The sequence below is a fragment of the Cupressus sempervirens genome, chromosome 11, assembly GCF_028749045.1.
Source record: "Cupressus sempervirens isolate cs-2001-9-10 chromosome 11, ASM2874904v1, whole genome shotgun sequence".
NCBI lineage: Eukaryota > Viridiplantae > Streptophyta > Pinopsida > Cupressales > Cupressaceae > Cupressus > Cupressus sempervirens.
The window spans coordinates 715,252,685-715,396,863 of record NC_143128.1 but is presented as its reverse complement, the minus strand read 5'-3'; the positions used below and the strand labels follow the sequence as shown (position 1 = coordinate 715,396,863).

General features: G+C 35.3%; 1 pseudogene across 1 annotated transcript; it reads left to right on the top strand.

Annotated features, from left to right (window-relative positions):
• The first annotated feature begins 40,094 nt into the window (after window positions 1-40,094).
• Window positions 40,095-102,905, top strand: LOC149531679 (lysine--tRNA ligase-like; annotated as a pseudogene). The gene is made up of 13 exons (XR_016359080.1): window positions 40,095-40,483; window positions 40,890-40,975; window positions 53,853-53,977; window positions 54,062-54,142; window positions 54,433-54,558; window positions 54,667-54,949; window positions 55,131-55,227; window positions 55,352-55,508; window positions 59,962-60,105; window positions 60,375-60,443; window positions 78,008-78,151; window positions 78,231-78,282; window positions 102,391-102,905. The product of XR_016359080.1 is annotated as a lysine--tRNA ligase-like (transcript).
• Window positions 102,906-144,179: the final 41,274 nt, after the last annotated feature.

Below are 144,179 nucleotides of genomic sequence, written 5' to 3'. Positions count from 1 at the left end.
CATAAAAGTACTAGGGGAATTTCTTAACCCAAAGGGAATCACTAACCATTCAAAAAAACCTTTAGTAGTTTTGAATTTTGTCTTCCATTCATTATCTAGTTTGATTCTAATCTAATAGTATCTAGACTTCAAGTCTATCTTGGAGAAATAACAAGCTCCTCTTAGTTGATCTAATAGATCCTCAATTTTGGGCATGCGAAATTTATACTTTATAGTGATCTTGTTGATAGCCCTACTATCAATACAGAGCCTCCATTCTCCATCCTTTTTGGGAGCAAGGACAAATGGAACAACACAAGGACTTAGGCTTCTTTATATTAGCCCTTTTTCCAAAAAATAATAAACTTGCTTAGAAATTTTAGCATGTTTTTTGGGTTCATCTTATAAGGCCCTATATTAGGTAGAGAAGAACTAGGTATCAAGTCAATTTGATGACTAATATCTCTAATGGGAGGGAGGCTTGTAGGCAGATTAATAGTAGTGACATGACTGTACTTTTGCATCAGGTTTTGTATCTCTTGTGGAATAGGATCTTTTTCCTTAAAGGTTATGTTTTCCTTTGGCTTAGAAACTAATATAAAATATTAGGCATTAGGTTTTTTCAAGGCTTTGATCATTTGTTTCTCTCCTATGGTTACAATAGTAGGCTTTATTTTAGGATCAGGCATGGGTTTCATGGTGAAAGTTACACCATTCCTAGTTATAGAGTAGGTATTCTTTTTGTAATGGTTGATGGCATCAACATAATATTTCCAAGTCCTTCCTAGGAGTATATGAGATTCATCCATTTCTACAATATCACAAAGTACTTTATCCTTGAAATTTGCTAAGGAAAATTCTACCCATGCTTGTTCTATTACTAAGGTTTGATGACCCTTTGTTAGCCAAGAAACATGATATGGAAATAGGTGGGGTTTCTTAGGTAGTTTAATTTTTTCTACCTTTTTAGAGGAATCAAGATTTTTAGTTGAGCCTAAATCAATCAACAAACTACATACTTTACCTTGGCACTTGATCTTTGTTGTGATGTGGAGCCTAATCTGACTTAGAGGTTTATGTAGCATAGTTTCCCTCCATATTATTTCTATGAGGGTTTGGGGGCAGCACCCCCAAGATGGGGTCAAGGGGTAGTGCCCATGTAGGGTCCTGGGGTAGCATCCCAGGTGCACTTCTTGTCATATCATAGGGTGGGATCAAGGGGCAACACCCCTGTAGGGGTTTTTCAAGGGTAGTGCCCCCAAAGCTAGAAATGAATATTATAAAAGGTGTTGCCTATTAGTTTCTATCATTATAGCCCTAATTTTATAAGTGGCAAAAAGATTGTATAAAAAGGCTTAGGGTTAGGGATTTTCATAATGTGTAATGCAAAAATTGGTTCTTGCAATAGTATCGAGCTGTAAGGGATTACAAATTAGGGCTCTATTAATTTTGTGTTCTTTGCTTGAAAGCTAGAATGGCTTGGTAATGGCTATGAGTAATTCTATTTCCAGATCTAATACCATAAAAATTGATGATGTGATCGGTGTTATTTTGAGTAAGAAAACTTGTAGGAAATATTCAGGTGGATCTACATCAGGAAGTGCTTTGAATGCACAAAGTAGAGGTAGAACAAATGAGTGAGGAAATAATTCTAGAAATCATGGAAAATCAAGAGGAAAGTCAAAGTGGAAGAGGTCTTAATCTAGAGGACCCAGAGATTGTTGGTATTGTGGTAAAATAGGGCATAAGAAGAAATATTGTTGGACTTGAAAGACCAATGAAGGAGATAAACTAAAAGGGAACAAGGAGGAAAATGTTGTAACTGAAAAATCCGAAGAGGATACATTGATGTTGTCTTTGGAAAGTTTTGATGTTTAATGGGTTTTAGATTCTAGTACTTCATTTCATGCTACACCTCATAGAGGTTATTTCATTGATTATGTCCAAGGGTATTTTGAGCTTGTTTATTTGGGGGATAATAAACCTTGTCAGATTGTTGGAAAAGAAAAAATTAAAATCAAGTTGTAGAATGGGAATCATTGGCTACTACATGAGGTAAGAGATGTTCCAAGGCTGAGTAGAAATTTAATTTCAGCAAAGCAACTCAGTGATGAGGGTTGTGTAGTTACTTTTAATGATAAAAATTGGAAAGTTTCAAAAGGTTCCCTTGTAGTAGGAAAAGGTGTGAAAGTAGGCACCTTATATCTTTGTATAGGTTATATTGTTCCTTCTACTTTGATTGTTTCAGAGAAAAATGAATGTTCAGGAATAGTTGTTGTAGTTGAGCGAGGAGAACAAATAGTTGTTGTAGACTTTGATATAACATTGTGGAACAATAGAATTGGGAACATGAGTGAGAAAGGTATTAAAGTACTTCACTAAAATCAATTTTTATCAGGTCTAAAATGTGTCAATATGGATTTCTATAAAAGTTGTGTGTATGTAAAAAAAGAGAGAGTGAGTTTTGTGAAGACTAGGAAAGAGAAGAGAAGTGAGAGACTAGAGCTTGTGCATATAGATGTATGGGGACCAACTCATGTATCTTCCCTTGGTGGCTCTCATTATTATGTTACATTTATTGAGGATGCAACTAGAAAGGTATGGGTTTATTTCCTTAGATAGAAATCTAATGTATTTAAAAAATTTAAGAAATGGAAATGGTTGGTTGAAAATGAAACTAGAAATAAATTAAAATGTCTTAGATCTAAGAATGATGGTGAGTATTGCAGTCATTAGTTTGAAGATTATTGCTCTGCTAATGGTATTCATAGATAGGAAACTATTCCAAGGACTCCATAGGAAAATGGAGTCGTTGAATGAATGATCAGGACTATAATGGAGTGTGCAAGGAGCATGAGGTTGTAGGGTTGCCCTTAAACATGTGGGCAAAGAGTATCAATATTGCTATATATTTCATTAATAGAGGTCTATATACTCTTTTGGGTTGTGGTATTCTAGAGGAAGCATGGACTAGTAAGAAGGTGAGTTATTCTTTTCTCAAAACCTCTAGTTGTGAAGCGTTTACTCATATAAATTTTGAAAATAGAACCAAGTTGGAAGTTAAGTCAAAGAAATGTGTATTTTTTAAATATGCAATTAATGGATTTGGTTATAGGCTTTGGAATTTTGATAATCACATAACTATAAGAAGTAGGGATGTTTATTCAATGAGAAAGTATTGTATGAAGATTTGTTGTAGCAACATGAGAAGAAAGGAGATGATTATGTAGTACTAGATGATACTCCAAAAGCTGAATGTCCAGCAATTCCTCATGCTGTGTAACAACTACAACAATGAATACCACACACTCTAGTGAATATTAGATGATCAACAAGGATAAGTAGACCTCCAAAAAGATTTTCTCCTTCCTTGTACTTTATTTCACTTACTGATGTTGCTGAACTTGAATGTTATGATGAAGCTGTGTAGGTGGATACAAAGATTCAGTAGGAGTTTGCAATGAAAGAAGAAATGGACTCTTTGCTGAAAAATAAAACATGAGATTTATGCAAGTTGCTTGTAGGAAAAAAGGCTTTGTAGAATAAATAGTTTTATAGGTTAAAAGAAGAGGATGGAGGTAAGAAATGATTTAAAGCTAAGTTAGTTGTAAAAAGATTTGCATAGAAAAAAGGAATTGATTTTGATGAGATATTCTCTCCTATTGTTAAAATGACTTCTATTTGCACTATTTTAAGTATTGTGGCTACTAAAGATTTGCATTTAGAGAAACTTGATATTAACATAGCCTTCATTCATGGTGATTTGGATAAAGAAATATATATGGCATAGCCATAGGGATTTGAGGTCAAAGGTAAGGAGAATTTAGTGTGTAGACTGAAGAAAAGTTTTTATTGCTTGAAACAAGCACCTCAAAAATGGTATCTAAAATTTGATAGGATTATGCATGAGCATGGATATAGAAGTTGTCATTCAAATGATTGTGTTTATTTTAATAGGTTGGATGCTAACATCTACATTATTTTATGTTTATATGTTGATGATATGCTTATAGCTGGGTCTAACATGGATCACATTTGCTATGAAGGATTTGGGGGCAAAAAAAAAAATCTTTGGGATGAAGATTTGCAGAGATAGGAAGAATAGAAAATTGACATTATCTCAAGATAATTATATTGAAAAGGTGTTGCAACATTTCTCTATGGAGAATGCTAAAGTTGTCAGCGCACCTTTACTTGGTCATTTGAAGTTGACTAAGGAGATGTGTCCCAAGACACAAAAAGAGGAGGAAAATATGTCTAAGGTACCCTATGCTTCAACTATAGGAAGCTTAATGTATGCTATGGTATGTACTAGGCCAAATATTGTACATACAATAAGAGTTGTTAGCAAGTATATGAGTAATCTAGGAACTGAGCATTGGAATGTAGTTAAATGGATTCTCAGATATTTGAGAGGCACATTTAGTAAGTGTTTACACTTTGGGGATCTACTATTGATTTATAAGGATATGTTGACACAAATTTGGTAGGAGATATTGATTATAGGTGAAATACTACAGGTTATGTATTTACTATTAGTGGGGTAGTAGTGAGTTGGGTTTCTCAATTATAGCAGGTTAATGGTATATCCACTACAGAAGTAGAGTATGTTGCTACTATAGAGGTAGCCAAGAAGATGATATGGCTTTAGTTCTTCATAGAAGAATTGGGATACCCATATAGGGATAATTATTTGTTCAAAGATAACCATAGCTCCATTCATCTTGAATTCAGCTCTACATTCAAAGACAAAACACATACAGTTGTGGTACCATTTTATTTGGTCAATTTTGAATGATGGGTAGTTAAATCTAGAGAATATACATAAAAATGACATTCTAGTAGATATGTTTATAAATATAGTGGCAAGGGAGAAGCTGAACTCCTCTTTAGCTTCGATTGGTTTTCTAGAGTAACCAAACAAAAAGAACAACAGAGTCCAAGGTGGTTTAATATTCCAATGGGAGCTATAGGTTTAGTAGTGCTATGATCAATCTCCAGTCGGAGGTTATTATTGTGGATTCTGATTAGTTTCCAAGTGGGAGATCGATGTGATGTAGAGCCTAATCAGACTTAGAGGTTTATTTAGCATAATTTCCCTACAGATTATTTTTAAAAGGGTTTGGGGGTAGTGCCCCCAAGATGAGGTCAAGGGGTAATGCCCTTGTGGGGTGCACTCCTTGTTGCATGATGAGGCCTCAAAGCCACAATGACCTTATATTGTAAAAAGTGTCAGATATTATTTTCTATCATTCTAGCCCTAATTTTGTATGCAGTAAAAAGCTTGTATAAAAAGGCTAAGCATTAGGGATTTTTATAATGTGTGATGTAAAAATTGGTTCTTGTAGTAGTATCAAGCTATAAGGGACTATGAATTAAAATTAGGTTGTAACCACTAAATCACAATAATATTCGACTTACTATTAGTGGACATAGCCCAGGGATTGGGTGAACCATGTTAAATCTTGACATCCTGTGTTTTCTTATGTGTGATCTATTATTTTCTAGTATTGGTTATATTTGCATGTAACTATTATTTCTATCTAAGGTTAATCCTAACAGAGCCAGATGGTTGTTGTTAATTTTAGTAGATTGTTGTCATTTTTTTTAGTGATCCTTTGTAAGAGGGTCTTATAGTTGAGCGAGAGTCTCATGATTGAGTGGGAGAAATGGTAGACACAGGTAAGCTATAGGTAGAGAAGTTTAATGGACAAAACTTTCAGTTATGGCAGATGCAAATGGAAGGCTATCTTTATCAGAAGGATTTTTGAAAGTCGTTGGAAGGAAAATTTGAGAAACAAGGAACTATGTCATATGAGGATTGGAAGATTTTAGACAAAAAAGGAATTTGGAAGCATTCAATTATGCTTGGCATGATTAGTCACATTTAACACTAAAAAAGCAAAGATGATTGAAGAGTTGATGGAAACCCTCGAAAAATTATATAAAATGCCCTTTTCTTTAAATATGGTATTTCTCATGAAGCATTTATTTAATGTGAAAATGGCAAAAGGTGGATCTATTGTAGATCATTTAAATGAGTTTAATACTATTACTAGTCAATTATCTTCTATGGGTATTAATGTTGATGAAGAAATTAGGGCTCTCTTAATTTTGTGTTCTTTTCTTAAAAGCTACAATGGCTTGGTAATGCTTGTGAGTAATTCTATTTCTAGATCTAATACCATAAATTTTGATGATGTGATTGGTGTTATTTTGATTAAGGAAACTCATAAGAAATGCTTAGGTGGATCTACATCAGGAAATGCTTTGAATGCATAAAGTAGAGGCAGAATAGCTGAGAGAGGAAATAATTCCAAAAATTGTGGAAAATCAAGAGGAAAGTTAAAGGGGAAGAGGTCTCAATCTAGAGGACCCAGAGATTGCTAGTACTGTGGTAAAATAAGGCATAAGAAGAAAGATTGTTGGACTTGAAAGAACAATGAAGGAGATAAACTTGAAGGGCACAAGGAGGTAAATGTGGTAAGTAAAAATTCCAAAGAGGATGCTTTGCTTCTATCATTAGAAATTGTTGATGATTCATGGATTTTAGATTCCGGTGCTTCATTTCATGCTACACCTCATAGAGGTTATTTCATTGATTATGTCCAAGGGGATTTTGGGCTTGTTTATTTAGGGGATAATGAACCCTGTTAGATTTTTGGAAAAGGAAAAGTTAAGATTAAGTTGTAGAATGGAAATCATTGTCTACTACATGAGGTAAGACATGTTGCAAGGTTGAGTAGGAATTCAATTTCATCAGGGCAACTCGGTGATGAGGGTTGTGTAGTTACTTTTAATGATAAAAATTGGAAGGTTTCAAAAGGTTCCCTTGTAGTAGGAAAAGGTGTGAAAGTAGGCACTTTATATCTTTGTATAGGTTATATTGTTCTTTCTACTTTGATTATTTTAGAGAAAAATGAATGTTCAAGAATAGTTTCTATAGTTGAGCAGGGAGAACAAATAGCTATTGTAGATTTTGATATAGCATTGTGGCACAATAGAATTAGGCACATGAGTGAGAAAGGTATGAAATTACTTCATTAAAATAAATTTTTACCAGGTCTAAAAAGTGTCAATATGGATTTTTGTGAAAGTTGTGTGTATGAAAAAAAAGGAAAGTGAGTTTTGTGAAGACTACGAAGGAAAAGAGAAGTGAGAGATTAGAGCTTGTGCATACAGATGTGTGGGGATCAACTTAGGTATCTTCCCTTGGTGGCTCTCATTATTATGTTACATTTATTGATGATGCAACTAGAAAAGTATGGGTTTATTTCCTTAGATAGAAATACGATGTTTTCCAAACTTTTAAGAAATGGAAACGATTGGTTGAAAATGAGATTCGAGAGAAATTGAAATGTCTTACACTTGAAAATGGTGGTGAGTATTGTAGTCATGAATTTGAAGATTATTACTCCACTAATGGGATTCATAGACATAAAACTATTCCAAGGACTCCATAGGAAAATGGAGTGGTTGAATGCATGAACAAGACTATAATGAAGTGTGCAAGGAGCATGAGGTTCTTGGGTGTGAGGGATCTACAAAAATTCTTGCCTCGCCATCAAACATGTTCCTTCCTTATGTTCAAGGTCTCTACAATCAAGTTTCTCTTCTTCCACAAGTTGTGCTCTTCTTTCCCTTTGATTGTTATTCATTTTCTCATGGAACTTTCCTACATGGTTTCCTAATTTATTAGATTTGTAGCATGTAAATAGGCCATTACCTTATCCTCTACCTTTGAAATAATTTTATCTTCTATAGTTCCCTTTAGAACATTGTCCTCCCTAATCCTTATTCTAATTTGTAGGTTTGTTTCCACTATTCTGTCCCTTGTTCCAAGAATTGTCCTTGGGCTTGAAATTCTTGTTGTTCTATTTTCCTTTGTTTTGATCTTGTCTCCTCTTTCATTTTAATTCCACTTTGAGGGGTAGTTGATAGCACTTATTCACTAAAGTGGGACTGCAAAAGTTGAGTTCTTCTTAAAAGGGTAACTTAAGGCCATTCATATACCTTGCTAGTTTCTCTTCCTCATCCTCTACTATGTTGGTTTTCATACACAACTTCAATAACTCTTCTATATATGAACTAACATCTAGATCCTTTTGTTTCAAACTTTTTTTTCTTCCATGGAGTTGTACCCTATAGTCTTTAGGCACATATGTCTCCTTGACTAGTTCCATCATTCTATCCCAAGAAGAAATCATGCTTCTTCCTTTCTTCACCATCTTAGTCTAGATGAAGTTCCACCAAGTTAGGGCTACTCCCTTCAACTTTGACTTTTCCATATTACCCTCTGCTTCTTTGGAATGTCTTCATACTCAAAGAAACTAGTTAGGGCTTCTATCCAATCCAATGCCACATCAACAATTTGAACTTCACTTTCATGGTTCTTTTCTCTATATATTTGAGAGCATTCAAAAGAGGTTTTTATTCAGCAGGAAATTCACCATCTTCCTCAAGGTCTTCAGCCTCATTATTCTAGTCTCTTTAGATTGTGCTCCTTTTTGTTTGTCCACCTTTCCTTCAAGTTCTCTCAACCTCTTTGCTAGAGAAACATTATTTTCCCTTTATTCTCTCATTAACTTTTCTATTTCAGCATTGTTACCATTGTAGTTATTTATTCATATTCTTTAATAAGATTCATGGCTCTGATACCACTTGATGCAATGGAGCCTAGAGGAATTGATCAAATGATGATCAACTAGTTCAAAAATCCTCTTCATTGAAGTCCTTTTGACGAAGTGTGTTGGAACAATGATAAAATGTCAAAGCACCAATTACAAGTGTTTCAAGGATGGTATTAGGTTATCACAAACACTCCCCCAAACAAGGAAAATTCTAATCACAAGGGAACCCTACAAACAAGACAACTTATCACAAGTTTCTCACAATGCACAATTTGACCCAATTTGGTTAAACAACCCTAAAACTTCATGAAATGACTAGGGGAGACTCATACTTGTGGAAATTGTCTATTTAGGTCACAAATGGAATGATCCAATGATTAAATTTGAAATATGCAACTTCTAGCATATAGTTGCTTTATTAAGCCACTCAAGAAGGATAGTAGCCCTTTTTGATGAAAATATGACTTAAAATAGAATACCTCCACAAAACCCAAGGAAAAAGTTACATTTTTGGTTACCCTTTTGGGACTTACAAAATATACTAAGGCACCAAGGTTTGATGGAATAAATAAATAGGTTTTTTCTCCAATTCTCACCTAGGAAATTAGGCCTATTAAGTCTCCATTTAGAAAGGAAGTACATATTATAAGACTCCATCCAACAAAAAAAAGGGAAAATGTTATGGAAACCCTAGACAAGTCAAAAACTTGATTTCAAGCCTTGATGCCAAGTCTGGTACAAGTTATGGGAGATGTTGCATTCTTTTTGTAGCATGCACATGGGTCTTGCATGCCTAGAGCATCAAGTAACTCATGGAACCTTACAAGTAAAATCCTAAAACCACTTGCATTTTATAATACATGTTAAACACTAGGATTTTACCAAATTCCATTAGATTCCCATGGTGAAATCCATGGTTATACATAAAATTGTTTCAAAACCCTAGGTTAGCAACTTTTTTAACCAACTTTTGCAAAAATATGGATAACTTGAGTTAGGAGATAGATTAAGACTTAAAAAGAGATGAATTGTAAGTTTTATTCATCCACCTATCCAAAAAAGTGGGTCTCCTCTAGATGTATCTATATAGATTCGTACAACATGAGACAATAGGTGGATTGCACTAAAATAGATATTTTATTGATTTTAAAAGTGAAAGTACATCATTATTTCCTATCACCTACTTGAAAAGGCTTCTTATATGCCTTCCAATGGTCATAAAAATATTTTGAACTATTTTGAGCCATTGGGGGAGTTTTTGCAACATTTTGCAAAAAGTTACTAAAGTTGCTTGAAACCTTTTACACAATTTTTGCATTTTTAGCAATTTTTGCAAACTTACAAGGAAAACTAATGAAACTTGGTCTAAATTACCCAAATAGGTCCGAAACATGGTTAAAAATTAAATAAGTAAAAATCCTAAGACTCTAGGCCCTTTGACCATCTTTGACCATAGTTGACCAAGGGCTTATAACTATGCCAATCTTGGAACTAGTTCTTACAATTTGGTCTAGATTCCTAATTGATGAATCTAACCTAATCTAGGTGTTCTTAGAACTTTGATGAGTCACCATTTTTTGTGGGTTCTCTTGCACCATTTGCCTTAAATAGGGCATCACTTCAAAAGAGTGAAATTGGGTAGCATATTTCTGGTGGTTTTCCCAAATTGGGTTTCAATGTAAAATCCTTGTCTCAAATTGTGTGAATAAGTTTTTAGTATTTCATGTTTACATTTTTGTGAAGTTATTTTGACCTAGGATAGTGACCTACTAAGTTAAGGTATTGGATTATCTAATGGATGCATGCATGATATGGTTTTATGGATATGAATTTGTTAAGCACTGAATAGTTTTATTTGTACACTTGGACCTTGGATAACTGATTCACCACCCCCCCACTCTCATTTATTATAAAGAATTCCAAAAATTGGTATCAATTCTATTGGTGCTTGTAAGAAAATATTTTGAAGGTATTAAAATAAAAGGAGAAAGATGTACAGAAAGGAGGTGCCCAAACCGAACAAGGAAAACTTTCCTACATGGAAAAACTTGATGAAGCTACATGTTGGAGGACTTAGAGATTATACAAAATACACCATCACCATTGATCTTATTGATCCTATTGGAGTGCTTACTTATGATGATTGCAAAAGAAGAAACAACACAATTGAGCAATGTTAGATCTTGCATCTACCCTAAGCTACTTATAGTTTGATGACATCAAAGGATATAATTCTACTAAGATGTGAGATGTATAGAGATGATCTATGGAGGAGACATGAATTTTATGAGAGCCAAAGTTGAAAGTCTAAGAGGAAATTTTAATGTCATGAGAATGCAAGAAGGTGAGACTATAATCTAGTATTGCATAAGAATTCAAGATGTTGTGAATGCTATTAGAGGAGAAAATGGTGTTATGAAGATGAGACTATGATCAACAAATTATTTAGAGCCTTGTTGCCTATATATGCTATTAGAGTCTCTTCCATGCAAAAACAGAGGTGTTTTCTTGGTAGTAATCTAACCTTGGAAGGACTAATGGATAGACTCATTGCTTTTGAGCTTCCTAATTTTGATAATTTCAAAACTAAAAATGTTGAATCTGCTTTCAAAGCTAAATTGATAGTGAAAGAACCTAAAGAGAAGAAGAAAAAGGTCAAGCATGTTTCTAGTGATAGTGATATAGATGAAGATGATGTAGAAGATCTTGAAGCATTGCTGGTGAGGAGATTTCATAGAGGCAAAGGGAAATACAAAGGTAAGTTACCTATCATGTGTTTCAATTGTATTGAGGTTGGTCATATTGTTGAAAGGTGTCCAGAGAAGAACAACAATAGAAGTGGAGATAAATATATAGATAAAAGAGATGAGAACAAAAAAAGACTATAAAGACAAAGTAAAGAAGTCTTGTGAAACAAAAGATGGATCTAATGACCATGATGATGAAGTGTTGTATGTTTCTATGAAGGATGATTTTGATGAACATGACAAAATTGTATTAATATCCTATGTGAACAAAAGTGATAGATGGATCATTGACAATGGATGTTCACATCACATGATTGGAGATAAAAGTAAGTTCATTACCCTTGAGTATTACAATGGAAATATTGTTAGATTTGGAAATAATGCACCTTGTCTGATAAAAGGTAAAGAATCAATAAAACTGATAGAAAATATCATGTGTGATAATACTTACTATGTAGAAGGACTTAACTATAACTTTTTGAGTGTATCACAATTGAATAGTTTAGGTTGTAAAGTTGAATTTGATAACAACAAAGTAGAGATCTATGAAATTGATGGAAATTGATTGGGAATAGAGATCAAACTAGAGGTAATATATTTTATCTTGACATGAATAATGCTACTTGTCTTGTTGTAGAATTTTATGATGTGTGGCTATGGCACAAGAGGTTATGTCATGTTAACTTTGATAACTTAGTCACTATTATTAACATTAAAAGAGTCAGAGATTTTCCAAAATTGAAGAAACCTAATAATGTGATTTGAAAGCAATGTCAGTAAGGAAAGATGATAAAATCTAGCTTTAAAAGTAATATTCACTCCTCAAAAGAAATTATAGAATTATTTCATAGTGATTTGTGTGGACTAATTGATGTGCAAAGCTACAAAGGTGACAAGTATATTATCCTATTTGTTGATGATTATTCTAGGATGATGACTATTATGTGTTTGAAACAAAAATATGATGCTTTTCAAATGTTTAAGTGGTATCTGACAAGAGTTGAAAAGGAAATTGGTAAAAGCCTAAAATGTCTAAGATCTAAGAGTGGTGAAGGATTTACATCAAATGAGTTTGAGCTATTCTGTAATGATAGAGGAATCAAGATACATAATTTTGCACATAGGACTCCTCCACAAAATGATATTTCTTAAGGGAGGAACATATCTATAATGGATTGTGCTAGAACACTAATGATGGAGAAGAATGTTACTTTGAAATACTAGAGAGAATTTGTAATTACAATTGTCTATACCTTGAACTGAGTACAAGTCAAGAAAGGTACAAATTCCACACCTTTTGAACTATGGTATGGATACTCACCCAATGTAAAATATTTTAAAGTATTTGGAAGCAAGTGTTACATTCTTAAGGACATTGGGAATGATAAACTTGATGCTAAAAGTGAAGAAGGTATGTTCCTAGGCTATTCCACAAAAGGAAAGGCTTACAAGTGTTTAAATATTAACATTAACAAAGTTGTGGAAAGTGCAAATGTGAAGTTCGATGAATATACAGAGGTACATGAAGATTAACCTAAGAAGGAACCTAAAGAGTACAAAACCTTCATATACTACTATGAAGAAATGAATGTTGATGAAGTTTTGAACCAAGGTTTAAATCAACAACAACAAGTATGAGGAACTACTGAGTCACATACAATAGATGTCTAGTTGCATTCAAGAGCTGAGTTTTAGACAAAAGCTGAAGTATATTTTGATACCAAGATCAATGTAAATGAAAGGAATGTTAATTTACTTGATAGAGAAGTGCATAGTAACCTTGAAATTGACAAACCCATTGAAGAAAGAAGAGTAGAACCAAGGTTGTCAAAATATGTCACAAGACATCACCCTGCTAAACAAATTATTGGAGATAAAGAAGCTAGACCAATGAAAAGGAATAGGTTGAGAAGTGATAAATGTCTATTAAGCATGCGTGAGCCTAATTTAGTGAAGGATGTGTTAGCGAATGAAGATGTAAAGCCATGAAAGAAGAGATTGATTAGATTGAGAAGAACAAAAAATGGACTCTAGTACCCAATCCAGAGAATAAGAATGTGATTGGAACCAAGTGGGTGTACAGAAACAAACTAGATGAGAATGTTGAAGTCACAAGGAATAAGGCAAGATTAGTTTACAAGGGATATGTACAAAAGGGAATTAACTATGGAGAGACATTTCCTCAGTTGCAAGATTGGAATGAGTAATAAATTTTCTTGCTTACTTTGCATACAAAGGTTTCAAATTTTATCAAATGGATGTGAAGTTAGCATTTTTGAATGGTATACTGGAGGAGGAGGTTTACATTGAACAACCAAAAGGATTTGTTGCTCCAAACAATAAGAACATGGTATGTAGATTACACAAAGCTTCATATGGATCAAAGAAAGCCCCAAGAGCATGGTATGAAAGGCTTCATAATTATCTTGTGAAGATTGGATTTGAGAAGACTGATGATAAAAACAATCTACACTTGAAGATAGAAAGAGGTGAAGGGATTTTACTAGCTGAAATATTTGTTGATGATATCATATTTGGAGGACAAAATGCATTGTGCAAGACATTTACAAATGAAATGAAGATAGAATTTGAGATGTTTATGTTTGGATAGATAAATTTCTTTGTTGTTTTACAAATATATCAGATGAAATATGGTATTTACATCACTCAATCTAAGTATGTAAAGGAAATATTGAATTCTTTTTGTTATCAAGGATTCAAAATTTGTTAGTAATCCTATAGTGATAGGACACAAACTATCCAAAATAGATGATTCTGTTGAAGTAAATCAAACTTTGTATAGGTCTATAATTGGAAAATTGGAATATTGCATTAGATGTTGGGATTGTTGCAAGGTTTTCTACAAATCCTAAGGAGAATCATGTGATGGTTTCTAAATGGATCATGAGATACTTGAAAGGAACAAAAGACTATGGGCTATACTAAAAGATGAATGATAAGTTTGATTGGGATGGAAACATTGATGACAAAAAGAGTACAAGTGGTGGAGCATTTTTCTTATGAAAGAGATAGGTCACTTGGACTAGTAATAAACACAATTATATATCTCAATCTACTATTGAAGTTGAATATGTGGCTACTATAGTGAACTATACAAATGTGGTATGGATAAAACAACTACCCAAAGGACTAAAGGAAGAAATTACTGAACCTATGGTAGTTTATTGTCATAACACAAGTGGTATAAATATATCAAAGAACTTTGTGATATACATAATGACAAAGAACACTACAATCAAGTATTATTACTTGAGAGAGTTGGCTCAAGAAAAAGAAGTGAGAATGGACTATGTGAATACAAAAGAACTAATAATTAACATATTCACAAAACATATACCTAAGGATGCACATAATATCTAAGAATCCAAAGCTACTTAAGAGGCAAGAGTAGTACCCTACATTAGCTGAGTTAAATGTCATATCTTAGAATTTGGTACAGTGGATCTTACTTTGGGAGCTACCTAAAGTAATGAAGAAGCTGAATAAAAAGATTTATAGTCACATGCAAGTTGATAGAGGGAGAAATTAAATTTATTATATTTGCATAAAAAGATGACAAGTCTTTGGCATTGTTGTCAAAGAGGGAGATATAGGAAAGAGGGAGAAATTCCTAGTGAGAGAGATATAAGTTAGAGGGAGAAGATACATTGAGGGAGATTGACAAAGGTTACATTACCCTATATAGAGGAAGGAGACATATTGATAGAGGGAGAGATTTCAAATATATTAATTTTTCATATTGATATTGTTGTTGGTATTGGGTTGCCATCAATGCCAAAGAGAGAGATTGTTGAAAATAGATTGCTTGAAGTGAAGAACCTATCATGGAACAATGATTATTTTGTCAATGATTTCAAACCTACTATGTGCTAGTGAGATAATTGCTTTTTGGTCTAAATTCTATCATTTATTTGATTGATGAAGAGGATTTGAAAATATAGGATAACAAGAAAACCTAGAGAAAGTTTGAGTTTTTTAGTGTATAAAAGGAGCACTAAGACCAAGTAGGACATGGATGATATGATGTATTTTTAATCTACTTAAGGCTAAAGAAAATGGTCACTCTAGCTAAGTGAAGAAGAAGTGTTTTCATAATAAGTGTCTTCCAAGCCCGATTGAGTGAACAATGTAAGCCAAGTAAAATTGAGCAAGTGTCGAGTATCAGTAAAATTTAGTAAGTGCTAAGCATCAATAGAATTTAGTAAGTGTCAAGAATCAATAAAATTCAATAAATGTCAAGCATCAGTAAAATTCATTAAGTGTTGAGCACCAATAAAATTTAGTAAGTTTGAGCATCATGGAAATAATAGTGGTGACCAAGCTGAGAAGACATAGTTGATGTTGAGCAACTTAGTGTTGGTCGAGCATCAGAAGACTATTAATGCCAAGTGAATAATATAAATGCTGAGTGACACCAAAAAGTGTTAAATTGAAGATTTGATGAATTTAAGCTAATTGATTTGATTTCTTTAACAATGTGAAGTGTGTGGAAGACAAGTATAATGAGCTAGTGGCATAGAATTCAAGATAACCCATTTTGAAGAAAATTCAAAGAAGAATATAGAATAAGTTTCTAGAGGGACTCAAATGGAAAAGTGGGTAGATCTATTGAATCTTACTTAAACCTAAAATGGATGATTGTGGTTAAACAAAAAAAGACCTAAATTCTCTATTTATAAAGATAGCAGGCTAGAAGCAAAGGTTGTCATGTGTGAGAACCTAAGGAAGATAAGAAGTCTATGGTGTTGCTTGATATGGTGGTTGAATAGAAGAGACTATGATTTGCATACAAAGCAAGAAGGCTTAAGAGGATGAGTGATTGAAGGGTGAACAAGCTATTAGAGATGAAGAATATGAATACCAAATAGAATGGAGGGCTGAACCATAAACTTTTAATCTACAAGTGAGTTGTATTTTATTATCAAATCAAGTCCTATTGTTACTTTATAACAACTATATCAATTTGGATAAATCCTTTGGATTAAGGTTGACCTAGTAGTCATTTATAAATCCTTTAACTAAGTGACATTCTAATGGAATGTTATAAAGTCCTCTAACAAGGCTCACTCCTAATGGGGTGATTGAAATCCTTTAACCGAGTCACATTTAACAGTGTATATTATAACCTTTAATAGAGTTGGTATTTAACAGGGCATCACTTCAAAAGAGTGAAATTGGGTATGATGTTACTAGTAGTTTTTCCCAAATTGGGTTTACATGTAAAATACTTGTGTCAAATTTTGTGAATGAGTTTGTAGGATTTCATGTTTACATTACTACAAAGTTATTTTGACCTAGGATAGTGACCTACTAAGTTAAGGTATTGGATGATCTAATGGATGCATGCATGATACAATTTTATGGATATGAATTTGTTAAGAAATGAAAAAGTTTTATTTGTACATTTGGACCTTGGATAACTAATTCACCCCACCCCCCTCTTAGTTATTCTAAAGAAATCCAACATGAAGATGACACTAACACCCCTGCACCTAATCCTAATATACTAATTGAAGAGGAAATTCAAGGTTTGATGAAGGACTCAAGAAAACTTTGTAAAAAGACAATTTTTTTATAGATAGTTGAATATCCAAATCTTGAAGTTAGTAAGATTGATGATGTTATAGTCACATAAATTATAGAGTCTACAAGTATTGAGCAACTTGGTAAGGCACTAATTGTATATAATTTGTATGCAAATTTTGAACAAGGAAGAAAGTTTTTAAAAAGACTCATGCAGTAAGTTTGAAGAAGTTGAAGTAACACAAAAAGAGAAAGATGTTACTCAATCTCTTATTCAATTTCCAAGTACAAAGGCTATAGAACCAACACATGTGACACCTATGCAACAGGTGATTTCTACACCAGTACAATAGCAAAAGTTGAGATGAAGTGAAAAAGGGAAGATATTGTGACTGTCACTTCCAAGTGATACACCCTCTAGATCTCAAGATATGAATCATGAAGAAGAGGAAGATGATGAGTTAGTCAACCTTGATGAGGTAATTACATTGCCTAAATATGATTTGAATAATCTTACACTAGAACAATTGCATGAATCACAAATGTTGTTGAGTCATAAGGGGGAAAAAATAGTCAAAGGGAGAGTAGAAGAGAGTATAGGTACTTTATATTGTCAAATATATCTTTACTGATGCATTTGGAATTATAGATGTAAATAATCAACAAACAATTTTGGACCAACTAGTGTATATAGTTGACAAAATTCAAAAATATGATATAGAGACAAATGAGAAGTTATTGCAATGGTATAACAGAAAAATGGAGCATAAAGTATTACAGAAAGTCTCATAGGAACTTGTACAGAGACAAGATGAGCTTTCTACATCCATTACACAATTAGAAACAATTTTGAAGTACATCAATTTTTTATACTTGAAATTGTGTGATATAGATTTCTTTATAGCAAACACTACACACTCATTAGAGTTATTGCATGCAGACATGAGAGATAGTGTTCTCACATTGGGAAAGAATGCAAGTTCAAGCTTGTTCTCTTACAATGAACTAAGATTTAGTCAAACAAGGTTAACCAAGCTCACAACTAAAGATGTAGACATAAGACATAAGTTGACATTAATTCAACTTCAGCTATTTCCACATATAGAGACAATTCAAAAGGTAATCTTTGTTGGTAGAGATATTTTGAAGAAAGATACACATTTTTCACACATTGCAAGATTCGTTGATCTAGCTACTAAGATAAAATTCAATTTCAAATTTTGGAATAGGCATATGAGAGGTGGAACATAGGCTATGCCAATATTGTGGCAAGTTATCAACAATTCTTTGATAAATATTAGTTAACCCAAATAGCTCCAAGTTCCACTAGTGACAAAAACAAGGGGGATAATAAGGATAAGGATGCTAAGAATAATGGATAAGGATGATAAGGAAAGATAATTAGAATGAAATAACAAGAAAGGGGATGATAATAAATAAATAAGGAGATAAGACAATATGTATATCATAGATCAGATATATCAAATTGAACATAATCAAATTTTGGTCTCAAGGGGAGAATACATTTTTTGAATGAGATGATTTCATGGCAAAGTGTTTTCTCCATTAATGTCAAAGGGGGAGATTGTTGATCTCTAAGCCTAAGTTACTTATTAGTGTTCAAACACTTAGTCATTTACTAGGAAAGATTACAAGCTTAACACTGTGACTGAGTTATCTAGTGAAGGCTAAGCATATAATACTTATACTGAGAAGGATAGTAATTGTCAAGCATTCAATAGAGACCAAGAAGATATATGAGCTAAGAAATATAATGAATACTAAGCATATTAATCAGCTATCAAGATCCGCATAGATAGGTATATAGAGGCTGAGTAACAACATGAAGGTTTATGCATGACTGAGCATCAGATTACTCAACTATTGAGTAGTTTAGTTTTGATATGTTAGTTTGTACTACACAAACTCATATGTAAACCATTTTTGGATGAATTTATAGGGTATTTAACATTTGTAGATCTAGAACAGATGTTGATTATACATAATTGCATAAGGTAATGATCCCTAGGCATGTAATTCAACCAATCAGAAAATGGGAAATAAATGAAAAAGATGATGAAGTTTAAGTCATTGATCAAGATCTGGAATCTTCACAAAGTGTCTATTTAAGGAGGATTCTAACAATAGTATATTTAAGGAGGATTCTAACCCTAGAATCTATTGTTGTTAGATTTGTTATCAAGGAGAAGATATTCATAAGGAGTGAATGTGCATGTGAAGTAAAATGAGGTTTCATTGATAGATCAAAAAGAGAGAAATTGGAGAAGTGAAGGACTGAATAGAATCATCAGATTAGGAGAATCATATTAGAGTTATAGGAAAGAGGAGACCCAAGATCATTTTGTAGAGAAAACCAAGGGTCAAGTACTGAATTAGTTATTTTGTAATTGAGATAGGGTAAATCTATTAATAGAGTTGTCTTCATAGATCTATATAAACCTCCTAATAGAGTCCTTACTTAATTATGAGTGTAAAACCATTTAGCAAGGTGAGACCTAATAGTCTCTTAAGCTTTTAATAGGTCAAACCTTTCATAGGGAATATCATATTTTATGATCAAACATGGTAACATTAACTAGATAAATTTATTATTGTAATAATGAAGATTTGTGGGTTTCATCCCTACCCCAATTTTACCTTCATCTTGAAGTATTTTTGGGTAACCAAATCATTGTGTTATGTGTTGAAATTTTTATGGATGTGACGTGTTTCATTTATGTATCAACATTACATTTTTATTTATAAATCTATGTGATGATTTCGATATGAATTAATGGAATTGGTTTTGTATTCAAAATTTTAAGATCCTAATTCACCCTCCCCCTCTTAGTATTTTGTTTCCCATTTACTCATTCCAACAGGTGTCTCATCTTTTCTATATAACTTATGACTAGTTATTATTGCTATACTAATAGGATTACAACTTTCCAAGCCAAATATTTTCAACAAATCTTTCAAATACTTAGCTTGTGATATGAAAATTCCATCATTATTTTGTACAATCTACACCCAGAAAGAACTTGATCTCACCAATCATGCTCATCTCAAATTCATTCTTTATTTCCTTAGAAAACTTATCACTTACTTTGTCATTTCCTCTAAAAATTATATCATCAACAAAGATCACTATTATCAACAAACCATTCTTAAGTTCTTTCAAATACAAGTTACTATCTACCATACCTTTAGCAAATCCAAGTTTTTCCAAATACTTGTCCAACCTTGCATACTAGGTTCAAGGTTATTGCTTTAGATCATATAGAGATTTCTTCAATTTGCATACCATAGCTTTGTCTTTTGTCAAAGGAAATCCTTCAAGATGCTCAATGTCTAAACCTCTTCTTCAAGTGCTTCATTTAGAAAGGTTGATTTGACATCCATATGATGCACTTAGAACTTCTTATTTGTTGCATAAGGCAAAAATATTTTCACTACTTCCATTATGGCTATAGGGAAATATATTTCCACATAATTTATTCCTTCTTGTTGTAAATAGACTTTTCATACTAGTCTAGCTTTGTTTCTCACAAATTCATCTTGTTCATTCATCTTATTTCTGAATACCCATTTCATTCCTATAACATTCTTGTCTATAGGTCTAGAAACCAATTCCCATGTGTCATTCTTCACAATCTGATTTAGTTCTTCCTTCATTTATTGAATCCAATGATCATCTTTACGTGCCTCATCTATACACTTAGGTTCAACTTGAGAAATCATACACAATTACGCATTTACTTTATTTCTTTTCATTGCTCCTTTATCTTTGCTTCCAATTATTTGTTCTATAGGGTGATTCTTTATCAGTTTCTTGTTAGGTGTAGGAGTTTCTATCTCAAATCTTATCTCTTCCCTTGGTTCTAATCTCTATTCACCTCTTTTCTCAATAATTTGCATTGTTCTACAAGTCATTGTTAATCTCCAAGAAAATTTTTGCATTCTCTCTAACAAATCTAGGATCTTCTTCTTCTTCTTCATTGGAGTTATAATCCATTATCCTCTCTTTAACTCCAAACTTTTCATCAATTTTTACATTTTCACACTCAAAAATTATCTTAGTTCTATGATTTTTAATGAATAACCAAGGAACATACCTTCATCACTTCTTGAATCAAACTTACCAACATCATCATCTCTATTTATGTTGTACCTACTTCCAATTTTTTTGAAATACTTTACTAAAAGTATATTACCAAACCACAATTCATAAGGATTCTTATTTGTAACTTTATTGATATGTACTCTATTTATGGTGTATATTATTGTATTGGCTACTTCTCTCCAGAAAGTCTTGGATACATCATTTTCAAACATCATTTCTCTTGTTACCTCTGATACTAATCTATTTCTCCTTTCTTCTATCTCATCCTGCTTAGGGGTCTTGGGCGATGATATTTGTCTCTTAATTCCATTCTCTTCACAAAACATGTTAAAATCTCTAGAAGTAAATTCTCTACCTCTATTTGATCTCAAACATTTAATCTTTTCACTAGATTTATTCTCAACTCTATTCTTGACTATCTTGAACTTTTCAAAAGCTTGAAATTTCTCTTTAAGAAATACTATTGACATCATTCTAGTGAAATCATCAACAAAAATCATACGGTACCTTTCTACATATAATTCTCTTGTCCTAGTAGGGCCACTTAAATATGTATGAATAATCTATAGCTTCTCTATAGTAGGGAACTTCTCACAGGGAAATGATTCCTTCTTTTGCTTAGCCATGATATACTCTTTACAAATGACATTAGTAGACTTCATGATCTTAGGAAAATATATGACTATAAATATACTACTAACCTTCACAATATTATAAAAAATTACATGATAAAATCTTCTATGCCATAACTAACTATTATCCACTTTTGTAACCAAACATGTCATCTAATTAGGATTTAATTGAAACACATTCAATCGGTTTACCATCCTTATCTTTTATAATACAAGTCTTCTCTATGAATTGCAACTGATAATCTATATCCACCATTGTCCAACAATCAACAAGTTATGATTTAAACCATCAATAGAGTAAACATCATGAGTTATAGTATTTCTATCAAGAGTAATAGATCCTATTCTTGTGATGTGACATATTGCATTGTTACCAACTCTAACAATATCTCCACCATGATTTCTGAATTTAAAATTTTTGTTCATATCTCCACTATTGCTTGTTAAAAGATGATCCCTATTAGGAGTCTATGAAATACATTCAATACATATCAATCCCTATTCAAAGACTTTGAATCCCTATTAGGAGATTCCAACCCTATTAGGAGTTGTGGAATGCACATGGACCCAATGTCCAAAAAACTTTAGGGGCAAGACCAATTAACTTACTATCCAAATAATCTTTATATTATTCCTTGTAGAATAATAGAAATGAACTATACTTGTACTTTCTCTTCCTCTGTCCTATCAATTGGACCACTCTACTTTTTCTGATCTCGATACCATATCACCAATTTCACATCCAATAATCCTTTGGATCACTTACATGCATTTAGAAAACTCTCTGCTCTTATTTGTACTTCTTCACATCCAATACATATCTCAAATAAGGAAAGCATCTTTCCTTTATACCATGTCCTTAAAACAATTCCTTGAGTTAGCATTGAGGCTTTCCCAATTAATTATAATAAGACCACATTAAGATAATTAATTATTTCAAAATCACATAACATTTTTGGCTCATAGTCTTTACAACTTCTCACATGTGCAACTCTAAAATTTTCACACTCGCCGACATCACCATTAGACTATTTTATGTCATTGTATAAATGCTCATATCATGATTCTATCTCTATTAGGAGATTTAGTCCAATCATCAAAAACTGCTTATCATTTACTCTGCCTTTGTACTGATCTCTATAAATCATGTATATCTTATGCATATCTTTGACTTACTCAATACACACTTGAACTTTTCATCAAGACACAATATAGAACATGTTCTTTATCATGCATCACCTGAACATCAAACCTTTGTCTATATGATGTATGTATACTACTCTACTATTCTTCATAGAAACAACACTATATTGTCATTGATGACAAACACAGTCATGAATGAAACATGTCAATCATGCCACATGCTCACTAATTCTTAGGATAATCCCCCAAAGGAATGCCATCATCATCCATGCTAATATGAAACCCCAAGATTATATTGATGACTTCTATGTCACTAGGCAAATGAAGGAAAGTACCTCTCACAATGGCATAGGCTATAACCATACACAAATTTCAAGGATTATAACCATACACATATCTCAAAATATGACACTATAGAAATAATTAATCAAAATTGGCAAGATGGAATAGAAGAGGTTGGCATCCATAACTATGTCTAGAGTTAGAGCATTGAATGACCTCTGCATTCAATTGATGTTCTGCTTCAAGAGATGCTCTATAATGTTATATAATAGAGAAAAATGGTTTCTATCAACTATAACCAAGTGGTGTGGATCAAGTAGATATTGGAAGGAATTTAGGGAAAAAAAGATTGAAAAAATAGTTATCTACTCTAATATAACAAGTTATGTCAACATATCTAAGAACCTAAACATGCAATTTAAGACAAAGCACATTGTAATTAAGTATCATTTCTAATAGAATAGGTACAAGAAAAATATGTATATTTGGAATATGTTCCAAATAAGGAACAAGTAGAAGATATCTTCACAAATCTATTACCTAAGGATATATTTGAGTATCTAAGAGGTAGGTTAGAGGTCACACACGTACTTGAGTCAAACTAGAAGAGATGTTGGGGCACAAGTCAGTAAAGTGCTTATGTGGTGAATTTAAAAAATACGTAGTGTTGAAATGAGTACGTATAGAAAATAAATTCTAATTGAATTTTCTCCTTCTATTGATGAGGAGTTTTCAAGAAAATATTAGTTTCAAAGTCATTATATCTTAGGAAATCTCGAGTAAATAAGGGTGATGTCAAATTGTGTTTTTGTGCATAGAATTTTAATTCCAACTAAAATTTCTCCTTCTATTAGTGATGTTTTCAAGAACTAGTTTCTCAAAAATTGGGATTGATTTAACAGAGAACCATCATGATTCACACCTTGTTTTACAACATGCTCATCAACTTAAAGATTTTTTTAATTTGGCAACACCCAAATATGATTTCACCAAAAAAATATTTCATCCCTCAATATCCTAATCCATCTTAGATTGTTTGATTTAGGATGACCCGAATAAGATTTCTAAAAAAAAAAAGTTTTCTTAAAATAAGGTTAGTTTCTATATATTGACTCGCCGCAAACCACGTGCTAGAGACAACATACATAATGTAGAAAAATATAGAGATTTGAATGAAAATAAAAAATCAATTCATGTTGCCTTTTATTACACACTTAGACATTTAGAATAATTACCTACTATAGTTAACCAAAGCATAGAAATCTACTTCAAAAGAAACATATTTTATCTAGTTCATACACCTAAGAAGTTTATAAACAATTTCTACTAAATGGATTTCATAGTAATGACTATTGAGATTATGTGTGTTGTACATATTGCATAATATTATTATACTATATTATGTAATGCTGCACCTAAGAGCACCTAGACAGATGTGCAACGGGGAAAGATTCCCATGGCACATACTTGATGAGTTGTATTCTAATATTGTGATAATATTTGATATAATTATTTAATATTGTGGAAAAGAATTAAATGTCCAATATTAAATTTGGGATCAATTGGTTAGGTAGCACATGGTTCTAGGACATGGTTTATGTAATGCCACTTTATGTTTTTGTGGTATTTACTACAATATAAGTAGCCACAAGGGTAGTTCTATAAGAAGGGAAAAAATGAGAAGACAAGAGTCGAGCATGGAAGGGCTTAGCAAATTATCCAAGGGAGAATTTGTGAAGTTTAGAAGCATGACATGGGATTTGTGGATTCATGCTTGTTCACGTGGATTATTTTGTTGTGGCTATGGAATTGAAAGCTTCCATGGTTGTATTGAAATGGTGTTTTTATTAAGTAATAAATTGTGATGAATTCTTTTGGAGGCTAGATTTTTTTTTCCTTAATGAGGGTTTCAAGGGTATATCTTATGTCACAATTTTTGGATGTTTCATTTAAATGAGGGTTTTAAGGAGAAGCTTTTAGAAATGACCTCCTGGGAAAATAAAACCTCACCATTGGATCTGGGTTGGATTTTCCATAAATTTTGATAGATAATATGCCCTAGTTTGGCCATGTTGATAGAAAATGTAAAAGATCTTTAGTTTTAGCCCATGATGGCTCTTAAATTTAATTGTAGCATAATTTTTGTCACAAAAAAGTGAAATATTTGCAATGAAAATGGTAAAGAGAATGTCTTGGTAAAATGATCGTAGCTTTCTCTTAGGATCAAATTTTAGACTTCTTATAGTTGTTGAAAAGATAATTCAGAGAACTATAGCTTGGTGTAGGTTTGATTCTATGATTTTGAAATTTAATCAAGTTTTAAGAGCCTAAAAGTCATATTTTTTTATAATGGGCAAAGATTTGGGTATAACTTGGTATACAAAGACAAATTTTGGACTTCTAGTAGTCAATGGAACAATCTTGGAGTGTTCTACACATTGGTTTAGATTTGGTGCAGGTTTGACATGATTAATTTGGTGATATATTGATCAGAATGGTTTATGATATATATATTGTCTATGGTAACATTGTGATTTTATGACATTGTATGTTTTGGATATTTGAGTTTGATGTTTTTGATTAGATAAACAGGTTTTACAAGGAACTTGAAACCTGAAAGTTAGTACATAAGAAGGCTGATAATAAGCATGACAGCCCAGCCAAAAAAGTATAAGTTCAAAGGTTGATAATAAGCATTAAGCCTAGCCAAAGGAAAGAGTACTAAGAAAAGACTAGGAAAAGGAATTAAACAAAGCCACAGCCAAAAGCCAGAACAAAAAGCCAAAAGACAACGTTAAACAAAAGAACAGGTAAGAGTTATTTGAGTTTGATGTTATTGTACACTCAACTTATATTTCAAACTAGTCTTATGATGATATGGTTATTAGTATTTGGTTTGGGTATGTATGATGACTTGTTGGATCTACAAGTTATGCAGTGTTGTAAGTGGTCTATACTTACAGGTTGCATTTATGCCTTGGTTAAGGGTTGTCTTTGCCCATTAATCTTTCATTATTGATGCATATTTAGATTGGTGACTTATATTTGGGTTTTCTATGCCCTAAGTCACATGATTTTCTATTTTTTCTTCATGTAGAAAGGATGATATTTTGTTACCAAGTACAGTCACAGTGGAGGATTGTGGTTGACTATTTTATGCTAACAGGTTGGACACTTTGAGAGTTAGTTACTTCGTTCTCATGGATGTGATCATGGTGCCATGGATCTTGGCATGACATGATTGGATATATAGGTACATGGTATAATTTCATTGATTTGGATTCCTAATTTAGTTATGGTGGTATATCTTCTTGGTTGAGGATCATGGTTATTTGATTTCTTTTGAGGAGCTCATGATGTGCACTTTGAGTTCTTTGATAGTTTGATGCATTGGTTGATTCTCATGGTTAGAGGAAGGTTTTTTCATCATGATGTCATGGATAGCTTAGATAAATGGTTTATTGGGAGCTTGTAACAAATGAGATGGTGATACAAGATTAGTTCCTAGTTTGGTTTGTATCTTCTTGGGTTGGAGATCTTGGTTTCATTTGGTACTGACACTTTGGTTATGTGTGTGCATAGACCTAGAGGATCTTCATGTAAGAGAATTTTATGATGTCATGGGTGACTCCATAGCATGGTTGAATGATATTTTTTGTCATTGATATATTGAGTTTTTGCAGATGTTAGAGGTTTGTCTTAGAACTTGTTGTTACAAAATAATCTTTAACATTTACATGTTATGCTAGTTATCTTCATGTTGTGTGAAGAGGGTTGGATCTTGAGCACTCATGGGGTTCTTAGTTGTCTTAATGGTATACAAAGATGGTTTCATCTTGAGGACTCATAGGATTCTTGGTAAAGGTGTGATTTATGCTTTCATTTGACATGTTATCCTTGGTATTAGGATTATTTTATTATTATGCCATGGTATACTCTTGATACATCTTTAGAGTTTTGACATGTTATGATATGCTCATATGGAGCATGTTATCTATTTGGTTGAGATGGTTTAGATCATTTTTTCATATTTGTGTTCCTAAGGCCATGGTTGGAACTTTGACATTGATCTTGGTTTAGTTTCTTGGTATTGATTGCATTGGTCATTTTTTGGATACTTCATGATATTGCTATGTTCAATTTGGAGTTGGAATGGTTGATTGGTTACAAGTGCTCATGAATACTTAGAGATGGTGGTGATATTGATTTCTCTTGTATTGGAGGAGTATTTTTTGGGACAATTAATGGCTTCAGTAGGAAGTCTGAGGGGCATTCACTTGATATGGACTTGAGAGAATATTTTTCTTAGATGAGTCTTGGTTGGAGACTTGGATATCTTGATGAGCATTCTCATTCCCCACTCCTGGTCTACTCAATGGTTTGCTACTTGAGAGGTATAGCCCATTATTTCTCTCAGGTGCATTGTGTTTATGCTTTTCTTACATGGATATGGATCTTGAGATATGGTACATGAGTTAGTTCTAGAGGGGTGTTAGAAATATCTAAGATATGACAGGTTACTGAGAGGGGAGGGGTGAATCAGTAACCTCAAAACTTTAATAGAATTCAACACTTTAATTATATATACTATTCACCATTCATTCATCTAATCTACTGTATGTATGAGAGATCAAACATTCATAACACATGTACACAATGATTTGGTGACCCAGACACCTTCCAAATAGAAAGTAAAACTGGGGTGGGGATGATACCCACAAAGCTTCAATATTGTAGTATAAAGTTGGCTTGTTAAGGCTTACATTGACCACTTCTGGTGATCTACCCTATTAGGAGCATAAAGGATTGCTAGGTCCACCTTATTAGAGGATTTATAAACATATAATGAAGTATGCACTCGGTTAAGAGATTTACAAAAGACTGTTAAGTCTACCTTGTTAAAGGATTTAGAAACTTGTTCACCTATTAGGATGAAATAGTAGATTTGACTTACAACTAGATTGTTGATTAGATCCTTGAAGTACAGATCACCTTTTGTGATTGATGAATCTTTACTGTTCCTTGTTGACCTTTCTGAGTATTCTTCTTTGCTGTTGATTCGCATTTACACTTCTCAAAACATTATATGTCTATTTCTCGATACTCTCATGCATGCATTGTAAATGATATAATACATTACATATATATAATTCCAATAATTATAATTGCAAGGTCGGCTAAAACACGAGTGAACAAAATATTACTGAGTCAGCCCAATAGTAAATAACTCAGGTTCACTGAACTGACTCGGTGACCTTCTGATACTCGGCATCCACTGTATTACTTGGCATCATCATGCACTCAGTAGAAGTGAAGGCTCAGTCCATACTAATCAATTGACGTAGTTCTAAACTTGGTGACCACTAGTGACTCGATAGATGTAGTGTTACTCGGTATATACTCCATGCTGAGTTTACCTTGCTTTACTTGGTAAACATTATAACTTCCATGCTCAGTTTACACTAAATTCTCATGACACAGTGTGACTACTTGGTAGACACTAAGATGCTCGGTGGAAATTGCTGAACACTTCTAAGCTCGGTGTAAACTGCTGAACACTTCTAAGCTCGGTGAGTGTAGGAAACTGAGTGCTGAGCTCTGTAGCTATATTGATATAGATAAGTGTTGTCACTAATGGCAATAGTAACTTAATGCCAACAATCTCCCCTTTGGCATTAGTGACAAAATACTTATAAGCCAAAACATATGTACATAACTTGACTCACTGAATTTTGGTTTTTTTAAATTGATCTTTGTAGAACTCTTTGTAGGACTGCTACATATACATTTCTACATATATCTTCTTAATGATGTATATACAAAGATACTTATGTACACATGCTAATTCTATTGAGTGCTAACTCCCCCTTTCACTTATACTAATAACTCTCCTCATTTATTATGCTGAATCTCTCCCCCTTTTTCACAATAATGCTAAAGGACTACATATATAGTTTATATGGGTACACCAAAGTGAGATAGAAAATCTTGATGTACCTTAAGGATGGTGGCAAAAGTATTATCCTAAGTTTGTTGCAAAATTTGACTGGTGGAGAGAGAAATGTGAACTTCTACTGATAATTGGATCATGTGATCAACCACTAAGAAGTTCTGATCTTGGACCAATTTTTTGCAATGAGCAATATGTTTCTGCATTGTATCCATGATAGGAAGGATCATGTTCTAGATGTCTATTAGTGTAGACTGGATCCTTGCTTCCTCTCTCAATAGTTCTGCTTGCACATCTCCCATATATCTAATTTTGGTGTGAAGGGAGGTTGTGGAGGAGGAGTCCACCTTTAGCTTGGATGCACTTGATTGCATATCAACGTCAATCTTATTTAGCTTATCCTTTATTTCTTTAGTAAAACCAGAAACATCACAAAGTTTGGGAAAAAGTGATTAAAATAATTTTCAAAGTTACCCAAAAGTGTGGACAATTCAACTTGCTTGATTGCTATCTATTGAGCAATATGCTCTAGAAGGATCTTCATTAAACTTTTGTACTACCTCTTCTAACTAAATGAAAATGTGTTGAGTGGAATCTACTTCAACACCTATAGCTTCTGTAATTATATCTTTGGCATTCTCAATTATTCTGTACTCCTTATCCCTTTCAAACCTTAACTGCTCCTACGTAGCTTTCATCTCTATGAGTTGACTAGCTAACCTCATCTCTTCAATGGTAGCAATGTCAAAGCTAATCTTTGGTATCACTATCTCTGTATCTAAGTCAATGTCTTCTTCAATTTCCTTTCCAGTGATCAGAAGTTTTAATGGATGCTTTTGTTTGACTTCTGTGTTTACTGGTTTGACCTTTGGAATAGACACAATAGTGGAGATAGAAGGGCTAACAGTGAAAAATGGATAGGACTTGAGGATTGAATGCCAATAGAAGTGCTAACTAGATCAAAAACTAAAACACTTCCCAAAAATGGTGTCACACTCGGTAGAGTACCCATAGTAGTATCTAAACTGATTGGAGTTGAAGTGGATACAGATAATCCTAATGAAAACAAAACCATAGAGCTTACTAGAATAGATGGAGACAAAATTGTAGAACTTACTGTTACACTAACTGATGGTGAAGGAGCTAAGGTAGCTAACTTGGTCGCTAAAGAAGTGACAGGAAACTTAGTTGATAAAGTGCTTGGCATTTATGTTTTAGATACCTGGAGCTAGGATGAGGCTAGTGAAGATTGAGCAATTGAAGTGACTATTATTGTGCTCACAATTTCACTTGCAGAAGCTATCTCCATAGTAGATTTACCAATCTTTGGTGGAGAGTGAGGAAGGGATGCAATAACTACTGTTGCAATTCTTTCTGGGTCATATTCATCTTTTTCTTCCTCAAGTGCTTCTTCCTCTTTTTCTTTCATAAGTGCATGCACCTCTCCTAGTGTAACTATGATAGATGGAGTGTTATCAAAATCATCGTCACTGCTATCATTATCCTTAATTTCAATAGGATCATCTGATGGCTTCCTGAGATGATATGCATCATTCCAAATATCTGTAGCATTTTTGACAACTAATTCAATGTCTTTTAATAATATAAGACAAGTATTGAATCTCTTATTCATTCTTCCTTCATGATCTTTTAATGCCTTTTTTGCTTCTGCATCTATCATCCTTGTTGAGATATTTGTATTTGATTTTTTTTTCATTGCCTCTTATTTTAAGTTGCCGATGCAAATGTCGGTGCGAGAACTGGGTGCATGCAATTTTTTGGGGGTTTTGGATGCATTTATATATATGATATTAGAATAGTTTAGAGACTGAATACAAGAAGTTTAGCTGAAAGTAATCAGCAAAGAGCACCTAACTTAAGCAGTTACTTCAGTATCTAGACCCAGCAGCACTATACATCGGAATACATATGGGAAAAGTATCACATATACCCAAAATGGGTGTACATAAAGTAAACAGACCTCAGAGCACCTGCACATGTTTCAAAAACAAGATCTCAAAATAACAACATATTCAAACATTTGCTAATTATCTCTATTCGGTCCTCATCCATCATTAGACTCTAGTGATTGCAAAATATCTGTATGAAAAGTTCATTGTTCCAGCCTGCAAGCACATATTCTTTAGGAATATTGTCACCAAGTTCTTTGACCTCTTTACTGCCACTAGTAGCAGTAGTAGAATGCATTCTTTAGGAATATTGTCACCAAGTTCTTTGACCTCTTTACTGCCACTAGTAGCAGTAGTAGAATGTTGAACATTACTGGAGATTTGTAGCTCTTCCATTTTCTTCTCAAGTTGATTTAACTCAGCAGGATCCAGCATGTCTTTGAACTGATCCAAATACTGAAAAGCCTTGACCTCATTTTTGTGAATCAGGAGCATACTATCTTGAACCAACATCATGAATTGAGCCATAGAAATTTCCAAGGAAAGAGAAACCTGTGACATAATTAAAAAACAGGTGAGTTTACATGTAAACCCAATAAGCCTTCTATCTTTCTGCTGAAAGATCTCTTCATTTCTCGCCATCCAAAGGAACCATAAGATCTCAAAAGTAAGTATAGACCAAAACATATCATGTTTAGAATCAAAAGCTTCAACATATCCTGGCTAGAACTTCACTCCAGTAAAGACCTGGTTTAGATTTCCACACAATGGGGCTACCAAAAATATGGACCACACCATGATGGCAAAATCAAATTGAAAAAATACATGTTCAAAAGACTCAATTGAATCACAAATCTTACAATATCCAGGACTAAGACCCAAGGAATCCATATTGGAACCTAAAGCACATTTTTAAAGTAATAGCAACCATCTAAAACACAACTTCTTTGGTTCAGCTTTTGACTGCCAAAAAAATTGAAAAAAGAAACACCAATCAGAAAATGGAGAATAAAAACCTCAACCCTAGATTACTCTTTTTATATATATCTGGATCTAAAACAAGCATCTTGTATATTTTCCTTGGAATTACTTCATTGAGCACTATGCCATCATACCACAATAGTTGTTTAAAGAAACTATCTAAATCAATAACCTTAGAAAAGTTGCACTTACCAAGTGCCTTGATAATCAGTGTAGAAGTTTTTTTGTGAGTTTGAGGGATGCCAAACATGGCTTTAATCTCTTCCCAGGTACCCAACCGATTATCAATCATTAAATCTTTGATTAATGAAATACCAAGATCGTTCAAATGTTTTGTTGAACAACTTTGTGTAAGTGTCAATGGTGTTCCATATGATATAACCCCCACCAAACTCATCTATCCGAGACAATATAAGGTGGAGAAGACCAAACAACTTTGACTGGGAGGAATATCTTTTTATGGGTCCAAGCCTTCCACGGGGTAGCAAACACATTAGAACCAAATGTCTTGATTTTAAAGTCCCTCATGAGCATGTCACAGAATGGGATATTCCTCCAATTTTTCCCTTTAGGATAGGGGAGCATTAAATATTATGTCTAATCAGAATTTTCAAAGGCTCATTGCCATGAATAGCCCGTAGTATCCATTTAGAAGCAAGAGCAATATCATGTTTCTTAAGATCCTTCAATCCCAAGCCTCCATATTGTTTGGGTTTGTAGCATCAGCTCCAATTCACACAATGTCTTTTTCTTATTACCCATGTCATCAGACCACAAAAAGTCTCCCAAAATTTTTTCTAGCTTATCTATTTGATAATTTGCCATCAACCAAGTAGAGGCAAAATATAGATGATGAGAGGAAAACACCTTCTGAACAACTTGAATAATACAAGCTAGAGAGAGGCGGTGTGTTTGTCATTTACTATGTTTCTTCTAGATTTTATCAAATAGCCACTGCCATATGTCTTTAGCTGAAGGGTTAATAGCAAAGGGGATACCAAGGTATCTGACAATCTCATTTGGGCCTTTCCATTGCCAACCCATTGACTGAATCCAAGTAGGGTGAGAGTTAGACCAACCTAGAAAAAAAGATTTATGTGGGGCAACTTTAGCAACATCATCAGCAAACTGAGAATTAAGAAGGGTATCTTCATTAGGAAGGAAGGGGTCTCTAAGGGTATATAATAGAGCACGAGCTGCTATCACAAAGAGGGAAGGGGCAATAGGGAAACCTTGTATAATTGATTTCCCAAGTGGGATGGGATTAGTGAGATCGCCATTCACATCAATTACTGTAGAAAAATCTTTAAACAATACCTCAATCCAACTGCAAAAATAATCAGGAAAACCAAATGCTTTCAGCATTCCAATAACAAATGGCCACTCTATTTTGTCATAGCCTTTTTCAAAATCAAGTAGGATCATTGCCACATTTTGATTGCTCTTATGAGCCCAACGCATTGCTTCCCAACTTGTTATTAAGTTCTCCAAAATTTATCTTCCACTAATGAATCCTGTTTGTGTGACTGATATCAACCTATCAAGCATATTCTCACTTCTTTTGGCTAGCAACTTTGTAATGATTTTATAGGAAATGTTTAACAATGTAATCGATCTCCAATTCTTAATTTGAGATTTGTCACCATCTTTTGGGATCAACTTAATTATTCCTTTATTAATCTTCCCACCTAAAGATCCTCTATTGATGGAGTCTTGATATAATGCCAAGAGGTCACTGGATTCCAAATTATATTGGATTTGTAGAACTTTTTAGGAAGTCCATCAAATCCTGGAGATTTGTTGTTGGCTAGGGAGTTAATAGCCCATTTAATCTCTTCCAAAGTGATAAGTTTATGAGTCTAATAGAGTCATCATCTGTGACTTTATAGGAATCAAATGAAGACAATTATAAAGAGCCTCATAATTAACGGAAGTCATTTGAGAAGAAAGAAGCTAAGAGGAGTACTCAATGAAAGCTGATTTCATTGTTTTTGAGTCAGAAGTATATTGATCATTGATATGAATACTTTCAATAAGCTCCCTCCCATTCTTTCCTTTAATGATATTAAAAAATAAATTTAAATCTGATATCTCCTTCAAGGGTCCAATTCAGTTTGGATCTAGTCTTGTGTCCTTATATCTTATAATTTTGGATCTTTCTCAACGATTTTTTGGTCTTAATCACAGTAGTCTCCAACTCTATGTCCTCAATCCTGACTTGGAGTTCCTTTTCCAATATGTTAAGATAGCTTGAGCCCTTGTTTCTTCAATACTCATATCATGCTTCTCTTATTTCCAATTATTTGAAAGATTTTTTGCCATGATTCAACCAACTCATCCCAAATTTCTCTAGGTGAGGTGTTTAAACTAGTCATTTTAACTAGAGAGGTCACATGTTGAAGTGCACCAGGTGTATGCTAATCCTTAAGAAGAGATAGATTTAACTTAGAGGATCTGCAAGAAGACATCCTAGGAGCTGGCTCCCCATCTTGAACACAAATCATAGCAGAAATAGGGAAATGATCTAAGAGAGAAGCACGATTAACGACAATGGGAGAGTGACCAAGTTCAGATTGAAAATAAAAGAAAGTAGATTCAACATAGATTCTATCAAGTCTACAGTAGACCCTATGAGACCCTTTTTGGTTACTACACCAAGTGTACCAAATGTCTTGGAAGTTCGCTTTCCTTCTTTCTATAGGGTCTAGAACATTAAATCTTCTCTTGAATTTATTCCAAAAGAATAATTCATTACCTTTCCAACTAAAGCAGTTACCACCTCTTTTATCTTCTCTACACTCAACCATGTTGAAGCCACCAATAAAAATTATCCAGTGGGTGTTGGGTAAATTAGTTATGGCCCATTCCCATAATGAAGCTCTATCTCTGTAATTTAGGTGCATAAAAGTTGCAAATCCCAAAAGTTAGTCCATTCTTACTAATCACAATCCAAAGAGCTCTGTGACAAGGAGAGACCCCTCTATTCACAATAAAATCAGCACAGTTTGGTCCAACTAATATAGCCACCCCACCTACCTCTTTCATGATTAGTATAGAAGGAAGTAGCTTGGTCCCATAGCATTTTCAAAATGGTATGAGCCTGAAAGCCAACCACTTTAATTTCTTGAAGGCAAAGGAAATCCTTTTGTTTAACTTTATTACACCATCTTCTAACAATATATTTTCTATCAACCATCTCTAATCATCTAACATTCCAGCTATGGATGTTGATCATGTTCATGGTTTTTAGAGATGTTTTTACGATTATTATACAATTTGTTAAAACAATCAGAGATATCTCCTTGTTTATTCTTAAAACCATTAGAACTAGTGAAGCTTTGAATTATCATGTCTTTTCCTTTTTTTACTTCTTTTATTAGTGACTTCAACAAAGGGGGGATCTTTCTTCTTCTCAGGAGATATCTCCATCCCTGTAGGCTTCGAATTATCCAAATGCATATTCTTCCTAGTCAAAGATCGGTTGGCAATTTTAACCATCTTTTTCCTTTGAGTTAGAGTATTAAGTGCTAGTTGTTGGGCATTAAGTTTAGTATGGGTTTCAACCAAAGGCATTTGCTCAACATTTTCTTTTTGGCAAATAATGGATTGTAATCGATTGGGAACAATAGGGATGACCTCAGAGCCAAAAATGACGTTATTGAGAGGAGGAATAAGCTCTAAATCATACAAGGGATCATTGGCAACTGTAACAAATTCTTCTTCAAGGGGAGGAGAAGCACCCTTATTACTATGAGATCTATGTGGCTCAATAGGCACAAAATTAGATTAAGTGTTAAAAGAATGTGCTTTTTTAATTCTTTTTTTTCCAACAATAGGAACTTTACTAACATTACCCCTTGAAACATCAAAATTTGATATCTGAGTTCTAATTAAATTTGGGCAATCTTTCCTAGCATGCCCATTCATTTTGCAATGAAAACAAGCACCTAAATTAACAAGTCGAGATATACTCCATGAAAAACTTTAGAATCAATGGAAAGAGTTATAACATCTGTAAATAAAATTCTTGGTTCAAGAGCAACCAAGACCCTAGCATTCAAATGAAGAAGGGTAGTTTTAGTCTGTTCAATCTGCAAAATAGAGCTGATAGGCATTGACAATTGGTGAATAAAGGGCCAAAATTCCACATCCAATTTTTTGATTTCAACCCAATTAGGTGAAGCCCTAGCAGAGACCTCTACATTTCCAATAGGAGACCAAAGGAAGGCTCAAAAGAGGGATATACTCACATTCCAAAATTTCTTATTAAGAATTCTTTCTTGCATATTGTGGTTTTTAACAAAAAGCACAAAAGCCCATTTTGAATCATTTTACAAAATGAGACATGAATTCCAAGTTTCTTTCCTCAAACATTAGGTATCCATTCATCAGAACCTCTACATTTCCAATAGGAGACCAAAGGAAGGCTCAAAAGAGGGATTTACTCACATTCCAAAATTTCTTATTAAGAATCCTTTCCTGCATATTGTGGTTTTTAACAAAAAGCACAAAAAGGCATTTTGAATCGTTTTACAAAATGAGACATGAATTCCAAATTTCTTTCCCCAAACATTAGGTATCCATTTATCAGAAAACTTATTGGAGGGTAAAAATTCCTTATCCAAACAAGTAACAAACACTGCAACATTTTTTAAATGTGATTGTTCTGCCCTAATGGCTATTACCATATCCTTATTCGGTGAGAGAGAAAGGCTCTTTGGTTCATGGGAAAAAGACTTACCTTCCTCCTCGACTACACACTCACCAATTGTGACATGTCCTCCACCTCTGAGTCCACTTCCATTGATCAAGGGTTTCATCGTTTCGACTTCCATCTGCAAAGATTTTACAAACTTTCCCACAAAACCAAGCAAAAGCTGGGCAAGAAGCCCTTTGTTCCTTAGTAACAATGATCTTGTAAGACAACATCACAATTTCATCCTTTGCCTTACTCTGCAAAACATCTTGAGCGCTAACATTGTTTATATTCCCATCCTCATTTATCATTTCAACAGATTTATCTCCTCCTCTGCTATCATTCGTGATTTCAGCCATCAAATCTCCCACGAGTGATCTATGGTGGGAGAATAATGGCAGAATAAGGGTATACCAATATGCGGAAAGGAGACCCAAGCGACACAAGACATACAAAGGCACAAAGATAGGCAATAAAGCAAGCCCAAAAAATGAAAGCATTAAAACCAAAAAAACAATAATGGCACAAAGAGTGATAAAATGTAGATATGCTAAATTGCAAGGTATGGGAATTGAGGCACATAGGTCTTCGGCTTCCATACTTGATTACAAAGCGCTGAAATGTTATCCAAGCCTTATATATATATATATATATATATATATATATATATATATATATATATATATATATATATATATTACATAAATATTTATTTACGGAAAGAAATGCAAGAAATCTACAAAATTAAATCATTTGATTGTATGGTACTTCACCATTGATCAATATATTTGTAATATGATAGTTCACAAATATTCAAATTGAAATAAGTAATAAGCCATTTCATATACATCTATGTTCACAATTCCAATGCAAATCAAGAAATCATTACAATTACAAAATAAAAAATTAGTTCATGATTTAATGTTTATCAATCAAGATTCACTAATAATATTTAGAATTGTAAGGATTCTCAAGAAAATTCACATCCTCATTATCTCCAACTGCTTCTTTGAACCCAAAACAGTTTCATTTATGCTAGATGCACAATGTGTCATAATTATATCATCATCATCATAACATCATCATCTATGATTGTTGTAAGATCCTTAAACACTGCATCCAAGTTGGCACACTCAAGGGCTATATCCCAAAGCTTGGATTCCCCTTTGTTGTAGTGATTCTCCTTATGTAACAAAAGATGCAATTTTGTATGAATGTAAAACAAGTCCGCTTTTTTTGAGCCCAACTAATTAGGCTTCACTGAGCGGATAAATAAGTTTGTACTTCAATTCCGTTCAACAACATAAGAACTTATAGTGTTAACAGAATTAAACATTCAACTGAAAAGAAAATTAAAGAAACAAAAACTATAAAAGTGTACTTGTGAGAGGATCTTGATTGCAAGAAGTTGTAGATTCTTAAATGGTTGACATAGAGGTACCACCATGTGATAGGTCCCATGTCATTTTGGTCTTCTATTGTAATTGAACTAAGTTTTGCCTTGGTGGTAAATAAGCCAAATTTTAGCCCTACTTTTTTGTGCATTTCATTTTCTTGGAAGTCTTTCAAAAGCTCTGTAGCAACCATTAGCAACTTCTTCATACGCATACGAAGCTACTCTATCTAGCATAGCATGTTTTTTTCCGCTATAGTAATTCAGAGATAAAGAATATGCAAGGAGGTGCAAGGTGTTAATGTTTTGCTAAAAAACAATGATAAATAAAATAGGTACAAACGACAATGACTTACCAAAAAAAACCCCTCCAAATAAAGGGAAAAACCCAACCACACTAGAGAAATATCTCTTTTATTAATCATAGATGTTTAAATACAATGCTTTCAACTTGATGCCATATACAGAAAACAATCACATATATATATTGAATAGAGAGACTCTTTATATCACAACTCAAGGTCTCTTCAATTTCCAAAAGAAAGTCTCTTCATTTTTCCAAACACATGACTTAGCATTTTGTATGCCTAGCACATGTTCAATGCCACATTGTGCTCACTTAATAACAACATAAATGTCTCCTTTAGCTGATGACACAATACAAAGGTATTGTCCCAATTTTAACATATGGCAAAATCAGAGATAAAGATCTCTATTGCAAGTACAATCTTCAATGCTCCCTCTTAGCAAAAGAGAGATCTTTAGTATGGCAGGCATAAATAGCTGCAATGAAAGATGTCAATAATAAATTTTCATCGCATAGAAAGCAATGTTATCTCAGCGTAAGATTATTCACCATAGTTACTTTATAGGAGCATAAAATTAAAGTCATGGAGTTGCACACAGGACTTCCACTGTGCCTACTCGTAGAGGGTTTTTGACCATACCTACTTGCAATGGGTTGAACAAGGGCTTTCACCTTAGAGTTCTCCTAGAGAATGCAATTCAACAATGCCTACTCATAGAGGTTACTTATGACTCTTAAGGCCCTTTGGGGGACATTACATTCACATTAATTAGTGGTCATTTCTTGTATCTTTCCATCCATTAGACACAATAGAAACACCTATTGTTTTCGAAGAATTTCCAATTGGTTGAAGAGATCTCTCTAGAGAAGTCTTCTCTTTTTGTAATAGGATGGTAGTCAGTTCTTTATTGATGGCTTCCACCATATTCTTCCAATATGTTATCTCACCAAGTTGAAAGGAAGACCATTGGCATAGAGGCAATGTGCAATGGCTTGATCAACGATCTCTCTTGCCTCCATCTTAAATGTTGTGTCTAATGGATCTCGTTTACAGGGGGTAATTTTTGTCCTCTTCTTCTTGTGGGACACGTACTTGCAAGAATGGATGTATTGAGGATAGAATTGGTCTAGTGTGTATTTACATTTTTTTTCTTTTTGGTTAAAAACTTTTTTTTTGATCTTTTAGCCAATTTTTCAACAACTTCTTGTTCTTTTATACATCTTGCTATTTGTGCATTAGACATCCCCTTGCCATCTTTGCCTTTGCACATTCCCATTCCTTGGCCAGCAAAACCCATAAAGTGAAGTTTGACTTGGGAATATGAGCTATTGAATGGTTTGCTTTTGCTACTTCAAACATTACACTTTGAAAGAAATGAGCCACCTCCTAAAACCTATGATAATCTTGTGGTATGTCTCCATAATGTAGATCCTACATCAATTTTTAAACTATCAACTCCTTGTTCTCCCATTGAACTTTGACTACTCGTGGCAGCCATTCATGCACAATACAATCTAATTTCTTGCTATAATAAGAAATTAAATAAATTTAAATTAGGAAAAAAAAAAAAATGAACATCAAGCATACAAGTGCGAGAAAATGATACAAAAATATTAAAAAAAAAAAGAAAAAAAAGAGAAAAAATTCTTCCTAAACTTCAAAGAATTCATCAAGATCTCAAAAAATTCATTGAAGGGCTCAAGAATGGGATAAAATGCTTACCTTAGATGCTTACAACTCCTATGTGGAAGCTATCTCGCACTCCATAAACAATCCTCTTCGAGAATAATCACCTCATCTTCAAAATGCCAAATTGGAGCCCAAATGAGAAGAGAGAGCCTAGCTGCAAACAAAATGAGATGAAAAATGAATGAATGACCCCTACATGGCTGTTTTAGGGTTTTGAAACAAAAAAGGAATTAAATATGTTATGCACATGTTTGAATGAGCTTTAAATTGTATTTTGTTTGAAAATCACGTTTTTGCCAAATGGGACCTGCAGATGCTAGCGGAAGTGCCTGGGTGCCCTATGGATGCTCCCCGAGAGGAGCCTCTGGATATGCTGTGGATGCACAGTTCAGATCAGAATCAGCATCCTTGCCCATCTGCTTCTGCTTCCCCTTCCGCCTCCACCTTGCTAGGGCGCTGTATCCAAGCTCTTATCTGTACAGTGATATTGAGTCTTGTATTATCAGATTGCTTTGTCCTTCACAAATTTGATGTGCCAAATGTATTGCTGAAAAGTTAACCAGAGTTTATTGGAATGAATAAGTTTTTGTGATTATGTTTACACAAATAATGGTCCGGGTTCTTATGTCCTAGAAAATTTTAGTTTGACCATATTCTAGTTCATCTATGGTTAATCTATTTCATCTCAAAGATATTGGAGATTCCACATATGGGATTTCTCATATTTTAATCAGCATTGATTTTTTGTTCAATATTTTTTTCAAGTAATTGATTGATTGTGAATTCAATCTTGAAATTAAAATTTCTATCTTCGAATTCATCTTAGCATTGGATATACCCCTTCATTTTGTATTGACACACATAACGTGTTACTGTTTTCAGGAATTCAGGAATGGAAGAGGCTCAATTTGTTAAGCTCCATGCTGGTGTAAAGCGTGGTGATATTGTTGGCATTCTTGGATTTCCAGGTGTGTGGTTCTCCTTAGTTAATTGAGTCACATTTTATTGAGGCCAATATTTTGGTTGAATTTTCATCAATGCAATAAACTTTCTGTGCCTATGTGAAAATTTTAGACAACAATAAAGTAAGGTTTCTGCTTTAGTGACATTAAATGTGATAGGAGTATTACAATCACAGCTTTTTACATTTTCAATTAAAGGAACGATGACAGAATCTCATTTATATGCATTCAGTTGCACAGCCCATTTTGTTTTTGTAAGCCACAGATTCGTACTCTAGTATGTATTTTTTCAACATGGTTCAATACACAATGGTTTTTATTGACTTGTATATTTTTATCAGGCATATTTGCCATATGGTTTATTTAAAGAAAGCTGGAGTAAATAATGACAAAAAACCATATGAAGGTATATATAACATACCCACCAGGGAACTGTAATGTCGCCTGCTAAGTGAAAGCGCAGTCACTACTAGATTTTCATTTAAGATAATTTAGCAAATATTGTTTATAGTCATACAACATATGAAATTGGCAATGAATTATAAAATTGACCATTTTTTAATGTATATTATGGGACAGAACTAATAATCCTTCAATTCTCGAGAAGGGATAAGACATTGGAGGCAGTTCCCGAAGTGGTTAAAGACCATTGATAGGCTCCCTAAAAGTTTATAGATTCAGCCTTGAACCTGTTTTGGGATTAAGCCCTCAGGGCTAAAGATAACGCTAATCCCTACCCTATCTTGGGAGCTACCCTATTGGATTTAGACTGCCCCTCTTTCCCCTCTCATAAGTCAAGCTATAATAGCATCTGAGTCTAATTATATGTTATAGTTTCATTAACAATTCAGATTAATTGTGTGTATATGTATGTGTGTGAGAGACTGCTATTAAATGATTACTAGCCACATTAATATCAAATGGTACTGCTCTATTTGGATCGCACTGTTCCATTATCATGCTAACAGCTTGGCCTGTTCGGATCAATCAACACTGGCGGGGGGAATCAGTGTTGCAACACTTTTAATCAAATTAAACTTTTCACCACAATACCTTACAATAACGGAAATGACAAAGCATGAAAGTAAAGCATATACAACAAGAGAATTCATTACACCATGATTTGTTCTCGAGGAAACCTTGGGCAAGGGAAAACCCCAATGGGGATTGAACTCACAAGATAATGCACCAATCTGAAAATGTCCCTGTTAGTAGACTGAACCTATTAAGAAACTAGATTCTGTTAAAGGTCTGCAACCCTGTTAGGAGTTGAGAGAACAAAAAGGGAGTTCACTGCTTGAGGATGAAGGTTATAGCCACTTTCAAGGACCCACTGTCCAATACAATAAAGTATTATATCAAAAGCTTGAACTATACATAGCATCTCAATACTTGATTAGTTCCAATGAAGTTCACATCTTCTCTGTTTTGACATCCAGCATAAAGGCTGGCACATCACAATAGTATTACATTTGTATCTCATATTCTCAGATACAAATTGCTTTCCTTTATACCACTTGATTTTCTATTCTAGTTATCTTTGAGAAGGCTTTACAAAACGTGTTCATACACTCATCGATATACAATATTAAACTGTGCCATCCAAGAGAAGTCCTGATATGTCGGCCCAATAATGCCGAGTAATTGAATTGCCAAGTCAATTCAATTTACTAAGCCAAATTGCCCGATCAACAAAACTGTCCTGTAACATTTTCTTCTCAAACACGTGCCAATTTACACCATTGTAACTCAGTGCATCACATACTAACACCAACTATCTTCTAGAAGTTATAGACCCATCTGAGAAAATCCTTTGTCGTCACTGAATGAGACTGCCCAACTGTGCTCTATATTCCTTTCCCGTACTCATGCATTTTTCACATTCTTGACATACTAAAACTTATTACCAACACTGGTGACTATACCAATGATGTATATTGCCATCAATGACAAAATCTGTACAATCGCCTTGGATTCACTTGCCAACATGATCTTCTTACTAAATCTATATTAGTCGATATTACAGTGCTCTTATCATTGTACTACAACCGATTTAGATTATTGATTACTTGGGTAATATCAATTACGATTTCCTTAATGAATATCAATAGTGTCGTTCACATCAGCAATTGAATTGCATTTGTTTCATTTTTATTAACTCTCTAGAATAATTGTGTTTGCACGGTCTACCTCCTATGTGGCCTTGCAGAGTCATCAGACTGTGCAAGAGTCTCATTGCTATTGTCAACGATATATATACCCAGTGTTGACGATATAGATAGTTATCTATTTATTAATTATTATTTAGTATCTAATAATTATTAGCTTTATATAATTAAAAATTATTTGTTTATTTGAATATATATAGATATACAATATAATCGTTTAATATTTATTTTACTTATTTAGTTATTCTATTAATGACACATTGATGTTGGATAAAATATATATTTAATTAATATATTCCGTGAATTGGTTTATTTATTAAATACTTAGTACAAGTAAGGGCTATTACAGTCTGCCACTCCTAATTATGCTTGTCCTTGAGCAATTTAAGGTTTGGGTGCTAAAAAATATTTGCTCCTTCCCAAGTTGCATTTTACCTCAAGCAAGCCTTTCTATTTAATGAGATATTCTAAATTGGTCTTATTTCTCCACTTATTCTCCCTCATGTTGAGGACCCTTTTTGGTTTTAGGACGAGTTTACCCTCATCATCAAGTAGGGGTAATTCTTTACATGGATTAATTTGTTGGCCAAGTATTTCTTTAGCCATGATACATAGTAGACATGTGGATCCTACTGTTGATGCAGAGCTTCATGGGATTCCAACAAAGATCCCCTAATAAACCATAGAGTTCAATCATCAACACAATGTCTTCAATATTATAGAGACATTAATATATGTTTCCCAATACAACATCAATCAAATTACCATTATCAAAAACAAATCAATCTTGAAAATATATTCTTCAATTATGCCATTCTAGATAGATCTACACACAGAGATTCACAACTTTCAAACCCAATCTTATTTATTCAATCCAACCATCCAATTTAGGCACAGTTTGGTCCCCAACAACATATCCAAAACTCAGAAACATCCAACGGTAGAATCCAAAGTTATGGTCTCTACACCGAGACCTATTTTTCTGTGACTCCATTGAAGAGGGTTAAAAACCTGTTTTCACTAAAACTGTCATAACTTTTACAAAACTTAACAAAAACATATCAAAACAATTGCATTAGAAAGCTCATTCATCCCTGTTTCCAGAAATATAAGGTTCATCCCTTTAAGATCCATTAAGTAATCGTAAACATTGCTTCAATATGATTGTATTCTGAAAATCTGAAAATTATTATCCATAGAATGCTCACAACTTTCTCAAATCTGCATGAAATTAACTCAAACCAAAAGAAATAGAAGGATTATTCATTTTCCTACTTAACCATATCAATAGTACATCGTTTCCAGGCTGTACATGGCCGTACAGAGGCTGGAAATGATAAAAGAACTAGAAAAACCAATCAAAATAGTGCTCCAAAAGATCTTAACTTTTCTTCCCTTTCTTGCTTGGTTCGACCTTACAATGAATTTTATAGTTTCTTCGTCAATTTAGACCTTACAAATGCCACCCTTGACGTTTGGACTTCCTTTTACAATTTTAATGCAATTTTGCATTGCTGCATTTTTTGCAACTCTTCATCTTCTTGATAACTTTTGAGACTTTTTACAAATGTGATGCCATGACTTTGCATAAACCTTCAAGACATATCCAAATGACCATTTAATAACCTTGTACATGGTCTTTACCCTTTCAAGGGTTATTTTACAACTCTTGACATATTAAATCAATTGGGACCTCAACTATGACAATATGGACAACATTACATTTTTGTTACAACTTTTCTTTTCAATTGGATTCCATTACATGAAATGACGTTGCAACATATAAGAATTAACATAGATCATTAAAATTTCCATTATGATCTCATGTAGTTATATGATGGCTAGGTGTTCCTGCACCAACTGTTATCGTGTAACTTGATTTCACAAGCTACCCCACCAATTTTTCTTAAATCTTTGTAGGTCCCATAGAATCATGGCTTAAATTTTTATGCGCCACTAGGTTTTATTGACAACTGTAAATAGGGTTGTAACCTCAAGAAAACCCAATTCCCCAAACTCAAATGCTTGTTCAGTTTGGTTCTATGCTGGTTTTGTGCATGGTGTAGGTTATCTCTAGTAACTCTCATAATGTTCATGTTTTGTTTGTTCAAAATGACCAGCTCCTGGTACCTTACTTTTTGGAAGAATCAAACTCCAAAAAGAATCGGCTTCATAACTATATAATGCCTTGAATGGGCTCATTCCAATGCATAGATGGTGTGTAGTATTGTAATAGTACTCACCAAGGTGTAGCCACTTTACTGATGCATTCAGTTGACTTGTAATGTAATTCCTCAAATATCCTTCTATCCTTGTATTAACTATTTTTGTTTGTCCATCGGGTTGAGGATGATAACTTGAGCTTGGTGTCAATTTAGTGCTTGCCAAATGTAAAAATTCCTGCCAAAACATGCTAAAGAATCGGCTACCTTTGTCGATAACAATGTTTCGTGGAAACCTATGTAACCTGAACACTTTGGAAAAAATCCTCTGTAACTTGAGGTGCTCTATATTCTATAGATTTGGCTGTGAAGTGTGTATTTGGTTAATCAATCCATCGCTACATGTATACAATCTTTCCTGGTACTTTGGGAAGGTTTACTATGAAGTCCATGAAGATGCTCTACCATTTGTGGCTTGATATTGGTAAGGGTTGAAGTAATTCGACTGCGTGTGTTTGCTTTATTTTTTGGGCATTTCGTACATTCTTAGACTTGCTTAACTATGTCTTTCTCATGTCCCTTCCAAGAATATTTTTTCTTATGTCCTTTCTACATCCTGCTATGAGGCTGCCATGAAACTCTTTAATAGTGTTAACCTTCATTTTTGAACAGGATGAAAGATAGTTTATGCTTTTATAAAGGATATTTACCTCAACTATTTTATAATCTTCATTTGGTATGTGTCCTTCAATGATATCATTGGCATGTGATAACATAATTGCAATTTTACATTTTGAATGAAAGAAACAATGCCAAACAAATATTGCAGAAATTGAAGGAGATTTGCTGATTAATTTGAAGAAATGTTCATTTACGAAGAAAGAGATTGTGTACCTTGGTTTTGTTATTTCAATGGATGGTTTGAAGATGGATCTTGAAAAGCTAAAACTTTTTCTTGATTGGCCTACACCAGAGAATGTTAGAGAGGTAAGATCATTTCATGGGTTGACAAATTTCTATAGGAAGTTCATAAACAAATTCAGTTCTATTTGCAATATTATGACTGAGACTATCAGTGGAGATAATAAGGATTTCAAGTGGACACATGGAGCATAGAAGAGCTTTGAACCATTGAGACAAAAGATTGGAGAATTGCCTCAGTAAAGTCTTTCAAGTTCATTGTGATGCTAGTGGAAGTGCTATTGGAGTTGTTTTGAGTCAAGAGGGAAAACTTGTAGCTTTCTTTAGTGAGAAGTTGAATGATGCTAAAAGAAAATATTCAATTTATGATCAAGACTTCGTTGCTATTATTCAAGCTTTGAAGAAATGGAGACATTATTTGATGCCTAAAGATTTTGTGTTGTATAATTTCCATAAAGCTTTGTAGTGTTTGGGGGGTTAGAATAAGTTGAATTAGAGACATATGAAGTGGGTTAAGCTTTTGCAGAACTTCTCTTTCTCTTTGAAACATAAGAGTGGACAGTCAAATATTTTGTTGATGCAGTAAGTAGAAGGAATTTATTGACAGAGATGAGAGTTAAGTATGTGGCTTTGATGATTTGAAGTATTTGTATGAAATTGATCTTGATTTTGTAGATCCTTGGAAAGTTTGTAAAGAACAGATGATAAGTGATAAGTGGATTGATTATTTCATTTAGGAAGATATGTTAAGGGAATTTAGTTGTGCATCCCCAGAGGATCTATGAGAGAGAACATCATGAAGGAGAAGCATAGTGGCAGACTTGCTAGACATTTTGGGTTTGATAAGACAATAAAGTTGATTTTTGGTAGATTCTTTTGGCCGCATATCTATAAGGTTGTGCGAACAATGGTTAGGAGTTGCAGAGTTTGTCAAACAAAAGGAACTAATTAGAATTTGGGATTTTTTTAACTATTGCCTGAACCTGATAAGTCTTGGGAAGACATCAGTATGAACTTTGTTCTTGGTTTGTCTAGAACTCCAAGAGGTAATGATTCTATTTTTGTAGTAGTTGACAAATTTTAAAAGATGGTTCATTTCATACCTTGTAAGAAGACATTTGATGTAGTACATACGGATGAATTATTCTTTAAGTAGGTAATAAGATTGAAAGGTTTGCCTAAAAATATTGTTTTAAACAGAGATACTAAGTTTATTGGTTATTTTTGGAAGACACTTTGGAAGAAGATGAATAATGGGCTGAAGTTTAGTTCTACATTTCAACCACAAACAGATGGGCAAACTAAGGTTGTGAACAAGAGTTTGGGTAATTTGTTGAGATGTTTAGTTGGAGATTTTAATGCTTGTAGCTTCAATAGGATAAATCTATTATATATGTGTTTTTTTAATATATTTGAGATATAAGGTTATATATATATATATATGATTAATTTTTTTATTCTATTATTTATCTGATTCATGAATAGACATGTTGCATGAAGGGACATGTCTATTTGTGCCCCACTCTCAACATAAATCTAAGAGGTTGCATTTGAAACACACATACCAAAAAGCATGGTAGTGCTATTACATTTGCAAGTGATCCTCGGAATTCAACGTGTTATCAGAGCCTAATTGTAGATGTAAACAAAATGAAGAGTATAATAAAGGGATCATACTCTGTATAATAAGAAGGCACCAGTGAAGGAGGACATCTAGAAGGTGAGGGAGGATGGAGAATATCCATTGGAAGAGTTTCCTAAGAAACCCGTGGTACTTATACCACTTGTGTTAAGGTCATGGATCTTCTGCAAATATTTACAATTGTATAGGTGATTTTAATCGGGCAGATTGCTAGAAGAGAAAAATTATAGATTTCGGTGTGTCTTCTAATCTGCAATTTGGCCCCCCTTATACCTAACTCAAGGGGCATGTTCATTGAATGGACATGTCCCTCTCTAGGTTGGCCTATTTAACAACATAGTTGTTTCCTCAAGATTGGTGCCCATTCCAAGATTACTAATAGTTAGTAACTAACCACATTAGTAAATAAGAAGGCTTATAAAAGCCACAAAGAAAATGCCAATCTGTCTAGAGGGGACAATATGTTCTAGTGACCAATACTTAGGGGAACTCATGCATCTAGATCAGACTGATCTGAAAATCAGAACACTTGTTTTGTCAAAGTTACAAGGAATTAACAACTTGCGCAGAGCAACCAAAATGAACATAGAATCTAAATATTATGTGGCACACATCGGACAACGAGTATGGACATTCTTTAATGAAGAATGCTTACTGTCAGATTGATTGTCAATAAGTTTGACTTCCATTCAGACCATGTATGCTACTAGCAGCGGCTAGACACATAAAGCTCCTTGACGTGGAATGGATACAGGAAAATAAATTTGAATGGTCTTTAATCATCCATCTAAAAAAAATAGCTCCAAAGGATTAATGGGTATTATAGAGTAGGACGACATGGCCACAACATTGTCAAAATGAACCTGGCCAAGTATAGGCTTTTCGGGTAAGTAGATTGGATAGCTCTGAGCTTGACCCAACATCAACTAGTGTTGATTGGTAACAAATAAAAGGATGGCAAACAAAGTTTAGTTAGTGTGCCTTACATAATGTCGAGGATCAAACGTGGAGTTTAAAAGAACATTTTTAGTGTGCGCATACATTATTGCAAGATAACCACACTAACATTGATAGCAATTCTCCTTGCCAACGAATAGAAACAAAGGACACTTATCAGTCAATGCCTCGTATCTAAGGTGACGGAAAAAGACACAACGATTCACAAAAAAAATAAGGTGATCTTTTTATAGCGTTGCAAGATCCAAGCGCAACAAGCCATGTGGTTGGCAAGGGTCACACACTGCAAGTAAGACAAGCCAGTTTAGCACTGAGACATATCAGGGAGGTTGTTTAGGACACCGGGTCCCGATCCCATCAATGAAAGTATGGGGTGTATTATTTAAAGTCTTTTTTTATATTGTTTCAAGTTCCTTACATTATGGATATGTTATAGATATATGTAAGTATATAATTAAATATGAAAACATATGTAGATGCAAATATTTAAGGATAATATTTTAATTCACTAATCAGATTAAACAATTTGACATTGACAAATAGAAAGAAATAATTGATGTATAGAAATATATATAGATACATATTTGTATATATGTATTTATATATATACATTCAGTCAAATATGATATTTAGTAACCTGACAAATATAAAGAGATTCATTATGAGAGAACGAAAGGTAAGATGTGTTATCTTATTTCAATAAATGAAAATATAAAAATCTCCTTCAATTTAATGATTTGACTTTATTGAATGTAAGAGGATTAATTGATGTGCAACAAGATGGTAATATAATCTCTTATGAATATAGGTTACTATAGATTAAAGTGTATCATCAAATAAGACATTTATCTATATTGCATTGGACTGATCTTATATTATTATACATAATTATTTATTATCCTTGATTATGTAATTTAATCAATGAAGTCTCTATCTTATTTGTATTTTGTATATACTATAAGAGCCATGTGCCTTGATCTTTTCCTTCGAGAATGTCCTTGCAGGAAAAAGAGAGAGATTGAGATTCAGAAGGAGACTGACATTTCATTAGAGGCAACCTTGAAAGAGAGGGAGCATATATAGGCTATGATTAAGTCAACCTTCGGTGATCTCGACCATATTGATTCAGATGGAGTCAACCATGTTGAGATTGATTATTTAGCGATCAAATAAATTATAGTAGTCAAGAGGACTGTGATTCATGAATATACCTTATGACTATGATTTTAATGGGCCTACCCCTTGCCTACATCATGAGGAAGTGACGACTTCCAAATGATGTCACTTGTATTTGCAGAAGTTATTGTAAGGTGACGAGCTTACAATAACTTGTATTATGAGATCAAACAAATCGAGTATATGGTGAATGTCTTGCATCTCAACATTTTGGGAGGCCATCACTCAAAGAGTATTTGGCGAATATCATTGATATTCGAAGAGGCCAATACTCTTGTTATCAGATGTGATATCGAACCTTATTTTGAGTATTTGGCGAATATCATTGATATTCTGGGAGGCCAATACACTTGATATCATTATTTTGAGTATTTGGCGAATATCATTGATATACTGGGAGGCCAATACTCTTGATATCAAATGTGATATCAAACCTTATTCTGAGTATTTGATGAATATCATTGATATTCTCGGAGGTCAATACTCTTGATATCATATGTGATATCAAACCTTAAAACTTTTTGAGTACTTGGTGAATATCAATGATATTCTGGGAGACCAATATTCTTGATATTGAATGTGATATCAAATGGTGGAAATGTTTTGAGATATCCTCAAAATTGTTATTTGTAATATTACGTTGAAGTAATATTATTCTTATGTGGATATCCTTCTAAGCTAAGACAGAGTGCTAATGCTTATAGCTTTAGTCAGATAAACTTGTTATATATCCGTGTTATTTATATTTGAGATATAAGGTTATTGTTTTATATATATATATATATATATATATGATTAATTTTTTTATTATATTATTTATCTGATTAATGAATAGACATGTCCCATGAAGGGACATGTCTATTCATGGCCTACTCTCAATATAAATCTAAGAGGAGGTTGCATTTGAAATACACATACCAAAAAGCATGGCAATGCTATTACATCTGCAAGTGATCCTTAGAATTCAATAGAAGATAAGCTTGCTAATTGGGATTTGGTTTTGGTACAAGCAGAGTTTGCATATAATAATTCTTCAAATAGAAGCACTAAGAGGACACCCTTTGAAATTGTTACTGGATTGCATCCTAAGGGAACCACATAGTGAAGAGATTTACCTACTGAGACAAAAATAAGTGGTGAAGCTAATGAATTCACAAATTTTATGAAGACATTGCATGATGAAGTAAAAGGGAATTTGGAGGACAGTAATTTGAGATATAAACAAAAAGTAGATAAGAGGAAGAGACAAATATTTTGAGGTTGGAGATGAAGTTATGATCCATTTGAAGAAGAACAAGTTTCCAATTGGTAGTTACAACGAGTTGAAGTTGAAGAAGTTTGGTCTTTGTAAGATTCTGAGAAAGTTTGACAGTGGAAATGCTTTTGAAGTTCAATTATAAGAAGACATGGATATTTCACCTATATTCAACATTGTAGATACCTTTGAGTATTTTGAATTAGATGATGAATCGACAGACAACTTGGATTATCCTAAGAACAAGACAAATAGCATTGAGATGATCTTGAATAGTAGAATAAACAAGAGTATGAGAGGAAAAGACTGCATGGAATACCTAGTTCAGTGGAAAGATAAGCCCGCTGAAGACAATTCATGGATTACACAAGCTGAGTTGGATTTTTATGATTCAAGTCAGAGTATTAGGGATGCCTAATGTGGACACCAGTTCTTTATTAATCCCAGGTGTCTAATGTAGGAGCATCTTGGGTCTTTGAGCAATCTTGTATCAAGTAAAAGTATTTCTTATTTTTTGTACTAGTCTGCTGTTCGCGGAGTAGCTGTTGCTACTTCTGGTTTCATGTTGTGGGCAGTTGATGTCATGTTGAAGACCTATCCTAGATCCTTGTTCTAAGTGCGCAAGTTCTAATGTTTTATATCTCTCAAGTTTTGTGTCGTTCTTTGCGATCTTTGTTTCAAACAGTTTTCTTCCAGCAAGGCATGCCGTTTCATTTGGCACGATTTCCTATGCTTGCGTGGCGTCTTGCGCATTTTGGGCCCAACTCCTAACACACTTGTGGACCCCTTAAGTGCGTGTGATCTTATGTTCTCCTTTGCTTGGGTTTTGATTTACTCCTTAAGGCTGGACCTAAATTGTAATTAAATGCTTGACTAGCAGACTTGTGCCTTAGATGTAGGAAGGTAGCATTCCTAGAGAAAGACTAGAAGATTGAAGATGCAAGCTTGGACTCTAAATTGTAATTCTTATTGTGTATAAGGCTGCAACCTGGAAGGCCTCACAGTCGGGCGTGCTGCTGTTTTGTATGCAATGTTAAATAATTACACCTATGAATATGCTGCATCTGGCCTCGTGTTCACTGTTGTTTAATTGAATTTCTGTATGATGCTTCTGTGTGTAACTCTGAGGAGGGGTTTATTGGAAGGTTCAAGTTGAGTTTATTCCACCTCGTTCCCTTCCTTTCATTTTCCCTGTGTCAGGTTGTATTAGAGCGAGTTCTTTATTGCAGATTGGATCGGGGAGAACCTTATTGGATTGGTTGTAAGGTGGCAGATCTGAAATCTGACCTATAACTTGAAGAAGGTTACAATCTTGCAGGAACTATTGTCAAGATGGGTTGTGGTAGAGGAAATGCAGATAATGCTATGATGATATGTTGAGGCAGATTGCATATCTTGTAGGCAATGTGACACTAGGATGCAAACTCTCCAATGGATATCCCTGTCTTTTTGGTTTGCCCCTCCATATGCAATCTATATGTCTTAATCTTTTTCAGATGGGTTATAGCTTCACAACTATTCAAAATTTTACTACCTATAAAAAATATAACAATAATCTCAAGGATAGCTGCCCTTATATCCTTTGGGGGACATTTGTTATTTGTTATGCTTATCAACTCGTGTTCTGAATTGCTATAGAGGTTTCTAGGGGTTACATGGCATTTTGCATAGGTTTTAAGCAGTTTGGAAAAAAATTTAAGTGGATTTGAACTAGCTGGCCTTGGTACACTCCTTCGTTGAGGAACCTTCAGTGGCTGCCATATTTCTTATGAGTTCTACCTCTAAGTTCTAGGTCTATCTCTTTCTTCCATTCTAATCTCAACCTCCTCATTTTCAGTATTCTAACTGCATACTATGATTTTTGTTGGTTGAGAGTTTCAAAGAAAGCTGCAAGTTATAAAAGGAAAAGTAAATTCAATTTGCCCTTCCCATGTCTTAATTTTTTTGATTTAATTGAAAATAACTAAAGTACGACAAAGAAAACTTATCTTTAATGTAGTGGATTTGACGCCCTAACTCCTCTTATCAACTGTTGTATTTCACTTGCTGCTCATCAACAAAGTTTGTAAATGTCAAAATGAGAAATAGGTTTAGGTTTTGTTTGAAGGGGTGTGGAGGCCCAACCATCCCTGTGTTGAATCATGACTGGGCTGCTGGGGAGGACTGCATTTTTTTTGCATTTTGGGGATGATCTCAATTTTGGGGACTGATAGGGTATGGAGATGTTTCTGGTGTGTCCCGGAGTCCCCAGAATGTTCTTTGTAAGGGACAAAGCTAAAAACACAGGGGATGTGTCCCTGTGAAGCATTACTTTATATTTATGTATGGGATCTTCATGAATCTGATTGTTGTGATTATAGAGTTTTTTCTTCTCCATTTTGCTTAGTTCTTTGATCATAAGAAGTATCGTATATACTTAGAATTTAATCTAGGATACACAGTATGAATTTCAAAATATTGGAAAGTATTGAAATTTTACATTAATATTTAGCATTTATTTTCTTGACTTTCTTGATTCCAAGTATAATATCATACAATGTGTTTCAGTGTGATTCTATTGTTAATAGTCTTGGTAAGATGGATTGTTGATGTTGTGCTTCAGGCAAAAGTAAAATGGGTGAGCTTAGTATATTTCCCAAGTCTTTGGAGGTTCTATCACCTTGCTTACACATGATGCCAAGACAAAGAGCTCAGGAGAGGGTTAAGGATGATCGTGCTCAGGAAAAGGTTTAATAATTACTCCAAGGATTTTATTACCTACAAATCAAGAGGCTTTCACCCCCAAATCTAATGTTCTTGATCAACATGCAGGAAAGTGAGGGAGATAAAATTGTTGGCGTATGGTGTCCTGGTCAGACCAGAAACCCTGAAAAATATGTCCTGAAAGATCAGGTATCTTATTTCTTTTTATGTGAATGTGCTTGAGAACCTGTAATTGCTTGAATACATATTCACACTGCTAGAGGTTGTTTCTTATGAGCTAGTAGGTTGTTGGAATGACACACACTCTAATTTCTTATTATTCTGTTTGGCTTCTTATTTAAAGTCCTTGAAAACCAATAAATATTGTCTTATGTTCTGATTGATCCACATGAAGAGAACTACAAAAATCCCACTATTCTCAAACGTTGCAGTGTTCTGGTGAAGTTGTCTCTTGATTATCTTTTAATTTTGAGTGACAGGAAACAAGATATCGGTAACGCTATCTTGATTTGATGGTTAATTCAGAGGTTAGAAATATATTCATAACAAGATCAAGGATAATATCTTATGTACGGCAGTTTCTTGACAGGCTTAACTTTCTGGAGGTATTGATCTTGCCTAATTTGCTCATATTAGTTATATAATTTTTTATTTATTTCATTACTGTTGTTTATTGCTTGATTTTGCCACCTGAAGCCAAATTTGATATTCAGGTGGAGACACCTATGATGAATATGATAGCTGGTGGAGCTGCTGCAAGGCCGTTTGTTACTTACATTAATGAACTTGATATGAGGTTATACATGCGTATTGCTCCAGAGCTTTACTTGAAACAACTTATTGTGGGTGGCTTGGATCGAGTATATGAAATTGGAAAGCAATTTTGAAACGAGGGCATAGATCTGACTCATAACCCTGAGTTCACCACCTGTGAATTCTACATGGCTTATGCGGACTATAATGACTTGATGAAACTCACAGAGCAATTGCTATCTGGTTAGGACAACAATGTTATTTATCAAACTAACCAACCATCAATTTTATGGTTTTCTGAAATATTTTTCTTCACATAAAGTGAATTGAACATGATGAGTTGGGGATAGTCAGTTTCTACTTTCATATACAATCAAATCTTCGATATCTTCAGATTAATTGTTTCTTGCTTTCCAATTATCAGGAATAGTCAAGGAATTAACTGGTGGCTATAAAATCAAATATCATGCTAATGGTGTGGATAAGGATCCCATTGAAATTGATTTCACTCCTCCCTTCAAGTGAGTTTTTGGTTGTGATATTATCTAATGATTTGTTTTGTGGTATATATATTGGTTATTGTTTAGACTATTTACTTGAGATGATTTGATACTTTGAAAGCAAGCCTTATCTTTTTAACTTCAGGAGGATAGATATGATCGAGGGGTTAGAAGAAGTTGCTGGTCTCAACATTCCTAAAGACCTGTCATCTGATGAGGCAGTCAAGTATCTTATAGCTGCTTGTGAGAAGTTTGATGTGAAATGTCCCCCTCCACTAACAACGACTCGTTTGCTTGAAAAGGTCAGTTGATGCATTGAATATAATCCTTTGAAAGTTCTATGGTATTTATTCAGATTCTGGTCTTGCTATTTCTATGTTATGTTTTCCTTTCTTGTTTCCAATCATTTTGTGATGATGAATATAATTACCCAAGTAACTATATGCTTTTCTCAAATTTGTATATAGAGAAGCTTGCAGTTGTCTAATATAAGGCTTCTGCTTCCATGCCAGGCCACTAAATAGTTTGGAATCTTTAGCCATTCTAGTTCAGAATCTGGTGTTTGTTAGCTATATATCAGAATGCAATTTTCTTTCAAGTGGTTTTTCTTACACTTAAATCCTAGGAATTTTTTTAATGCTGCCTTTGCTTCGGACAGTAGACCACAAATTTCATCAAATTTTGCCCAAACAATGGTTGTGAAGGACTTCTGAAATCACAAGCCTCGGAATACACTGATGAGCAATAAAAACCAAATCAAGCCTTAGGTCATAAACCAAGAAAGGATCTAAACAGTTGAAGCCCCCTCGATCAGCTCATAATTGAAACTTTAAAAAGTGGAATGAATTGTATTAATAGTACACACAAATAAATAGTTGTTTACAGATGGTAAAAAAATGTTAACTAAAAAGAAGAGTTGTCCAAATAAAGAAGCCTAAAAATAAACCAAATTAAGACAACTTAAAATAAAGCTTAAATGACCATTAACAAAGATTCTAGAATAACAGGCTAAAAATAGCGAGAACCTACGATACTAAAAATATTCTAATACCATTACTTAATGGTGATTGTATCAACTAGCCTTCAAAAGACTGTACATATCTAGTGGCCATAAATTCTTCAGAACATTCTGTTGCTGCTGATACTCCTTGGATTTGCAAATGTCAACAACCTAGAGCAGCAAAAACAGAGAAGTCTGCCCCCTTCTTTAGAATGGTCTGCAACAAAAGGCAAGAGCCTGCCACTGAAATGAGTTTACCACTATTCCTTCAGAATCTGCAAAACCTCTGACCAAAAATCATCACAAGAAGTCCAACCTGATATTGGATAACAAAATTGTCCTTCCTTGTAGACAGAGGCACACATTGAGAACAGCTGCCAGGATTTTGAGGAAAAATCGGCACTCCTCCAAACTATTGCAGAAGAGCAAGATGCTCCATAATAGACTGCAAGAAACCATATGATTTGAAGTTAATAAAACATTGTTTTTTTTGGAAAAAAAATGGTAAAAATCTGAAAATAGGAATTCCCGACATAACTTCCCACATTAACTTCATGAATTATAGAAACCAAACACGAATTTTGGGGTGAAAAATTAATCAAAATAGAACAGAATTTTTGAGGTGAGAAATCAATCGTAACTAGACGAATAGTTGACACCTAAGTTGCCGATTCGGGTTCGAGGACAGATTCGGGTTCGGGGTTTGGGTTCGTGGGTTCAGGCAAAAAAAATTTCCCATTTGGGTTCGTGAGTATACATATATAAAGATAAACATCCATATTTGTAAAACTAATGACTAGTTGACACCTAAGTTGCCGATTCAGGTTCAAGCACGGGTTCGGGTTTGTGTGTTCAGGCAAATTTTTTTTCCCATTTGGGTTCGTGGGTGGGTTCGTGAGTATATATATATATATATATATATATGCAAAAAAAAGATAAACATGCATAGTTGTAAAACTAACTTACGAATTCATTTCATAGTATGAATATATCAATGTTACTTGATCATTGATCAATGCCAAATGTCAAAGATAAACATTAAATACTCACTCATTAATCAATGTTAATATTGTAAAGAAAATTATACATTGAAAATATTAAAAAATGATATTTTAATTTAATTTGAAACACTTTTATGGTCCACAGTCCCAATCAGGGACCCTGCCCGGACCCGGATCCAGACCCAAGCACGAATCCGAACCCAGACGAATCCGGATCTGGACCAAGCTCCAGGGCTGAATCCGATAACTAAGGTTGACACAAATCTGAGATATGGATCAGCATAGGAAAACTCAACAAAAGCAAGGAACCCTCCTGAACTGCAGAAACCTTGACCAGGTCATATGGCAGCAAATACTTAATTTTTGAGGAAAACATTATAAGTCCTCTAGCATTCTTTTGAAGGAAAAAAATTATGAAAACAACAGATTTTTTTTCAAGGGAAAAATATATTTAAGACCCTTTTTCCAAAAAGAGTGTAGAACTTTGTCTACTTAATCCGAATGGATCCAAATGGATTTATAGGGTTTTAGGGCCAAAACCAGAGAATTTTATTGGCCAAAATTGTAGAGTTTTCCCAGAAAATCCATGCTGACAGAAAAAACGTCTTTGTCTGTCAATCACATGCTGAAGAATGACGACCTGAAAATAAAAAATGAACAGAAGAAAACGCGAGCTAACCAGGGTCTATAAAATATTAAAGAGGCAGTAAAAAACCCCAGAATTTGCAGAGTGGAAAAAGATTGTGGTCACAAATTTGAGAGTTGAAACTGCGGCAATGGCCGAATAATAAATGTGTTTGAAATTACACGGTGGCTCCAAGAAAACTCATATTCTGCTGGAAAACACTGGTTCCTTCACTTTTGACCATAGACACCAGAAGTTGTGGGTTTATACTTGCAAAATGTAGCTGCCAAATACATAAAAACAATGACGTCAGACAGAATGAATGTGGACAAAAATCAGAATTAGAGTAGGTCTGGGCACCAGAAAAACAGCCCTCACATAAAATTGACACGGCCCAAAAATCCCTTCAATTTCTGCCAAAAACACAAAAAAAATGCTCCGTGCATGGGCTAAAAAAGGTCAGAAACCCTTCTGCAAAATACTGCCCAGCAAAACAGGAGCACACATTCATGAACTGAAAAATGTGGGTACAAAAAAAGGGTGTCGGGTTCTGAGAAAATTCTTGAAAACGAACCACAAAAAACTGGAAAAAAAAATTGCTTGTGAAGTAATGTGAAGTTCTGATCACAAATGTAGCCTGAGCAACAATGCTAAATGTGAACCAAATAATATGGATCAAGAATGTACTCAAGTACCCAACTAAGATATACTACTTAGAGACGATAATATTGCCTTGTATAGGTCTGACAGCAGTTCTTTCTGGCAGTCAAAACTGAACCTTTGTGGATAACACAGAAAACACTGCATAGAAGCATTTCAACTTTACTCAACTGAAACAATTACCACTACACATTTTAATGCCCTCAAATCACACTAAAAAAGTGAAAAAACACTGGGAACAGCTATTATCACAATTTTATGTCTTAAGGGAAAATTCAGGTATTTGGCACATTTTTGTATATCGTGAACTTGGGGTGCTTGTGTAGGACCTTTGGCGAACTTGGTTACTCCTGTTGGAGAACCAGTACTTGGAGCAGTTCAGTACAGGATCCAGAGCCCACTGTAGTGTACCTGGTAACATAATATGTATAGATTGCGGGTTAATTTATCATTTCATAAATCTGGTGAAAATCAATAGTCCACATACAAGAACAGATATGTTAGTGTTATGCAGGAGTTAGCTGCTTCAAATAGATTGATGATGACTATTTCATGAATTAAAAGATACCGGAATGGAATTTGATGTTACTGAAGATAGACAGGGTGGAAAATCACAGGATATTTCTAGAGTTTTGTTGTTTCTTATTCTAGGTTATCTACAACACTAATATGTTAAGAGGAGTAGGGAAATGCTGGATAAACACTATGAGTAGTATCATTAGCAACTTTAGTTGATGCTATCCAATTAAGAATTCAAATGAAATTTAGTTCATAAGCATATGGTGTTGCTTGTGGATGCAATTTTTTTCGTAGACGCTTATTATTGAATGATTGAAAAGCCTTGCATTGATGTATGGAATGGATTTGAGAATTTGATCAATTGAAGTTGTCTCAAACTCAGTTCTAGGATTAGGAATTAATTGTTTATAATGTTCTAAAACTGAACTTTTGCAAGAAAAAGTTATGCTAATTGCAATAATGGAATGCACATATTTATTTGTTTAAGGTCAACAATGGTTCACTATTCTGTACAAGAACAATAATGCTCATTATTAATCCCAAGAGTGCCATTAAAGGCTTTTAAGATATTTCAATCGGACAAGGAAAACTTGAAATGCTAATTTTCCTTTTTGATTTTCATACCTATTAATACCTCTCATAAATGTCGTTCTTATTATATGATTTTTAAGACGATCTAGACTGTTATGGATTTTGTGGATCAGTTCAGTCTTGTCTGTCTCACATAAGTTGGTTTCTTGGGTATACAGTAAATTTTAGTTGCATGTAATAAGGTTGTTATAATTCAATTATGGAATATTGAGCTTTGTGATAGTGCTATCAGGATTTAACTGTGTACCAATATCACAATTTGACTTGCTGTGGAAAATATCTCCTACTTATCAATGTTAAGCTTTGCTATAATCATGGGTGCACCAGAAATTTTGATCCGTTTATAAATGAATTGGCAGCTTGTTGGACATTTCTTGGAGGAAATGTGTGTGAATCCTTCATTCATCATCAATCATCCCCAGATCATGAGTCCCCTTGCAAAGTGGCACAGACACAGACCGGAATTGACTGAGCGATTTGAACTGTTTGTGAATAAGCACGAGGTATTTCAGCCAGCTGCTTAGTTTGAATTTTGGTTCAATAATTAATAGATTTCATTTATAGTGTGTGGATGGTCATCAGGTGCTATAAATGAGATGAGAAAAAAATTAATTCTCGAAGTACACAAGAATTAATGGTCATACTTTTGCATTTTGTTTAACCCTTGCATGTTTATCTAATGACGGAATTCTACAAACTAGCTGCATATGCTTAGGTTTGAAGCTTGCTTTTATGTCTTTCCTATAAGAAATGTTATATTTGTCTTTTGCAGTTGTGCAATGCATATACTGAACTGAATGACCCTGTTGTCCAGCGTCAGCGCTTCGCAGATCAGTTGAAGGTAAACAAGTTTTCTCCGACCAGCTTGCTTCTGTAATCATTGCCTTAATTTACTACATTACCTTGAGAATCATTGATTTTTTGACTTATACTCTGTGTTGGTGAATACCAGTAAAATTTGGCTGCATATTGTGAAATTTGGCTGCATATTTATTTTGCTTGACAATGTTGGGATTGCATGATAATATACGCTATCAATTCCAATTCTCTCTTGCTCTGTATATTATTTAGTAGTATTTGTCTTTTAATTACTCTTAGAGTGCGTTAATTTTTATATACAATGAGAATATATTTCTCATTCTAGATTCTAACCTAATTTTGAAGGAAGGCATAGATACTTGTCAATTAATTGTCAAATACCATTGTCTATCATCTAAAGCAAGTTTCTGCAAAGTCTTTAGGCAGCTGGAGTGATTTGATTTTTTCACTTGCAATGTTTTAACATATCTACCTTTCAATATGCACATCTTGCGACAGGTTGATTTGCAATCTCTCTAGCATCATTCTTAAATGCTCTCTCTGACAGCCCATTGCCTCTCTTTGTAGTAATAGGTTCTTCAATTCTGCCCAAGAATGGGTGGCTATCTGCAACATCAGAAAAATCACTATGAGATGGAGAAGTTGGGGGCCTTTATCTACCTCCTTTTCCTTTCAACAAAGGATGGTTTGTGTCACGTCGGGCTCTTGCATACGCTTCCTCTTTCTCTAATAAATCCTGCTTTTTGATGAGGTGGTAATCCTTTCTTATCTGGTCCTACATGTATTTTGATTCTGTGGTGGAAAATGACATAGAATGGGCATTTAAACTGCTGTAGGTGCTAGTTTTCTTCCACTTACAAAAACTGCATGTCCAAATAAATGTTCCACTCCCTTTATTTGTCCTGTTACTGTTAACTTATTATCATAATGGCGAATTTGGTTCGTGGGTCGAGCAATAAAACCAACACTTGCTGCCTGTTTTCCCTCTTGGGTTAACAGAGATTAATTGCACACATAAGTAAGGTACTCAACAATGGATATAAAGAGAATATAACAGCATTGTATTCGTCAACTCCTTGCTGTATACAAGTTTTCTTCATACAAGCGTGTCTCATTTTGAGAGAGTACATATCTATAGTGCCCAAGGGGATGCGAGACAAATCGTCACATCCATGTAACTTCCTCGGACAGACCAACTGTCTAGCTACCCGTTTTCCCGACAACATAATCCTCCTAAAAAGAAAAGTCGTCTCTTGGTGACTCAAACTTACAAAATAGAAGACAGCTATATGAATATATCAAGAAAAATTACAAAATAGGAGACATCTATACAAATATATCAAGAAAATAGAGACTAATAGGGAGGTTGCGTCCCTGGGGTGTTCAACAATTGGCGCTACTCGTAGATCTGATCCGTGTGGATGCGCAAATCCTTTTGAGTCCTTGTGTTGACCTCTACGACCTCTTCCAATAAGAGTCCGACTTCCATGGCTTGAGCTTCCCTTTGTTTATAGGCTGCTTTAGCCTCTTCTAACCTCTTTTCTGCTTGCTCCTTATCTTGTAACAACACTGCTCGCTCTGCGGCCCAAGGTGCCTGTTGGCTAGCCAAATGAGTAGTTAGCTCCTCTCGAGCCTTTGCCTCAATCTCTCTGGACCTCTTAGCTACCACTCCGTCGGCCTTTGCACGCCGCTGAGCATAGTAGGTGTCCTTGTATGCCGCTACTAACTCATGTGCGAGCCTCTCCATTGTGTTGGTGACTGGTCCCAACTCGAGTTCTGTGGCACAATCTGCCAGCATCTCTGGTGTCTCTACTGTTGGTCATCCTCTTGCCTCAAAGCAAGAGTGGAATTGCTCGGGGCATGTTCGCCTGATGTAGGCCTGGATCAGCTATAGTTCCCGTGTTCTAGTCAAGGCATGATGTCCAATCATCAGACCTCTTTCCAACACATTCTTCAGAGCTCTGATGTATGCCTTGGATCTCTCCTCATCCGACCCATAGGAAAATCTGTCCTCATCCTCTGCCCAATCTGCTGATCTGACTCAACTTCCATACTTCCTACGACAACAACTTACACTTTTGGTGCAGCCTCCTCATCGGGTGCATCCTCAGATAGTGGACTCTCCTTCTAAGTTGTTGTTGCTGGTGCTTTGCTCAAACCCACTTCCTGTCATGGGGACTAACGTCAGTAGGAGTGAGTCGGAATTGGTGTCTCAGGAACATACTGGCTTGGTCCATCACTTGGACATCCGCCATCTCTGGTTGGGTTGATTGCGCCATGCTCTCTAGTTCAGACAATAGGGGAGAAGCAATGGTCACGACCGCCTTGGTGCCAATGACCTCTAATCTGTCCTGGGGCTCAGAAAATCGCTCTCATTTGCCTTTGCCTGGTGGATTTCCATCTCACCTTCTGCTAGATCTAGTCTAGTCTGGTCAAGGACAAGGTCGACTATCTGACTCTAAGCTACCTAGGAGGGCACTTCAACTATCTCTTTCCCCATCACCTGCTCAATCTCTGTGGGCGGCTCTGGAGTAGGTGTCATAACAATTTGTGGCCTCCTTTGTCCGAATGGTGGAATGGAAGGAGTGGCAGTGGTAGGTGTCAAGTGTTCTGTCGTTGGTAATAGAGGTGGTGCAAACAATGACTTAGGCAGAGACATGCTCTGGATCACCTTTGTCTCATCCTCGGCTTGAGAGTTGTCACTCTTTGAAGTAGTCTCCTCACTCTCTGTAGTATTTTCGCGGCCACTATCTGTGTCACTCATGCTCAATCCCTACATCACTCTCTTCAGGCCAGCTATTCTACCCTCAGTGTCCAAGTGTCGCCAATAAATTACTAAGGGTACTCTCTGTGCTAATTTGCCTTTCGACGGTATCTCAAATACATCAGCCTACTTGCGAAGTATATTGGGTGATCGAGTCCATGTGCCCCCTGCTAAGCCAAGGTGGCTCCGATGGCATAATTTGATGAGTTAACATGTACATGGAATTCTTTGTCCCAATTTGGAAATGCAAGAATAGGGGCTGCCAACAACCTTGTCTTCAAATCTCTAAAGGCTTCCTCTTGTTCTCCCTTCCAAGCATACGGTTCCCCCTTCCTTGTGAGCATATCCATCGGATATGAAATTTGTGCGAAGTTTTTGATGAACCATTAGTAATATCCGATTATGTCTGTAGGAGCCTCCATTTCCACTATCACCCGTACCTTGTCAAGATCTGGTTTTAATCCTTCTATGTAGGAATATACAACTCTTGAAGAAGTATTTACAGGCATCAAACTAGACTTAAGCCACCTAAGAAAAATTTGGGTGTCCTCTTTATATTCATATTCCTAAAGAAAAGAGAACAAAATTAGAACCATTTGGAAAGAAGGATATACTCATCAGATATAGTGAATCAACCAAAGGTTACAGGATCTATGTCCCTGTTCAAAGAATCATCGAAGTCAGTAGAGGTGTAAAATTTGAAGAAGACATTGCCTTTAATCTTTCAAAGAACATTGATGAAACATACGTAGAGCCTATTATTGAACTAGATGAGGATCATTCAGTAGAGAATGAGAGGGAGAATGATGCTGAACACATTACACCTATTATTCCAAATTCGAAGGATACTAAAAATCCTAATAACAAAAAGAGACCATTTTGGGCTAGAAAAATGATGGAAGAAAATCATATAGAATTTGATGAAGTAGTCAGAGAAAACAAGAAAACAAGAAATCAATCATGCTATGTAGCACTACTCTCTGAACTCATCAAAACAGAGCCTTCAAATGTCGAGGGAGCCTTATCAAGCAAATCTTGGAAAGAAGCAACGATTGAAGAATATCAATCAATACTAAAAAATGATATGTGGGATGTAGTACCCAGACCAAAGAATAAATCAGCGGTCTCTTCTAAATGGTATACAAAATCAAACATGCCCCTGATGACAACATTGAAAAATAGAAAGCTAGATTTGTAGCCCGCGGATTCTTGTAGAAGGAAGGAATTGATTATGAAGAAACATTTGCTCTAGTTGCCCAATACACATCTGTTAGAACCATCATAGCAATTGCAGCCTCCAAAGCGTGGAAGATATATCAAATGGATGTCAAAACAACATTCCTAAATGGTGAAATTGAAGAAGTATATATTGAGCAACCAGAGGGATTCATCACTCATGAAAAAACTCTTATGTGTGCAAATTAAAGAAAGCACAATATGCCTTTAAACAAGCACCCAGGGCATGGTATGATAGAATAGACAACTATCTCACAAAATTAGGATATTCCAAGAATGAAGTTGATCCCAACATATTCTTTAAAATAAATGGAGATGATATGATTATTCTTGTATTATATGTTGATGACTTGCTTATAATAGGTGAAGAATGTCTCATAGTTAAATGTAAGTAGGAACTAACAACATAATTTGATATGACAGACCTAGGACTTCATCATTACTTCCTAGGTCTAGAAGTTTGGCAAAAGGAGGACTACATTTTCTTAAATCAAGGAAAATACATTGTTGATATTTTGACTAAGTTTGGAATGATGGATTGTAAACTAGTTACTACTCCTATGGAAGCTAACTAACTTACATAAACTGAAGAATGACAAATTTGAATTTGAACGTATTGATCCTACTTACTATAGGCAAATCATTGGATCAGTAATGTTGTTGATATCTATTGTGCAGCTAATACATTAAGTCAATTCTTGTGTGAACCAAAGAAGATACATCTTATGACAACTAAGCACATCTTATGATACTTAAGAGGTTCAATTGGTATGAGACTCAAATATGATCAAGTTGAAATCAATCTTGATGGATATTTAGATTTTGACTGGGCCGACAACTCTATTGAATGTCAGGATGTTGTTTCAGTCTTGAATCTGCAACGATTTCTTGGTTTAGTAGGAAAGAATCTTCAGTTGCCTTAAGCTCCACTGCAGCAGAATATATAGCCTTGTGCATGGGAGCCATAGAAGTTGTATGGTTGCAAAAGTTGCTAGTGGGGTTGTTCAAGAAACCTTTGAAGCCAACTATCATTCACTGCGATAATCAAAGTTGTATCAAGCTTTCAGCAAATCCAGTTCTCCACAATCGATCTAAGCATTGGGATACCTTATCATTATATTAGGGATATGGTAGATCGAGGTGTTATCAAACTAGAGTACATAAGTACAAATGAGCAAACAACATATGTTCTTACCAAACCTCTTGCCAAGGTTAAATTGGAATATTTTACAGGAAAACTTGGTATGATCAAATTGTAATTTTGAATATTGAATTTGAGTTTCTATTTTATATGTATGTTTATGCTTCTAATTGAATAGTTGCATTAGATATGTAATGAAAGATGACAATCTTTCATAGACATATATATTTAGAAGGTAATCATTGTAAGGTGATGATCTTACAAATGATAGGCCTGTTATCGTGACAAATTATGTTATTGTTTTTGGATATGCCGAAAGTCATTGATAATGAACGTATTATGATCACTCTTATTGTTGATCTGGAATGACGGAGATCATAATACATGTTGTGATAGTGTTCATAACATTGTGATTATGATTATTTGACAAGTCACTATTTTACAGTGTTAAAGTTAGATAATCTGTTATGTGTGTGAATATCATTAATATTGATATCTTGTTTAGGTTCATGAGATATGATTAATATTTCACTTCTCTCTTGCTAAGAGGGAGTGTTAATGTGTAGCTTCAGAAGAAGTGAAGTTCGCAGATATGTTAAGTATGCGATCTGTGATTTTCGTACATTGATATATATATATATATATATATATATATATATATAATCACTAACATATGTTTACTAATTTTCATATGCTTAATCATATTCGGTGTTTGATTATTGTTAGTTTGTTATTAGAACAATTAGTTTATTAGAAGTGCATGACCCTATAAGGCCATGACTGCATGTGGCCATTGGCCACGTATAGTCATGTTCCTACAAGACATGCACCTCTACTTCTCATATTTAATCATTGATCGCTGGGTGAATCAGATCATCAATAACAACGAGGATGTTCTACTCTTCACCAACGATAACGATAAAGTAGAAGACATATATCGTTGCCTCACTCAAACCTGTTAAATACATACATCATTCAGATTGTGATAAAAAACATTGTCGATCTACTTACCATATCAAAATCACATCGATGTTGTTAATCAAAACCAGGCTCAGTTGTATATATAGTTCTAATAATATCTATATCAGTATATATTGATATTGCATCAAGAGGATTTAGTTTATCTTTATTAGAGATCCTACAAACCTTTTCACATTGCACGGTTATACGCATTATTGTATGATGTCAAAGGTACGATCTTCATCTTCTTCCGGATGAAGTTCTTTAGTCCTTCGACAAACCATTACTTCTTTAGTTCGTCGGTTGGGCCAGATGACATAATTCCAATTAACTCCTCTAGTTGTCGCCCGTAAGCCCTAATAGATTCATTCTTTGCTTGGTTTGTGCTATAGATTTCAGAAAGGATCTTGTTATCATCTCTCAATAATTTGAACTTTGTTTGAAATTCTTTCTTTACATCTGCCCATGTTGTCATGTGAGTTTTGTCCACATCGAGTACCAATCAATGGCTCCTTCTCTCAATGTGGCAAGGACCTACTTGACCCACTCATCCTCGTCGGTGACTCGGTTGGCCATCCATATGGTTTCGCAGGTTCGACATTGCCGTAGAGGATCCTTGTTTGCCTGGCCTGTAATGGCAATTTGTGGTCATCACTATTGGTTTTTGTATGGGTTGTTCCCTTTGTGGGGTTTGTATTTGGCCGCCCGCGTTGCTTGTATTGTTCAGGGGCGTAATAAGGACGAATCCCAAATTTCTACTACCAAACCGTCTTCCCCCGTTCGACGTACAAGAGTCGAATTGAGTGTCCCAGTGAGGACTAAACAGGGTATCTTGGTTGCTGTGCGCTTGTGCCCATCGACACCTTCAGACGTGTCGGTTCCTGCTTCCCGTCTACTCCTTGTTTACTCTGCCTGTGGTGTGATGGATAGGTTGAGAAATTGTTCTTGCATTTATTCAATCAAATTTAGCTCTTGCCTCGCTTCCACAAGCGACTCCTCCCTACTTCTTACTCTCCTAGGTTCTGACAAACAATAGTCTTCCCCTTCGGTTGTTGCCTTTCCAATTGTCTCCTTCGGTTAACCTGTCGGTTGACTGTCTTTCAGTGAGTTGCCTAAACCTTTGTCGACGTTCTACTTGCTGGGCAAAAATTAAAGCATCATGTGTGGCTTCTAAGGCATTTCGCTGTTAACCACCTTTGTGATCTCCTTTGGTTGACCCGTCGTCTGGCTATCCTATGGCAAGTTGCTGAAACCTTCGTCCATGTTCTACTTGTTGGGCAAAAATTAAAGCATCATGTGGGGCTTCTAAGGCATTCGGCTGTTGCTTCTTATTCTTATCTTTGTTTAATTGATTTGGCATTAATCTAATCAAACATTATAATCATCTTAAAACAAAATGTTGAACACTTTTATTGATCCATATTTCTGTACAACAAGTCAACTTTGTGATCTTGTTATTATGAATTTTCAGTGTTCTTTATTCTTCTCCCCGAGGCTTAAAGCTCATGGGTTTGTTCTTCGTTGAGTGCAATCACACTCTTCCTCCTTGCGATAGTTACTTTCGGCAAAGTTCCAGAGGACTTGCTGTCGGCGCTGCTCACGCTCTACCTCCTCCCTTCGGTTCCGTTTTGCTATGGTTGCTTGCGCCAACAGATGAGGTAGTTGATGCAATAACCTATTCGTTGTAGGACTGATGTCGAGTGCGTCCCACACAAGGTTTGAATCGACTTCTACTCGTACGACTTCCCTTCGTACAAAAGTCTCAATCGCTGTGTGAATTGAAACAAGGAAGTCAATTGTTAGAGCATGCTCCCCTTCAAAAAAGTTCCGTAATGTCTTAGGCATTGGTCCTCACATTCCCATTTACCTCAAATGGTAATCCCATTTATCCAATCATTTCGTCACTTCCCAAATTCGATGGGCAATGACCCAAATGTTTTCCCTCGTAGGTTAACATAGATTAATTGCACACCAAAGTAAGCTACTCAACAATGGATATAAAGAGAATATAACAACATTGTATTCATCAACTCCTTGCTACATAAAGGTTTTCTCCATACAAGTGTATCTCATTCCAAGAGAGAAGTATATACTTATAGTTCCCGAAAGGATGCAAGGTGAACCTTTGCATCTGTGTAACTTCCTCAGACGGACCAACCGTCTAACTACCCATTTTCCCGACAACACTGCCATTATGCTATTGACAACATATTAAAGAAATAATTATCAGTGTTATACAGGGATGCTTCCGCCCAAACCCCTAGCATTCTTGGGACTTGGGGACACTATTCCCAAGTTCCTAGCTTTACTCTATTGTTGCATACAGAGTTTCGTTCCTGCAGAATCTCCGTTCTTCACAGAATATGTATGTTCCATCATCTTTGTTGCACATATAACATTGGCAATGAATAACAGAGCAGTGGAAATGAATGTGTGATTTTTTGCATTCATTTAAATTTGCTTCTAGGGATTTTTGTGGTTGGTTTAAGTGAAAAAAATTTCTCGCAGTCTTTGTTGCTCACAAAATATGTTTGTTCCTTTGTCTTTGTTGCACATAGAGCAGCTGAAATGAATAACATGTTGATTTTTTTGTGTTCGTTAAGTTCAAATCTTTCTTTCAGGGTTCTGACCATTAGTTTAAGTGAAAAAACTGCTAAAAATTTGCACCAATTCAAGCAAAAAAAAAGCCAGGTCACCATCCGATTTGACAGGAATTGTAGTCAAATTGCAACGTCATCATAAAAATGTCTAAATGTAGAGTGGAAAATGCAGATGGATGCGTTTGAGGCAAGAAACGATTGAACTGTCTGATTCAACAGGGATTCCTGAACAAACTTGACTTGGATACATACTGTACCAGGACTGGAGGGCAAATCACGACGTACCGGTAACTCAATGATCATTGCATGTTATGGCCTACTACATTCATTTTCACAATTACATTTGGAGTCATGTATTTATGATTACCACAACTTTCTTTTTTCTCAGTCAGCTGGAAGAGATGCTGAGTTTGTTTTGTAACTGAGCAATTTTGAAAGGGATATCTCTTGAAGTTTGTGCATATGCCATGATATGCTTCTTCCTTTTGTGGATTTTATAATAAATAAGTTTTTAATTGCTGTATAATCCTTGTGTACAATATATGCTGATCTGGTGTATAAGGATATTTCCTTATCCTCATTTGATTTCCTATGCATCTGTATCTTGCCTTTTTATGGAAGTTCTGCAATAGAGATATTCTATACCATTGATGCTAGGTGATATACCAAGCTCATTATATGCATTTTATCTTCTCTACTAATACCAGTCCCAATCGTCTGATAAATATATCCTAAGATATGACAAGAGATCAGCTCTCATGAGCAGTAATATATTACCACCTCATTTCTGTTACTTAAATCTTTGGTATTATAGGGGCTAGATAATCTGCTACATAATCTACAAAGCTAATTGATTCCATTTTATCTCCTGTACTATTACCAGTCCCAGTCTTCTGGTAAACATAGCTTATATTTGACAATAGATCAGGTTTGTTAAATGACAAAGTATCAAATCGAAAACCAGGTAGAAGTAGAAATTTATGGTTCTATTATGCAATTTATTCATGACTTGAACACAATAAATAGTGACAAATATTTTGTTGTGGAGTTGGAACTGACATTGTTCCATGCTCATGCTTATTGTCCTGCATTGACAAGTCATGTGAATTGGAATAAAAAAGGTTCAAGGCCCAGGGCAACTGAAATAGAGTCAAAACTTAAAAAAATAGAAAAATTAAATGGAATTCACAAATGGAGATGTTTCCTGTTCTGTAATCACTTTCACCCGTAGATGTCAATATCAACAGAAAACTATATTGCATAGGCAAGCTGCAAAATCATTGCCCTAGAATGTGTATCACCAATAAAAAAGACATTTGTCTATTTAATACATTATTAGGCTTTTTTTTATGCTTATGCATGATAGTCAGGCAAATGAGACTTCACAAGCTGATGATCAATATTAGATTTGCATTTGATCAAAACTGTTGATGTTGGTTTTGTACCACTACATAACATATAGCAATTGAATACTTGATATGGGATATCAAACACTCAATTCCTCTATTCTGTACTGGTTTCAAATGTGAAGGGCACCAGTGATTTAACAAATAATTGATTATGTCTTGATACCATTCCTCTGGGTGCACATCTTCCAATTCATAAACTTGCTGCACAAGTCCAGGCCCCTCTGATGCCATGGTCTGCGCCAACCGTTGCCCTCTGACCAATTTCATTGGTTGAATTTCTATGTCATATTCCTGGATAGTGGCGACCCACTCGCCTCTTCTTTCTCCAATTTCGTTTTGCATTAAGAGAGTCTTCACTGCTATGTCAGCCACAATTGCATGTACTTTGCTTCTCAATATGTAATGCCTGAACTTCTTCATTGCTTTTACCAAGGCATAAGCTTGTTTCTCCACATTTGGATAATTCAATTCGGCCTCCTTGAAAGGTGCACTCATGAATGCTATCGGGTGCTCTTCATCTACTTCATTCTTCTGTGTTAAAATGGACGGACACGCATGATCAGAGGCAAAAGAGTATATATAGAATGGCCTCTCATAATCTGGGCTTACTAGAATTGGTGCGTTAACGATAACATGCTTTATTTCTTCAAATGCCTTGTTTGCTGCTGGAGTCCAATCCATCTTTGCATCTTTCTTTAACATGTCATTCATTGGCTTTACAATCTCAGCGAATGCAGATATGAACTTTCTCATGAAGTTGATCTTTCCAAAGAATGATTTGAGCTCTTTCTTGCTAGTTGGCACGCCAAGTTTGAAAATTGCCTCCACTCTCTTTGGATCTATCATGATACCCTTTTCTGAAATTACATGTCCCAAAAGTTTCCCCTCGGTGACTCCAAACATACATTTCGTCACATTCAAAGAAACTCCAAACCTTCTACATCTCGTGAAAACTTTCCTCAAATCCAGAATGTGATCCTCTCTGTTGTTTGAAAATACCGTTATGTCGTCCATGTAAATGATAATGCACTTGTCTTTTTAAGTCCTTGAAAGCATAAACCATGGCTCTTTGAAATGTTGCACCGACTCAGGCCAAAGGGCATCCTCCAGTATGCAAATGTTCCCCACTTCGTGGTGAAAGTTGTCTTCAATCTATCTTCAACAATTACTTGATTGTACCTCGAATATGCATCCATAAATGACATCATTTGTGCTCCATTGACAATTTGCAGGACATCATCTAGTGTTGTCAATGGATAATTATCCTTTTTTGATGCTCTGTTCAAATTCCTGAAATCAACACAACCTTATTTCTCCGTTTTTCTTCCTAACTGGGACAAGATTGGCGACCCATATTGAATGCCTTACTGGGAAGATGATCTACACATTTAGCAACTTCTTTACTTCTTGGAATATCAATGGTTCTAACAAAGGATTGACTGGTCTTTATCGCTGCCTGAATGGCTTACTTCCTTCCTTCAGTGGAATTGTATGTGTGATGATGGAAGGATCATATGTTTTCAAATCTTTATATCCCCAAGCAATTACATTTGGGATTCCTTCATCAAACTCAGTATATCTGCCTTCTCCTTAGGTGTGCAAACTTTCCCAATATAAACTATTTTGGGACAATCCTCTTTTCCCAAATTTACTTTTTTGCATTCATCATCCCCAGTGGGTTGATATTGCACTTTGTTGAATTGGTCCATGTCAAATATTCTTTCTAGCTCAATCATTCCCTATGGAATAGTATTTGTCTTCAAGCTCATAACTCCTAAGTCGATTTCTGCTTCTTCATCCACTTCACCATCGATGATTTGTGCTGCAAAGACATCTGAATTAGTCAAGAATTTGAGGATATGTCTATCATCTTCAAACACTTGGAAGTTCTTGACATTATCTAGTATTGATGGGACCGATGCTAACTCAACTCTGAATTTCTTCAAGCCATCCAACTTAATTGGTGCTAGTGAGCTTGCAGTTTGTGCAAGGGCATTAGCCACCTAATTATTTTCTCTATAGCTAAACTTGATATTGAAGGCATCGAAGTCCTCTATCAAATCCCAAACTCTGTTTCTATATCTCTTCAATCGCTTGTCATGGCAAGTGAACTTCTGCTTTATCTGCTCAATTACTAAATATGAATCTCCAAGTGCATGAAGTATCTTGGGGCCTTTCTTGATAGCACACAACAAGCCTAAAATCAAAGCTTCATATTCTGCCATGGGAATTGCAATCTATGTGCCTCCAAATATGTTGCCCTTGTCAGGCTAACTAACTCAAATCCGGCTCTAGCCCCTTGCTTAGTTTTGGAACCATCGAATCTTAGAGTCCACACTCCATCACTTTCTTGATACTCCTTTTGGGAATTCTTGGACTTGTCTGTTTCAATACCTTTCTTCATTTCCAAGTTGGGTGGTGTAATTTGCTTCTTTGTTTCACCCATCATGCTACTTTCTGCTTCATCAACTTGTAAATTTTCAACCCTCTGTTTGCCATGTTGATCATCTTGTTTTAGTGCCCCTGGGATTCTCTTCTCTACTTGTTCTAAGGCAACTATGCACAAGGAGCAAGATAATTCTGAATGGAAAGCATTGTGGATTCTGCACCTGTTGGGCAATAATAAGTCTCTCACTGATTTTGATTACCGAACTCTCCTCCTTGCTGTACAGTTCTAGTTACAAAGTTCTTAAAATTCTCGAACATGACTTCACCATAGTTTGATGAAGTGTTTGGATCCGACTCAATCAAGATCTCTGTGGAATCCCCCCCTTCACTTATGATATTCATTGTCAACACTTCTGTCTTCTTTGGTCTATAGGTGTTCATATTTGTTTCTACAAACGATATTTCATTTGGTTCCCCATACTTGGTAACCATCAATCTCATCCTTGGGATGCTATCGATTCTGATTTGGTTGGCCAGTCCTCTCCATGGGAGCCGCATGTGAGAAAAGTCAGTTGCCATGTATCCGTTCAACCTTCTGGCCCAATCTCTACTTGGGATCAATCCATAGGTATTGGCCACATCTACCACTGAAGTATCTACGATATGTTCCATCCTCAGATCAGATGCCAACTGCATATGTATGTTGTGTAGCTCACCTACCACTGGCACTTCTGTCTTATCCAATTGAGTTACCTTTCTGTTTGATCCCAAAGGCGTGATTCCCAAACTTCTACAAATATTCAAAGGCATGACATTACTCGATGCTCTTGAATCTATCAAACAATTATGGAGAAGCTTTCCGAATATCTTCATTGATAGCAGGAATGGGGCTGGCTCATCTTTCCCTTGATAATATACCATTGGTGTCTTATGTACTTGCTTCGGCTTCACTTCAAAATCTGTCAGTTGCACTACTTCTTCTTTCTTCACCCTTTCCTTATTATTTATTGAGTCTTGACTTTTTTGAGCTTGTGGTGCTGCCGAGCTTGATCGTTGAGCCACATAAATTGGTTGAGGCCCTAGCTGTCTGTTGAACTCACTAATGTCGCCATATGCAATCCCTTGTGTAGAGTTCTCTATTTCTCCATATGAAATCTCTTGAGATGAATTCATCATGTTCCCTCCTGGAATGTCTTGGATTACATGCATTGAGTTAGGAGGAGGCCTCCCTTGAGTATGCGTTATTGCACTTTGATTGTGAGTCCCTTGTGATTTGTTATCCTCAAGTTGTCAAGGAATGTATCTCTAATCTCCATTATCTTCAACAATTCAAACAAAGGGAGATTGATTTTGATCTTCTTCATCTCCTTTATTACACTTTGTCCTAATCTTATCAACTCATCATTAATCACGACATTGTTTCCTGTTCTTCCTTTATTTGCTCCTTGTGTTGATTGGACACTCTGTGACCTTCAAACATTTTGATTGTTCTGTTGCATACTTTGTTGGGAACTCTGTGTTCCACTTCTGCTGTTATGGTTACCATGTCTGTACTCGGGTGCATCCCTTGAAGAATTTGGTACGTTACTTGCATTGGGGGGTGGAGGTGTATTGAAATTGTTTGGAGGTATGGAGGACGTGAAGGGTCCATCATTCCTCTTATTATTTCTCTGATAAAACCTTGCATTGCTAGCCGGTTGTTGAAATGTTTGGTTCCCACCTGTCCCTTGAACTAGAATGACGTCGCTCAAAGGTGGGAAAGAATCTGACCCATTGTTATACCCATTTTGGTCTATTGTCTCGCTAACTAGCCTGTTGGTTGACGCAGGAGGAAATCTTCCTTGGTGTTCTTCATATGATTCAAATTCTGATGGAAATGAAATCTCCTCAAAAGTCAAGCATTGATCATATCCCAAGGACGGGACAATTTCATACCCTGTGACATTAATATCTTCTTGGTTGTTTGACTCATCTATTATGTTCTGAAACAGGTTGGATGCCCTCTTGAACTCAGCACATCCTAACTTCGAATGTTGATCAGTCTCATGGAATCTGCAATATTTGGACACGGTGGACTCAACTAGAAATATTCTATCCACCGGTCTACTATCCATTGAGGCTTGATTATCTAGTGGCGACACCACATTTCCATTGTTTGGGCCTGTGTTCCACGTCCTCTTTTGGTTAGACTGATTGTTATATCCTTGGTCCTGTGGTTGGCTGTTACCTTGGTAATTGTTATTTTGATAGTTCCTTTGATAACCACCACCTTGGTTGTTTCTTTGATAGTCTTTGCCCTGATAGTTCCTTTGGTCTCTGCCTTCTTGATGATTTCTTTGATTCCCTCCTTGATAACCTCCGCCATGATTTTGATAATTGCTTCCTTGATTACCTCCTTGATTGTTCCTCTGGAAAGATTGGAGTTGATTGTTTTGATTTCTCAAATAAGTAACTTCTGTAGATAGCTTCTTGACTTGCTCGATCGATTCCTTCATTTCATCCTTTTCCTCTTGCGTTCTTGTGGATGAACTTGCACTTTTCAGATAAATTGGCGTTGATGGCGGTGCCTAAGACAACAGAGGTCCCAGATGTACCATCAACTGATTTGTAGGTGCTTGGAATGCAAGCTGTGGAACTGGATTATTCGGATACCTAGCACTTGGAGGTTCTATTCCTTGTTGGCCCAATTGCTTCCCTAATTCAATTGCTTTAATGTAAGCCTCATTCAACGTTGTGGGAGCAAGATTTGCCATCCTTGTAAACATAGCTGTTTGACTATCTAAGGCACTGTAATATGCTTCTAAAGCGCCTACCTCCGTCATTGTGTAAGGGGCTTGCAATCTCGTGTAGGCCTTGTGGAAACGGTTGTTGAAGGAACTTATTGACTCTTTATCTTGTCTCCTAATATCCACAAACATCCTATGCAACTCCAATGGTGTGATGGGTATGCCAAATTTTGCAATAAAAGCTTCTCTGAGCTGAACCTATTCTATTATAGATGACGCCGGGAGATTGATGAACCAGTAGTAAGGGTCTTCCCCCAACGAATAAGGGAAAAGCCTGCATGCTACATCCTCATTTTGAATCCTTCTGTTGCACAATGCATCTTCGAACACTTTGATATGCTCTTTTGTTGTACGATTAGGGTCATTAACAAAGAACTTGGAGCAGAATACTGCCGGATTCTTTGGTAAATCATGATATTGTTGGAATGAAATGGGTGAGGCATTGTTTTGAATCCATGGTGGTTGAGCCATCATTGGTTGATTGGCTTGAGCTTGACCCAATTGACTACTTGAGGGGCTAGCTAAATTTGAGGTATCAGCTACCCAGCGGATTATTGATTTCTTATGAAATTCTAACACAAGTAGATCCTCTTCTTGGTGTGGTGTAGACCTCAGTATCCTCTACCTATTATTAGATTGCAGTTTCTCAAACCTTTCGGGGGAAAAAAACCCAATTCTTCTATCCAGCTTGACTACAATTCAGACCTGATTGATTTTCTAATTTGAGTTTTCCTCAACAGTAGCCCGAGCTTGTCTTTGTGCTTTCCTTTCTCTTTCAAGCTTCCTTTCTAGTTCTCTTTGGCGTTCCAACCTTTTTTGAATTCTCCTTTCAATAGCTCGTGCTTTCCTTTCTTCTTGATTCAATACGTCAATAGTGTCTAGATACTCTCTAGTGCTTTCACTTTCCTCCCAAGCAGTTGAGCACAAACTGGCTACAAAATGATCTTGGAGTGTTCCCCAAGTTGCTCTAGGTTGATTCGATCTAGGAAGCACCATTCTTCCTCATAGTTAAATACCGACGAGTCCTTAAACGAAACACTTTCAGGCCCTCCTTCTAGCGCCAGATAATGTTGATGTGGGTTTTGTACCACTACATAACATATAGCAATTGAGTTTTTGATACCCCATATCAAGTATTCAATTGCTATATGTTATGTAGTGGTACAAAACCAACATCAACAAAAACTTGGCAATATAATTACTCTGCCTTTTTTTACAGATATAATGTTTCAGTATCATGACCGTGGTCTGGTATATTACCAAACATTAGAATAAAATGAATTGAATTTCAATTGCTTGGTATAAACGATTCATGGCTGCTTGAATTCTAATTGCTTGCTTTGTGTGAGATCTGGCAATTATTGGGAGAAGAGGCCCAAAATGTAATTTTATATTCAGATATAGTACAAGGAATATTTTTACCTGCTTGCTGTAAAACTGTAAATCTTAAATAACCACTGATTCTTTTGACTGATTGACTCAAGGATCCACTCTTCTTGATAAGACATTTTGCTCCAGGGACCTGCTTACCCTCCAAGGAGTGCAGTGGTTTCCTATCTTGCTTCTATCTTAGCATTCGTTGTAATCCTCACTGGATTCTATATGGAAGTTCGTGGAACAATCTTTGCTTATTTAATTGATTTGAACCAGCAAGTTTTGTTCTTCACTTCAAAAACTTCATTTTGGTAAAACAAAATTAAAATACCAACTGCTTATTGTTAAAGGGATTATATTGACTGTCAGTGTCTGCCTATTAGCTTCTTGTTCAAATATCTATCTTCTGGCATATACCAGCTGTTTTTTCACGTTAGAAAAGCTTATGAACTACTTAGAATTGATCAGAGAAGTTGGCTTCTCAAATGTGATGGATTTCAAGGGAGAACCTTAGAAACATTTATCTCAGATATTAATTTGGGCTTTGGCAGAAGCAACTAATACTTTTGTGACACCTTTCTCCTCAACTAATGCCAATAATTGCATCACATTTAACTTATTGCAGTAATAATATAGTAAATATTCATCTAACAATATTATTACTGCAATTATTAGTCAAAGAATTCCAACTAGTGATTTATAAATGTCAACATTTTAATATTATTATTACAATTTACAACAATTTCAACTTTAAAACAAAGCACTATGGCAGGAACATGATGTAGCTGTATCCTCGTGTTAAAAATTTAAGATGAGGGATTAAACTCTGAGAAACTGTTCCAAAGCCGCATGTTTGGTTGCTGTAGATGAATATTTTATCTAAATGTTTTCTAATACTTTTCATTTTGCACGTTTTTAAATATTTCAGGACAGGCAATCTGGTGATGATGAAGCAATGGCTTTAGATGAAACATTTTGTACTGCATTAGAGTATGGGTTGCCACCAACTGGTGGATGGGGAATGGGAATAGATCGTCTTGCTATGATTTTGACAGACTCCCAGAATATTAAGGTCAGTTCTGTTTGCTTCATTGTTCATTTCTGAAGATGCATAATTGATAGAAGAACTAATAACTGTACACCATTTTCAGGAAGTTCTGCTCTTCCCTGCAATGAAACCTCAAGAATATAATTCCTCCAAAGGTTAGTTTTTGTTTATAAATCGTGGTGAAGCTACTGAGGCTTTACTAATTTTTTCTGAACATGAAAGCGAATTTATTGTTCAGTGTGTTGGATGCCAATTTATTTGTAAACTTACAATTGGAAGAACTTTTGGCTCCAATATAAGTTCTGTAGTGGAAAGTTGGCTTTCTTTTGGTTTGTGGTAATTCTTACTTTCAATTGAATGGCATTCCTGTAGTGCTGCTAAAGTGATGATTGAATGCTATATAGAATTTGTTCCTGTCTTAAGGGTGAAAGCAATTGGAATACAAGGTGAAATATAAAGGAAGCTCTTTAGATTGATGCCATCTAGACAATAGTTCTTTAACTTGGACTTAGCTCAGACTTGGCAAGGCCGACTTGACGTGTGACTCAACCACACAAGCATATCAGAATGTGATAAATGTCATTTTCTTTTTCAATTGAGATTGCAAATACTCATGGAAAGGCCTATGTGAAAGCAAATTTGCTTCTGCAGGTGTAGGACGGCAGCTCCATTGATAGTGACTAGGATGTTTGACCGTCATTCAACTGCTATGCCGAATCAAATGTATCTAGGATTGTGTTGGGTTTAATCCCTTGAAAGTCATGGATTACTTTCCTCATTCTTTCAGGCAGCAAAGGTTTTTGTAAAAGTTTCATTCATATATGTTAATGGCTGCTTTTACCTATCTATAATGTATAGTGAACCCAGGGAAAACTCATATCCAAACTGACAACTTAGGTTTTAGTGTATATATATATATATATATATATATATATATATATATTGGTAGGACCTAACCTATACGCATTTTAATATTCAAAGTGACAGTTAGCAATTCAATAAATAAGAATATAGTCGAATTCTAAGTGATGTGAATTTGAGTAAACTACGGAGAAAACTCCATAGTTAAGTGTGCTCAACTGGAGGTAGTACTGGGGGGGTGACCTCTTGGGAAGTCTCGGTGCTTCACCTTTGTGAGCATCACCTAGATCCAAGGAGTGCTAAGTGTTCCATTTATTCTCATGATAGATGGATTCGTATGAATTACTATTCCTGAAACATGAGTCAGTGAGTTTGACTCAAAAACTACACAGTTAAATCCTGATAGCAATATAACAATGTCAAACCAGTTAGTCTGGTGGAACTTGTGCCCAATGCTCTACCCAAATGTAATATACATGGGAAACAATTGATTTTGATGATACAAGTTCACAGAGTGGCCTTTGAATCTAATCCTGATTTTAATCTAGGTTGTAACACCAACGTGGGGGTATGTCGGACCTTGGGACAACTTTCAGGTGTGGGAAAAAATGGCCTCAATTTTGGGACGGTGGGGGTACGGGGGCATTGCATACTATACATAAATAGTTCTTGAAATGGTAATTATGAAATGACATGTCAACTTTCTGTCATGCCCAAAAATTGGGGCAAAAACACAAACAATTTATTTTATTTTTAACTTAATAAACACATGATTAACACCTACTAAATTGAATATGTTACGGCAAGTTGAAAAAGAGATTGAAGTGAGTTTCGGTTGTATTTTATAATGATGCAGAGTCTACATCTCAACCCTATCACACCATGACGAAACCTTAGGTTTTAGTGACTATAGGAACACTTAGTTCGAGTTACACAATTTGGTTGACTAAACCATGTTTAAGATGTGACATCAAATTCGAGGGGACATTAGGGTTCCATAGTTCTTGGATTAAAGTTGAATCAATATGTTTGACTAATTACCCAAGACACATTAGGTTTGACATGATTCCATAAATTTATTTCATTATGTCGGACAATTACCCTAGGTGAACTAATTCTGCACCTCCTAGGAAGTGATTCGGAATCTTAATACTGGTTCCCAATTAATCATAATTTAATGATAAACTAATTAATACATTTAAATATTCATCATGCAAATACCTACGTTGCACATTTCATCTCTACAACACCTTCCTATTTCACTATCCCGATCTAACTCTAACTTTACACCTAAAGTTTGAAATCCTATAATAATTTTACATCTCATTTAAAAAATAAATTATATTCTAAATATAAATCTGAACTTTCAAATGTCACATAAAAAGAAATATTTAAAAAAAATTAATGAACAAACTATAACATTAATCTCCTAACTATCCAACTAACCTTACTAACTAGAATTACTTTATATCCTAACACTTTCATTTTAATTCAATTTAATATGTAAATAGGAACACAATCATTTTTTATAAAAACCTATTTACTAACACTAAAGATCTTACACACATGGTAGAGGATAATGAGCAAGTGGGTGGAATAAGGATAAAGGAAGGAGTGTAAAACAATTTTTTTTTAAAACCCTTTTCAACTTCTGCCAAGTCAACATACCAGGTACGCATGGCAAGGACGATGTCATCAAATCTTCACCAAGGACAACGAGGATGAGCGGCCCAATGGGAGAGCTGCTCCAAAATGCATTTAATGTGGATTGTGTTGGAAGGTAGAGATATTTGCAAGATGGGGTCTTTGCCTTTTTTGGTAAAGTGAAGGGCATGTCGCCACATGCATATACTTAGGGTATTTTAAGGTTAAAGTGGTGAGGTGGAGGTGGGACCCACCGGGTGTCGCTTTTCCATTCACTTACTTTTTAAGAGTTCAATTCGTTAATTGTTTTAATTAAAATTGGTGTCCACTAATTTATGTCTACCCTTTCTTACTTAGCATTTGGGTTTGCACTAACAATAAAATATGATAGGTGAAATATCCTAATGAGAGGAATATTGAAAGAATATTCTCTGTCACAAAAGAGAATTAAAATCTCCCCCATACATTCTCTAGAGAGCATTTTGGCTCTCCCAAATAGATGGAAATGATAAGTTTTCCTTCTTTAATAGTATTAGATTTCCTCTTAGAAATTTTATAGTGTCATAGGGTATAATGTTTTGTTCATTCTATTGAGTGGATTGTAGGTATAATTTTGATGTTTAATTTTGCATCCAAGTTGGGAGTATTTTTAGGTAGTTTACATATTATGCACCATAAGGTAAAATTCATTGATTTAATAAAACTTATACAAACTGAGGTTTTAATATGCAAGTAAGATGGATGTATCTAAATCAAACATCCACATCATTGATTACTCTCGAGCACAATAAATTAAATCCAAGATTTCGTGGAGAAAGTAGAGAGTTTTCAACTTGAACTTTATGCAAAGCAATATAATTGAAAGTAAGGTATGATTTACAATCTAATAACACTTAGATCACATAACTTGCTTATTTCATACAATATCTGAATTCCTATTTATCAATATTGAAGTTACAACATTTAATCCATTTCTTTCGTAATCATTCTTAACATGGATATACAATACAATAGGTGGTATTACAATGGAGAATCCTCCAATAACATGACATCAAGAACACCAATAGTGCCCCAAGAAAACCAGGATTGTTCCATCATGAGAACCTATCCAGAGAATTTGCAAAATAGAAAGAACAACTATGGAGAGCTTACCTCCCATCCTAGGTCTCGAAAGGCCACCCATCGAGTTAGGAGAACTAGTAATTGACTAGGTGACATTCAAAGACCAATCACAATGACATAACTCATCATATAATTACCATCCAAGGTATGCACAACAGGTTTCATAATGAGCCTATGACCAGGGAGAAGGTGGATTTTTCTAGGTAGGAGATGTCACTCAAGAGCACAAATCATATGCCTTCTTTCAAGGCTACCAAACCACATAAACTTCAATTTCTTTCTCTCCTTATTTCCCAAAAACAAACTCAATTTTGCATTGACAGGCAAGGGCCCATAACACCTTGCTTTCTCCCTTTCCTCAACATGGGAAGAGACTCTGCATTGACTTGAGGTCCAACTAAGCCCTTCCCTCGTACATGACCACTTATGCCCTATCCGAGGGTGAGTAATGCCAACACACCCTTCATAGTTTTCTCAACAAAACAAGAGAATAAACATGAAACAAAGCAAGTAAAATTCCACAATGCCCATTCCTTACATGATACAACACACACATACTATAGTATGCAAGAATTTTATACATACAAGCAATGAACAAAAAGGCATAACCATGGCAATGGAGAACCTACCTTCACAAAGGTTATGTCAATGAATTTTGAGTCTCCTTGCAAATTCCAAACTTGACTTCTCTAATGTAGAGAATGAGTGAACAACCCTCAACTCTTCAAAGGGACTTTAAATAGCCTCTAAACTTATCTACCCAAAATAACAGTAACTCCAAACTTGACTTTAAGCCTCCTATGGTCTTCTCACTTCCCCCTATCATCAAGACAACCTTTTGAAAGAGTGAAAACTTGGCTAACCTTATGAAGATGATCCATTTTTGCAACAAAGAGAAATTGGGATATTTTAGGGGTCATAAATGTTTTTGATCAAGGAAAACAGGTTTTACAAGGACTTGAAACTTGAAAGTTTTATAGCATAAAAGATAAGACAATAAAGTCCAACAAAACACGAAATAGCAACCAACAGCCAAAAAGAAACAAAAGGCCAGAGGCCAGGAGGCAAAAGCCAACCGCTAGACCGACAAGGAAAACCAAACCTAATGGTTCTCCTTATCCAGATTTTGCAGAGTTTCTACAGCTTCATTATCCTTTTGGTTGTCCGCTCCTTCCTGGTTGAAGTTCTGGGCTTCCTCCTGGTCCAAATGATCCACCTGGTCCCTGCCTGCATTCAGATCGGCCTCTTCCTTACCAATGTTCTGGCTAGTCAGCTTCCCCGTGTTCCCCCCCCCCAACGCCAATTCTCATTAGAGTATCCCCCAGGTTGACAATGTTCTCGTTCAAAGTGTGCAGAGTGTCCACAATTTGATTAGTTAGAATCTGGATGATGTTGTCTAACCTCTGGACTTTCTGTTCAACCCGGGAAAATCTATCCTCTTGATCATTTCTGGAGTCCTGGCCGCTGTAGTGCTTCTGGTTGTCATCTTGGTCGTTCATCCTTCCGGTGTTCTCTTGGACTCTGCAGGAGCTCTAGTTGCTATCTTGGATAATCTTTTCCTTTAGAGCCTCGATTTCCTGAAACAACAATTTGATAGATCGAAAGTTATCTATCAAGCCGTTCTTCGCGTTGTTTAGAAGGTCGAAGCCGGATTCTCGCGTGTTATCAGACAAGACCAGAAGAGCGGGGTTGATGAGCTCATCATAATGGGTTGTGCTGTCGAGGTCCTCCATCACCTGGATGTTCATTGGCTCTCTAACAATTCCCAGCCTAACAGTATCCATGTTAAAATTCCTCCAAGCCCTCCTGTCCTTTGTTATCACCTCCCCACTTTTTACCACAGTCTTCGCCTCAGGCAAGGAAGAGGGCGAGACAGGACCAAGGGTCTCGGAGGTCAGGGCGATGGGGTCTTCCTGAAGCAGGGCTTGTTTTGCTTTTCTTTTTCTGGGATTATCCGGGGGAGCAACGAGGGTATCGAGGGTTTCCTCCCTGTCTCTCCTCCACCCCTTTTCCCCATCCTTCACAATGTCCTTCCCCTTCGCCTTTTCCTCATCCTCTGACTCAGTCGCAGTCCCCTCTTCTTCTTCACTGTCATCTTTCACCTCTTGGGGCTCAGGCTTGGGAAGAATGGGGGGGAGACCTCTAGGGCTCTTTCTGCTAGGAAAGCGGGGGTTGAGGGCAACAGAGATGGCTTTGGTGAAAAAATCCTCGTCCTCCGATTTAACAACTTGAACATCCTCAGAGTCCGAACTGGCAGTGTCCTTTGAAGCATTCCCAGGGTCACCAAGGGTTTTTCCCTTGGTTTGAGCTTTCAGAAACTCATAAACCAAGAGGAGACGGCCTTCGTGGAGGGCGGGATTAGTGATGGGTTTTCTCTTGAAACCCTCAATATTCTTAGACATGGAGGTGAAAAGAAAGGAAAATAAATTTTAACAGCATGCTTAAAGTTTTTTAAGCAACACAAAATGGTGCGTTCTTATCCTATCGAACCTGGAGTCAAGAGTAATATACTCAATGAGAATCTTGAGAACATACCTCCATAATTTTTTGATGGATTCCATCTCATAGTAAGTGTCTATCTTGATAAGATTGTTCCTCTCAGCATTATCCTTGACAAATTCACTAATAGCATTGGCCGACATCTTTTTATCCCTGAAGAAGTTTATGCCAACTTGAGGGATTTCCGTCACCTCTGCTATCAATCCCTTAGTGATTTGGTGGGTGACCATCAATTTTAACTTTCCCGTTGTTCCATGTTTCCACCATCCCCTTGGTAACCCCAGCGTCAAAGCCATGAAGGTTCTCCATGAATTTGGTTATACCCCCTTTTTCGAGCTTGTGCCAAACCTTCCCCTTCCCCTTCCACTTCTCCATTTCCCCCCAAGGCTCTCTTCTGATCCTTTCCCCAACCATGGCAGACTTCGGCTCTATAAACCCTATTCCTCTAGCAGAAATGTTGAGCTCGGTTTTCCTTGAGACGCTGAAAAAAAAATCGTAATTACGATTTTTGGTGGTTCTGTTCACACCAGCCCTCAAAGTGTGCCATCCGTACGCGTCATTATCACTTGAAAAGAGCTTTGCATGACTTGTAATTACTCCCCTTTCGACGTGTGATTTGGCGTATCTTTCCATAATTAAAAAGGGGTGATATTAGTACCCTAGCTGGGATTTCGTCTCTGTTCGTCCATGTCATCACCGAGTTTCTGGTAACAACGTCATTGGCGAACCAGTCAGCAACCAAGTTGGCTTCACGGTAAGTGTGGCTAATGAAAGTCCTTTTGAACTTTCCCAAGTCAGATCTAAGGTCCTCAATGATGTTAGCAATCGTTGAAGAGGGCGGGGCATGTCCTTTAATACAATTGATAATGTTTAGGGAGTCGCCCTCAAGCCATAGGTTCTCGATCCCTGACGCTAGGGCGAGCTTAACAATTTGTTTGGCCGCACTGGCTTCAGCAAAGCGATTGGTCTGGTGACCAAGAGGGAAAGAAACAGCCACAATTCCTCCTTCCGAACAATTTCTGATGATGCCACCGCTACTGGTCGGTCCAGGATTCCCCTTAGCCGCCCCATCAAAGTTGGCTTTGTGCCAATCCTCAGGGCGGAAGGACCATCTTGCTTCCTGTCTTCTCTTGTCCTTGTCTTTCTTCCTAGCTTTACTATTCCCTCCTTCCTTGATGTTTCCTCCCTTTGTGATGGCAAAGTTCTCCATAGTTAGACCTTCAATTTTCTCAGCAATTATGAACTTAGGAACCTCTCTGTCTCTGAAGATTCGGTTGTTGCGCTCTTTCCAAGTTCCCCAGCAAAAGTGTGGGAGAATCCAGGAGCTAAAAAGCTGAGTATTCAAAACAGAGTGGTGGCTTCTCCACTGGTAGAAGAAGTCCTGGATGTTGTCAGGGGGACACCAGCTGAAGCCAAGATGCTTGGTCAAAAGATTTCGCACCTTAGAGGAATAGGGGTAGAGGATGAATAGGTGATTTACCGATTCCAGGTTAAACTTGCAAAGGCTGCACCTATTGGGGATGAATTGGCCTTTCTTGGCTAAATTGTCCAGGTAAGAATTTTGTCTTGCAGTAGTAGCCAGAAAAAGATATTAATTTTGGGTGTGAGGCCAGAAATCCAGGCACTGGCCCACAATGGCTTCTCCATTCTGGCCCATAAGGAGAAGTAGCTAGAGGCTACAGAGAAAAGCCCATCCAAGTTATCACCCCAAATGACAGAGTCCCTATTGTTGTTGATGGGGGTGGCATTCAATAAAATCATCAGAGGGATAAGGTCCGGGGATAGCTCAGTGAGGTCCTGCCAACCTTGACTAGTTCTGTAATCACTGACTTGACCATAACTTTCAATGCACTGTTTTGCCCATCTTCCATAAATGGGGTGGTTGATAAGAGGTCCCTCACTAGTCCAGTTGTCCTGCTAGAATAAGATATTATCCCCTTTGCCAACTTTCCATTTGGCCTTTGACTTGGCCAGGGGTCTAGCCTTTGAGATCCCATTCTAGATATAGGACCCCTGGGGAATCTCGGTCTCTTTTATCAGGAAGTTAAAGGGTTGACTTCTCAGATATTTCGGTCAGGATATCCCTCCAAACACCGGTGCTTTGAAAGATATGCCATAGCTATTTGGCCAAAAGGGCGTTGTTGAGGTGTTTAATCTTTTTGATGCCTAGACGTCCATAGCATTTAGGGAGACAGACAAGATCCCAGGCGACAAGGTGATATCTCTTATGGTCATCAACCTTTGACCAAAGGAAGTCCCTCTGAATCTTCTCCATTCTATCCGCATGTTTGGCAGGGATTCCAAAGAGGCTTAAAGCATAAGTGGGGAGGTTCTGGAAAATGGATTTCACTAGGGTACACTTGCCAGCTTGGCTAAGGGTAGCCCCTTTCTATCCAGCAAGTTTCTTATTGAATCTATCAATGATGCTGTTCCAGAAGGAGTTCGGGGATCTGAAGCCCAAGGGCAGGCCAAGATAATTGGCTGGCAGGGATCCAATGCCGCTTCCCAAAATTTGAGCAATTTTCCTCTTTATCTCCAAAGGGGTTTTGATGAAGAAAACTGAGCTCTTCTCCTAGTTAATAGCTTGGCCTGAACCCCTGGTGTAGGTGTTCAGAATGCCCTTGAAAGCTCTGGCTTCACGGATAGTAGCTTCTCCCCCCAAGATGGTGTCATCCACGAATTGCTGGTGAGAGAAGGTAGAGGGGCCCGAAGAGGGCTTGAGACCCTGCAAACTCCTGTCCTGACGTTTCCTCTGGATGAGTCTTCCAGGCATTCAGCCAGAATGATAAAGAGAACAAGGGAGATGGGGTCACCCTGCCTCAGTCCTCTCGAAGGGAAGAAGAAAAGAGAGGGGAAGCCATTAACCAAAACAGATAAAGATGGAGAGGAGACAAGTTGAGAGATAATCTTGCATACCTGAGCATCAAAACCAAATGCCTGAAGGACCGCCAAGAGAAAATTCCAATCCACCCTATCATAGGCTTTAGACATATCCAACTTTAGCAGAAAGCCTTCCTTCTTGCCAGCCTCCAGAGAGTGGATGACCTCGTGAACCGTGACAATAGAGTCAAGAATCTGCCTGCCAAGGACAAAACCAGTCTGCTGGGGGGAGATAAATAGGGGGAGAATGTTGAGGAGTCTGGTGGTAAGAACCTTAGAGATGATTTTGTAAAAGGAATTGCAAAGACTAATAGGCCTGAACTTGTCCAGCGTATCAGCCCCCGGAATCTTAGGAATGAGAACCAGGAAAGTGGCGTTGAGCTCTTTCAAAAGGTTTTTGGCCCCAAAGAATTCTTGGACAGCCTTAGTAACGTCCCTTTTGACCACCTCCCAGTAGGTTTGAAAAAAGAAAGTCGCGAAACCGTCCGGGCTAGGAGCTTTGTCTCCCGGAAGAGAGTTGAGAGCCTGGAGGATTTCCTCCTGGGAGGGGATAGCTTTCAACATAGAATTGTGGTGCAGTTGTAGTAATGAAGGGATTGCCGACAGAATGTCAGCTTGATCAATCGCCGACAGAGAGGGGTCCTTGGAGAGGAGGGATGAGAAGAACTGAACAGCTTCATCCGCAATCTCATCTTCCTTGGAAAGAAGGTCTTGGCCTTTCTTAATGCTTGCGATCCTGTTGTTTGTGTGATGTTTGAGCATGGTCAAATGGAAGAAACAAGAGTTCTGGTCACCTTCTTTCAGCCAACTGACTCTAGATCTTTGTTTCCAATAATGTTCTTCCTTAGATATTATGTTGTGGAGGTCAGAGAGGATGGCTCGTTCTTCCAACCTGTTCTTGTCATTATATCTATTGTGCTGAATTTCTTCCTGAATGATACAGAGCTGGTCTGTCTTTTCGTCTTTATCTTGGAAAATGTGACCAAAGTCGGACTTGTTCCAAACTTTAATGTTTCTTTTCACATTCTTCAATTTTTGGGCAACCCTGAACATTGCGGTGCCTTCAACCTCAATATCCCACGAGGAAGATATCTTAGATTCCAGATCCGGGTGGGAAATCCACATTTTCTCAAAACGGAAGGGGAAAGACCTTTTCACTGCCAGGGGGCTAACAGAGAGAGAAATAGGAGAGTGGTCAGAGCCAACTCTGGGGAGAAGGGAGAGTCTACAAGAGGGAGTCTGTAGCCACCCAGGAGAGATGAGAGCTCTGTCAAGACAGACCTGGATGCATTCCTCACCAACTCTTCTGTTAGACCAAGTGAATCTTACCTCCAAGAGGTCCAGATCCATGAAAGCCAGGTTGAGGATGAAGTTGGAGAGGTCGAGCTTGCTGTTCTGATCCGGGGCAAGACGTTTGCTTTTTTCACCATCTGTGAGGGGAGAGTTAAAATCTCCCATAACTATCCCTTTGTTAATATTGTAGTTGGCAAAGAACACTGAGATCTTGTCCCAGTTAGCTTTCCTTTCCCTTACTGAATTAGGGGCGTACAGGTTTAAAATGAACCAAGAGTCATCAGTATGGATATGGGACACCTTGCAAAGGAGAACATTCTTTGCAACAAAAATGGGGGACAACTTGAACGCCCTACTGTTATAAAGAATCATCACCACTCTCGAGGCTCCTTCTGAATCCGTGGCTTCATTGTTCATGGATTTACTAAAAGAAATCTTATTAACTAGATTCCTTTTCATCTTAGTTTCCTGGATCAGCAAAAAATCGGGTCTTTGATCTCTGATCAAATTTCTGATAAGTTCCTGTTTATGGGCTCCATTAAGGCCCCTAATGTTCCAAGAAATGACCTTCATTTCTTGCTTTCTGAGAATTCCTTGATGGTTCTCTGGCTCCTGTCTGCCAGGTTTCTTTTGGTTTCTTCTTGCAATAGCTGGTTTGATTTCTTCCTATCAGGTTGCTTGGGAGTTATCCCAACATCACCCTTTACCTTGCTCTTGGTTGTCGTTGGGGACAACGAGGGGAGGTCATGAGGTTGGTGCTTCCTATGATACCTGATCAGAACCCGGACCCAGAGGTCGGGTCAGGGGGACCATAGGCCTTGGGGAGATCTTCTGAGGAGAGTCCAGCCTACTATCTGAACAGGGGGGCTCAATCCTCTGACCAATGTTCTCTTTAGAGCAGGGTTTTTCTTGCCTCTAGCCGTTCTGCTCTGACCCTCCCGCCTCAGGACCGTCCTCTGCATCAGGGGATTCCACCACAGGATCAATGTGGGCTTGATCCTCCAAAATGGTGTCAATCTGCCTGGGGGTAATCTGCTTAACTACCTTGCTAATCCACGTCTCTGAAGACCTAGATGGTTTACGCCTCCAGATCAGTTTCTTCTTCCCCTTGGCTGCTGGGCGAGGGGGAGGAGGAAGCTTCTTGGAATTGTCTGAGGTAACAGGGACCATTGTCTTCTGCTTGACCACCGTAGGGCACTGGTTGGCCTTGTGACTTGCCTTCAGGCAGAGAAAGCAGGCGAAAGGAATAGTTTCATAAACCAGTTTTTGAATGTGCACTCCAAGTTTAGAGTGAAAGGCCACAAATGCAGGCATGTCTGTGCCTTCCCTGACTCCAATACAGATGCGAGCATAGTTGAGGTGGCGCTTGGAGGCAATGATCGGATCTGTAGATAGGAGTTCACCAAAAGTCCTTGCAAGCCCCACAAAACATCTTCGTTCCAAAACTCTAAAGGCAACTCAGGTAATCTAACCTATAGACAGGGGCTTGGACAACAAAAGTCGTTCAAGTTCAGATTGGAGGTCCACTTCTGGAGCACCAGGGTGGAGCGACCAATAGCCCACTGTTCCTCACAGAGGATGTTGGACATATCTTCCATGCATGAAAAAGAAAAAGACAAGAAACCCTTCGCCATTGCCGTGACTGAGACATGACCTTTCAGAGCCCAATTCTTCTTGATGAAGGACCTTACATTGTCTATGTTAGGTCTCGGCCCCAGAAATTTGCCAACCAGAGTAGAGGCCATGGATCGAATGCTATGATCCACGATTTCGTCTGGGATGGCAATAGCACAGGTACCTTTCTCAGATTCCGGAATAGTATTAACAGGTAGGAAAGATGACTTACCTAAAGGTTTGACCCTGAATAGAGAAGACCATTTTGTTGGCAGGTCTGCTTTGGGAAGCGGAGGAATCTTGACCACCTCCTTGGGGGGGGATAACTGGGTCCCCATCTAGGATCTCCGACTGGTACCTAGTACCAGAAGATGCTTGTCCATCCCCCGCCTGTGACCCGTGTTCTAGACCAGGGATCTGATCTCGACATTCCTGCAGAGTCCCGCCCTTACCTAAATTCAATTTTTGAAAAACATTGCTTCCTTCGCTCTCGCTCGCCATTTTGCTAGGAAGTTCTAGAAGGCTTGAAAAAGTTCCTAGCCCATACACATACCACTTGGGCACTTGAATTGCATTAATTTTGGCTTTTAGGATCAATTTATGACCTATACGAGTGGCTTGAAATATTTGATCTTCAAAAACCCTAAGGATGTAACCTTTCCACTAAACCCTAATTAAGTGGAACTAATTTAGGTTACTAACTAATCAGTCTTAGATTGATGGGTTACTTTGCTAACCCTAAACTGATATGTTAGTCCACATATGCATATGATGGGTGTCAAGTGACACCATAAGATTTATTTTTACATAACATTTGACATGTCCCAAAATACAGAATGATGCATACATTCCGATTATGATACAAATTAAACACTAGACAACGAGGTTCAAATCACTTTATTGGATTCAACCTTAGTGTTACAGTTTGCACATAGGGTCAATTACCTATACTTCGATTAATTCCATGGTTAATTATCCTGCACACTCAATTCGAATATCAGTAGTTCGATAACATCACATTCATATTTTAAAACCACATTTGCATAATCACATTGGTTAAAACATTAAAATTTTCATTTAAATAACTTTTCTCATTTTTGCACACATATTTAATCATCACTAATTGCATAATTAAGGGATTAACACATTAGTGTCTCAAACACATTGAGTCATAATATGTCAAAAATAAAATGTATCAGATGTGATATGATGGATCAGAGCGAGGCCTCACACTTACAGTATAATAGACCAAATGCTTGAGATGGAAAAATTGCAGCACAAACCAAAACTTTTGAATAACCAAAAGAGTAACAATGTAACATAATGATGAAAGTGTTGGACTAAACACTGACGTTCCCCTTAGGGTTTCATCACATGGCTTAACTGCTTTCTGTTTTCTATAAGTATAGTGGTATCAGGCACTGACAAGGTCTTTTGGTGCAACGACAACTCTAGCTTGTAACAAGAAGTAAGTTAGTTTTGTTGGTTCCCAAAACCATAGATTGGAAATCCAAGAGCTTGCTACTTCTCCAATAGGATTCCACAATTAGTTCAGGCCAACAAACAAGAATCACCTTGATTCCCTTGCACTTCAAGCTCTGCTACACTAGGCAGGTAGATCTTCTCCTCGAACCTGATCACTTGTTTTAGAGCTTTTCTATAGAAAATTTAAGCTTTGGGAGTTCTTCGACTGGCAAGGTCGTTGTACTCGATTAACATGGAGTTACATTATAGTTTTGAAATGAATGTTTTGTATAAGTTTTTTAACAATGGATTTGAGGTGTGTAAGAAGGAAGTTATAGATTTTACGACTTCAAATATAAATCCAATACTTCAATGATAAAAAGACTAGTGCTTTGGCTTATTCGGGCAACAAAGTCAACTACAATGAAGATTATAACGTACAACTTTATGATGTTCTATGCACATAAACTATAAATAGTTTAATAATCAAGAGGTGACAGATCAAATATATATACACAATTCTAAACTAGTCCAGATTGTGCTTTAATTCCTAAGGTCGGGGAGACAGATTGGACACAGATTCAAAAACAATTAAATTTTTCACAATATTTGTGATGATCGAGTTTAAAATGCCATAGATAACCTTGTCCACTTATCTGACCAAAATTGTTTATAGAATTCAAAAATGATTATAAAGGACGAATCAACTGCACTTTAAATCTCCTCGCCTTTTAGAAAATAAATAAATGGCCTTCTATTTTATTACAAATATTTGAATTCATATTACAAAGCCATATTTTTGCTCCTTATTCCTACCTACAAATATTTATAAATGGTTCTTTTTCGAATAACGTGGTTTATAATCTCTGCCCCTATATATATCCTATTTTTCTAAAATTGTGACCTTTCAAAAAGTCATATTACTCTTCTTATTAATTAATCCCACCTCTTCGTAACATAAACTATTATGTCTTTTGCGTTATAATGCATAATCCATATGTTTGGTTGATAATTGGTTATGTTGTTTATAGCAACCACAAAAGACGAACCACACTTCAGCGTTGCTATATTGCCTTCGTTACTTCCTTCCAATCACCTCTGAAGATTTTATACATTCGCAGATGTTTGAGTTGCAATGATCCTGCACTGTATGCACAGCTACATATTTGGACTTGGAGAAGATGCTTTTGATAGCCTTATGATGCCGTAAATATCCAAACCTTTCTGCCACCGGTCATAGTTAATGTGCAGTGTCTTGATAATGATAATACTGGATACGCCAAACCTCTTTATCGCTGATTGGTACTCTTAAATCTGGGTTTTATCGTTACTTTTCTTTCAACCATATTGATGTTGCATACAGGTTTTAAGCATTATTTGGACCCTCATATTCCCTCATCCTGTCTGGACTCGTATTTCCTGCTGATGTCAACGCTTGTATGCTGCTTAATTATATTTTTATTGAATCCTCCAATTAGGTGCGGTTGTCATGTTTGATGTGGATGTTATCTTTTGGTATATACAGTCAAATTATTTATCATTACCTTCTTAGATCAGAATGATGATCGATACCTTGTATGGTTCATATAGACTTCTATCATAACCATTTCATGCTTGTATTCGAAGACCTCATTCCAGTTGTCTCTGTTTATTCTTTAGAACTATATGTTTGACTGTATATTTTGACGTTAATAAATTTCCACCAGTAAGGATGTGTATTTCTGAAGCCTTGAGGGACTGCAGGGGTAGGCTGAGAAAGTGGATCTTGAATTCTATTTCCATACTTTTCAAACCAGCTAGTAATCAGAGTTTAGATACAGTAGTTGGAAGTGACTGAATAATTATTTGCCGGGTTTTCTTGCCTGAAATAATTATTGACTGGATATATATAATCCCCAAACTTTGTTGATAGGATCAGACCTTTTACCCTGCTACTTGCTATGTATGAATGTTTAAAAAGCCTTGTTCTGCTTTCCACACTCATTTTTCCAATTCAACTGACCCGGTCACAATTATGTCACCATTCAGTAATGACACTCTATTAATCTATTTGTTCAAAATTCATTGTTCAAATATGAAATATAGTAATTCATGAAGATGATCATGATAATGAGTAGAGTAGCATGATATGAAATAATGAATCATAATCAATACCAAAATGCTAGGTTGCACGGGTACCTCCCTCCCCCCCTGCTCCGAACCACGATCTGGTTCGAACCGGTTCCAAGTTCGGGTCTGGTTCAAACTTGGTTCGACCAGGGTTCTCTTTTAAGTGTTTTATTTGCAATTTTGTATAATGTTTTGACGTCCATGTAACCTAAAAAGGTGTTATTAATAGATAGATCATTAGATAAATTTTAATGTCCAACAAGAGGCCTAAGGGACTGCCAATGAAAGAGCAGAAATCCAGCAAACAGCGGGAACACATAATATTGTCCGGACAAAGACAGAACAACAAACAAAGCAAAGCATACTATAGATTCTAAAGCATTCACTTCTCAGAAGACTTTCTCAAGGAGAATTTACACCCATCATTTCCCTGACATCTTGCCAATAAATATTAGTACATAACTTACAAGCGAAATAAGGGAACACAGAATCAATTGATTCCCCATTTTGGGTCAACCTTCAACTTAGATTACATGACAAAGGAGTATCTCTTCCATCAAAGTCATCTGTGACTTGCATCTGGCCTTGATGATTGAGACAACTCTACACCTTGTGTGTTTATGTTACTTTATCCAAACTCATCTTTTGGCCTCAGCCTTTGCTTTGAAAGCCCTTTTACAAGTTCAGTGCATCCTGATTGGCATTATTTTCTCAAGAATTGAATGTTTAGTGATTTGTTTCCATCATTAACCACCTGTGAAAATCTAAGAGAAGCTAAAAACTAGGTATAAAATTGCAAAATGGAAAGATTAAACAAGATCTAAAATAAGTTCATTTTCTCAGTTTCAATCATTTAAACCAACCGACCCTTCGACCCCACCTTTTTTGAATGGACAAGGAATCACACTACAATTCTATGGGGGGGCCTACCCCTACTATTTAAGGGTAAGGCAGTGAGTAGGAATCAGAGACGGGTCCAACTGGCTCATTTACGATAATAGGGGAGGGGCGATAAGAAATTAAGTTAGAGCCCTGCGTTGCTTTGACACAATAGATTTTCATTCCATTAGTTAAACCATGAACGTGAAACAATGATTACTTGAACTTGATATTTTAAATGTTTTGAATATTTGATGTTGAAGTTGATTGAACTATGTTACTATATGATGGTATGATCACTATGATATGTTATTGTTTACGGTGTTTTAAAGTTTTTGTTGTTTAAATGTGTTTATGCTTCTATGCTACATTCTAATTTTAACTCATGCTTCATAAAAATGTATATATATATATAAATAATTTTTACATGTTTTTGTACTAACAAACCCAAATGAACCCAAACCCCTTTCCAAAATTTTGTTAAACCAGTGAACTGGTTTTCAAATTTTGAACTTGGAACTGAACCCGAACTGGCAACTTAGCCAAAATGAGTACAAAATCATGTCAAAATGTAAGAAAGGGAGGCCTCTAATCATCACCCCAAGCCAAAGTCCTCTACACTAGAACTATTGGACTCCTCATGGTCAAGTTCTGCTAAAAAAACACTAACTAGCACTACATTGACTTATGCTGCAATCTCATCCTCATCAATTTGAGATAGCAAACCAATGGTTCTTGTGAGAAAAACAGAAAAGTATGATTCTTTAACTTAAAATTAAAAATGATAAAATTTAGAACTTGAATAGGTTCTAAAAATGAGGAACTACAAACCTGAGATAGCAATCGATTGGCTAGATTGGTAATCTTTGCCCTCTGTGGTATATGATATTTCCATCACAAAATTGAGTGCTTGTATGCTATTGTTCTAACGCCCATCTGTGCCAAATCCGAGTAAAACCTAGAATGTAATAAGTTTGAACATAATGCCATAAATACACTTAATAGAAAAACTGAAGTTACTAAACTAGAGATAGTAAATATTAGTAATGAATATTGAGTTAGCAATTACTTGTAAGAGTGTCAAATTCCGTCCAATCTGAACAAATCTCACCAGCAATCTCAACATTAGACGTCTTACAATGCACCTAAAGAACCTGGTCTTCACCTCATCATCCTGCTGTGGTGTATCTCTTCTAGGCCTAGGCATGTACCACTTAGGATTCAATGCATAGGCAACCATGTGCAAAGGATTGTTCAACTTCTTCTATCTGCAGTGAATGATAGGCCGAATGTGCTCATTGTACAATGCTAAATTGGGGTCCCTCTCACGCTCAACCGCCCTTATCTGGCCAAGCATGGAATCAATATGCACTCACAAACCTCCCCAAGGGATTATCATTGGGGTGTTTAACCACCGAACCATGGATCAACCTGAACCTCCTTTGTACGCTTCTAGTTGGACTGTGCCTGGTCCTTTGCAAGGGAAAAGTACGTGGTAAGGGATCGAGTCATTTGGAACTGGTGTTACCCTACAACCTTAGTCGGTTACACCCTAAAGCTTCTGCTAACTTGGCTTAACTCCTGACGAAGTTGTATCTGGGAATTAGAGATTGACAAGCACTGACAAGTTCTGGTGTAACTTGGCCAAAGATTTATACTCATGGCAAGCATGGAATCAGTCCACACATTATCGACTTGCACCATCTAAATTCAATTGTCTAAACTACAATTACTAGGTATCCACTGAGCTTGGATCACTAGCATTACTCTTATTAGGTTAGATTGCAGCTATGAATAATTTGAGACTTTTCTTTTACATCTGACTTGCATAGATCAACTTTTGCAGCTTATGTGAAGTGACTGACTTGTTTATGGTTGGTTTTCCCAGGGTGTCCTAACTTGGGCTTAGTGCTTACATTGTGCATGACCTTTCTAATGTTGTAGGTTTGTAAGGTTGCTCTGCTACAAGTGTTGATAGGTATTCTCTATCCTGGAGTACCGTCCATAAACTGCATGTTCTTAGTACATCATTACTATTGTATCATGCTTTAGATATTGGTCAAATAGAACCTATTGTTACAGTTCCTACTTGTCTGCTGCTATGTTGGACTGCCTATACTGAACCAGTTCACACATGGCACGTGAAGCAGTCTGAGTTATTGTTAAGGCATTAAAGGTTATTGTTTCCATTCTTTCAGGTTGCATCGGTTCTGTCTGAACATTAACAGCTTAGTCACCCTTCATATTACTTTTCTTTTGGCTTAAGTCCTTTCTGTGGAGAGTTGAGACATAAAAACGATCAAGAGAATGCCTTAAATGCATGCAACTTAACTTTGGATGTCTAAAAGTTTATATGCTATTGAAATAGCTGAGCGGCACTTTGGGCATGCCGCCCAGCACCAGATCAAGATTTGGTTCAATTTCTCTCTGCTAATTTCATCTTCAAAGATTCTTTTAATTTGAACTATGCAACACCTAACTGTACTTCTATTTTTCCATTCATGTTTAAGCATAAAACCGGAACTTCAGATATAAACAAGACAAAATAGCAGAAACATTCCATTCTTTTGGGATGTGATTATCAGAACCTTTTTGAACAGGAAACTATGATGGCAACTTGACTTTTCCAGTTCATTCAATTCAAAAGAAAGTAATAAAGCGATTGGAATTTCACGTGCCTGGACATGCTGGCTGAGAGACTGCAAGGTCTGTATTAGCTCTTCCTCATAAAAGGCTCGGCAAGTATCTCATCCCCACCTGAGTCCCAAGCTACCCAAAGTGCAACGTTTATTTTTCCTAGGTTCATGATAGTGTTCAGTTGCAAAGAATGCAAAACTACAAACTTAGAAAGAAGAGTTGCTGCTCAAAGCTGTTTTCTCATCCTCATTATATTGGCAGGAGGTGCATCCCTAACTCACAATGAGTGGGCACACTATTTCCACTACCACCCTTCGTGCTTCAAGAATGTATTTGCATGCTAGGGATCATTTTTGTTTTTGGAAGTTCCAAAATCAGATTCCCTCTCTCCCGATAAAATCCTTTACCTTCATGTTTTCCAAAAATATTTCAATATATGGAGCCAAGCTTTCCTGACAACTCATCCATTAACCAAAGAATTAAATTCAATAGGATTATCGAAAGGTGGCGACTTGGACATGATCAAGTTAGACTTAACTAAGCATTAATAAATTATGGCTGTACAATTTCTCATCAACATTACTTAGTGTGTCGCTATGCATTACACCGGAATGCCTTAGTGCTAGCAAGTGGTAATATAAAACATGTATGTTCATATAGTCAAAACATTCACATGACACATATTTACTTGTGTGGGTAATTCTATTTACTATTTATGTTTGGGTAATTCTATTGTGACATTTACTTGTGTGGGCGATGTAACTTGTGCTCGCAAGCCCACCAAGCAATCTCCTAGTTTTCAAGCCTCAACCACTAGCCCTTCAAAGTTTGCATCCTCTTCTCCAACATGGATCACTTAATCTTCTCTTTCTAAAAGACTCCACAACACCCTTTACTTATATCCAACTAAGCCACAAGTTGGCCCAATTCATTACAAATTAAATTAAATCCCTTACATTAAATATATGTTGAACCACAAATTGGCTACAACACAAATTAAATACCCAAAATTGGCTACAACACGAATTAAATACCAAAAGTCAGCTCACAGACAACTTGGCACCAACAGGGACCAAGACCAAGCCGAGCATCAGTAAATTCCCAAGCACTGCCGAGCTCCCAGTGCATGCCGAGCACACAGAGAAATATAGGTAAATATGTTCATATAGCTGACATATTTACCCAAACATACATATTTTAAATCGGCACATATTAAATTTTGCTTTGGGATAACCCTAATAACGTTTTTAGAACCCCTTACAAGCTATACGTGGTCAACATATCCTATATGGTGCAAGTGGGGGTAACAATTTGACTCAGGAGTCATGCACATTAATCAAAGCTAAAGATGAACATATCCATTTCAATTTCTTACCAGAAATTTGATCTACGAAGGTGACCAAACATCTTTCCCGATGATACCTTTCCCATCCTTTGGAGGCTGCATCGATCCTGCACCCACTTGCAGTACACTGTACAATAGCATTCAGTCTGTTATCATATTATGGTAAATTTAGAGACATACATAATGCAAAATAATAATTAAATGTACTAGACTTGATTAACCATAACATCTTAAAATTAAATTAAATTCATTATACAAATAAGGATAATTCAAAATCATAAATTATTTCATGCAGAACCACCTGTGGCATAATTCACAAAACCATTTAAAATTAAACCAGAAACCACTTCAAGCACAACCTACAAAACCACAGTTCACTCCAAATAAAACCATTTAGGGCACAATTTCCAAAACCATTGTTTAATGTAAAGCCAAAACCATTTAGAGCTCAATTTACAAAACCATTGTTTAATTTAAAGCTAAAGCCATTTAGAGCTCAATTTACAAAACCACTGTTTAATATAAAGTATCTTGGAGGGGTGTGATAGTGGCACAAATGATGGCCCTTTCTCCATTGCCACCGAGGACATCAACTCCTTATAATAAGGAGATCAAGCTGCATGCAAAGGGATGCCATTGGTAAAGAAGAATGTACCAATGGCATTGTCTAACCATCTTGTGGACATTAAACAAATCGGCAATGGGGTTCCTACAACTTCCTACCTTACTTTCCCCTGCCCTACCCTTTCTTGCTAAACTGTGAATGGATGAAGTTCTCGAAGCTGATTCTGACATAGTCCTTACTTTCTAATGCAAGATACACGTAGAAGTAACATGCTACCCCCGTAACTGCTGAATTGTGTGCACCTATTGCATACTAGCCAAAGACTTAGGCATTGGAACTACACTACCATTAGGAATTCCCCACATTTTGTTTATTTCAATTCTAAACTTGCCATTTTCAGCACTTGACAAGATTTTGCATGTACTCACACAATTTCTAGTCCAAAAGAGGTGGTGTGAATTAACTCTAATAATTCTTCAAAACCATTTTGTGCCACAAAAATTACATTTCCATTTTTGCGTGCCACAACTTGTAGGTGTTGATGGTGAAACTCTTATTGGAACTGTTTCATAGGTTTCACAGGAGACTTTGGATCATAAGGACCCCATACAAATGGTGCTAAAATTTGAGAGGGACAATCAACACCCCTTACTTATACCAAATAGTCAACTTGTAGAACTCCTCAGTATAATCTTTCACAGTCATATCCTTTTGTTTCATATTTTGCAACCTCTTAAGCAACTCAAGTTCATAATCATCAAGAATGAACTTAGCCTTTAACTTAGTCACCATCAACCTCCATCTAGTGATCTTCATTTCGCTTTCCTCCTCTCTGTCTCTTTGTAGTTCTTTCCACCAAAGAGCAACATGTCCTTTCAGCTTAGTTTGTGCCAACCTCACTCTAAGTGGATCTTCAATATCCTCAAGTTCAAAGTAGTTTTTCAATTCACCAATCTAATCAATCAGGTCTTCATGAGTCAAAGTACCTGAGAAATTAAAAACCTCCATCTTATGCTTCAGCTTCAATTGAGATCCAGGTCTAGCAAACTGACCAACCCTAGTTCCAGTGGGTCTCTCCACATGATCAGTTCTGTCCTCACCACTAGATCCAGTAACTTCAAAGTCTTCAACAACTTCTTCATAACCATCTTCAGTAACCACATGCCTAGGTACACCACCTAAATCACTCACAATTTCAGCAATCATGTCACTCTTCATCAATGCAATCTCAGATCTGAATTCTGCTCTAATCTTCTCTAAGATCCTTTCCTCCACAACATCACTAAGATGATCAATTGCCCCAGGGTCCAGTCTTCTTAGAGGCATCTTCCAAAATCTTTGCAAACCCTAATCAATAGATACACAATCAAGAAGATCAATCAGCTCCACTAGATCAACCATCTCTCCAGCCTTCACCAATGTCTTGGTGCAAATTGCCTCGACTTTGGCGATTTGTCTACCACTTAGGAAAACTTTGGCTCTGATACCATTTGATGTAGTACAAGGCAGGAGAATCCCTAAAGGAGATGTCCAAGTGCCTAACAAATAACCACACAGCGGAAACACCAAAACAATGCAACAATAATGCAAGATGTGATACCAAATCACAACTCTTCATTCATAAAACAACTGATTATATGCAATATGCTTGGTTGTAAGGCCTTCTGGGTTAGGGCCAAATACAACAACAATTACAATAATAGTTTTGCAAGATCCCCCAAGATCCAATCCAAACACTACTCCCAGCTCGTCCATATTTGAACTCCGAAAGACAATCACCAAGGAAATCTTAACTTGTGCTCACAAGCCCACCAAACATTCTCCTAGTTTTCAAGCCTTAGCCACTAGCCTTTCAAAGTTCGCATCCTCTTTTCCAAGATGGATCACTTACTCTCCTCTTTCTAAAAGACTCCCCAATATCCCTTACTTATATCCAACTAAGCCACAAGTTGGCCTAGTTCATTACAAATTAAATTAAATCCCTTGCATTAAATATATGTTGAGCCACAAGTCGGCTACAACACAATTTAAATACCCGAAGTCGATTTCAACACGAATTAAATACCAAAAGTGAGCTCATAGACAACTTGGCACCATCAGGAACCAAGACCAAGCCGAGCGTTAGAAAGACCAAGCCGAGCATCAGTTAACTCCCAAGCACTGTTGAGCTCCTAGTGCATGCCGAGCACACAGAGAGTGCCGAGCAACCAACTTATGCCGAGCACACAGAGAGTGTCAAGCAGCCAACATAAATCGAGCACCACAAAATGCATTGAGCTCCAACGACGATCGAGCATCTCGGCCATAACTAGACCCTTCAGTGACCAAGCATCATTATTTGGTGATCGAGTCCACAATACTTCGCCAAAACACCTCCAACATGCAGGATTGCAAGCAAGCCCAAGATGCTCCTCCATCAGAAGCCAAGCAGGTTGGTTCCTTTGGGTCAAACCTAGGTTGAACTAGGGCAGACCCAAGTAGACCGAGTGTGAACCAGGTACAGTTTCATTGGGAACATTCTATAATTTAGTTCAGAAAACAATTATTACAGAATTTGAGTAAAGATTTTTCGCATTACAAATAAAATTTTCTGAAGTTCAAATATTTATTACATCAAAATAAACTAGGCCTCAAGATTTCTTGGAGTGAAATTTTTATATCCAATTGTTGATAATGGCCCATCCAAATAATTGGTAGCTTTGTATGGTGATAAATCATATTTGAAACATTAAACAATATCTTCAATAGGTGAAGGGAGTTGCAAGCTACTTATATAACACTTTTCAAGTAGGATGTTAAAGTACTTTTTCATTCCCGCAGATGACCTCACCTTGTCACATTCATGGTGCTGTTGAGGGACTGTTGGAGTCTAAAAGTCCCCAAGCACCATCACACCACACTGGAGTTTCAGAGCACCCGCGCGGAATGGTGGGAGCTCCAGCGGTGGCGGGGGTACTTGGGTATGCGGAGTACTCGTCCTGGAGATGTCCCAACACCCGGTACTCTGGGGTTTTGGGTTGGGTTTGTGTCCCTGGGTTTTATTGAGAAAGAATGAGATATAGGCCAATATTGATTCCTAATAGTATGTCTTCTATACCACTATGCCCTTGTTTGACTACAGGAATTGGTTGCTTCATCCTGTATCATAGAAAAAATTTGCTACTAACAGATATTGTAGTTACTGATACCATTTTTTTGTCTTTAAGGCTGAATTGTGCAGAAGTTCAGAATAATTAACTTGGGAGACTAAAAAACTTTTTATTGTATGGAATATGTGGTTCCTTTATAAAGAAATGTAATTTTGCTTAATGTATATCTTGATTGTAACTATACATTGCATTCTTTTCACAGCTTGAAGTGTTCCAAGAAAGGTCGAAAGTCAAACAAAATGCTGATTTGCTATCATGCTGCGCAGAAGTATTGGATGAATTTTTGTATTTTCTTTGGCATTCTAACTGCATTATAATGCACATCTCAAATGATAAATGAGCAGCACAATTATTATTATGTTCGTTGTAATAGATGAACTGGAATTTGTCGTTGATTTATCTCTCTATTGTTGACAATCCAATTTGCTAAATTAACTATTTGCAATTGACTCGACTGTTACTAAATACTTTTTCTTGGCGATGGCAATGATGTAAATCTGCTGGCAGATTAATTTTTGGAATTTTTTTGTTGTGCTCGGCAAAAGAGGTTCAATTTCTTTAATGCCTTGTTTTTGTTATTGTCAAAAGACACGTGAACTATTCAAGTTCAGAAATATTGTTGTAAAAGTGCCATGTTCCACGATGTTTCCAAGGCGGGGGCAGCAGTTCATATATATTAATATAGGAACTGTTTTGAGTTCCTGGAATTTCATAGAATGATTGCCTTGTTCAAATGTTACATAAAAATCTAAAATATCTATGCAGTCTTTGTAAATGGTGAGCGAGTTCCATTTGGGATGTTAAGGGTTTTCAGAAGGGGAGTGAGATGGCTTGTGAGTTCCCCATGCACTTTTTTGTCTGCTTTTCTAATGAAAGTGAGTGATTAAAAGTAAAGAAAAGAAGGGATGCACCTGTACCCATTTCCCTTACAGAACAGGGGATCACTGGGTGAGATCCTCGTGTCCGTGGGAGGTGAGGTTGGAGAGTGGCGGGACACATACACTTGCATCCCCATGTAATGATTGTATATTGACGCTTTGTATAGATGGTTGGTTTGTTTTTCCCTAAATAAAAGTAGGAATGGTAAGAGATTGAATGTGCTGATTTTTGTCTGTAACCATGTCGATTAGAAAAGTCATTTTTATATCTTTGAGAGCCTTAAATAACATTTTTTCAAGTGTCTTTTGGTTTTAGTAAACTATATTTGTACTCAGGTGAGCTTCCTCCATTGTGATAGGCGCCATATATACTAGGGAAAAAAGTCTTAACTGATGTTAAGTTGCTTATTATTATATACTTGAGAATGGAATGATGAATTGTAAAGATACAATGAATTGCACTCGTTTGTTCTGAGTGTTTGTAAAATGTTATTCTATGATATTGCTGTCCAGATTGCAACCCAAGTGAGCTTATTCTTGTGGAAACTGTGGTTAGGTGTGTTTGAGCTAGAGTAATACTGAGATGCAATGAGTGTTTAGTGTTCCATTCATTCATGGAAGACGAGTTCTTATGAATTGCTGCACATAGAACATGTGTCAATGAGTTCGACTCAAAATCTACCAAATTAAATTTTAATAACAATATCACAATTTAATTTGATATAGAAAAATATCTTCTTATCAAATATTATTATCACCTATTTTTTCACATTCTCAACTTTTGGCTAAACAATATTATCATATATATATATATATATATATATATATATATATATATATTCCAGTGAACTAAAACTGTTGTGGAGTGTATTTGATGGGTTGTGGGTTTCCTTATAATGATAAATTACATAAGATAATTTTCTAGAATTTTGATTGTGTGAGTTTTTAACATCAACATATCTGGCCATAAAGTTACCCATTGATGAAGTAGAGTGAAGAGAATAGAAACTCATGTTTAAAGTTCATACACAGTAGAAAAAACTGTCTTATGCATTTCTAATGGATTGTAAAAATCTGATGACAATAAATGGGGAAAAATGAGAAAAACCAAAACAAAACATTTATTTGACATTGAGAACTCGAACATTGTGCTCTGTTATTTATGACGTGTTGAAGAAATGAAAAATCTGGTGAAGGAAACTTAGTTCAAGTTACTATAGTAGCTACTATATTAGTTGGGGAGCACATCATAATCAAAGATGTCTCAAGGTCTGAATTTGGTGGAGGGTGGGGAATGAAGTTACTACTAGAAGCAATGAAACTAGTTAACTTTAGAGCGTCCAACCATGCATTCCAACACAAGCCCTTAGAAATGCCGATCGATGGAAATATTTCACCAATTATTGCACGTACAACATTCCGTTTACTACGGGGCATTGTGTTTAAAAGAGTGTAAAACTTAACAAAATAAAAAAAATGAGGCTGGTGCCTTGCAAAATAATTGGAGGAAATCACACCACTTATAGAATAATTTGTAGCATATTTGAAAACGAATAATTTGTAGCATATTTGAAAAGGAAAGGATATTTCTTATTCTTAACTAGAATGAATGTACAGGGTGGGGTTATTTAGAAGGGAGCATCCTCAAAAGTAGAGATGAATGACTCGCTTTTTTTTTTAGGGAATATTTGAAAGCTAGCATTACCATGAATTATATAGTCTATCTTAACCTAAAAAGATTAATTACAAAATTTAAATAAGGCGTGGTGTAACTTTGCCTATAAAAAACAAGTTAAAAAATTAATTTTCTTTTAATTTTTGATATTTTTAAATATGAAATTTTAATATTTGATTAATGAAAAAAAAATATTACTAAAAAAAAAGAGCTATTATTTTCTAGGAGATTCAAAATTGTCCTATAGCAAAATAATGTTTTGATCATGGGTTCTTCCTCAAAAATAGAGCTGAAGCTCTGTGTCATATGCCTTATAGCCCATTTATGTGATAGACTAATAATTAGTGACCTCTTGATCTTTATTTAATGTTTTGTTTTAACATTACTTCATTTTATATAGATAGTGTGTTTTTCATTCTAAAGAGCTATCATTTATTAATATTAGTATTATTTTCATTTTATAAAGAAGTTTGTCTTAAATATTAGTTGTTTGTAAGATTATTCCACAATTTATAAAAGTTTCAAATGGTATACTTCAATATAAAGGAGATGGTTGCTATATTTTCCTCATCTTTTTGTTAAATGTATGCAATTTAATTTGAATTTGTGTTTTAAAGATTCTACATTTCATTCTAATCTGAAATACTCAAGCTACAAATTCACTTTGTCGTCATGCATATGAAAATCTTATTGAAAATATATGACTTGTAACCTTTCCAATTCTTAATATGTTAGTTCTTATTTTACAACATCTATAATTTATTTTTAAAAATATAATTATGCTAGTTAATAATATTGGTATAATTTTAGATATAATTTAGTCTTCTAAATTTTTTTTATATGAGGGTATACATGTAATGGAATAATATAATATTATGTTTTCAACATTAAAGTGAGAAAATATTGGATAGATCTATCAAAAAGTCAACAATGATGTTTGATCATTCATAATAACAAATTTCGTTTTGTTAATTTAGTTTTTGCCTTCTTATTTTGAAGGAATACAACTATGAAGAAGTATTAGTTAAAAAATTCAATTTATATTATTATCAACTATTTTCAATATTTTAATAAAAGTATTTTTTTAAAACTAAATTATTTTGAGATTGATTAAGATATTATCTCAATTTTTTTTCATATTGATAGAATTGATATATGTCTACCCACAAATTCATTGTATGTTAAAAATATATATTTTTACTTGTAACTATCAAACATGTTTGATTTTACTTCAAACATACATATACCTGAGTGCCATTCTCTAAGTGGACACAAATGGGTTTGACAAAAAAGAACTCATTATTTGTGCTTTAGTAACTAAATCTTCTTGGAGAATCTATGGAGGTATAATATGGGACATGGCTTTAACCACTTATTTTCTAGGGGCTAATATTCATTAATTAACTAATTATTTTATACAGTATAAATTGCAAGTGCCTAACATGTGTGTACAATTTCACAATTATTTAGCACCCACCTTAGTGTGTTTTCATAAGAGGATTTTAAATTTATCTTCACAGACACTTAAATTTACGCATAGGTCTTCTATTATATCAATCTTGTTTGAAATCATGGTAAGCTCTTATTTCGAAGTGTTCTACTCAACCTTTTCCTCCAAGACAATAATTTATATCATAAGCTAGGCCCTATGTTACCATTGTGGCATCATTTTATGTCTTGATCTCAAAATCAACCATGCTCTATAATCTGGCATCTCCTAATTGTCTGCAACTTGTGGCCTTGCTATGAGCTCTGATTGAGTGAAAGACATTATGTTCTTGGGAACATATACATTGACACTTTGTTCCTTGAAGATTAGGCAGTTTACTGGAATATATGGATTTACACTCAACCTACTTTAGTTATAACCCTGGAGTTGTTTTTAGAGGTATATAAACACCTTATCTCATCAATTTAAGAGGTGTTAACATTATTACCAAGCATGTATTATTGTCAAGTGCAATAATTTAAAATCAAGGTTTGTAAGGAAGCATTCAAGCATTACAGATCTAGATTTCTTCTCAATAATTCAAGGTGGTATTCTCTATGGATCAATCTTCTTTCTCTCATTGAATGCCTAGAAAATGAGTGTTCTATCCAAGAGATAAACCCACATCTACATTTTTCTTCTTTTCAATCAAATTTTGGGGTGAATTAGAGCATCCATCGTATAATTTTATCTTTCATGTTTTCCTTTTGGGGTTGTTATGTTATGTCAACTATTACATCAACATATTTAAAGAGACATTTGCATAGCCAAGGTATGACATATTTTTCTTTTCAAATCTAGCCATGTTATATGAAAACATGCTTTCATTTCTTCCAATAATCTCAAGGTTGATTTCAATTAGGGGATTTTCTCTATCAAATTGTCATTTTTCTTTCATGTGCAGTTATAGGTGGCACACTTGTCTAGAGTTGCTATGACAAGCACAAGATTTGTAAAAAAACTACAACTAGATTATGGAAAAACACTTGGGTAAAGAGTGCCTCAGGCTTTGTATTTCTAGGAACAAAAAATCCAAGGAATTTCATACCTAGAAAGTCTATTTTCTCCAAGTCTATTTTGTAATTTTGTCAATATTTTCTTATTCATCATTCTATTCTCCATCATCATATCATCTCCACCAGTGAAGTATCACTGGATCTCTTATAGCTTAAGACTTAAACCTATTGAGATGTCTTCCTTCCAATTGTAAATCAAGATTAGGGGAACAATCACATTGCTAAATTTTCTTAGTGTACATTTTGGTGAATACAACATATGATATTTCCATTTTGATTTTAGTGTTACCTCTTTTTTGTATAACTGGATCTAATACATTTCATTTATACGTCTAAGTTGGGGCAATTTTTGTTATGGAATTTACTAAGTTAGATTGGTGTGTGATAAGTTATGTAGTTATATTTTCCCTTCTCTTTATTAATCACATGGTGAAAAATATACCATTTGCACTTAATGACGTTTATAATCCATGATTTTATTGCATATGGTGTTATGAGACTTTCAAATATCTTTCTTCCTTATGAGGGATGTCTTTAAGACTTTTATCAGTATTCTAATTTTTTCACAAGATCTTTAACAAAATGCGTATAATATATTGATTACACAAGTCTATTTGTTGATGATTACACTAGAATTAACCAACATTATCAAAGCATTTATCATAATTATGATGTTACACATTTTATTAACGATTCATCTCCAAGAATAACGTTGAGTATCTATGTGAAGATCTTGATAAACCATCTTCTTCTTCTCCACCTAATAAAGAAAGGAATAGCGATAGGAATCCTGATCTACCTAAAGAGATTATTTCCCTTCATATTCCTCTTTATACTACCCATGTTCATAGTCAACAAGGCTATAGTGAACAATGACTTGATATTAATGAGCAAGGTCTTCAAGGTATTAATGAGCAAGGTATAAACATTCCTATAGATCCTACTACACAAGTTACTTCAATCACCCTAAAATTGATAGAATTTTTAAATCATGGTGTTATTAAATAAACAATGACAAAGTCAAACTTAAATCGAATCAAGGTCATTTAATCAAAACGAATTAAATTAAAGTGATCAAAATAGTTAAATATTAAATCATTATGAGAAGAATATAGATTTATTCATTGTTAAAGTAAAAATAATTAAATCAAATCAAAGCTGTTAAGTAATTATGTAATTGATTTTAATTATTTACACAGTTCACTTAATTAATTAAATATTAATTCCAACCCATTCCATGGGCAAACTTCACTAAAATAAATGAAATAAATAAATTAGTAATTCTAACATCCCTCCCAAACCACATGGGATGGGAACTGAGGACATTACTCATATGGATCACCAAAATCTTTACAATCTTAACTACTCAAATTGGCTATGCAATATTGATCACTAATTTCAAATGGTATTCCCCTCATTTGAAACCATTTAAATGAAGTCACTGAACCATGAGTAATTGAATTAACTTTGACTCTACCCCTAAGCATTGGAAAAATCTATAAATACTAAGCCATTTTACAACAAATCATCCATTGTATTTCCATTACATTACTGTAATCAATTTGATCACATTGAGTCATTTAGCTCAATTATTAATTTTGTAGTTTGATTAGATCAATTTTAGTTCAATTGTGCATCTAGAATCATGTTAATATTTGATTTTCCATTCTAGAAGTTGTTGCTATTGTGCTTAGTTAAGAACTTTCTTAGTCATTTTAGTTACGAAAACATAAAATGGTTTTGATTAAGCTTAATTTGATAATTGTTCATATTGTTCTTCATTTTAGTTATCAAATTGAGTCTCAAGTTAATGTTTCATGAATATGCAATTTAGTGTATCCAAAATAACACCCACCGTGGGCACTAGCTTCAAGTTTGATCGATTTTCATCTTTAAACTAGATTTTGAAGTCATAATTTACAATAACGTCTCCACATAGTCTTCTAGCGCATTTGAATCTTCTTATGACACATCTAAATTATCTTGTAACACTTTCAAATTATTTTACAACTCATTTGCAAAACACTTGCAGTGCTTTTGATTTTCTTTCAGCACATTTGTGGAAAATTCTTTATTCCTTTTCTCTATCTATCAAAATTTTGCACTAAAAAATCTTTCAGCGTGATTTTTCCTTTCTTCCAATACCTTTAATTTTCCTTACAATGCTTGGTTTCATAATTATTTACAACACCTTTAAATTTTCTTATAATGTTTTTGTTAAATATTGCAAAATTTTAAATTTTGTAAACTTAATGTCAAATTTCATGTTGTTTGTAGATGACAAGACCTAAAAAGGTGCAGAAGTCGAGGCTTAAATTGCCAAGACACTACAAGGAGAATAAAGGAAGCAATTATCAAGCTATGAGAATTTTTTTAGTAATGCTAATTTGCTAGAAGATTTATTGGAGTAAGAAGAAGCACATTTGGGTTATCTTAGGGTTGTATCAACTTACAAGTTGAAATATCATTCTTTAAATTAGATCTTTACTCCTTGGGTTTTGAAGTTTCATTAATTAGGAGCATTTTCCTTTTGATTTTGGACTTACATAACTTTTTCTTGGAGTTTTTTTTGGACTAACATTTGTGGAAGGGCATGGGAAGGAACGAGAGCTATTGTTGAGGTATGAAAATAAATGCACAATATAAATAAAAACTTCACCTAGCCTAGCTACATTGAATTGAGGCAAGTAGTTAAACAGGCTTGAATATGATCAAGTTGTGGCATTTAATTGAAAAATCTAGTTTGATTAGGAAGTGTTAAGGTCCTTGACAACAAATTAGGGATATGCTCTTTCTTTTCTTAAAGTCATTGAATTCCAAAATATGTGGATTTGGAGATGATAAAATGCTTTGGACAAACAAACACCCCTAAAGAAAGCCTAATTTGATTGTGAACAAAAGGTATTAGGGATACTCTTTCACCTCTTTTAGGTGATTAAACTCCCAAACATACCCTAGTTCTACTTGGATTAGAGGCTTGTAAATTAACAATTATCAGTTGTGTTTGGAAGATTGAAATAATAGGAATATGCACTTACCCTTTTAGGGTGATCTAACCCCTTGACCTATTTTCCCTCACATTTCATGCTTTGATGAACATGTTATCTTTCATAGAGTCATAGAAAGGAACATCTCCCAAGGACTATAATATAGTCATAAGAGAACTGACCTTAAGTGAGATACAAAATTAGCTTTGTTGTGGTTGATCCAACTCACTCAATAACACAACGATTACATCCTTATGGAGTGTGAGACATTTGTTGCTTGTAACAACTTTCCTCTAGTAGTCCTAAGCATACAACGTGAATCTCCCCAATGCTAGTGGGGAGATCTCAAAAGAGAGGTAAAAGCAAGCAACTTTGAATGCATTATTGACTAATACCATCTTAAATTAGTTACCTACCTATTAGATACATGTTTAAAAACCAATTTGACCTTAGGTAGGTGAATACAATATTTGATTTGTTCAAAATCCATGAAAATCAAAAGATGATACACATTTTATTTAATGACATAGTTGAGAAAAAATATGTAGTGCCTACCTCATAGTTTTCTTTTCAATTCATTTTGCCAAACTCTTTTGGGCCACTTTCATTTGTGTGTTGGTTAGTTCAGTAACATTGGAGATCATTAATGTGTGACCTTATATTGGGATTTGATTTTATATCAAGATCTATAGGATAGTGTGAGATATCATGTGTGGATAGTTATGTGTTCATGATGATGATTCTTTATGATTCTGGATTGGTTGACCCATACTTGCATGTTTATGATGTGTGTGTCTGTTTTACATTTTCTATTGATGTGTCTGATGTAGATGATGGAGGAAGTCATAGTTACAATCTATATGATGTACCACTCCCCATCATTATCTATTATATAAACATATATTTGTACATGCTCTTCTTTTATACAAGTATGTAGGTACTAGACATCAACTTTCTTGAATTGTTAGGATAAGCGTGCCCTATCATAGTATCTCAATCATAAAAGGGGAGATAATATACATACTCAATCCCATCCTAACTCATCATTGTCCTAAAATACAAACATGCATCTAATTGACTAACTATCCAAATTCATCAAGGTGACATGAATTTGTGAACCTGACCATGAGCTTGATAGTCTATTGGAGTTATTTTCATGTTGCTAAGTCGTGAGTTTTGTCATATGTTTACTTGGTGAAATGAATTTATTAAGATATATTATGACTTGAGAATAATTAAATCTTATGAATATTTGAATATTAGAGTAATAAATATTAAAATAATTAGGTGTGATGAATTAATTAAATACCTTTATTTAATTAAACAGATGTAATTAAAAGGCAAGAGCCTACAACACAACAGTGAATTGTGAGCCTCTTATGTGAGAAGTCTTGGGTTCAAGTATACTTGAGCTTAATAAAATAATAATAATTAATCACAACTCATAATAATAATGAATCTTGGCTTCAACCTCTTAAAAAAAGACTTAATTAAAAAATTAGCTATGGAATTAAAGATTTAATTAATGATTAAAGAAAAACTTAAATTAAAGTTGCACAAATAATGTGAGTTAATTTTAAAGTCATGTTGCATCTTATATTGTTTAAATTTATTAAATATAATTAACCTATAATTTTTCTTATAGTAGTGTGCTAAAAATATTAATTTTTAAATAAATATTAATATGTTTTCGATTAATTCAAAAAAAGGTTTTGAAGTGACTTAAAACCCTTCACAACAACATTACAAAAATATCATAAAAAGAGATGTCTTATTAGACCAAAGTCGTTCAACACCAAGACGACTATAATAAAATTAAAGCTGCACATTAATTTAGTAAAATTGAATTATGATTTAAGTTAAAAGTTTAGTGATTTGAGTTGAGTGGTTATTAGTTGAGTTGCTTAATTTAAATTAGACAATGCAACTAAAAAAATACTTTATTCTAAAATTATAACTTAATCTTTTAAAAATTAAATGACTTAACTAAATAAATAAATAAATTAATATATTTTTTTTTGCATAATTGAGTCTCTTATTTTGGAAAACCTATCCAATCTTCTATATTAGAGGGTTTTGGGTTATTATTTCATGATGGTTTGCCACATACCTTGTTTGGATTTTGAGAGTTTTAAGAATTTGTTCATAGCTTTAAGGTTTTTAATAGTTTTGAAATTATTCTTCATGATTGTAAATTAATTTTTGTGGATTAATGTAGGGTTTTGAAATCCTTTTTTTAAAATTTGTTTTAAAAATATTTTTTACATCATGTTTGCTAGATCTATTTTTTGGTCGGATAAGTTTAGGTTTTATTAATATGAAAATAAATTACATCAACAAAACAGGCCCATTGACATCTACCTAAAAGGACCATAATCTCCTTTGGACACAACTTGCATGTAATCCCACCCATCGTCTGCTTTTATGTTCTGATTGCCAAACTCTTTTAGGCTGATTTTATGCATTGATTAGTTTTAGACATACCGGATTTACAGTTTTATGATATTATTTCATGACTTGGATTAAAGATGTATCAATGATGATTACTTAGTTGACTATATTTCATGTGTTGTTTAATAATTATGGTTACTGTTAGCAACTTCTGCCCTCTCCCAAAAATTTGAGTTTTGCCTATCAAGCATGGTCAAGTGTAATATCTTTTCAAATATTCAAGATATTCAAATATTCTAGTGTTATAGGGATACATTAAAAAATCTTTAACTTATCCTTATATCCCTAAGTTTCAAGCCTTTTCATGATATGTCCCTGTGAATGTTTCAAGTCATGACCATGCGACTACCTTCCATCATCTGGTCGTAGGATATCATGTCCTAACCATCAAACAGGTCACGAATGTGCAATACGGTCTTCTCAGCAGTAAGCGCAGGGTCGTCATTTAGAAGGCTAACATCTAGTTAAGAGCGACGATGTTGTGATCACCCTTTGGATCACACAGTCGCAATGGGTTAAGGGAAAATCATGCTCAATACCACAAAAGTGAAAAACCCTTTGTTCGCATTGTCGTGGGGTTAAACGCCAAGCCCTAGTTCCAGGTTGTGATCCAACAATAGGTGGACACGTGGAAGTGGTAGGACCAACCATATAGGGAGTTGTCGAAAGTTTTTTGCCATAAATGAGGTTCTAACTGACAAGTTTTTATTCACCATAAATATAAACACAATGGAAGGGAGATTTTTTGTCATAGTCGTCTGATCTTTTTAGGATCAACAAATGTCGCTTTATTGTTAATGAAATTTGCATAGAATAGTCATAGCGAGATAGTGACAACAAGACATGTATACCAGTGGGCTCGAGGTCACAGAAGCAACAATTAAAATTATTTTGTAGCATGGTTGCAATGAGTTTAACTTTATCTTGAGTCAATGTGTCCACTAAGTGGTGACAATTAAGGTTCATAGTTTCGCATGGTCACAAAGGGTTAGGTCTAACTAGAGTCTACATGGTGACATTGCGAACAGTTACAATCATGCAATCGTTGGGTTACAATAGTTAGTGAAGTGAAGAGAAGGCAAGAAACGAAGCAACAATAACTGTTAGATTTGATGGTGTCGTGGTTTCGCAAGGGTAAAAAGGTTAATGAATATAAAGGTGGTGAAGCTGTGACTAAGGCAAAGGCACGGGTCAACATAGATTTCAATGCTAGGGTGAGGTGGAAGAATGTTGTAATGTCATCGGGCCACATGGTGGGATTGACAATTAATTTTTGTTTGACTTGCTAACATATCTGATTTGGAAGTGATCAAAAAATGCATAACTAGTGGCTCTTTAATCACTAGATTGATCTTTTGATCATCTGCAACTACTATTTTGTGTTCCCCATGCATGGTGAATAAATTTTCTATCTTCTTACTACTTTGGGTTATCCATCTACCCAATTTTTCAGTTATGGTTGTCGTTTCTGTCCCTTCAAAGGTCAAATATGCACATAGGGATCAAATTTCTACATATGGATGTGCACCTAATCAAATCCTTCTGTATCTGCATTAATGTCCTTGTAACTTGGTGGTAGTGGTTGATTTTCTTGGCTTCTAGTAGAAGTTTCTCAATTATGCTTAAACTATAAAAGAAAGTTTTTAAACTCTTCTTAGGGTCAATCTTTTCTTTGATTTTGTAGCATTCTATGTCTATGCTCTACTAGAGAAAATTCCTTTGCCTCTGAGTTAATATACTCCTTTGTTGTATCTCTTTCTTCCATTAATATATTGTGCAATACCTTCTTGCCTTGTGTTAATGTATTGTCTTCATTTCTCAACTGTATGATTGTATCTACTTGGCTTTTGGAATGATATAAAGTAAAGTCTCTTCCTTATATCATTCTTTTGGTTTTTGATCTACATATGGTTGTTGGATTAAGAAAGGATTGAATTTGTATACTTTGAGTCTATATTGATGAACTATCCATTCTTGGGGAGAGATAAGGTTGAACATACTATTTTGGTGTATCACCCCTTTTATATTAGATTAGGTAGTTTTCTTTTATGCAATCCTTCTACCTTTTCCTCTCAAAAGAATAGTTAGGTGCATCTTGATAGTGAGAAAGTTGACCTTCTCTAGAGATTCGATCTCATAGTTCAAGCCCCATAAATTGGAGATTGTTTCCATGTTTCATAAGGTTGCCTTTAGGTAAAAACTTTAGGCAAGGGTGAAAGCTTTTGTGATAATAGTTTTTGGCATGCTTGGTGGAACACTCATATTGAAGCATTCTAAGTTCACTGGTGTCAAAGAAGAAAACTTTAGATTCATGTCGAGAAGATAGTGTTGCTCTCAGTATTTTAGGCCTTCAAAAGGCTCATTTACAAGTACTTGGTGACTCCACTCTACTAATACATCTGGTTTCAAACCAAGTTTCTATGGTTCATGCCCGAGGCTCACACAAGAGTATCTTCTAGAGGTAATTTTCAATAGATTGAGATTTCATTTTCAAACCCTAGAAGAAAGAGAAACAGGGTATCTCTATCACCAGTTAAGAGTGCAACAACAACAAATACACTTGCAAGATCTCTCTCTACTCTTCCTATTGATAGATCGCATGCTAGGTTGCCATATTTTCATTTGAATAGGTCATTATTCTATATGGCCTAACCTAGAGCCCATATTTTTTCCACCTTCAATGGTGGAAGCCCTCTTCTCGTAGCTCATAGACATGACATTCTAGTTGCTGCACTTAAAAGTATACCTGAATTTACTGGTGAAACTTCCATTTCTCCCTTTGAACACATTCAAGAAGTTTCAAATGTCTGCAATGTACATGGTATTGTGAAGATGATGTTGCTATTAGGCTCTTAGCTTCATCTCTAAAAGGGAAATCCTTGTAGTGGTATAAAGGTTTGGCTCCTAATTCTATTACTGATTGGGATGGGTTGGGAGTAGGACTTTGCAAGCATTTTGAAGACAAAAGTGATCACCTATCACTTTTAGAACAATTAATAACTATCAAAAGGGCACCCCATGAATATATGACTGATTTTAATTATAGATTTTAAAAGACATGGGATATAATAGCTACTACAGTAAAGCCTTCTCATGGTAATGCTTTCTTATATTACCTTAGAGCCTTTAAAAGTGATATTTCTACCACCCTGCAATCCATGAGAGGAGATACTTTGCTTGATGCCTATGAAATTGCTATAAGGGCAGAAAGTATCTTGATACAAGGAGGAAAATTAGCTCCAAGGCCTCCTATGCCTTTCTTCCCAAATATGCCCAATCATCAACCCACAGTAGCCCCTATCCCTACTACCTCCACAAGCCAACCTCTTGTTGTAGAGCAAGTGGGCTCCACATCTTCTAGTGAGTTTGGAAAGCTGAAGGACATGATGCAAGCCCTTATGTTAAGTAATAAAAAATTGCAAGACCAGGGCTCTAAGATTGGCAAGAAGCTACAGGATCGAGAAAAGAAGCTGGATGACAAATTTCTCAGTGGTCCAAAAGATGAGCAACAAGGTGGTGACCTTGGAAAAGCAGCAAGCCCAGAATACTAAGCCTCCCCAACCTTATTTTCAAAACCCTACATATAATATGCCTATTGGCACTACCCTTGTAGCAAATGTAAACCCAAATCCAATGAGTACATTGATTCCTCATAACAATCTTGCTTAGGACCAAGAATTCTGTCCCTCCTACAATTATTCTTATGGTCATTGCATGTGCCTTAAAGTAGAATCATACGTAGTTCTAACCACTCAAGACCAAGCACCAGGACAACAAGATGATGCCCTTCAAGCTACCAATACTGCCCACTTGTGGCACCAAGGTGATTATTCTTTCATGAACCATCAACCAGGAGAATGTTGCCATACCAATTAGGATGCCATAGCTCACAACACCAAAAGTAAGAGAAGAGCTATAGAGGATACTATCCCTCTTCCACCTAATCAATCTTTAACTTTAGGAGTTGCTCCTTCTATTCCAATCATGAGTACACAACCAAGTGTGGCTACTTGACATCAACAGGACACAAATAGAGGAAAGTCTTTTGAATCTCAGGTTGTTCCTGTTTGATTATCAGCCCCTATAGTTCCCAAAGCTTCAATCAAAGTAGTCGGTACTCCTCTTAATATTGTGGATTAGATGAAGAAGACCAATATCAGTGTCCCTATGTGGGATGTTGTTACTGCTATGCCATCATAAAGGGTGCTACTGTGGTAGGAGCTAGAGACCATAAGAGTGGAAGATCAATCAACTACTCCAAAGGATGCTACAAGCCTAGTGTAGCCAAGAAAGGAAGGAGAATCGAGCAAGAAAGAAAAGCCTCCTCCTTTCTATGTCTCTTTAATTATAGGAGATACACTAGTCCATAATTGCATGATTGATTCAGGGGCTAGTAGTTCTGTAATGCCTAGGTGTGTAGTTGACCTCATAGGTATGAAATATGAGCCAATGGTTAGGGATGTGCTCCAATTATATGGTAGCTCTATCAAGATAGTGGGAGTCTTAAAGAGTGTAGAAATGGAATTGCATTCTTTCCCTGGTTGTACTATTACACAAGACATATCAGTAGTAGAGGTTAAACCACATTTCACCATTTGTCTTTCTAGAGATTTTACTGCACAAATAGCTAGCTATATTTCTTCTAACTGGTCTTATATGGTTTTTAGAACAAGGCATGGAACAAAAGCCTCCATTAAAGCAGAGCCTCTAGCCCTCAATCATATCGAGACCTATACTCCAAATCCCATAAACATGAATTGTGCTATTCTTCAGATAGATGATAATGACATGGCACAAGGGCATGCTACTTCTTTGGAAAAAGGTCCTGACTATCTCTTGGATGAGTGGACAACCACTTATCAATTTGACTTAGTACAAGAAACCCTAGAGATAGGCCTTGGGACATATTGTATATCAAAAAAGGATGCTCCTATTCCTAGTCTCATGAAGAAGGAAGAAAATAGAGATGGATTGTGGAGCATATTTTTTGATGGCTCAAGGAATAAATATGGTTTAAGGGCTGATGTCATGCTCATTTCCCTTGAATTGGATAAATACTATTTCTCTTATAGGCTACATTCAGCTGTACCAATAATGTAGCAGAGTATGAAGCTTTCATCCAAGGTCTCCAACTTGTACAAAAGAGAGGAATCAAGGCTCTAAAGGTATTTGGATATAGTGAGTTGGTTGTTAATCAAGTAAGAAGCCAAAATATCACCAAGAAAAACCTCCTCAAATCATATAAACACAGAGTGTGGGACTTGCTTGAAAGTTTTCAAGCATTCAACACTCAAAGTTTTCCCTGGAGAGAGAATAGACAAACAAATAATTTTGCAGCAATTGGTGCTTCTTATGATGTACTAGAGTGTGTTAAATATGAGAAGGAGCAACACGTTATAGTGATGGTAAGACTTGCAATCCTAGACAATAATACCAATTGGTAGGTTTTTGATTCTGATGCACAAATTATCAACTTTTTGCAAAGTGAAGTAGAATTCTCTAAGAGGAGCCAATCTAAATTGCAAGGTCAGTATGGTGATCAAATCATGAACCTCAGTTCAAACAAGTTACCCAAAGGCCTAATCACTTTGGAGAATATATTTAACCCTAATGATCAAGCAAGGAGAAGAAGTTGGAATCTAGCTGCAAATAAAGATGATCACACACCAGTTACAATTGCTTATGGAAAGACTCTCAGTTTGGGAAAGGTATGCTCTGAAGTTGAACAAGAAAATTTTGTTCATTTATGTCAAGAATAAAATGATGTATTTGCATGGACATATGATGATTTAAATGGTTTCGACCCAAGTTTGTTTCAACATACTATAGACTTGCATGACAATGTCAAACATGTTAGACAAAAGAAAAGTCCACTCAACGCTAAGATTGAGCCTATAATGAGAAAAGAGTTATCCAAGCTAATAGATGCTAATATAATTTTTCCTATTAAGAATTCTTTTTGGGTAGCCAACCTTGTTCCCATTAGGAAGAAAAATGATGAAATTAGATTGTGTGTAGATTTTAGGGACCTTAATAGGGCTTCTCTTAAAGATCACCATCCTCTCCCTTCCATGGAACAAATCTTGTCCAAATTTAGTGGTTGAAAAAGATTTTCTTTCTTAGAGGGGTTCTCTAGTTATAATCAAGTGTTAGTCCAAGAATCTAATAGATACAAGACTTCTTTCACCACTAAATGAGGAACTTATGCCTATAACAAGATTCCTTTAGGACTAACTAATGTAGGTGCTACTTTTCAAAAGGTAACGAAGATGGTCTTCAAGAATATGATTGAGATATTTGTCTTGGTTTACCTTGATGATATCACAATCTACTCCAGGAATGTGGTAGATTATTTTGGTCATTTGAGGTAGGTATTCATCAAATGTAGGGAGTATGGTGTATTCCTAAATCCAAGAAATTGTGTGTTTTCTACTAATCAAGGAAATTTTCTTGGACATATTTTGTCTAAGGAGGGTTTGGATATTGATCTAGAGAGAACAAAGACAATTCTTGCTCTCCCACTTCCTAGTCATAAGAAGGGGTTGCAGAGCCTCCTTGGTAGAATTAACTTTGTAAGGAGATTTATCCCTAATCTTGCTACCATGGTTGAGCCCCTTACAAAAATGCTAAAAAAGGATATGGTATTCACTTGGACAAAGGAAGGGAGAGCTAGTTTTGAAGAGATTAAGGTAGCAATAACATCAACTCCTACGCGCATCAATCCCAATTTTGATAAGGATTTCATTCTCTATACCCTAGGGGGTGAGTTAAGCATCTCAGCTATCTTGACACAACTTAATGGTACAAATGAAGGACAACCCATAGCCTTTTTTAGTGAAGGGATAAAGCACTATGAAGCTAAGTACAACTATGTAGAAAAATAGGTCCTCCTTGTCATAAGAGTCTTCAAAAAGTTCAAACATATTTTGTCACATAAAAGGATCCAGCTCTTAGTCCCTCATGCAAGTGTGAAGGACTTCCTTTTAAATAAGGATGTCAATGAGAGAAGGGTTGGATGGATCAGTAAGGCCATGGAGTATGACATAGACATCAAGATCACCAAGCTGGTTAGAGGTAAAGGACTATGTGAACAAATGATTTCATCCTAGGAGTCTACTAACAAGGTTTCTCTAGTTACAAAAGATACAAAACCAATAGGGGATGGAAATTTGAATGATTGGATGTAAGACATGACAACCTTCTTGTTGGGAGAAGGATATCCACAAGGGTTCAACAGAGCTAAAAGAAGACAATTCAGATTGTAGTCTATCCCTTTTGTCCTAGTGGATTGATTTCTCTTTAGAAAGGATATTAATGGAGCATTATTAAGATGTATCAACCTTGATCAAATTGATAAGATGATCAAAGAGTTTCATGATGGTCTTGATGGTGGCCATTTCTTAGCTAGACCAACAACTAGTAAGATCATGAGAGTTGGTTACACTAGTAAATTTAGGCCTAAATTTCAACGCGAAAAGGTCAAAATTTTGACAAGAGTAGGTTGGTCGATCTTTTTTGGTCGGTTTTTCGCGACATACATTTTGCCTTGAAATTTCAACTTCATAAAGGTGGACTTACTAACGTGAATTTCGTCGATTTCCCTAGTCCAACCTAAACTATTATTTCCTCATTTAAAGGCACCACTGGTTGAAATTTTGATGTAAACCTACAGCAATTTGGCATCTAAATTGCGACCAAAACCCCTTACTGTTCTACGTCGGTGCCATACAAGTGACATCAAAGGCGACCAATTTGGTGTCAAAATTACAACCAAAAGACCTTACCTTTCTACACATTTGCATCAAAATTGAGACCAAGATATGTAGAAATTTTGACGAGCTATCCCAGTTATTGTAAAAGCTTTGCTCTCATAGGAGCCTTCTAAACTAAACAAAACTTGATTCTAAAGTGTAATTTCGCAGTGCATGAGAGTCAGGGTATTGTGCACATTTCTACCTGCACACCATTATTTCGTTCGTCACATGATTTATTTCATACAAAATAATGGGAAGGAGGAAGAAATGTGCACGATATCCTAAGTCTCCACTGAGAAATTATGCTTTACAACTAAAATTTTGTGTAGTTTAGAAGGCTCCTATGAGAGAAAAGCCTTTGCAATAATTGGCACAACATGTCTAAATTTTGGTTCCTGCAGGGAAGAATAAAATTAGGAAAGAATTATTTATCAGGAATGAAAGCCAATAATTTCATCTATTTTTCAAATAGATAAACGTGACAAAAAAACTTATAGTCCCAATCACATCATCATAAGAGTGCATATATAACTATAACTATAACTATGTCTAAAACCAACATAATTTATAAATATCCACAATTCAAATATTATCCCTTGATGTTTTCTTTAATGCAAAGTTTTAAGTCAACTATGTTATCGCCTTGGATGTAATACCAAACTGTCATTAGGCTAAAGACTGCAACAAGATTTACGATTTAAAAATGCAAGGAGAACTACCCAACCAAAGTAGAAAATGACATGAAAAATTAACAATCTATCAATTAACAATCTAGATGAAATATTTCTAGCAATTGAACTATACGTTATAGAAACAAAAAATTGCCTTAAAATTGACACCTCATCAGTTGTTCATTTGCATCCTTAATGGCTTCACAAAAGTTGAAAGTTTACGATTTGTCAAGAACACAAAAGGCACTCGTAGTTCAGTTGCATCAATAAAACTAAAGTAGTTCAGTTGCACGGTGAGGGCACGAGACTATCAATATCGATTGTGGAGTTGCAGATAGGTAAGTGATAAACATAAAAATGTAGTACAAGATTTTAATAGCAATTGTGACCTTCACAGTTTTTCTCAGTAGATTTGGGTCATTAAATTGGATAGAAAATTGATAGTAAAATGTGAAAGACAACACACATAATGTCACATCAAAATAAGTTTGCATCCTACATATGAGTATGCATCAAAACTAAAGTTTTACCTCCTCAATCTATCTGTATCAATAAAGAAATAAGACGTTTTTGTAATACAAAATTCTTGAACCCTATTCCACTGTAATCTTTCAAACCTGCAAAATAAAAAAAAAGCCATAAGAACTAAAATAAAATGATTTATTTCTAACAAATTATCATAGATGCTTTGTATATACCTTAGGACATGATACAAGCTATTTCACAAGCAACACTTAGATTGTAGTTTTTTTTCTCATTTACTAGAGTGATGATAAACTATATGCAAAGTAGAAATAGTGTAGCATAATAGATGATTAGTATCTACAATTTTTAATACTGAGAATTATAAAGAATGTGATACTCACAAGTGTCGCAGCCTAAGAGAATGCAACCCAAGTTTATCATGATCTCTGCAACATTCATTGCATTGGGAATATCCTACTTATTTGCAAACACCAGTAACACTGCATCTCGTAGTTCATCTTGCAAGAGCAAGAAACTTAAATGATAAAATTTCTTCTACGGATAACATGAAAATAATTGTTAAAAGAATGAGGCCAATTTTACATTATTATTAATAACCAAACTTGCCATGAGAAAGACATTAAATCTTCTTGATCCATTTTTCTGGACAATATTTTTTAGGACAATTTCTAGCAAATAACAATTACATGTGGCAATCACAGTACCACATAGGGGAAATATGTGGATAGATTACTTGACCCAATGATGAAGAACATGCATTGATAAAACTGAAAAAAAAAACAACCATTTTATGGTTTCTTGTATTATAAGAAAGCTTGTAGATTAATGAAGAGCATAGAAGCATAATCCCTCAGTATCAATGTGAGAATCATTAACTTTCTAGATATCTTGATATCTATTTGTAGAGAAATGAGAGCACAAATTTGGTAACTGAAGTTGAGAAATGCATGTTTTATAGATTACTCACGAGTTAACTAGATAAAAGAGTTTGATAACTAAAAATGGTTGATCTAGTTATGGTAGTGAAAGATGTATATAGTAAGTACAAGATATCAGTAAATTCTGATGTTTATTTTTTGATTGATAAGAGGTCAAAGCTAAGATTAATTATTATTTTATGTTTTTATTAATTACTATTATTATTATTTATTAAATTCTAGTAGATTTGAACCCAAAATCATAAGAGGCTCGCAAATTTTATCTTTGTGTTGTAGGTTCTTGCCTAAGTTATGAAAATAGTATATCCACGTATATGACCATATGTTTATTTTCTCTAACAAATGCTAGCTAACAAAAAAAATTAGTATCCTAAATCCTTCTTTCATGAAGTTATTGTTCGATATTACAATAATTATAACAATAAGTAATGTTGATATAATGTGCCAACAGATACAACAAGCAAATATAAAACAATAATAAATTGTGAAACCATTATATATCTGAATGATATAAATTTTAAGTAAAATCATAGTAAGGCACAACACAAATTCTCAAATATAAATAATAGTCAACTGTCATTTTACTTAGATCCCTATGAAAATGTAGCACTGAAATACAATATACATTGGAGTTAGGAATTTGGTTGACAACCAAAATCAATTGAATTGAAATAAGAAACTTCACCAAAGAATCAATTAAATATGTATCTTTAAGCATATTTTGCTACTCAAAATCTTGCGATATCTTCCTTCTTGACCTTAAACTCATGAAATTTTCTAGTTTTACAGGGGGAAACATGATCTCTCCAACTATTAGTTCTAAATGGCTTCCACCTTAGGTGCATAGAGTCTTTGAACTAGATAGATAAAATACACAACCATGCTGAAGACCATGGAAAATACCAAACAACAAGTTGGATGATGATGAAGACTACAATGAAGAGAGAAGATCCCAGACATCATCAATTAATACCAAACTACCAAATGGAGTATACAAACTTGAAAAGATAAGACACACCTTAAAACTAAATGAAACTCTAGAAGCTACCATCAAATGGCATGACATTGAATCATTACCAATAAATGAATACAACATAGAGAAGCTACTAGATATGGTATTTCTATTAATTTTTCAAATGAAAGAGTGCAGTAGGTATGCAACCACAACTAAGGAAAGTACAATTTCACACCATTTGCCATCTTATAATATGATGATAACAGATGCCCAATACCCTAATCTAATAGTATTGTATTGTCACCCAAAACAAAAAAGTAAATGATAACAGATGCCCAATACCCTCTTTCAATCTGCGCTCTTCCCTTAAATCAATATTTAATTCTAGCAATCAATCATAGGAAAATGTTTTTTTTGTTATTGAAATTTGTTGGTCGTTAACTCCTGCCATGGTATATGCTTTAGAAATTGTACTTGCACATGAAATCCTAATATGTGTCTAATTTCTCACAAAAAAAAACCATTTGTTATAGTTTTTGATGTTATCTTTATTATGTAAGACTTTCGTTAAGCACAAGTGCTTCCCTAGAAAAACAATTATACAAGGCTTTCTGCATTCAAGAATCAAAACAATAAAATAACTTGAAAGCATGATTTTATTAGGAACTTAGCCACTTACTTGTCAATGAACTGGAAAAAATATAAAAGAAAGTAGTTTTGGCTTCTCCTGCCATAGCGTATCTAATCATCATTTTCCCAGTACCCTAAGAGCAAATTAAATGTACTTTATTGTAAACAAAAATGAATTTCCAACATATAAAGAACAGAGAATAAATCAGACTAACTTACAGGAGGGCCAAATAAGAGGAGCCCTTTTCCTAGAGAGCGACAACCTTGAAAGATGTCAGGTCGCAATAGAGGCCATATGACCATTTTCATCACACACTTTTTGGCATGCTCTAAACCAGCTTCAGTATAATTTTGGTAGAAAAATTATTAATGTTAATCGGTACATAGAAATAAACATGAATAATATTATCATCAATTCATTTAGCCATATTAAATTTACCAATATCATCCCACCGAACATTGGGATCCTGGTCCATTATCTCATTGCTAACATGCTCTATCAGACATGGTTCCAAGTTATGCAGCTTATCAAGGAGCTCACCATCAGGACCAACAAGCATTTCTAAACTAAAAATATAGGACAGAAAAGAAACAACTGTTAGCATGTTTCAGACCAAAACTGCTAGAGATGGTTATTTATTTGGTTAAAATCAAAATCAACTGATCCTATTAAAAAACAATGGCTATGAGTTATTGTCAAACTACCTTCAGATTTGCAATACTTATCTTGGCACAAGATATTTTTATAACCAAACAGTTTGAAGGATCGTGACCAGAGCAAAAATCCCAAGAAACCAAGGTTACCGAAGACAAGCAAAGGTAGTCTACAATGGAATATGCATGTGGATAGAGTATTTCCCAACCTGTTTGAACATTTGAGCTACAAAAGGATGTTGATTACATACTTTACACTACAAAATGTCAGTATACACGGACAAGGTTGAATAGGCACTATGGCAACATATTTAGAACTATTAAAAAATCCAAATCACCATTAAAGAAAGGAATCATACATGAATAACTCCATTGCTATCTTAAGATGAAATATAGTTGTCTCATCTTTTGGCTTAGAAGAATCACTATCGTTGCCTAACCACAAAATTATTGTAGTATTCAACTATGTTCTTCATAGCCTATAAAAGCTGACTAAGGTTGCAACGTTTATAATGACTATAGACAAAAATATAAATTAAAATGAGAAATATTATCATCAATGTTTTTAAATGTAGAATGAAATGGTTGTAAGTATGCATTTCTACTACATGCAAATGATGTTGAGATACAGACCTGTGCAATCCAATCTCACAAGGAATAGACAACACCACTTATCGCCATCTTTTCCAAAACAAGATTTTTCATAAAGCGATGTTAGAATAGTTACTAAAATGGTCATTAATTATGTTGTTATAGTAAAAGAATACTTTAACTTAAGAAAAAAAAACTATACAATATTAAAACATGACATTGTGCTTTAAAAAATAAAAAGGTACTTGTAACGAAGAACTTCATTTCAACTTGCTAATTGGTTGTCACTATTAACTATAAGCTTATCTTTAAAGTTTGAGCTTCAATTGGTTTCAAGAATAGTTAAATATTCTCTACTTAACAGGGCCAACCACATGAAGGTGGAAGCTCATTTGGCCCCTCCCCCCCACCCTAACATCACTCTAAATTCCCCATTAACATTTAATAACATTCAATTCATCCATTTTTGAAATATAAAATTCAATCATTATAATCACATGATAACATTCATTAACACATAAAATTCATAAACACACAACATTCATGAATAATTCATTAACACAAAATTCATTAACACACAACATTCAAGAGTAAGTCATTCATGAATAATTCATTAACACAATATTCATTAGCACCCAACATTAATGAATAATATTCATTAACAATATTCAAGAGTAAGTCATTCATGAATAATCATATCTTTTTTGCTTTCTTTCCATTTATTTTTTTCATAAAATTTCTAAGAGGAATATCAATGTCCTCGTCATCCCCCTCCTCTACTGGTTCTAACACATGTCTCCTTCTCATCCGTTCAGGAACATCATGAGGCCGCTGCACCAAAGAGGGGTCTACTGCAATAACACGTACTTCATGAGTTAAATTCACACTATTTTATATTAGTGAATTAAAAGTTTTTATTTAAGTAAAAGAACTATAAATCAAAAAATTAATTTAAAAGAACAAAACATAGATTTTCTTTAGTTGAATGTGTGACATGATCTACCTGCTAATTAGTCTGAACATCCTCCGGCACTTGTTCAACACGACATGATTCTATATCCTCAACACAAAAAGGTTACACCAAGTTCAATTAAAGATGTTAAATTGTATTAATAATTACATAATTAGTTTTAAATAACAAATGAGCACCTCCATTGATAGTATGATGCACATTAGAGGTTTCATGATGCTACGTATGATCTATGTCATGATTAACAAGCTACATTGCAATGTCATGCACATTATTATCAAATAAATTGTTGCTCAAGTATTCAATTTCTAATATATATTTTGGCATATTTACCTATGCACATGATGCAAGAGATTGTTCGGTTGGGGCAGTGGAAGCTTGTCGTAGGCGTTCAACCACTACTGCATAGCCTTGCTTGAAGGCAATTTTTGTGTGTTCTTCGATGGCCTCCAGATTAAAATTAGTACCCTGCATTTTTTTATTAATTAAAAAAATTATTTGTATTTTATGAATAATTTTTCTTTGCAATTCATTTATTGCTACTTACAACACATGCTTTGATTTTTGAATATCCCCCAGAGCCAAGTCTGTGCTGCCCAACCTTTTCCAGCCTCGCCTTTGTTGCCTTTGATGTGTCCTGCAACCTATGAAAAGTTTGAAATATGTTAGATGATATAGATATAAAGATCAATACTAATCAGTCAATTATTATATATTGGTATGAAGGTTTTAGCATAAAGTAGCATGTTCCACCAAAAATATGAAAAAGGGAAGAAATTATAGTATCATACCTTTAATTGACATGTGTAATCATGCTATTTATCCATGGAGTTTGTAACATATAGGGGATAATTTTTGGAACAATCTATAATAAACAAATAAAAAAAACTGATCCAATCTCTTGCAATTGCATGACTTGTAGATTGTGGGAAGTGAACCACTACAAAGGATAAGTATCTTTTGAGAGCTCAAATCCTACAATACACTCAGAAACACAATCATTGGATTTCAATTAATTATAAGATTTTGGTTTAATTTAGGAAGTCTTGGAGGTTTCTATTTGTATTGTGATGATTTAATAGGATCTTGCTGTAGTCAAATCACCACTTTGGTGTTCCCACCTCCATGGACAACGAAGATAGATGGAGATACCAAATAAAAGGAAAGGTATTATCAGCTAAGAAAGCTTGAAATGTGCAAATTACTAATCCTTTAGAAGAGGAAGACCAAGTGTCCAAGGACAGAGTTGCCTTCACAAAAATGCTACAAGAAAGAAAGGGTGATCTCAAAACTTCAACAATAATCTCAATGTGGCAATAAGAATTCTAATAGACTGCTACATGTGGGACATGAGAAACAATGCAGATGAATGCTAGAGCAGTTGTGAAGGAGCTTCAGAGAGTCTCAATCAACAATTGAATAGCAAACAAATAAAGGTTTTACCATTAATATAGTAGGTCTAGAATTTGTGATGCTTGGGAGGGTTAACAGAGGTGTTACACTGCCAAAACACTTGAAAGTTGAATGTTTCAGAATTCAACCTAGTTGCGGATTTTTCACGAGATGCTAGTGCCACATGCAGATGTTTGTATGTGGTACATTTGTCCAAGAAATAATTAGGCTAAGAGGTTGGGGAGTAAAACATATTTTGATTGAATTAAGGAATATTCATCAAAGGGTTTTTATAGTATGGTTTATGAGAACATAAACTAAAAAAAACAAACATATAAATAGAAAATTAACAACTACCATCTACATATCATTTCTTGTCTTGATAATGAATTTGATAGATCACAAAAAGTGAACCAAAACATTCATGCCAAAATCATATTCAGTTATTTTTTCATAGCATTTTTGCCACCATATGGATTACAAACAATGTTAGTTCTTCTCTTGCCATCTACCTTGATGATGAATCATAGAATTTGATCCAAAACATAGGCAACAAAAAATCTAGGTGGTCTAATACAAAAGGGAAAAAAATCTTGAAGTCATAAGGACTGTGGAAACTTCACGAATTTGATATTAACTCTCACCCATTATTTATCTTTGTTGTACATAACTATATGATTGGTAGACCATCAATCAGATAGTATGCATCTTAGTAGATATCAGGTACCAGTGTAGTTGAACAAAATACATCTTAGACACCTACAGGTACAATACCAATTTAGCATCCTATAACTTAACTACACCATACTGTCAGGAGAGTGCTCAGTTGTCATTAACTTGTGTTTTTGACATTGAACGTGATGCTTATTACTTTTAGGAGAGTGACCATTAGTAAAATTCTTGCAAAGTTTTTCAAAAAAATTGTACTTGTCATTACACTGACTGAATATCATTTATCACCTATACTGCTAACACATACAACTATGGTACATGTAGTTGAGCATTACTATATTTTCAAGACATAATATAGCTATATGTGAAGTTATAAGCACACTATTTATATCTTATGTAGGATTTATGCCCATATTGAGATATATATAGTTTTATATGGGCATTCTATGTGCAATCAACCACCACAGTTATTTAGATGCCCAAATTTTAGAGAGCATTCATAATAGGGTGAAAGCAATTGTGTTAGCATATGAAATACATACCTTTCATCAATAGATAGATTAAATTGAGCTAGTTGAAACTGTTGATATTGAAGTTGAACCCTAAATTTTCTCATTAATGTACTAGTAGTTAATACTATTGCATACCTTTTCAGATTTGCTGATGTACTTTCTTTTGGACATTCCCCTTTCTCCTTTGCATCCAAAATGAACTCATTCCAGTCCCTCACTGAAACAAAGGGAGGATGCTTGTACTTCAGGTTTAGGACGAGACTCTTTCTATATGTGTCTCTCACAAACTTAAGATGTCTGGAAGCTTTTTGTAACAATTTCTTATGATCAAAAATATTACTACCAAACTCATGCTCTATATCTTTGATGAGCTCATCTTTTGATTTTTTATCTTGGTAGTTCCACCTTTTAAGAAAAAACACAAAATTATTAGATATAGCTAGTATAAGAAAAGACTCGATTGAAAGGAAAAATGTTGCTCCAATTAATGATATGAAAAAAATAGTGGGATAAAATTAGTTCAGTTATGATGTTCCACCTTTTACGTATGGTGGGCCTGAATCTTTGCAGGGTGAGGTCATAAAGCCTCCTATAAAATGTATCATTTCCTTCAAAAAATGTCATGGGATAATTAATAGTAAGAACCATTAAAATGAATCATGCGAAGAATAATTTTCATAGTGAATAAAAAATACATAAAATGAGATACATTTCATCTTTTTAGTGATCTATTTCAGGTTTGGAGGATCAACTTGACCAAAATTGACCAAAAAAGAAGTTTGGAAAAAATTTAAAAATGTCTAAAACTAGTCAAACTCTACCAAGGTTCTATTGTTGATGTTCTGAAACTAAAAAATGTACTGTGACTATATTAATCAGTATACCTTGAAAAAAATATAGTTCATAATACATATAACTTGCCATGACCTTCATTTTTTGTCATTCTTAATTGATGTTGTCACTGATCATACCTAGGATATTATGGAAAACTGTTAATGCATTATTAGGTTAATGCATTATTTAATTATTTTGCATTATTTTATTTGTGAGACACTTAGGAGTTTGTGCATTCTTGTGAGTTGTCTTGATGACATCACAGGGGTCCGCACCTCTTTTAAGCACATGGTTTCTACAACATAGGAATCTTCTACACACATATGACACTCTGTCATTCTTATCCATTCATCTAGAATGTTGGATAAGGTGCTTAGTTGTCTTATCTTCTGGTTGTTTCTAGAGACATTCTAGGTGCTTCCTAAGAGGCCTTTATATACAAGCACTCCTAGTGTGTTGAACATCACATTCTAAATACATTGTTATTTTGATCATACTCTCTCTCCTTGGTCTACTGTGTGCTTGTGTTTGAGTTCTTAGTTCTTGGGTGAATTTTGCCCTTAGGAAAATTCTTACATGGTATCAGAGCATAAATTTATACCATTTAATCCCCACATAACATAAATTAAATGAAACCATTAACATACATGATACATCCATCCATAAATAAGGATATAACAATCATCATAAAAGATAAACATCCATCATACAACACAATTAATCTAAGTGTGCGGTTCCTCCCAACCGTCAATAGCATCATTAGACCATCGTGGGCCCTAGCCATCCCTCTGCACATAACATCCCAAGCCATCAAATAAATCATCGGTATTATAGTAAATAGGGATGTCACTCCTAAAACATACTACATCATATGTAGAAAGAAATCTAACATGTTACAATATATGCATAAAGAAATCTAACATGCAAGAATAAAGCATAAGATGATCCTACAAAGTAGATAACATCATCTATCACATGCTAATAAAGAATATAAAGAAACATGTTAGTAATTACATCCTTCATAAGATATAACATCCATCCTAAGATATAACATCCATCATAATGATCCAAGAACATAATGAAGATAAATGCCAACAAAGATAGTGCTGGAGGAGATAGGCTCAAGTCAAAATCCAAATGTCAAGAGTACATCAATAAAAAATTGCCAATCATCATCAATGAAAGTAAATAACCACAATAAGCACATACAACAATAAGTACACCACTAGAGGTACACACAAAATCTACAGAGGAGACTTAGGCTACATACTAGGGAGTTTCATCACATGGTTGCTTGAGTTACCCTGGACTGGTCTCTCACTAGACCCCGGACCCTCAAGCGTTGAGTTACCCTGGACTGGTTACTCTAAACCTCAAACCCTCAACATGGTACACGTGGAACTAGAAAACATATCTCTAACTTATCTTTTTAATGTGTTTCTCCAAAATTATTAATTACTAGATTATCACTTATTACATAATTTGCAATAGGTTACCCTGGTACTGACCACTTTGGGCCCCAGACCCCTACTGCAAGTCACTCCCAAAGACATGTACCTAGAAAACCTCTCTTAAGAACATAATACACAGTTGTGTCCCATATCACAACATTCATAATCAAACTCGGTTCCTTAACAGGCAACTTGACAATAAGGTGGTACTTCCATCCAAATGCACATAAATGCTCCACAAAGTAACCCTCATAAACATAATTTTCAATTTAAATCACAAGACGTATCATGACAACCAGCCACATGAATAGTATGAAAGAAACTCACAAAATCTCTAGCATATGCTTATGAAATCACAAATCAAGAATCATATAAATCACCTCAGTCTTAAACAAATGACTGGTAAACATCAAAAGATAATCCACAATAAGAACATCAAATCTCCATGAGTGACTAAAAAGCATCCATTGATCATCATGACCACAACAATTATCTATTGGCAACTGAAGGTATCAATGATAATCACAATATCCATATCAATGATAAATCACAACATCCATCGGTTCTCAACAAGCAATCGTAAGGAATCTCAAAATAAATCACAATATCCATTGGTTCTCAACAAGCAACCAAAAAGGCATCTCAGAGAAAATAATACTGATCGAAGACTCCAAAAATGGTTGAGTCAAAACATGTCACAACATGACATTGTCAAGATCAAAACAAACACTTCAGTCCCATTAAGGCGACTGGAAAGTAACCTAAGTATAACTGATCGATGACTCAAAAATGGTTAAGTCAAGTATATCAAATACTTACACCTTAGCTTTACATAAGAAGATTGGAAAGCAATAACAATCAGTAAATACAAACATCTAATAGAGCATACTATCACATTACCATGGTTGGGTTTTAAAAAGAATCGAGACCAAATAAGATCAACATGCATCACATCTCATAACCCCCGAGCCTCTGGTAGACATCCTATGATTGGTCAACAATCTAGTCAACCCCAAGAAACCCCAAAACACAAACATCATAGAGGAACAAGATACAAACACATATTTTAGTGAGGTTTCAATTTTTGTTTCAAGTATATTTCAAGTGTATAAGATTCTTCGTTTAATCTCCAAGTCAACCCATAGAATTATCCGTCCATTATTTTAAAACAATTTTCTAAAAATAACTGAAGAATAATTATTTACTTATTTAAATCATTGAACTAGTTCCCATTGACTTTCCATAAAATCATTCACATTATTTTACTAAAATCCATGTTACTAATAATTGCAAAAAGCATCTCCCATTATTCAAATTATTAGAATAAGACTTATCAATTTTCAAATAAATAATTTACAATTTCCTTAGAATACTTCAAGGACAAACATTTATTTAAAATAGTCTTCATTGATTTTAAGTAAAATCAATCTCATTAATAATTCAATTATTTAATTCCACTCAACACTATTATTATCTCTTTTCTTTTAATTTTCCCTCATTTAAAAATCCATTTACTAAAATTGACTAATAATTAATTACACTTCTTTCTACTATTAACTAATCCTAATTAAATTAAATTAAATTAGATTAGTTAATAAATCATATAAAACTAATGCATAATAACAAGATTCTATTTTAATTGGAACCCAAACTCGAATCAATTTCCAAATCTTGATTCTACTAAGGGAAGATTGCAATAATATTTTTAATTCCTCAATTCAGATGAAACAACATACATACCTAAATTTTCATAATATAGAACATTCATCACAAGAATTATCCAAGCAGTCATCTAGCAAACATGATGAGGACAGGAAGAGAGAAAGCATAATAGAGTATGCGAAATAATCACAAGTGCCTACCTGGACACTGATGCTAATTCGCTACGCCTCAGAAAATCGTAGAGAAGCTCCTAACTTCAAAACCTTCCTCTTTCCAAAAATTCCTTCCTTCCTCAACATTCACAATTTCTCCAAGAACCAAAATCCCCCAAGTGACCAAGAGTGCTTGTAGAAGCATATGAGGATGTCCATACACACTAGGAGAGCCTCTATATAAAGGCCTCTAAGATGCATCTAGAATGTGTCTAAAAAGAACTAAGAGATAAGCATGACAACTAAGCACATAAATTCCACGATAAGAAGATAAACATGATGAGGTGTCTAGAATGTTGTAGACACCATGTGCTCAAATAATATGCTAACTCCTAAGTGTAGACGACATATGCATAATTAGAGTGCAGACTCCTGTGTTATCAACATGACAACTCACGAGAGTTCACACACTCCCATGTGAATAAATATTAAAATAATGCACATTACTTTATTTAATTAAATTTATTTATTTAATATTCACTTGACTCCTTTTAAAATTAATTTATTAATTTTAAATCTCATGCACTCACTTTATTAAATCCACTTGTTTTATCTTAATATATTTTAATCACATGCACGCATCATGTGATCTAGAATCTTTTAATAATTTTAATATCTTTTCCATTTTTAAATTTATTTTTGAAACTTAATTGATAAAATATTTATAATATTATTATTTAGCATTTATTTTAAAATGAACTCTAAATATATTATTATTAAATTAAATAAATATTATCACGTTCCAAATTTTAAACTTATAACTTGTATCTTTTATCTAATTCTTTGTATTTAATTAATTTCCCAATTAATTAAATAAAATTAAATATTAAAATATCATCTTAATTTTTTATTTAATTAATTCATTAATTAAATATTTTAATTAGACTTAATTAATAGAAAATACACCAAGGACTCACAAAGTAAAATACAAAAATATATCTTAGCAAACTGCAAACTAAGGTAGGCACTAAATCCAACCCCCCCAAGAATTAGGCTTACTCTTGGAAGCTTGGAAGAATGAAAAAATTAAGGTACTCCCTATGTGGCCCCATCACAAAGAGACATGAATTGAACTCAAAATACTAAACTCAATATGCGTCTTTTCCCACTAAATACTAGAATTCTACAGGCCTCTTACTCAAAGCTAAGGTGCACGCTCAGGGCAGTTGATAACTCTATGACCTTGTTGTCCACAAGAGTAGAAATCGCCAATAAAGCCTTCTTGAGCTCTAGATGCATGCGACTAATGAAAACTACCAACACCAGCATCCTGAATGTGGCCCTGAGAAACTTGATCCAACCTATTGCACATACTACGCCTCGAGTTGTGATAGTTTCTTGACTGTGAACCACCACTTTTATAATAAAGCCAACTTGAGCTCTAGATGCATGCGACTAACGAAAACTACCAACACCAACATCCTGAATGTGGCCTTGAGAAACTTGATCCAACCTATTGCGCCTACTATGCTTCTAGTTGTGATAGTTTCTTGACTGTGAACCACCACTTTTACCATGAAAGAATTTTCTTCTCGGCTTCTCCTGATTACCATTAAAGAAGTTAGGAGAATTTCTAGAACTTCCAGCTCCTTGAGACTGGTTATCCCCAGATATTTCTAAATAAGGTGACCCTTTAGCCTGTACACCTGGTAGGCCACCTTGACCCGAAGTCGCACTCATCTCAACCAAAGTAGCTCGCAATATTGCCTCCTTAAGGGTTTTAGGTTGGAACACCTTAACACCCCCAATGATGTTAGCATTAAGTCCTCTAATGAAATGTTGGACCATGAATGGTGAACTATCATTGATTCCTGCATAAGACATGAGCTCAAAGAACTTATGTTCATACTCTACCACAGTCTTGGCACCTTGTTTCAAATCATGAAACTCATCTGCCCTTTGTTGTTGCCACCACTTCGATAGAAATTGCTCACGAAAGTGTTCGAGGAACAACTCCCATGTGACAGTCTGCATATTTACCCCAAGTTTCTTCTCCTCTATTTTCCACCAAACTGCTGTAAATTGCTCTAAGTGGGTGATGCCATATCTTGCTTTGACATTGGAGTCAAATTCTTGCATGGAGAAACATATATCTAGTGCAATCAACCAATTCTCAGCATCATATCCAGTACCTTCTCCGTTGAAAGGTTTAACCCTGACCTGTAGTAGGTCCTTCATCTAGATGGACTAGCTAGACCACCTACTACTCTCTAGGTACCTTCCCCCAGGACTCATGGACCTTTCTCTATCTCCATGCTCTGAATGATGAGCTCTATCCTGCAAAGGTAGGTGTGGTAGGATCTCCTTGACCAAGTCTCTAGTGGCCGATTCTTCTATCTTAGCATGTTTCTCAACACTATTGTCCCCTTTGGCCTCTTCCTGAATAGGGTCCCCTAAATGGACCAAGGAAGGGGTACGTTGATTAGTTCTCCCATGACTTCTACCACGTCTAGAGCTATGACCCCTAGCAATGGATCTAGAACCAGAAGTCATCTCTCCTACAACACCCAATACAAGAATGACATCTAAGAATCCAACATAAACATGAAGCAATAATCCAAAAAGTTTTATAAGTTTTCTAGTTCCATGCTCAAAGTAGTTTTGTTTCAAGTTTGATGACAATACAAGTTTTTCTTTTAAATTAGTTGTAAGTTTACTAATTACTCAAGTGATGGTGCACATTATGCCCAGAGTTCCCAATGTTGAAACTCAGTCTTGTAAGAATTTGGCTTAGGCCAGAATTCACCGAAGAACTAAAGAACTCAACACAAGCACATAGTAGACCAAAATGGACAGAGTATGATCAGAATGACGATATTCATTCAATAATTTCATTCAAGAGTACGCTAGGAATGCCTGAATACAAAGGCCTCAAGAGCTCTTCTAGAATGTATAGAAGTTAGCTTCATGATATGTCATACAACCAGGCACATGTCCACTAGATATGGATTATCCTCCATTAAGCACGGGATTAAGTGTGATGATGTGAGGATAAGATTACAATGGTATAGCATGCAAATCAATGGTGTAGACAACATGTGCTAAATGAGGAGTGTTGATAACTGTGTTGTCATCATGACAACTCAGTGAATGATGCATACTCCTATGTTGTAGACACCATGTGCATAATTAGAGTTTCATAACTCAATGAGAGTACACAAACTCCTAAGTGTCTCACCTAAAATAATAATAAAATAATGTAAAATAATTAAATAATGCATTAACCTAAGTAAAAATTAAGTGTAATAAGTAAATACTTATTTACACCAACACCCCCCCTTAAGTGCAACTTAGGGGAATGCCTTTAAGCTTATGAAATCTAGGATGAAATGTAATATGGGTCCCAGCTACTAGGCCATGTTAGGCACCCATGTACATAATGATATGCAATCTCCCATAAAGCGAGGATAGAGGGAAAACCTCATGGGAAAAACCCTACCCCAAAAAGAGAGATAAAGAAGGATGCATGGATGGATGGAGTAATCAAGACCCCCCATTATGACATACATCTATTATATACATAAGAGAATGATGAGAAGAGGAAGAGAGATAGGATGGGCTCCCCGCCCCCCAAAGAAGAATGTCGAACAATGACTGCTCCGATGAAGAAGCTAATCCAAGACTACAAAATGGTGTTCCTCCCCTTAGGAAGAAACAATGCCAAGGGTACAAATGAGACGCTTCTACTGTGTGTGGAAATAATCCCATGAATAAGTGATGTCTCTAAAACTTGCTCAAATGGCTGAAGAACCTGTCCCAAAGAATTGTCTAACCTTGCAACTGATGAAGAACCCTCCTGCAACTGCTGATCATAAGTATCCACAATCGCTTCAACCTGTAAGGATTGATCATGTAGAGAATGAACAAGAGAGTTTGGAACCCTCGTGACAATTGAAGAAGGAACTTCTACATCAAGAAGAAGAGGCAGATCATGAATACTATCCCCCAAATCTATCACTGAAGCTATATCTGGAAGACTAGATGTACCTTACTGTTCTGGACCTATCGCTGTGGCAATGTATGCATGTGGACCGAACTGATGAAGTGACCTCTCATTGTATCTGTCAATAGAACCCCACGTGTATGAAGTTGTTGAAGCACCATCACTGGAATCACTATCAGTTTCCACACTGTATGATGTGCGAAGAGGAGTAGAGGACAAGTTTAAAGAACTTTCCTCAAAATGTACATCCTTCTCCATAAAAATTTGATATGTCTCAAGATCTAGAAGTCTATATGCCTTCACATTGTCTTCATAACCAATGAAGGTACAAGGTCGAGATGACTGTGCCTTTCATCTCCTGGAAGATATCTTTGCCCATGCAAGACAACTGAAGACTTTGAAGTGTGTCACAATAGGTTTTCTGCCACACCATGCCTCAAAAGGAGTTTTTCCATCTAAGGCTGGATGAGGAGAATGATTAAGAATGTGAGTGGCACTTGATATTGCTTCAACTTCTAATGATGGATCGAGAGACTTGGCATGAATCATGCAACTTTCCATAGACTTAAGAGTGCAGATCCTCAAAGCTGCAACATCTATCTTATGCGGACTGAATGCTGAAGGAGTCTGAGGATCAATGTCCTCATGTCTACAAAAGTCCTTAAGTCTTCTATTCACATCCATGCTACCATTTTCTATTCAGAGAACTTTGATGGCTTTCCTGGATTTCTATTCTACATGAGTCTTGAAGTCTAGAAACTTGTCCAACACTTCATTCTTGCTATGCAGAAAGTAGACCCATGTGAACCTTGAAAAGTCATCAACTAAGGTGAGTATATAGTGACCCTGGCTGAATGTAAAAGGACCTGTTAATACCATGTGAACCATCTGTAGAACACCTGTTGCTCTTGAAGACTTCCCTCTCTGTAACTTCCCTTCTAGATGCATATCCACTAAATCTGTTGAACATTCACCCTTAGAAAAGTTGATTTGAGGTAGACCTTTCACCATTTGGTATGTGCAAAGTTACTGAAGATAGCGATAGTCAACATGACCATACTGCTCATGCCATAATTGCATGTTTGAATTTGATTGAGTTAACAAGGCTTTTGAAGAAGACTTGGGTAGAAAATGTGAGAAAGAGTACAACCTCTTGTGATCATTCACTTTCCCCACTGCAACCAAGGAATCATCTTTAAGATTGTGCACTCTTACTAAGTCTAGAAGGAACTCAACTCTATGTCCATCTCCAAAGTGAGTGACCTGGTAGATTGATAGGAGATTTGAACTTAGGTTTGGAACATAGAGAACCTCTTGAAACTCTCCATTTTCCATCTCCTCATTTCCTTTCCCTTCAACTTCCATTTTGCTATCATTTCTCATGAAGATGTGTGGTACCTTTGAGTGATTCAATGAAGAAAAATCCTCCCTTGAAGAACCCATATGATATGAGGCACCTGAGTCAAATATCCATTCTTTTGAAGAGTTTGAATTAGCCATGAGTGCTTGCCCTTTGCCCTTTGAATCTGAAGATGATCCTTTATCCTTATAAGCATTAGGCAATGAAACATTATGTTTCTTTATGATGTTGGTCAATTCATCAATCTTTTTGAGATAACACTCATGCTCTTCATGACCCAATTTCTTGCAATAAGCACTCTTCTTCTTCTCCTTATTGTTGTCCCCTTTCTTGTTGGAATTCGAGGACTTGCCTTGTTGATTGGATTGTGGTGTTGTCTTTTCTGCATCCTCAAATTTATCTTTCTTCCATTTCTTCTTACCCTTTCCTTTACTTGAAGACTGTCCAGCTGAATGTTGAGAACCCTCATTGGCCACCAATGCTTTGCACTTAGATGATTTGAGAATCCCCATTGATTTAAACTTCTTTTCTTCATCATCCAACAGTTGTTCATATTCATCAAAAGTGACTTTCTTGTAGGCAGACCCTAAGGTAGTCTTTGAGGTGTTAAAAGAAGATACAAATGTGGAATACTCTGATGGCAGCTTGTTATGTATGAGATAGATTAGTCTATCATCTTTTATAGAACTTCCACAATCAGTAAGTTTTGTCCTTAATTCATTCACCTTAATGATGAAGTCCTGTATGGAGTCATATGACTTAGGATCTAAGGATACAAGGTCATCTTCAATTTTGAACACATCCTCTTTAGACACTTTGCCATAAAGGCTTTCGAGGGTATCCCAAGCTTCCTTGGATGTAGTATATTTCTTGATTTGATACATGATTTTATCATCTACCCCCAAACATATATCACCTAGGGCTTTCCTATCCATTGCTACCCAATTTAAAATATCACTTGCAAAAACATTATCACCTGCTGGTTTAGGAAGAGTACCATCTACATATTGTGAAACTCCATTATGCATTAAGTGATACAACATTTTAGTTGACCATGAAGCATAGTTATGAAGAGTTAATTTAGAAAACTTAAAGTTGCCCATAATGCAAAAAATGAAAGAAAATTGCAGAAAAGAGAGAACACAACACCAAGAACACCACCCCTTTTCACTAAATCAAGAAGCCCCCCCAAAATAGATGCTTTGGGCACTTTATTAGTAGTGCGATTACAATGGGCCACTTTCCAATTTTGACCTTCGTGGACTTTTGATTTTTCTTGTTACAACCTCTTAATGGAGTACAAATCTGAAACTTTACAATGTGTTACAATTCTGAAGCATTGGAAAGAAAAGAAAGGCCCTATTCTAAAAGTGACAATTTTTTCCACACAACCCTATAATCTGATGCCAGATCTAGAAAGTAGACAAAAAAAATGCACTTTCAAAAAGAATGAAACCTATTTTCGACTCCAGATGTGCCCGTATGGAGCATTTGAAGTTGCAAAATGCAGGATTATCCAGGTATAGTTGCCAAAAAATGCAATTTTTGAATGATCCATGAACCAAAATCAAAAACTAGTTGCAACACTAAAAAATTTAGAAAATTCTACCCAATTTTAAAAAAAATTGCATTTGATTTGGAGTTCGGATGTGCGAGTTATGGCCTCCTAAAGTCAGACTACAAAATCCAAAATCAATTTGGATAGGGGTTGCATCAGCGAATGACAGGGTTAAATTTGACTATCATTCGACCATCACAACAATTATAAATCACCCTAGATTGATGTTGAGATGGTCATCAATTTTAGGATAGCAAATTGATGACGTCAACAGAAATTTGGACCCACTAGATGATGTGGCAGCTTGCACGATCTTTCGTACTATACGGATCCGTACGTAAATGTACAAAAAGTCCACGTGGTGACTAACTTATTAGATTGATAGGATTCCTGCATGGATCGTGGGTATGAAATGCTAATAGGGACTATACAGTCAGATGTTGATTGGGTTGTGAGGTGGGCACCACATGTAGACGCGTGTTCTCGCAGGATTGGATGCATGGAGGCTATGTGTTAGGTATGCCATGACATGGTGACAAGTGTCTCTTGCTAACTCTGCATCCACGTGGATTACAGACTGTGACATGTGGTGGAAGTGGATTGGGCAGTGGGTCTGTACACAGGATTGCCGCATGTTTCGCTTCTGTTGCCAGGATGTGTAGGGAATATTCGAGAGATTCACCATCGGATTATGTCACCTAAATCCATTTTGCCATCGAAACTTTGAAGTCTTAGTCCCACATTCATGGGATGTGGAGACTGAATATTGTTTAAAAAAAATTCCCTAGATTGTAAAGGCAAAGAAGTCTACCATGGGCAGGACTTGGTCGACGATAGTGATTTGACTGTCAGATTTTGCAGTACAGTCCTGTCGGGGGTAACTTTGTGATTCTAGATTATGCAGAGACATGCAGTTCGACTCTGCACGAGGATTGTGGTTGGGTCGTGTGGATTAAACATTTGGTATCAGAGACTGAGTTTCAACATTGTGGTCAGGCCATGTGGATTGATGTTGTCACTGGGATATTATGGAAAACTATTGGTGTAAATAAGTATTTACTTATTACACTTACTTAAGTTTACTTAAGTTAATGCATTATTTAATTATTTTGTATTATTTTATTTGTGAGACACTTAGGAGTTTGTGCACTCTTGTGAGTTGTCTTGATGACATCATAGGGATCTGCACTTCTTTTAAGCACATGGTGTCTACAACATAAGAATCTTCTACACACATATGACACTCTGTCATTCTTATCCATTCATCTAGAATGTTAGATAAGGTGCTTAGTTGTCTTATCTTCTGGTTGTTTCTAGAGACATTCTAGGTGCTTCCTAAGAGGCCTTTATATACAGGCACTCCTAGTGTGTTGAACATCACATTCTGAATAGAGCAATGTATTTGGACATACTCTAATTAATTGATCATATCCATTTTTGGTCTACTGTGTGCTTGTGTTTGAGTTCTTTAGTTTCTAGGTGAATTTTTCCCTTAGGAAAATTCTTACAAAAACAAATATTGCTAAAATAAACAATCAACCTGAAAGTGAGCACTTTAAAACTCTAACAAGCAATAGTAATGATGTGAAAAATCATTGAAAGCTGAACATTGAATATGAAAGAAGACTCCCACTTTTGGTTCTCTGTAGAACAATTGGTTAGTATCTTCTACTGAAAGCATGAAATTGCAATTTACTGAATTACTAAACTAGAGAATTACTAGTATAGACAAAAGGTCATTGATAATTCAGATGATCCTACCAAACCCCTAATAAAAATGAATTCCAAAATAATTAAAAAACTTGCACAATATGACATACTAAAGAAGGTCATGAGGCATCACTCCACATCAAAAGACCTTGCATTCACCACTTCCTATCATGTTTACGTCTTGCAAGAAAATCCTTATTACACTATAAATTTTTTTTATTTAAAGTACCTAGAATCTTAGGACATTTCAAAGGCATTGATTCATCATCGTTAATCAACAATGATGTATGCATAGCTCCCGTGCTAGAAACATGAGTAGCTCCAAGAAATGACAGTGAATTATCACCAATACATGCACTATGATCTGCATTTGGCAGCGCACCAGATGGTGAATCTCCTACCACAAAAAAAATAATACACTATGTGATGCACCCAAGATTAAAGTACATATTATCAACTCATAATTAACACAAAACAAAATATAGCAAAACAAGGATTTACTAGCTAGACGTCCCCTTGTTGTCGACATTGCAGTTGGCAATCTCATACGGGCATCCGTTGACCTCGTAGGAGTCTCTTGCACTGGATGACTTGAACAATACATTGTTAGCAAAGACATTTTGAAATAATAAAAGAGTTAAGAAGTTTTGAATGTTTGAAATAAAAAATTCCTTCTAACTTGTGAACTAAAAGATTATTTTACCAGTGGCAGTCGGAGCTCTACTACTACCAGCCTCACCGCATTGTCCTTGACCAAGTTGGGGATCAGTTGCCAAAAAATCTTGTATAACAAGAATTTAGTAGTTAAATTTTCTTACAACTCTTTAAAAAAAATGCATCAATAAAGTATTTTTGCACATATTACATATTTTACTTCACAACATAAAATATTATAAAATATAAATCTTTATTGAACTTTTGTTATAACTAAAGATTCATTGGAGCTTACTTCATAACGATGAGCTTGCGCTCTCAAATCTGATAGCCTCTTCATCATCTCCTCGGATTCCATAGTTGCCTCATCCAAAATTTTCATTACTTCTAAATTAATTTTTAAAATTTTTTTCTTTAACATTTTTGTGAAATTTGGAGTTTCAACAATATCCTCATCAGAAGGTGTAGCTAGTGGCTTGATACTTACTGCTGGTGCTTTACCTTTATCCTGAACATCAAATTGTGAGAGGAATATCAGTAAAACTATCATAAAAACTCAAAAATCGTAAATAAAATAACATAATAATCTAACATTTTTCAACTATCTAATTTTTATAATTTCAAAAAGGTTTACCCTCGCTGAAGAAGGGGTGGGAGTAACATCCTAGTGACCTCTATCATCTGTCAAATCCATATCATCCTGTCACAAAGATTAAACATAAAAAATTCAGCTAACTGAAAGCAATAGACAACAAAAAAAAACTTATTAACAAAATGGTAATTAGTACTTACAACCCTCATGATAGTAACTTTGTATCTATGCGATTTAAATTGTAATCGATTAGCAATTCTTCCCCTGCACTTACTGATTTTATTGCACAAACAAAAACTTTATTCCCCTCACGCACCTCAAATATGCAATTGGGTTGCTTACTAGTTGAAGAAAGTCACATACTATTTATAAAACCTGCAATATTACCTATTGCTTTTGGTCTCCCATCAATGTACATAGCAAATCTTTTACTTTGATCATTTTCTTTCCATTGTATATAATTAGCTGATACCCCATACCTACACATACTTTTTTTATATCGAACAATCCGCATCCAATCATTGTAATTGTAACATGGAATGACATACTTGAACAATTTGACAACTTTGTTGTAACATACCTTTATCCCATCCATGGAAAATAGGTCCAAACCATGTAATGAGGATGGAGCAATGTGATATATCCTCTCATTAACACCAAAATCTGTGTTAATTGGAGGTAGCTCATTGGGTACCCATTCTTTCTCAATGTGTGTATATCGAAAGGGCACCTTGATGTCACCTTTGGTCTCATCATCATAAGACCATGACCCCCCATTAGCAAGGAAAAATTGCATGCGTTTATCACATTTTTTTCTATTCTTTTGACCTCTAGTTGATCTCCCTATTTTAGCTGTACTACATGTAGAGCTTTCATCTACCATTGCCTCATTTCCCTCATTCGATGTAGATAGATCTGACAAGTACCTATTTGGTGGGTCATGCAATCCATCAAATGGAAAGTGAAAGTGACAAATATAAAATGTAGTAAGTTGAAAGTGATTATACAATTATATTTCTATACAGACCTTCTTTTTCCATATATACATTATATGATTATATAATATGTCTATTTATAACATACGTGCTCAATGATAAACAAGAAGAATATAAGAAAATTATGTCTATTTATTGATTTATACCTGGTGATCCATGTCACTGTGCACAATCCATGCCAAACGGGTCAAATTTTTTGCATTTGTTAATCATTTATATTAAGTTAGCTAAAAATTACATAATACACATAAACATGAACAAATTTACCTTATATATGGAATGCAAGATCATCAATAGAA